The sequence below is a fragment of the Sebastes umbrosus genome, chromosome 6 (assembly GCF_015220745.1).
Source record: "Sebastes umbrosus isolate fSebUmb1 chromosome 6, fSebUmb1.pri, whole genome shotgun sequence".
Classification (NCBI taxonomy): domain Eukaryota; kingdom Metazoa; phylum Chordata; class Actinopteri; order Perciformes; family Sebastidae; genus Sebastes; species Sebastes umbrosus.
This window is the reverse complement of record NC_051274.1, coordinates 533,687-635,000: the sequence shown is the minus strand read 5'-3', so window position 1 is coordinate 635,000 and position 101,314 is coordinate 533,687. Positions and strand designations below refer to the sequence as shown.

General features: G+C 42.8%; 2 protein-coding genes across 7 annotated transcripts in view; one reads left to right on the top strand and one right to left on the bottom strand.

Annotated features, from left to right (window-relative positions):
* The window catches only part of rapgef3 (Rap guanine nucleotide exchange factor (GEF) 3), a 43,469-nt gene extending 5,235 nt beyond the window's left edge, over positions 1 to 38,234 (top strand). For 3 of the 6 annotated variants that reach the window (XM_037773680.1, XM_037773684.1, XM_037773679.1), the window contains 27 exons: positions 435 to 520; positions 13,982 to 14,026; positions 21,704 to 21,810; positions 21,901 to 22,022; positions 22,680 to 22,857; positions 22,981 to 23,065; positions 24,186 to 24,246; positions 25,134 to 25,210; positions 25,337 to 25,483; positions 25,616 to 25,722; positions 27,745 to 27,833; positions 27,950 to 28,028; positions 29,006 to 29,156; positions 29,281 to 29,363; positions 29,472 to 29,502; positions 29,651 to 29,726; positions 29,917 to 30,054; positions 30,224 to 30,321; positions 31,002 to 31,127; positions 31,468 to 31,649; positions 33,222 to 33,312; positions 33,397 to 33,447; positions 33,574 to 33,661; positions 33,759 to 33,823; positions 33,924 to 33,978; positions 34,159 to 34,230; positions 37,511 to 38,234. In XM_037773680.1, the coding sequence (XP_037629608.1) occupies positions 458 to 520; positions 13,982 to 14,026; positions 21,704 to 21,810; positions 21,901 to 22,022; positions 22,680 to 22,857; positions 22,981 to 23,065; positions 24,186 to 24,246; positions 25,134 to 25,210; positions 25,337 to 25,483; positions 25,616 to 25,722; positions 27,745 to 27,833; positions 27,950 to 28,028; positions 29,006 to 29,156; positions 29,281 to 29,363; positions 29,472 to 29,502; positions 29,651 to 29,726; positions 29,917 to 30,054; positions 30,224 to 30,321; positions 31,002 to 31,127; positions 31,468 to 31,649; positions 33,222 to 33,312; positions 33,397 to 33,447; positions 33,574 to 33,661; positions 33,759 to 33,823; positions 33,924 to 33,978; positions 34,159 to 34,230; positions 37,511 to 37,629 (2,586 nt within the window). In that variant the 5' untranslated portion in view covers positions 435 to 457 and the 3' untranslated portion in view covers positions 37,630 to 38,234. Of the gene's footprint in view, positions 1 to 434; positions 521 to 5,674; positions 6,190 to 13,981; positions 14,027 to 21,703; positions 21,811 to 21,900; positions 22,023 to 22,679; positions 22,858 to 22,980; positions 23,066 to 24,185; positions 24,247 to 25,133; positions 25,211 to 25,336; positions 25,484 to 25,615; positions 25,723 to 27,744; positions 27,834 to 27,949; positions 28,029 to 29,005; positions 29,157 to 29,280; positions 29,364 to 29,471; positions 29,503 to 29,650; positions 29,727 to 29,916; positions 30,055 to 30,223; positions 30,322 to 31,001; positions 31,128 to 31,467; positions 31,650 to 33,221; positions 33,313 to 33,396; positions 33,448 to 33,573; positions 33,662 to 33,758; positions 33,824 to 33,923; positions 33,979 to 34,158; positions 34,231 to 34,576; positions 35,292 to 37,510 lie in introns of those variants that run through there. The other 3 variants (XM_037773683.1, XM_037773678.1, XM_037773682.1) reach the window with 3 other exon arrangements.
* A 3,749-nt stretch (positions 38,235 to 41,983) lies between these two features.
* Positions 41,984 to 93,724, bottom strand: itga5 (integrin, alpha 5 (fibronectin receptor, alpha polypeptide)). The gene is given in 36 exon segments (XM_037773686.1): positions 41,984 to 42,725; positions 42,811 to 42,933; positions 43,017 to 43,118; positions 43,695 to 43,808; positions 50,120 to 50,227; positions 50,860 to 50,900; positions 50,903 to 50,963; positions 50,965 to 51,018; positions 51,356 to 51,461; positions 51,569 to 51,649; positions 51,778 to 51,802; positions 51,805 to 51,847; positions 54,061 to 54,153; positions 54,246 to 54,396; positions 57,191 to 57,258; positions 63,246 to 63,383; positions 64,388 to 64,545; positions 64,937 to 64,992; positions 66,331 to 66,389; positions 66,391 to 66,445; positions 67,777 to 67,822; positions 67,923 to 68,039; positions 68,042 to 68,113; positions 69,680 to 69,819; positions 69,821 to 69,885; positions 70,046 to 70,102; positions 71,420 to 71,476; positions 71,705 to 71,748; positions 72,000 to 72,044; positions 72,135 to 72,260; positions 72,352 to 72,397; positions 72,491 to 72,552; positions 73,232 to 73,355; positions 73,887 to 73,987; positions 80,745 to 80,875; positions 93,226 to 93,724. Coding segments are annotated over 36 exon segments (3,162 nt in total). The 5' UTR covers positions 93,435 to 93,724; the 3' UTR covers positions 41,984 to 42,641.
* Between the last annotated feature and the right edge of the window lie 7,590 nt (positions 93,725 to 101,314).

The following is a 101,314-nucleotide window of genomic DNA, read 5'->3' as shown; positions in this document are numbered from 1 at the left end:
ACAGAGGAGGCAGTTCCAATAAAGTGCTCCTTCCTACATATTTCCATCTGGAGGAACCACCAAACCAAAGCACAGGAAGCAGGACAGAATTAGTGTTCTTGTCTGTGTGTGTCTTGTGGAAAAGCCACGGCAAAGTGACTCAAGCGCTGAGGTCTGTACAGGAAGGGCAGCGCTGCGCTGGAACAATAGCAGGGATTTAAACAAGTCTTACATAACTTATCCCGGCTGCAGGACACGGTTAGAACTGGAGGTACACGGGTAATCGCGTTAAATAGAGGGTCCCCTTGTCCTTGTTTGATAATGTGGAGATTTATATCCATTTGCTTTGCTTTGACCGATTATCGACAAACAGGCGTGACAAATGCGTTCCCATGTTTCTTTCTTGATTCTTAAAGAGAATAATTATCACTCTGCTTCTTGTTTATTTCACACAGATACTGTTGAAGTCAGCTCCTCTATGGAGAACGTGGTCGAATCCATCTGTTCCCCACCAAGACGCTATACACCAGTGTTGGGAGAAGTAAGTCATCTGCTTCTATACTACAACTCAAATAAAGTCAATAAAATAACATTGAACCACAGACATCAGAGGCCTGTACTACGAAGTGAGTTCAACATACCCAGGGTATCTTCTCCTTATCTGGCTCAACTAACCCTAACAACCGTGATCACATTAAGAGGTCCAACAAAGGTGGTAATCAACTTGATAAATCAACCCAGGGTTTCTCCATCTGGTTATGAGCACGTTCACAGCAAGGGGCACTACGCTTATGTGACGACAACATCGGTTGGGATGACATGCACTAAAAGGTACGCACGCCCGGCCCGGTTATATAAACAAACACAGAGAAGCTTGGATTACAACACATACGGAGGGAGAACGACTTCATTCTCTGCTCAGGTAGACATTACTCCTCTATATCTTTACATAACAAATAGTTGTTTGCTAATATATATGAATTCTCCGGATATCATATAGAGAACCTTTAAGGATTAAAAAGATTGCTGATGATTCCCTGACACTGGAAGGGAGAAAACATATATCAATCAATCTAAAAGCCTATTCTCTGGAATCTGTAGTAAATACAAAAAGAAATGTAATGCACTTAAAGTGGCAGTAGGCAGTATATTTCATATTTTAATTATTTAACCTTTCAGCATTTTGTAATTCAAGTGTTCTGAGAGAAAACTAGACTTCTGCTCCTCTTTAAAATGTGCATTTTAAATAATGTTGAAGGAGATCCATACTTACTTAAAGTGGCAGTAAACAGAATATTTTTGTCATCATTGGGCAAAAATAACCTTAATTCAGCATATTGTAATTCAAGTGTTCTGTGAGATAACTACATGTAGACTTCTGCTCCTCCTCATGGCTCTGTTTTCAGGCTTTAGAACATATAGCCCGTGACCAATCAAAGGTCATTTCATTGAGAGAGCATTCCTATTGGCTATGCTCCAGTCATGTGACCAGAACTTGGCATTCCTTCAACAGATTTCACGGCATCACAAACTTTCTCATTTTACAGCTAAACCGTGCACAACAAGATGATTATGTGAGGAGAGAAATAGACATTAATGTAACAGAATATTGATTGATTTTTGGTCAGCGCTGCCTAGTTTGACCGTTTGGTCGGAGATCAGAGTGATTGACAGCCAGCTCTCATAGACAGCAGCTGGACAGCAGACCTCAGATCAGCTCTTACTGTTTGTTTTCCTCCGGTCTGTGAAATCTTGCAGATGCCGTAAGGAGCACCAGAGGACACAGAGGAACATGATTTCAGGTTACCTGTTTCGTGCACTACTGTCATGATATAGAGACCATTTTATAAAAATAACTTTTTTTAATCATATTTGCTCCAATCTCGCCTACTTCAACTTTAACGCCATATAACACGTTAACGTAAATTAATTTTATTATTTATTCTTATTTCGTAACGGACTCAGTTTTAAAGCTAGAGTGAAGATACTGGTATCAAATGAAACTAAAAAACCTAATGAATCCATTGGTATCAACCATGTCATACTATCTTGTCGCAAAGGAGGCTAAATAACGCTTTGTCGAAGAAAAAACATTTTCAAAGGGGTCCCTTGACCTCTGACCTCCAGATGTGTGAATGTAAATGGGTTCTATGGGTACCCACGAGTCTCCCCTTTACAGACATGCCCACTTTATGATAATCACATGCAGTTTGGGGCAAGTCATAGTCAAGTCAGCACACTGACACACTGACAGCTGTTGTTGCCTGTTGGGCTGCAGTTTGCCATGTTATGATTTGAGCATATTGTTTTATGCTGAATGCAGTACCTGTGAGGGTTTCTGGATCAATATCTGTCATTGATTTGATAATAAATATATACATACATTTACATAATCATATTTGCCCACTCCCATGTTGACAAGAGTGTTACATTCTTGGCAAATCTGCCTTTAAGGTACATTTTGAACAGATCAAAAATGTGTGATTAATTTGCGATTAATTACGATTAACTATGGACAATCATGCGATTTATCGCGATTAAATATTTGTATCGATTGACAGCCCTAGTGTGAAATATGTAAATTAACAGACTTATTAATTTAACGGAATACTCAAAAGTCAGATATAGTCGGCTAGATGATATATAACTAGCTTTCAGAATAGAATGGATGAATGGATCACACTTCATTATGCCCTTTGGTAAGGATGTGGCGTGTATGACTATTTCAGCCTTCTTTCAGCTGCATCTCCGACTACGGCGGTGTGAAACGGGTTTGGGAGCAAGTAAAAAATAAATATAAAAACATAGTTCAAAGCGGTAAACACCCACAGCATAAATCCAGCTGTCCTTCCTGCATTGTCAGTTTAAACTGGTTTGTTTTTAGTCTGGATTATGACTGTAACTTCGTATTTGTGTAATATTATCTTTGGATCTGCTCACAAGCTCTGATTGGTCAGTAGGCGGTGCTTTAATACAAGTTGATGCTCTGGAGCAGGTTATGTGTTCAGCATAAGATACCATGGCGATCTACCCCGGTAAGAAGTGAACCACCGTCGTAGGACTGAAAACCCTGAAGTTACCTCGCTAACCCTAAATCCTGCAGGCCTAGGGTCTGAGCCAGAGACGAGGAGTGAGATGAGTCTATAGCAATGTAACAAGATGCATTCACAGCTGAACGTTACATCATACAGCATTGAGTTTTATGAATCCATAAACCATATTTAACAGTTTAACACCTGTGCTAAGGACAAACACATGTCATCAAACTGATAACTAGAACTGAACAAAACTACAGATGAGAGACATTGAGTGCTGTTCTCTGACCTAAACTGTTTTCTGCCCTTGAAAAGTGTTTATCTGCGAGTCCATGTGCCGACAGAGCCGGTTGAGCCAGACAGCTGGACAGCCAGATAAGTGTGTGTGCAGAGTTCTACAGCTCGAGAGGGCTGCTCTGAGCTGCTACACTGAACAAACTAGACCATACAGTGCCTGCATGGAACATTACGACTCCTTTAATAACCTTGACCCAGTCTCGTGAATTTACGGCGTCAGGTGAACCGCTGAACAGGTGGTTGCATTGAGATTTACATCACAGGGATGTGCTTCAGGTTAAGCGGACATAGTGCTGTGCAACATAGTGATGAGGTATCTTAAAGGAAAGATGGAGAATTATTTATTTAGCTAAATATGTCATCAGTCATTCTGTGATTTTGTAGGGATTATTATTATATATTTTGTTCACCACCTGATAGTTACTCCAGTGGCGTCTTGTCTGTCAAAGAATTGATTTAAAAATGCTTCTGTAGGTTTATAAAGCACTGAATGGTTTATCTCTGATCTTCTACTATTTTGAACCATCCAGACCTCTCAGGTCGTCTGGGGCCGGTCTGCTTTCTGTTCACAGAGGTAAAACTAAACAGCGTTCCGTTTTTATGCTCCATATATCTGGAACAAACTCCCAGAAAACTGCAGGTCCGCTGCACCTCTAACTTCTTTTAAATCAAGGCTGAAAATGATTCTGTTTGCTGCTGCCGTATATTAAATCAAATAATAATTAATTTCTTACACCGCACAGTGAATTTTACTCTTGTATTTTATACCTGTCTTATTCTATTTTAGCTTGTTTTTATTTTCTATTCTCTTGGATTTTTAATGACTTTTTAAATTGTATTTAAATGTCCTTTTATACTGTGTTTCTTTTGCACTTTGTCTCGATGCTTTTGATGATTTAGGCCAGTGATTCTCAAAGTGGGGTCCGTGGCATTCTGTCAGGGGATCCACAAAAAAATTGCTGGATATTCTAATATGAAAATGCATTAACACAAAATTGTTTTGACGGCACTAACTTCTTCATTAACACAATCGATCTTTCGAATGTTGTAGCTTAGTTTTAAAGCTAAAGTGACGATAAAGAACTATAAAACCTGACGAATCCATCGGTACCAACCATGTCAAGCTAGCGTGTTGCGAAGGAGGTTAAATAACAATCCAAACGTACGCTAAATTTTGGCGAGGAAAATCTGGCATGGCCATTTTCAAAGAGGTCCCTTGACCTCTGACCTCCAGATATGTGAATGTAAATGGGTTCTATGAGTACCCACGAGTCTCCCCTTTACAGACATGCCCACTTTATGATAATCACATGCAGTTTGGAGCAAGTCATAGTCAAGTCAGCACACTGACACACTGACAGCTGTTGTTGCCTGTTGGGCTGCAGTTTGACATGTTATGATTGGAGCATATTGTTTTATTCTAAATGCAGTACCTGTGAGGGTTTCTGGATCAATATCTGTCATTGTTTTGTGTTGTTCATTGATTTCCAATAATAAATATATACATACATTTGCATAAAGCAGCATATTTGTCCACTCCCATGTTGATAAGAGTATTAAATACAGCCCTAATATAAATAAAAGAATAAATGCTGTCAAGTTAAGTCCAAATGCAATTTGAATCAAATGACCCTCTGTTTAAAAGTTTATAAGTGGCATGAACATGATTCAAATTGAAATGTGTTTCTGTTTATCACTATGAAACAGGTCAGAATGATTTAGGTTGAAAGGTTTTAGAATACAAATAGTTCCAATGGCATCAAAAGTACAATAGGTAGTCAGCATTATGCTTAAACAGTGTCACGGTTAAGGGGGGGTCCTTGTTAAATTGTAAGGGATCCCCATAAAATTTGAGAACCCTGTTTTAGGCTGTAAAGTGCTTTGCATTGCCTTGTTGCTGATGTCAATAAACTGGCCTTACAGGTCCACGTTGTATCACCTTAAACACTACACCGGTGCCATGAATGAAATCTCTATACTGTAGTATGAGTCATGGTGAAATCGATTCAGCTACATTTTCTGGCATGTTTTAAACTGAAGGACAGAATGTACAGGGTGCACCTGCCCACGTGCTCACGGAGTGCATCAGCGTCAATCTGAATAAATCAAACGCCATTAATTAGGCGACAAAAATTCCAGAGGAGGAGGCCGTCCGTCTCTCTCATGACTCCGTGCCAAAGCCAAAGAGCGCACACACGCAACTCGGCAGCGCGCCTGTGATGCGGGATGGCTGAGGAAGAATACACACTCCACTCCGTCCTCACTGAGGAAGACTACACACTCCACTCCGTCCTCACTGAGGAAGACTACACACTCCGTCCTCACCGAGGAAGACTACACACTCCACTCCGTCCTCACTGAGGAAGACTACACACTCCACTCCGTCCTCACTGAGGAGGACTACACACTCTACTCCGTCCTCACTGAGGAAGACTACACACTCCACTCCGTCCTCACTGAGGAGGACTACACACTCCACTCCGACCTCACTGAGGAGGACTACACACTCCACTCCGTCCTCACTGAGGAAGACTACACACTCCACTCCGTCCTCACTGAGGAGGACTACACACTCCACTCCGACCTCACTGAGGAGGACTACACGTCGGTCTACCGGGGGTAGATTTTGTGGGACCTAATGCGGAGTCCCGAGCCAGACCTGTCGGTGTACAGTACCGAGCGGGTGTGACGGAGAGGATCTACTTCGCTGTGAATAATGCGTGGAGGTGCTAAGTCCGTGTGCAGATCTTCTGACTGGGAAAGTTGTTTGTCGGGAGTTTGGATCTGAGACGAGATGCATCTGTTTCGGACTCACAATTACCAAGTGTTCCCGGACCGCGCATCGCTGGAGTCTCCGACCATACGAGGCATCAGCTGGGTAGGCTGCTGCTGCTGCTGCTGCTGCTGCTTTCATGCTTACTGGAGAGAAGTAATGCGGAGTAGTTCACGGATCACAGGCGAGCATAGTTTACTGTGGCACAGAAAGATGATCAGGGGATGAGATGAGGGTGGTGATAATAATCCAACATTATTTTCATCATCTTCATCATCTTCATCATGTATATTATAGGAACTTTGCAAATATTAGACATTATCACAAAAAGTACTCCAAAGATGTCCCTTGCTTTCTGTAAATATCTTGCCACTGCTGGCATAACTGGCGTCTAGTGAATATCTGACATAGTAATAGCCCTAAAGCCCTAGTTTTTGTCAAAGTGACAACCACCCTCCAGGAACAACAGGAGGAAATTACATCTAATACATTTTGTGCTAAAACAAAAGTTGCATGGAGAGGTGGAGAAAGAAAGCAGAGGTGAAATGTGTTCATGTGAAAATGGGCTTTAGTTCACCTCAGTTCCTCTCACCTCCACTATGACACAGTCCGGGTCCCCTAAACAGCAACTTGACAGATATTTCAAGAAAGCTTCCAGTGGACTGAAGCAGATCTCTCTAGTCTTTTAGCAGATTGGGTGTGGGGACAAAAGATTTTTTTTTTTATTTTATTAAACTGAGGTTATAAATAGTGTATTGTTTATTGTTCACCTTCCCCACAACATCCCTGCGAGGTTTACAGAGTATAGGAATGCACAAAGGGGAGGTTTTTGTCTCCAGGTCACAGGAAGACAAAAAACAGTTGCAAGGCTGTAAATGTACTCGACTGTTAAGCATCAATAGGTCAAAGACGACTGTAAATCACCACAGACTGCGTTCTGAAATACTGCTACCAGCCAAATATCAACCCTCAAAAGCTTAAACTACAAGACTATACAATATTATATTGTAAATACCAATTATCTTTTGGATCATCTGGCAGGTTCAGTTTGACCCCTGACAACTTGAGCTTAATAATGGCTCAGTGTAACATGCTACACGTATTCTCAAATGTCACAGGAGTGGTTGAACTTGTTGTCACTGCATCAAGTGAGTTTGTGTTTACTCAGGTTATCTTATACATGATAAATTACACAAGAGCACTTCCACAGAGGTGTCCTCGCCAAGCCAATGAGATTTACACAGTGTAAAGTTCAAGTTGGCAGCATACTAATAACACCATAATCATAAAATGGATAAATGCATTGACTTGATATTATGATTAGCCTGTAGTACTGGCACAAAAGCAGTGGGATCTGCCTCAACAACAAGATTATTTTATGATTGCATATTGCATCTTAGGATGTTAAAGTTAACATGATAATAACACGTTAATGCAAATTTGTTTTAACGCTACTAATTTCTTTAATGCAACTTTTGATTTTTAGGTCAAAGCTAGAGTGAAGATACTGGTATCACATGAAACTAGAAAACCATGTCACCAACCATGTCATGCTAGCTTGTCGCAAAGGAGGTTAAATAAAGCTCCAAACTTAAGTTAAAGTTTGGCAAAGAAAAACTGTCATGGCCATTTTCAAAGGGGTCCCTTGACCTCTGACCTCAAGATATGTGAACACACTGACAGCTGTTGTTGCCTGTTGGGCTGCAGTTTGCCATGTTATGATTGGAGCATATTGTTTTATGCTAAATGCAGTACCTGTGAGGGTTTCTGGATCAATATCTTTCATTTTTTTGTGTTGTTAATTGATTTCCAATAATAAATATATACATACATTTGCATAAAGCAGCATATTTGTCCACTCCCATGTTGATAAGAATATTAAATACTTGACAAATCTCCCTTTAAGGTACATTTTAAACAGATAAAAAATGTGCAATTCATTTGTGATTAATCACGATTAACTATGGACAATCATGCGATTAAATACTTTAATTGATTGACAGCCCTAGTAGATATTAATCAAAATTGCAGAGTATAATATTTTTCCCAAAATGGTATCCAGTATCTGTTCATTTAGACATGATATCAAAATGAGCGCAATTGCTAATGCAGGATACTTTTAACACTGAGCTCTAATTGCGGTCATCCATAGGAGATGCCATCATGCCAGGGCATCGTCTCCATGTCCTTATAGCTCTGTCAGTGCTGAGACGTGGAGACAAAGCAGAACAAAATACTTCACATTCATTAAGGTTCCTAATCGTGTCTGCCCGTCTACAGACCTGGAAGGACACTGGTTTTTCCACATTTTTCTGTCTCAGGGGGTGTCATTTTGGTTGGATAACTGATAACAACTATGCTACATATGGTTTTATGGAGTCATATTTAGTCAATAATTAGAATCAAGATCACAATGAATGATCATGTTTTTTTTCAAGCTCTTCACCTATAGTAACAGAGCTAATGAGTTGTTGCTTATGATCACGTGACATAGTTGGCTGCACAGCACACCAGACAAAGCATGCCACAGAGTCTGTGCAGACAGCCGGAGACACCTGACAGATGTATATCAGCGATGTGATCATCAGTACAGTCAGACTGCTGCTGCATGTGTGAATGTCAGCTATGCCATGTGATTACCTACTGCATATTTTTCATTTTACAAGCTGCACATACAATGCAACAACACGGCCCACAGACAGAAACTCACGTAATCCAGGTACCCATCACATTTAGTCATATTTGTCCACATAGGCAGCACTATGATGAGACAAAGTGAAATGCAGTGCCTATAAAATTAGTTTTCCTTCATTTTGTGAGGGTCCAGATATGTCACTAAATACCCACAAGCTGTCAGATCTGGAGAAAAATATTAATCTTAATAATTGGCTTGAAAAACGCCTTCATAGGTCTCTGACTGAAACTCACTAGAAGAGGAAATAACGTTAAAAATTAGGCCGAAGTAACTTTACACACATGGGAATGTTGAATATCCAGTGGCAATAACTTTGCACAGATGCAAAATCCGAAAATAACCATAATTTGCCATATTGTGCTATTTCACATTTCCCACACAGAGTTTAACACAGGTGATAATCCAACTGTGCACATACCTGTTCTGTTCTCCTCGACATGCCGTCATACTGCTCCATCCCCCGTTGGTACCACTCTCAGTGTGGATAGCTAATGTTAGTCCAGTTTGACCGTGTTGTCAGTGTGAATAGCTAATGTTAGTCCAGTTTGACCATGTTGTCAGTGTGGATAGCTAATGTTAGTCCAGTTTGACCCTGTTGTCAGTGTGGATAGCTAATGTTAGTCCAGTTTGACCATGTTGTCAGTGTGGATAGCTAATGTTAGTCCAGTTTGACCGTGTTGTCAGTGTGGATAGCTAATGTTAGTCCAGTTTGACCCTGTTGTCAGTGTGAATAGCTAATGTTAGTCCAGTTTGACCGTGTAGTCAGTGTGGATAGCTAATGTTAGTCCAGTTTGACCGTGTTGTCAGTGTGGATAGCTAATGTTAGTCCAGTTTGACCATGTTGTCAGTGTGGATAGCTAATGTTAGTCCAGTTTGACCGTGTTGTCAGTGTGGATAGCTAATGTTAGTCCAGTTTGACCGTGTAGCCAGTGTGGATAGCTAATGTTAGTCCAGTTTGACCGTGTAGTCAGTGCGGATAGCTAATGTTAGTCCAGTTTGACCGTGTTGTCAGTTTGGATAGCTAATGTTAGTCCAGTTTGACCGTGTTGTCAGTGTGGATAGCTAATGTTAGTCCAGTTTGACCGTGTAGTCAGTATGGATAGCTAATGTTAGTCCAGTTTGACCGTGTAGTCAGTGTGGATAGCTAATGTTAGTCCAGTTTGACCGTGTTGTCAGTTTGGATAGCTAATGTTAGTCCAGTTTGACCGTGTTGTCAGTGTGGATAGCTAATGTTAGTCCAGTTTGACCGTGTTGTCAGTGTGGATAGTTAATGTTAGTCCAGTTTGACCGTATAGTCAGTGTGGATAGCTAATGTTAGTCCAGTTTGACCGTGTTGTCAGTGTGGATAGCTAATGTTAGTCCAGTTTGACCGTGTTGTCAGTGTGGATAGCTAATGTTAGTCCAGTTTGACCGTGTTGTCAGTGTGTATAGCTAATGTTAGTCCAGTTTGACCGTGTTGTCAGTGTGGATAGCTAATGTTAGTCCAGTTTGACCGTGTTGTCAGTGTGGATAGCTAATGTTAGTCCAGTTTGACCGTGTAGTCAGTTTGGATAGCTAATATTAGTCCAGTTTGACCGTGTTGTCAGTGTGGATAGCTAATGTTAGTCCAGTTTGACCGTGTTGTCAGTTTGGATAGCTAATGTTAGTCCAGTTTGACCGTGTTGTTGTCCTGCTACTTTACGTTTAGTATCCAACCAGGAAGATGCTTGAGGTCCCGAAAGCCCGCTCTTGACCAGGTAACATCCCCTCCAAACAATAATACACACGGGAAACAAAAAAACAGTTGGCCATTTTTCGTGGAGAACCACGTTAAATGGGATTATTTGTACCAGCGGTTTGGTTTACAACCATTTCCCGCGGCTGGTGGGCACCGAGATGTTTAATAATCTCAGTTTTTCTCAGACTTTTTAAATTGTGTTGGAGAAGATAATCCACATCATCCATGTTGACCGCAGTTACTAACGCTATCTGCTTTAAAAGAAACTTTCTGCCAACTACCAGCAGATGACAAACAGCCAATTCAATTGCAGAGTTGCAACAGAGGTGCAACAGGTAATCAGCCACACCTGCTATCAAATTTGGGTGGTTTCTAGAAGGTAACCCCCAAGTTGCGAAAACGTCCGAAAGCTATCGCAAGACTCGCTGCCCGACGACCTATCGAGTTCAGCGCCCAACCCTAAGCATCTCGCGAGAGTTTCGCAAATTGGGTATTACCTTCTACCTAGTACTAGACACATTTTGTGCCGTCTGCTTTCATTGCCCACAGCTTTTGGCATGCTCATTGTGGATTCCCCACACTCAAGCACTTGACATTGTGGGCGCGGGATAAAACCAGTCTATTTTAGCCAGTCACTAACCTTAAATCGTATAAAAATTACAAATAGCCCCAAATAATAATAACATTTGTTAACTTATTTTTGCCAAATAAATGAAAAGCATGTTGAAATCAGAACATGACCTCCTCGCTGTAACATAAATGTACCGAACCGAACCAAAAACCGTGACCCCCAAACCGTGATATGAACCGAACCATGAATTTTGTGAACCGTTCCACCCCTAATATATATATATATATATATATATATATATATAAACTCGGAAAAAAAAGTTTGGAAATTTGTGTTTGGGTTGATTATTTCTCTGTTGTTACAATGCTAATTGGCATTGTATTTTACATCGTTGGAAAGTTCCTTGTTACTGATAGAGAGTTCAATCATCCAATCCACCAAACAACTCAAAACAAGAGTCAACACCAACAGGAGAATATACTGTTTACCATTGACGGAGCATTTTGGCAAATTATTCTTGGGCGCTCCCCACATAATCAGCTGTTCTGCTCATCCCACAAATCCATGATCCTTACAAGTTGGACATCATTGTGAACGTAAATAAACAGGCTTTCCAACGATGTAAAATACAATGCCAATTAACATTGGAACAACAGAGAAATAATCCACCAAACACAAGTTTCCAAACTTTTTTTTCTGAGTTTTTATATATATATATATATATATATATTAGGGGTGGAACGGTTCACAAAATTCACGGTTCGGTTCATATCACGGTTTGGGGGTCACGGTTTTCGGTTCGGTTCGGTACATTTATGTTACAGCGAAGAGGTCATGTTCTGATTTCAATATGCTTTTCATTTATTTGGCAAAAATAAGTTAACAAATGTTTGCCTTAACAAAAGTATGCCTACATAAAGAACATAAACATGTCTTCATTGTCAAATCTTAACTGAAAGAATAAGTCTTCTACAGTAATTAGTGCAAACAAAAAATGCAGCTTTGTTTCTTTCATATAAATATGATGTAATTATAGACTAAGGCCATCAACATAAATTGAAGCATAAGCTCAACCAGAACTATTATTAAAAAAAAGAACAGTTTAACCTGCAGTATGTCTCAATTCCCTGATTATCAGCTCTTAATTGAAAGATTAGTTTTTCTCTTATCTTTTATTTAAAAATAATGAATAAATTTAAAACACATTACAGGAATTATGCTGTTGTCCCTCTCCAGTTTACAATCTGTCACTGCTTGTGTCAGTGCTTCAGAGAGATGCTTACTGTGTGGCTCTCATAAAGGGGGCGAGTCTGCAAAACATAACCTTTTATCTCCTACTCTGAAGTGATGTGGTGGGCAACGAGTCACAGTTCAGTAACTCTCAGTAGCCCTGGATGTCCGTACGTCTGCAGTAAGAGCTAAAGCGTCCTCCACGACTGCATAAGGCTGCATATCTTTCACTATAAACCTCCCCGATGCTGTAGCTGTGTTTTTTGCCCTGTCTGAGTCTGCATGTAGAGGCTGCATCTAGAGAGAAGGAGTTGCTTTCCTACCCGACTCTGTCCTCCTTGCGTTATCGACGGACACACCGGAGTGATGTCTCCATAAATGGTTCATCATATTGGAAGTGTTGCCGCTAGCATCAACCACACGTGTTGCACAGTGCTCACACACAGTCGCCATTTTATCCACCACTTTTTTCCGTCATTTTCATGGTAACACTTAATCAGTAATACTCCCATACAGCAGAGCCAAACGATGCTGGTGGATCCTCTAACTGGACTTTATCGTGTCTACTCGCCATTTCCTAAACTGATTGACAGTCGCACTCTGCACTTCATCCGTGCTGAGAAGGGGGCTGGGTCACGCCTCATCAACATGTCATATCTTTGGTGTACAACACATGCGCAGTAAAATCTGGTCTGCACGTGCCGAAATTGAGCCAATAGCAACGCACGACCGCAGCTTCAGTTACACTGCGTATGTGTTAAACCCCATACCTACATACCGCTCATGTCCCAGGCTCCTTCAAAAGGCCTTGATTTCTAGTGTGACAATAACCGGGAGCCTAACTCTACATGAAAAAATACACAATCGACCTCATAACTTATTTCAAATGAACCGAACAATTCATACACGTCCCGAACCGTGACTAGAGAACCAAACGGTTCCGATTTTTTATATATATATTTTTTACATTTTTATTTTATATATATATATAGATATATTATATATATCTATATATCTATATATCTATATAGATATATAGATATATAATTTGCATTTTATTATTAAAACCACACTTTTTCTCCTACCAAGCATCTTGCCCCTCTATGAATATTTGTACATGGCAGCACGTTAGGCTGAACTGAACAGAGAGTAAGGGAGTCTCCAGAAATAATACATGGTTAGATTTTTGTATACAGTATGTTGCAACCGCTGCAGTGCATTTAATATGTAAATGGTTAGGATTTCCAAAAGGCCGTTTCAAATGAAAAGTACAGTCCCTAGTTAAAAGCAACCCTTTTCACTTAACAAAACGCGTGGCAACAGGCTATGTACTTTCCTTTGCTCATGTCTGTGTACTCTTTCCTCCCACTTCATCACACACACTTGACACCCACCCACCCACACCACGTTGGAGACAATGGTAACGCGGCGCAGGTTGAGATAATGTATTTGTGTTGACCTTCATCCAAATGAAAAAGAAAATAATTATTCTTTCTATCTGGATGGTCCAGCTTGGTTATATCTGTTTATTTGGTGCAACCGCAGCAAGATTATCATCAATGTACAGGTCCAGCTAGTTCCTGTGGAATGTCGTTCCAAAGCAAGTTATCTGCTTTATTTCAGAGGCTTTGGCTAAGAAGAAACAGCACAGTGGTGATAACGTCTCTCTTCCTGTTTCTCTTAGACGCCGCTGCCAGAGGCCCTGAATTCAAAGGACACTATGAAGCAGGTGTGTATGCGGTAGATGGTGAGCTTTAGTGTATCACCTCCCCACAGCAGAGAGTAATAAGAAGAGACACATGAAGTGAGATTTTGTTGTGAAGTACTTAAAGCAGCAGTAGGTAGAAGTGGAGCAAATATCATTAAAAAAAGTTATTTTTATAAAACTTAGAAAATCTTTAAAAAAGTATTTTTATCAAAAGGTCACTATATCCTGACAGTAGTGCATGAGACAGGTAATCTGAAAAAAAATCATGTGCCTCTGTGTCCTCTGGTGTCCTCCGGTGTCCGGTGCTCCTAATGGCATCTGCAAGACTTAACAAGCAATCAGAGCCGAGCTAGAGCCTGCCATCTATGAGCAGCTGTCAATCACTCGCAAACTCCAATCAAACGGTTCAACTAGGCAGTGCTGATCAAATATGAATCATTATTCTGTTACTGTAATGTTTATTTCTCACATAAAATGTTTTCAGAATCATCTTGTAGTGTACTGTTTAGCTGTAAAATTAGAAAGTTTGTGACTCAGCTGCTGTGTTGAGATCAGTTGAGGAAATACCAAGCACCGCCCACCAGCCGAAACTTTATCATTTTACAGCTAAACAGTACACCACAAGATGATTCTGAAAACATTTTATGTGAGAAATAGGCATTACAGTAAAAGAATATTGATTCATATTTGATCAGCGCTGCCTAGATTGACCGTTTGATCGGAGTTCGCAAGTGATTGACAGCTGCCTCTGTTGAATGAACAGCCAATAGGAACGCTCTCTCTCTGAATGACCTGTGATTGGCCAAAGTCTCCCGTCACAGGCTAGAATTTCTAAAGCCTGAAAACAGAGCCATGAGGAGGAGCAGAAGTCTACATGTAGTTATCTCACAGAACACTTGAATTACAATACACTGAATTAAGGTTATTTTTGCCCAATGATGCCAAAAACATTCTGTTTACTGACACTTTAAGTAAGTATGGATCTCCTTCAACATTATTTATAATGTACATTTGGTCTTCAGGGTTAATTATTATCTAGCATCTTATAGTCATATGCTTTCTAATTTCTCATTTAATCCATAACCATTTCATAACCAGGTTTGCAAGCAAATATCAGGCTCCTCAACCTCTCTATCTGCCACTCTGCAAATTAGCTGACCACCTCATTTGACACTGGTTGGCGTAGCCCTTGAATGTGAGTCTTTATACTATCACCAGCCTGGACGTGTCTCTCTCTCTCCTCGTGGCAGTTCTGACCTCAGCTATCACCCACAGTTGCAGTGCTTGCATCCTCTCAAACTACTGAACTTGTTCTTTTGCTGTTATAATATCCTGCATTACTACTCAAGCGAGTCTTAAAAAACACATTCCTAGCGGGGCATGCAGTCACAAGGAGTCTAAAGGGCACTCCATGGCCTGCAGTTTAATTGACCCTCCTAAGCCCTGCCCCACCCAGCCCAGGCCCCTCACACTACCTTATCTCAGTTTCTCTAACAGCATGCCAAGGACAGAACATCTAATACACTCACAACAGGGTTTGACATGGAAAGTGAATCCTGTTTGGGTTCCCCCAGAGGAGACATTGAGCTAGAGAGAGAGCATCTTTCAACCCCAAAACAATGAATGCCTGTGCATGTTGTGTTGTGCTGAAGAGAGAAGGTAGAGAGGATAGAGTAATGGTGTCTGCAGGAGGCAGGTGTTGCTAACCTCTCGGAGCTTTGCTCGGTTGCCTAGCAAGTGTTGGCTACAGATTCTAAAAGTCACTAATGAGAATCATACATTCTGATAGCACTGCACAAGACAGATTGGTTTTAATAACCTGTGTTTAGATTGTGCTCCAACTTTTATGTGCAAAAGATGTAGTTTTCCTCTTTAGACCTGAACACGCAGAAGTAAAATTCACCATATGTGACACAAGCCAGAGCCGGCTCCAGCTCTTTTGGTGCTCTAGGCAAAATTTGGATTTGGATACTTATTGTTTACTTTCTGCAATAATCCAAAATCAAACCCCCCAGAACCCTAACCCTAGCCCCGTAAACCGCAACACACATCAGACATCACAAGACAAAAATTAAGATTTTTATTTTGATAAATAACTGTATTTATTATCATTAAGGCTGTCAGCGCTAACACAATGACACGTTAACACAAATTCATTTTAACGCCACGAGTTTCTGGACAATATTTGTCATTGTTTTGTGTTATCAATTGATTTTCAATAATAAGTATATACATACATTTGCATAAAGCAAGCATATTTTCCCACTCCCATGTTGATAAGAGTTTTAAATACTGACAAGATTATTGGATAGATTAATCATGGACAATCATGCGATTAATCACGATTAAATATTTTCGTCAATTGACAGCTCTATTAATTTATTAAGGTATCGCGAACGCTTAGGTTCAGGCAAGATTGCAAAGTAATTATTTGACATATGTATGAAACAAACGTTTGTTTACAAGAGATGAATGCCTACGGACTTGTCAAAATTACAATCCAAACATACTGTACATCAAACTGCATCGAAGTCTATGGGATCTCCAGACTTCTATCCCCCAAAAGGGGGCGCGGCCTTGACTTTTGTATGTTTTGTAGGTGTATGTGCCTGTCTGATGTATATGTGATCACAAGCTTCATAGCAGAAATACATTTTTCATTTGTGTAACAAAAGTTTGAAATGTTCCAGTGTAATTTCTGTTAGCAAAACGTCTCACATGCTTTTCACCTGCCTTTGGCTTAGGTGGATCTGTTCTGCAGGTACAGGACTTAGATTGGATACATAGATTGTGCACAGTTATATAATGTGTTTGTGTTCTTTAGGTCACTTTCCCATACACATCTAGTGTAGGTCAGAGGTGTAAGTTCACATCAGCTACAACTTGAAAGATCTGCTGCAAAATGACCTAATCAAAGGCCTGGAAGAACCCACATCCGTCATGTATTACAGGATGGAAATGTCTTGTATTTTTCTCACGCAGAGAGATGGGAAAAGTTAGGTATCTGCAGTCCACACACACAGCCACATAAAGCTCCCCGTCGACTCACATAGTGTTCATCTGTAGCTGCTTCTCACACAACTCAGCCCACCAAGGTCACAGAGAGAGTAAGACACAGAGAAATGTCTCGCCTACGGAGGAGGGTTACAGTGGAAAACTGGTACACATCATTATTCCACCCCACAAGGTGAATGCGTGAAACCAAACCACGTAGTACTACACTTCAAAAGATTATGACTGACACTTTCAGCCAGGAACAGATTGAAGTTAAAGAAAATAATAGGCAGAATAGATCCTGTGATTGTGATGTGACAGATACAATTACAACCAAAGGACTCCTGTGTTCACTCCTGTGTGACTGTAAGCACATGCCCTGCTGAAGAGTGTTTTAGCAAACATACAGACTGTAGAACAGCTGTTCTGGACAAAAAGATGGGTAAAGATCATATACATTTAACAGTTTAAGTGTAAACCAATATAAAGTTGATTGGCAGTCTTTCTAAATATAGGCTCTTGACTGTAAAATGACCTCAGCAGCACAACGGACCCGAGTCATAAAATGGGTTATAACTTCCTGTCCAAACCTTACAGAAGGCCCATACATCAGTGTTGGTCACTGCACACTACCACACACACACACACACACACAGTGTGTATTATACCTGGGAAAGGTGTTGGCTCTGTAATTCGACTCACTTGGAACAGTTACCTGTGGGTTATAGTTCCTAGATAACATGATTAGGTGGCCTACATTCAGACGATAAATAACATTCAGCGCAGACAGCCAGCGCTGGAGAGAATTACAGAACAAGAAAATGTTTCTGCATGCGAGGGCCTCAGTAAAATATGGCTTATGATATTGTTTTTATAAGGACTGGGGTTAGGTAATGGAAAATTGCCTCATCAAGAAAATAAGTTTTGGAGCTGACAAGCCTGAGAATGTGAGTCCCAAGGGACCCTGGGAATACTGGTGACCTCCAGACAACATAACTCCAGAGTGGGCACAGCAGACGCCTTGAAGCACATTTACTCTGTTGATGTCAGGTCTGGGAACAGGCCGATGGGGGAGTGATAGGTTGAAGTGTGTACTGTACAGTGTTACCCACAGTAGTAAGTTATAGTTGTACATTATAATTAGCAGTCCTGTGTGATTGTGGATCTAACAAGCACATTTCATAGCCCCCAAAGAGCAAAGGTTGTATTGGTGTCATCAGTGCAAAGGGTCAGTATATATCCTGAATGAGATGCAGAAGATGAGGAGGCAGGGAGTTACCATAGACTGTATATAAGAAGTGGACGTTGTCACCGTGAAGTCACCAATTGGTTTGTGGACTGCCGTTTTGAAGCCTCGAGTTCGACATTTTGGCCATCGCCATCTTGGGATTTTGCAACCAGAAGTGATACGAGAGGGTGGAGCATCCCCTGCTTTATGGTCTATCTGACTCTAAATGGGACCATAATTTACTAAATGAACATCATGCTTTATTGAAGAAGACTTGAAACTAGTGATTGAGACCATAAACTCATGTTTACAATGTTTACTGAGGTGATAAATCAAGAGAGAAGTAGACTCATTTTTTCATAGACTTCTATACAACCAGAGGAGTCGCCCCCTGCTGGCTGGTAGAAAGAATTAGGGCTGTCAATCGATTCAAATATTTAATGGCGATTAATCGTAAGATTCTTCATAGTTAATCGTGATTAATCACAAATTAATTGCAGTTTTTTTTATCTGTTCAAAATGTACCTTAAAGGGAGATTTGTCAAGTGTTTAGTCCTCTTATCAACACGGGAGTGGGCAAATATGCTGCTTTATGCAAATGAATGTATATATTTAAATTTATTTGAAATAAATTAAGACAAACACAAAAACACAAAACAATGACAGATATTGATCCAGAAACCCTCACAGGTACTGCATTTAGCATAAAACAATATGCTCCAATCATAACATGGCAAACTGCAGCCCAACAGGCAACAACAGCTGTCAGTGTGTCAGTGTGCTGACTTGACTATGTTTTGCCCCAAACTGCATGTGATTATCATAAAGTGGGCATGTCTGTAAAGGGGAGACTCGTGGGTACCCATAGAACCCATTTACATTCACTGATCTGGAGGTCAGAGGTCAAGGGACCCCTCTGAAAATAGCATGCTAGTTTTTCCTCACCAAAATTTAGCGTAAGTTTGCATTGTTGTTTACCTCCTTGGAGACAAGCTAGTATGACATGGTTGGTACCGATGGATTCTTTAGGTTTTCTAGTTTCATGTGATAGCAATATCATCGTGTTGAGCGTCAAAACTGAGCCCGCTACAACCCCCGAAACATCCATTGCATTATTATTGCGTTAACTTTGACAGCCAAAGTATTTTACTTAGATTAAGTACTTATTTTAAACCCAAGCATGACGTTTTTACCTAAACCTAACTAAGTGATTGTGTTGCCCCCTGCTGGTACCTTCATACAAGCGTGTAATATTCACGCCTCGGCGAGGCAAAACATGACACTGACACGCTATCCTCTGGTGGACAGGGGCTCTATAACATGCTTTGGCATTAGCAGTCCTGCGTGAATGTGGATCTAACGAGCATGTGCCATATCCCCCAAAGAGCAAAGGTTGTGTTGGCGCCATCACTGCAAGGGGTCAGTAGATCTGTCAAAGGTCAGCAGGCGTTTTTATATCCTGAATGAGTTGCAGAAGACTAAAAAAGGCAAAGGGTGCAGGTAGTTACTGACAATTGCTTCCTTACATCGCTACTCCACTTAAAGAGAAAACACTGATATAGGAAATGGTCATTGTCGGGTTCTGTGTGCATCTCCAGACCACCACCTTAGGCAAATAGCAGTGCCTTGAAGAAAATCGAAAGAACAAACAGGCAACCATCTGAGTCACTCGTGGAGTCACAAGACTTGGTGCAGGAGATGTGAGAGAGGGAGTCTAACAGGGAGGAGCAGAATAAAAATGTATGCTTTTGTCAGTCATTAAGACGGTAAATATTGTTGGGTGGTAGTTTGATCCAATTTGTTTCTGAAATAGAAGCAGAGCATATACTGTATAGCGTGAAAGGGCCTGAAATAGGACAGCTGCATTACAGCCAAAAACAAAGCCCATTCTTGTTACATAAGCCTTGCTTCTGCACCAGTGGCTGGTTTTGCACCCGTGTGTCTGCAGTCTTTTTTTTGTTTTAGACCTGAGCCGACTGATTTGTGTGTATGTGTGTCAGGGGGTGGGAGTGAGGGCGGAGAGAGGTTCAAAGGAAATACACTGAGGGTGGTCAGAAAGTGAAAGTGGCTGTGTGACGCCCATAGAGTGAGTTGTAGAGACGGGGGACTCAGCGAGGTGTGGGAGAGTTTAATATAGACATTTTTAACGCATTCTCACCTCCCTGCAACCCATTCACACACCACATCACACTCCCAACGCCCACACCAATCTCCACAATGACGATCTTCTTCTGAGGGGAAATGCAAAGAAACTTGTCTCTTTCACTCACAGATAAACACTTTTTTTTTTTTTTGCTAACTTCAATCTGCTGCCAACACACAAGCCGGCTGTTTCAGTAAACCAGACCGCCGGTGTTACATCGCCTCCTTCTTTATGTGCACAGCCCCCTCTCACTGTTCATAAAAGGGAACACAACTTTTACAGTTCTTGTGTGCATATATTTGGGTATCTGGATTGCCATCAACCTGCAAACTGTGACAACCCACTCAGTTTTTGTGGGCTGCGTAAGAAAACACAAGATTCAACAAGCCAATCAGATTTGGCTCCCCTTCCTATGTCACATGCAGGCTCATTAGAATATATCACCCCCATCTGAGTATCTCCGCCCACAACTTGAAAACTACCTTTGCAAAGGTGAACCATATTTTTCTCGCTAGCCAATCAGAGCAGACTGGGCTTTTTTGGGAGGGGGCTTAAAGAGACAGGCAAAAAAAACAGAGCTTTTCAGACAGAGGGTGAATACAGGTATATTCAGACCCTAGATTGTATATAAGAAGTGGATGTAGTCACGGTGACGTCACCAATTGGTTTGTGGACTACGGCTTTGAAGCCTTGAGTTTAGCATTTTGGCCATCGCCATCTTGTTTTTTTGCACCCAGAAGTGACACAAAGGGTGGAGCTAAGTACGACTAAACGCTGAATAAGACATTTTTACCAAAATGTTACATTTAACTTTCATGAACTGAAAAACACGGACAACACCGTGGTAGCGACCTGTCAATCATAAGGTAGCCACGCCCTAAAGCATCCCCTGCTTTATGGTCTATCTGACTCTAAATGGGATCATCATCTACTAAATGAACATCATGCTGTATTGAAGAAGACTTGAAACTAGAGATTGAGACCATAAACTAACAAAGAAATAATAAATCAAGAGAGAAGTAGGCTCATTTTCTCAGAGACTTCTATACAATCAGACTTCTTTTAGCAGCCAGAGGAGTCGCCCCCTGCTGGCTGTTAGAAAGAATGCAAGTTTAAGGCACTTCCACATCGGCTTCTCTTCTCAGACCTGTAGTTTGCCCACTGATTCAGACAGTATGAGAAAAATAATGTGTTTTTTGAACATTAAAGCGTGTAAACATGTTCTAGTAAAAACCCAAAATACAAGTATGAACCTGAAACTGAGTATGATATGTCCTCTTAATGTTCATGAATGAAAGACATGAATCGCTTTTTTTTCTTTATGTTTATTAAGTTTCTTTCAGATCGTGTTGTAAAGGCAGCAAGATCGGTGTATAGCGTCATGATCGAGAGGAACCCTGGTCTGATCAGAGATAGGAAACATCATCTCAAAACATACAGGTACCCACGCTGGTAGAGGGATTTCTTCTACGCTAACAAACAATCTCTGCAAATCACATGTAGATTCACACTTCACGTTTCTCATCACAGACAATGTTGTTCTGGTAAGGAGCTTGTTGATTGGCTGATGAAACAAAATGAATGTCTGCAATCAAGAAGCCAGGCGGTTGGGATGTGGCAGGTCTTGGTGGATGAAGGAATCCTCGTTCATGGTAAGAACTGATTTTTGCAGAACTGTGTCTCAAAAAGAACGTTATAAATCCATCTTTGCTTGGATGTGCATCACACCAGACAGTTTAACTTATCAACAGTTGACCAGCAGCCACAATGTAAGGAGACATTAACATCATATTTGTCATGTGTTGGGCGAGCTTACGCCTTGACATGGACTGTAGAAGTATGTATTTTTTTAAATATATTCTGATAATAATGTCTCAGGCTGCAGTTGAGGATTTCCAATAAGTGCTTGAGTAGCTTGAAATCTGGTGACTGATGTTTTACAATCAGTCAGTCAAGTGTTCACTAACCGCTTGTGCTCTTTGGACGGGGCACTGTCTTCCTGGAACAGACCACTTCAATCAGGATATAAATGCTTCATTATCAAATGAAGCGGGTCACTCTGAATAAATGAATCTTATTTCCATTTATCTTGTCATTCTGGAGTTTTGTAAAAATACAGCATGACAACTAATTCTCCTTAAGGTCAACTGTCAACATTAATTTATTTTCTTTTTTGTTTCCTATTTTCAAACTAATCTGTGTTTTATTCAACTGTCTCATTTTTATGTGATCACCTTTTCTCTAAAGGTGTACACAACTAGTTAAGTCTCATTAATGTCTTCCCTCCACTGTGTTCTGTCTCAATCAAGTGAAACACGAGTTGAACTTCCATGACAAGGACACCCAGTTCTACCGCTTCCAGGACTCAGAGTTAAGCCTGAACCACATACCAAATGAGAAGGACTCGGAAGATGAGCTGCAGGAGGCTCTATCGCTGCTGTCTCAGCTGGGTCCCGACGCTCTGCTCACTATGATTCTACGCAAATGGTCAGTATAACCACTTGGATATGTGGTATTAAACCTAGTTAGTGAAGTCCATTTCACAGTGATCATACATGATATCCAGCTTGCATCTTTCTGTGGTTGATTCCACCTGTTGTCTGTGTTTAGCCCCAGTCAGAGGAGTGCTGAGGACCTGGAGGTCATCTATGAGGAGCTGCTCCATGTCAAGGCTGCAGCTCATCTCTCCACCTCTGTCAGTCACTATTACTTGACATCAGTGTCCTCATGATTAAAGCCACTATATACTACGTAGTTTTTGTGCGTAAAAAAGTGAGACAGACAAGCAATTACACTGCACTAAAAGGGATGGTTTGGGTGTTTTGAAGTGGGGTTGTATGAGGTAGTTATCCATAGTCAGTGTATTACCTACAGTAGATGACGGTCAACACGCCTCCAGCTTGGAGAAGCAGACAGGAGTTACCGTACGGGAGCAAAGCAATGTACTGCTGTGGACGGGGCCAGCAGCAAAACGTATTTTAGACACCTAAAAGAAAGACTCACCTAAAAAAAAAATCAATATCAGTTTAAGTGTACGCTATATTTCGAATATTTGCACTGCTTTACCTTGCTGTTAGACAGCTATACAGTCTATGTTTCCAACGGGGAACTGAAGCCGTTGTATCCATCTATGCTCTCTTCAAAGGCACCAGACACAAACAAACTAAACCGATATTAACCGAAACCCCCGTGTTCTGCAAAGTAAAATTACAGGCATTTTCAATGGAGTCTGGTGCCTTTGAAGAGAGCATAGATGGATACAATGGCTTCAATTCCCCGTCAGAAACATAGACTGTGTAGCTGTCTGACAGCAAGGTAAACCAGTGAAAACATTCTAAATATAGTGTACACCTGAACTGATTTTTTTAGGTCAGCCTTTTTTTTTAGGTGACTAAAATACGTTTTGCTGCCGGCCCCGTCCACAGCAGTACATCACTCAGCTGGGGGCATGCAGACCGTCATCTACTGTAGGTAATACACTGACTATGGATAAGTACTTCATACAACCCCACTTCAAAACACCTGAACTATCCCTTAAAGTAGCTTTGCTTTGATGGTAATAGTAAACCTTAAATTGAATTTGATACAAGAGCTCCATTTGGATCTGTTTTCAAGGCTAGTATTCTTCTTGCAATAAACAGAATCAACCATAAATCTGTCGACATTGTGAGCCAATTACAGTTAACAATGCCTCCAGTTTCCTCTGATTCTTAAACTACTTTGATCGGAGAACCACTGGATTGTACAACAATCGAACAATGAGAACAGGAGTTATCTGCAGTTCAGTCTAATTTGTTACCCTGTTGTGCTTGTAGGTGCGTAAGGAGCTGGCAGCGGTGCTGGTCTTTGAATCACACTCCAAGGCCGGAACAGTCTGTGAGTGTGACAGCTTTGCTGACGTTTGAGCTCGGGCGGGAGACAGCCTCGCTGCATGCACATGGAGACACGCAGTGTTTCAATGTGTGCTTGAACCGCACAGATGCCCCCTTAAAGCTTCAGTAGGCAGTATATATTTTTGGCATCATTGGCCAAAAATTCCATAATAACCTTTCAGCATATTGTAATTCAAGTGTTCTGAGAGAAAACTAGACTTCTGCTCCTCCTCATGGCTCTGTTTTCAGGCTTTAGAACATCTAGCCCGTGACGAAAGACTTTGACCAATCACAGGTCATTTCACTGAGAGAGCGTTCCTATTGGCTGTGCTCCGGTCATGTGACCAGAACTTGGCATTCCTTCACCAGATTTCACAATGAAGGCAGCATCACAAACTCTCTCATTTTACAGCTAAACCTTGCACTACAAGATGATTCTGAGAACATGTGAGGAGAGAAATAGACATTAAGGTAACAGAATATTGATTCATATTTGATCAGCGCGGCCTAGTTTGACCGTTTGGTCGGAGTTCAGAGTGATTGACAGCCGGCTCTCATAGACAGCAGATGGACAGCAGACCTCAGATCAGCTCTTACTGATTACTTTTTTTAATCATATTTGCTCTGATCTCGCCTACTTCAGCTTTAACATCCTCTTCTGCACAACACGCCTTTCAGATATAATATCTCTACCAAGCAATATCCTCATGTCACGATCGATTCATTACTTCAGTGGAAACAATCAGGTCATCATGCATCTTTTTCTCATCTCTCACTTTGCTCCGTCTCGTCATGAATATGAAAGTCATGCATACATAATAAAGCCCATTGTAAATGACATGTGTCAAGGACCAATGTTGGCGCTGCTGACTGTCTTTTTTTGTGATGTAGTGTTCAGTCAGGGGGACAAAGGCACTTCATGGTACATCATCTGGAAAGGCTCTGTAAATGTGATCACACATGGGAAGGTAAATCCATTTACTGGTTGCTATAATAATCATAATAATAATAAATGTCAGAATTGGCACTCCTGAAATGCCTCGTTGCCTTGAATTGGATGCTAGTATAATGTTGGAAGTGCCGTGTGCATACAGGGCCTGGTAACCACACTACATGAGGGTGAGGACTTTGGGCAGCTAGCTTTGCTGAATGACGCCCCGCGTGCTGCCACCATCATCTTGAGGGAAGACAACTGCCATTTCCTCCGTGTGGATAAACAGGACTTTATACGCATCCTCAAGGTGTGTCTGAGTAACTCATTATTATAGACATGTCAAAAATGTAGTCCTTTTCTCTGTGTGCACCACAAATTCAGATCCACAATTATACTAAACACGTATTTGACATCCATGTCTGTAATTCCTGTCCTTTAGGATGTTGAAGCTAATACAGTGCGACTGGAAGAGCATGGGAAAACTGTGCTGGTGTTGGAGAAGAGCACCGACTGTAACGAGCAGGGAGGGGCAGGAAACAACAGCAAGTGAGAAACTCTGACGCACTCACTGAGACAATAAAACAGTAACTTCACAAGCAGGTTTACAATCATTAAGACACTTTACCTGGGCGTGGGCAGATACTGTACGCCAATAACACAAACGCTGCCATTGTCATCATAACACAGTGACGGACTAGTATATAGATCTTTTTGTCAAACGTGGTTAAGGTCTTATTAATCGGTTGTTATCTGGCAGCCAGAAAAGAAATGGACTTCAACCCTGCAACGTTGAATGGCTTCTTATCAGTCTTGAAGTGTTTTAGCAAACATCAAAATTAATTAACATGATGTTGGCTTCCCATACTTGCACACCTACGCACACTGCAACCATCTTCTCTTGTTCTCTACCAAACAACCAAGATTTATTATCTAAGGAGTCCGACCACGCAGGAGGGGGGCGAATGCCCCCTTGGTGCCCCCATGTTCGAAAAAAAAAACAAAAAAACATTTGGATTCCCCTATGGTAGATGAAACATGATATAGTGCCCCCTCGGGTGCCCTTCCACTGGAGAAAACGTAATGAAGTGCCCTCTAGGGTGTGGTTAAGTGAATAAAACATTTTAAAGTGCTCTCTTGGGTGTCCTGCCAGAGGAGAAAATGTGATTAATTGCCATAGGAGGCTCCTAAATGAAGAAAACATGATGCAGTGCCCCCTAGGTTGCTCTGCCGGTAGAGAAAATGTGATGAAGTGCACTGGGTGCCCTTCCAGTGGAAAAAAACATGATGCAGTGCTCTCTTTGGTGCCCTTCCAGTGGAGAAAACGTGATGCAGTGCCCTCTAGGGTGGCCTTAAAATGGATAAAACATGATGCAGTGTCATAAAGGCTGCCCTAAATGCTAGAAAACCTTCTGTGCGCTGGTGCCCCATCACATGCAGCTGGTGCCCTTTTTATTTTTTTTCACCCCTGCCCCTCAGACAGCCTGAGTCCGCCACTGAACCCAACCAATATTACATTTTTGGACCTGATGCCATGAGGCAAGAAGCCCTCACATTTAGTGGTAAAAGAGTTATGACGTAGATACAGTAGGTGCTGCAAGGCAAAGCATTTATTGGTTCAATAACAAATCAAATGATGTGTTATTCTCCCAACGGTGCTGTTTACTCATGATATGCTACTGCCAACTTGCCCAGGGTTGTAAATACAGGGCTGCAGGACAAACAATGCAATGATGACGTCAAATGTTTTTTTTCTGGTTCTTCTTTTTGGGAAGTTATCAGTCAGCATACATATACACCGATAATGTAGTGTAATAAACTAAGATGTGTTAACAATTAGCTCGCTGTGCCTAAGTACAATGTCACAGAGCCTGTAGTCTTGCTCATTTGTAGTTCCTGGACAGATGTTAAGCAATCACCCTTAAAGGTGCAGTGTGTAGGATTTGGCGGCATTAATGGTGTGGTTGCAGATTGCAACCAACTGAGCAGCCTCCACTCACTCCTCCCTCCTCCCTTTCCAAGACTGCAGTAACGTGAGCCGCAGAGTGTGAAACCGTGGTAACGCTGTTTGCCTCGCTCAGAGGCCATCCATACCATAATAACACTATAGGAGCAACGGAAGTCAGACAGCAGCTGGCGGTACCACAGTTTTGTACTCTGCGGCTCACAATAACGCAGTTTCACAAACTCAGGTAATGTAAAAACGCAAAAGACTCACTCAAGACTCAGTGTTGGGTTTGTCCATTCTGGGCTACTGTAGAAACATGGCGGACTCCATGAAGAGGACCCGCTCCCTACGTAGAGATGAAGGGCTCATTCTAAGCTAACGAAAACACAGCGGTTCTTAGTTCCAGGTGATTATACACTAATGAAAACATAGTTGAACATAGAATATTATTATTATTATTATTATTATTATTATATAAGCATGCAGAGAAATTATAAGAAAGTAGCATACTACATTATCATGCACAACTAAAACACAAACGAAGAAGCAGCATGCAGGCAGTGCAATACAAAGAATATTAATGTCAGGAAAAATGTTCTCTCTTCTGTTGTGCCCTGTTGCAGGTACACAGTTATGTCAGGAACACCTGAGAAAATCCTGGAGCACCTATTGGAGACAGTAAAGTTGGACTCTAATGGAAATGACACAATAGGTGGGAGCCTGCAGGCGCCTTCTAGCCTTTTCTCTCAGTTTTATTGAGTGATCCGAGACAATCAGATGTGGTCAGTTAGTTAACTGTGTGTTGTTGTGACATTTCTCTCCCTGCAGCTCCCTGTGTGAGCGACTTTCTGCTCACCCACAAAGTCTTCATGCCCTCCAGCCAGCTGTGTCCCGCACTACAACACCAATATCCTATCATGGTCAATAGTAATACACAGTAATGAGGATGCTGATGATGATAATGATAATGTGCACTGCCACTGTTGCTGCTGCTGCTGCTGCTTATGATGATGATAATGTCTGCAGTTTAAACAGAGCATTTAGTTGCCACAAGTTAATATTAAATATATTCTGCTTAAAGCTGCAGTAGGCAGTATATTTTTGGCATCATTGAGCAAAAATTCCATAATAACCTTTCAGCATATTGTAATTCAAGTGTTCTGAGAGAAAACTAGACTTCCGCTCCTCCTCATGGCTCTGTTTTCAGACTTTAGAACATTTGGCCTGTGACGGAAGACTTTGGCCAATCACAGGTCATTCAGAGAGAGAGCGTTCCTATTGGCTGTTCATTCAACAGAGGCAGCTGTCAATCACTCACTAACTCCGATGAAACGGTCAAACCAGGCAGCGCTGATCAAATATGAATCAATACTGTTACTGTAATGCCTATTTCTTAAGTAAAATGTTTTCAGAATCATCTTGTAGTGTACTGTTTAGCTGTAAAATGAGAAAGTTTGGTGTGCGGTGCTTGGTATTTCCTCAACTGATCTCAACATGGTGGCCGGGTCACAAACTTTCTCATTTTACAGCTAAACAGTACACTACAAGATGATTCTGAAAACATCTGAGGAGAGAAATAGTCATTACAGTAACAGAATACTGATTCATATTTGATCAGCGCTGCCTAGTTTGACCGTTTGATCGGAGTTTTCCAGTGATTGACAGCTGCTCAGAGACGGCAAGGCTCCAGCTCGGCTCTGATTGGTTGTTTTCCTCCAGTCTGTGAAATCTTGTAGATGCCGTTAGGAGCGCCGGAGGACACAGAGGCACATGATTTTTACTGCCAGGCTTGCCTACTGCTGCTTTAAATACAGTTTCTTGTAATTGCCTCAGATCCTTTGTTTGTAAAGCGTTTTATGTTTTGCCCCTTAACCGCCACTGCACCTATAAGGCGGAGCTCTCTGAGGGTTCAGACCAGGAGAAGGCTTCCTACATCCTCACCACCAAGCAGAGGGTAGTAAAGCTGATTGGCCAGTGGGTGGTGCTGTACGGCCTTCTGCTGAAAGAAGACCCCATCGCTTTGGAGTCTCTGGAGGTGAGATTGCAGGCTTGATTTAATCATTCTGTGTATTGGAATATTTCCATGGCATTTTAAGAATATAGATCTAATCACTAATTATGTTCCTGCTTTTTCAATGTCCATTTTTGGTCTCAAACAGAGGTTGAGGAAGGAGGTGGCAGCTGATTACCGTCTGTCCAGCATGTTGAAAGAACAATTTAGGGAAAGGAGGAGGACAAAAGTGTAAATTGTCTTTATTCTCTTATAACACATGCTATTTCCACGACATTTCTCAAGACATAAATATTGCAGCCTGCTATCTGAAACTGTTTTTCATCTGTTATTTTGCAGATTGGAGAATGGCTATCAGTCACTGAGCAGGGTAAGCGTCTTGTCTTTTTGCACATGACAGCATGGGTGCAGAATATTAACATCAGAGAGACATGTTAATGAGAAAACAGAATGTCATGCTGCTGCTGTCATTTGTCAGTTGTCATTGACTTGCTGAGTCACTCTGATACTCTTGACAGAACCAGCAATTTGATTGGTTTTCAAACTGTGAGGAGCCGGTGGGGAGGCTGCAACCAATCAGAGCACAAGATAAAGGCGAGTAAGACTCTAAATCAAATCAGTTATACATGTACATCTATATTTCACTACAATTTGTTACAACATAGATGAGCTGCCTCACATTAGCTCATGTATCTGTGGGTGTTGTTCATGAGTAACGCATCATTACTTGCGTCATCAGTTATCAAATAAGCATATCTTGACATTTTGTCCCCTCTCGGTGCAGTGCTGTATGAGATCTACAGGCCAGACAACAAACCTCTCACTCTGATGCTCCCAGTCAACACATCTGTACAGGATGTGATGTCAGCAATAGTCAAACCTGGCGGAGATCACATCCTGTTCAAAATGAACTCCTCGGGAGGTGGGATTCAGATTTATTAATGATTTTTCAAATGTGTATAGATATTTTTCATTTGAATTGCCATATCCCATGAAATTGTTAGATTGAAGCATTCAGAGCTGCACATTGATGTCATTTTCTATCGTTCATTATGCTGAAAATAGGTTTTTGATACATTAAATGCACACAGAAAGAGCTCAGTTAAAGCTGGATGCGACTGCGGTCTACACGGCCCTGGGACTCAACGAGAGACTGTTCATCTGCACAAGCAGCCAAGTGGAACAACTGGTGAGGATTAGGTGCCCTCTATACCATTTGCTTTTTTGTATAATAAAAGAGGAAATGAAATCACTTAAAAGGACCAGTGTGTAGCATTTCAGGGGATCTATTAGCAAAAATGGAATATAATATTCATAACTTTGTTTTCATTAGTGTATAATCACCTGAAACTAAGAATTGTTATGTTTTTGTTAGCTTAGAATGAGCCCTTCATCTACATAGCGAGTGCGGGTCCTCTTCATGGAGTCCTCCATGTTGCTCCACAACAGTAACCACAAAGAACGTATATTACCAAGAAGTGAAAATCAGTTGTACAACAACAAGAGTATAACAACCTGATTTCTATTCTCTTGTCATATTCTACTGAAATGGCCTGTTTTGATCAATCAAATATTATCAATATAATAAGAATTTTCAGTCCAAACTGGTCACAGTGGCTGTTCGAGAGCCTTTTGCATTTTGACGTTACCTGAAGACCACTGTAGTTCTCTGACATGCTTGTGAAACTGCGTTAACGTGAGCCGCAGAGTGCAAAACTGTAGTGTTGTATGTTCATTATTTATTATGGTGCATACAGTTGAGTTTGACTCAAAGCAGTTTACCTGTCCAGAAAGCCATCAAAGGCATGCACATGCCACCACAATCTTTTATCTGTTCATTTCCTCTCTTTCTCTGTGTCTTTCTCCCAGATGCCCCTGAAGGAGCAGCAGGGTCCAGAACGAGGAACAACTGACATCCTGGAGCAGATGGGCTCTAAAGATATCGCCAATGAACTCACCAACTATGACTGGGAACTGTTCACTGCCATGCACGAGGTAACTCCAGCAGATATCTGACCACGACACATAAACTATTCAATACAGAACAAAGAGGAAATTGCTTATTTACACTTCAAATGCCACATCATGGTTAAGCTCTAGTAGTCTATCAGGAAAGTAAAGCCAAAGCTGAAACTGACATTCAGGTATTTCCTTATTTCAACAGAGGACTGGGTATCTCTTTCATGAATGTATCTAGGTCACACTCCTTTGCACTTTGCCATCAGATCATCTGGTACTCCAGTACAACATTTCCTGCACACTTCACATATTTCTGAAGCAAATCCCATTCATTAAGTCATCTATAAAAACACCTGTAATGTTTCTGCCTCTGCAGGTGGAGCTCGTCTACTACGTATTTGGCCGTCATAAATTCCCAGGTGCCATCACAGCTAACCTGGAGCGGTTTGTGCGTCGCTTCAATGAGGTGCAGTACTGGGTGGTGACGGAGCTGTGCCTCTGTGAAGACCTGATGAAACGAGCCATTCTGCTCAAGAAGTTCATAAAGATCGCCGCAGTGTAAGTTATAGTTGCATAAAACAGTAGCCATGTTTTGATGGTAATGAGGGTCAGTCGGTCCTACACTTTGGTCCAGACTGAAATATATGTATCATGTTGTATAAACATGCATGGTCCTCAGAGGATTACGCCTGCTAACTTTGGTGATCCCCTGACTTCTCCTCTAGCGTCACCATGAGGTTGACATTTGTGGTTTTTGAGCAAAATGTCCTTAAACTTGGTACATGGGCTTTCATGTTCCCTACAGAATGAATTATAATCACTTTGGAGATGCTCATGTAGCGCCACTATCTGGTCATAAATATAATTTATCCAAATACCTGCAAATGAATGACATTCCCATCAGCCTCAGCTGTGCTTTGTGTTTATTAAAGGTGCTCTATACGATATCCAGAGCATTAATATAGCAGCAAACAACTATTTGCTATATAAAGATATAGAGGAATAATGTCTACCTGAGCAGAGAATGAAGTTGCTCAATGCTGTGTGATGTAATCCAAGCTTCTTTGTGCTCTGTTGACAAAGCCAGGCCAGACGCACATGCACGTTTGTGCTTGTGAACGTGGCCCACTGCTGACGACATCATTGTGGGAACGTAGCGTCCACCTTCCGGTTCCCCCCAGCTTAGCACTGTTAGCTCTGTCAGCAGTGTTCACTGTTAGCGCTATTAGCACCGTTACCTATGAGCTGCCGGCTCAGCTGTCGCCATATTGAGAGCCATGTGGAGGCAAGAGAAATGATCCCAGTCTCGCATTTAGCACCTTTAAAGTGTATTCCCGCTTAATCAGTATGTTAGCATTGTCACTGGTACTATGTTAGCATGCTGACATCCTCATTTAGCTCAAAGCACAGCCTCACAGAGCCGCTAGTGTAGCTGTAGACACATAGGCTGTGGTCAGATAGTCTTTTTGACTTAAGAAGGTTCCTTACTGAGTGAAATGAAGTATTTATCCATGATAAGAGCTGTTTGAATTCTCTAAATGCTAAGGAAAGGTGCTTCAATGCTTCCTTTCTCATCTCCTTTAGCATAGGATACAATGGACCATACTTTACAAAAGTAAAGGAGATAATGACGTCCCACAATTCCTTGCGGCAGCAACATTTAAAGTGACACACCATTCGGACGTCAATAACATCCGCTATTGCTGATTAATTGTACACTATGGATAGATATAGAAAATGTCCTTCTTAGGAGATGTGATTCTGTTCTAGACAGGAATCCCTGACTGAATTGTACAGCATTGAGTTTGTCTCTGTAGCCTACTCATTTTCTATATATTATAAATAAAGATGCTTTAAAAAAAACATCCGCCGTTGCATAGTGTAAGTGCAGTTCTCTGAGCACTGTGGTTGTCTTTTCCTAAATCTTTCTGAATACTCCTTCGCATCTTCCCCTGACCTCATGACGTTTTCCATCGAGGTCATGGGAGAGTGGTTAGGAAAAAACAATAGGAGGTCATTTTTGGACTATTCGACCTCAGCCGTAGTCTTGTTTGCATATGGCTTATCTTTAAAACCTGCAAATAACAGCATTTTGTCACACTAACTGTTTATGTGTCCTCTCTGTCACAGATTAAAGGAGCAGAAGAATCTCAATTCATTCTTTGCTGTGATGTTCGGTTTGAGCAACAGTGCAGTACACAGACTTTACAAGACATGGGAGGTAAGAAACCCCTGAATGCAACAGTAATAATCATAATGTGTCACCATTTACTAAATGACATATGTCTATTATTGTCTATTCCAGAGAATACCCAGCAAGACGAAAAGAATCTACTGTGCTTATGAGAGGTTAATGGTAAGTTACGTTGTATGCTCTCATTTCAGGAGATTTTATAAATGTTCCAAAACTCTCAATGTACTGTTTATTACATTACATTTGTGCAATAGCATAATAAAATGGGTTGTTCTCTGCCCCTGTTAGGATCCTTCACGCAACCACCGGGCCTACAGACTGGCTGTGGACAAGCTCAGTCCTCCCTACATCCCCTTCATGCCTCTGCTGCTCAAAGGTGACACATACCATCCGTGTTGCCTATACAGCATTAGAATGTCATGTAAATGAATTCACTAACCACTGACATGTTTTCTGTTCCTGCCTATGCCCAGACATGACATTCATCAATGAGGGAAATCCAAACTATGTAGACAAACTGGTCAATTTTGAGAAAGTGGTAAGACAGAAACATGTTTTTGTAATGCTGCTCGGCTCAATTATATTCTCCTCACAAATCTTGGCATTTAGCTTGCTTCCTTTTCCTCCCATTCTCACAGCGCATGATTGCCAAGACAGTGAAAATTGTACGAGGATGCAGAAGCCAGCCTTACGGTAAGTGATCCAGCTGAGCTTGTCGCACAACTAGCAGACTCACAGTCCTGGCAAGGGCATAGGTCAAAGGTCAAACAGTTGCACATGCATGTTAAAGTAAATGGATGGACCTTGGGTTTTGGCTTTGCATGATGCATGAAGGATATATCAGGTGGGTAAACTTCTATTTCTTTTTTGCAGTGCCATCGTCTCCACAGAGGGGCCTGGCAGATCGGATGTTTCTGGAAGGGCCTGCTAATCGCATGTCTACATGTAAGCTACAGCTACCATATCATTAACGCTTGTATCCAGTTGTACTTGTAGCCTATTTTTATACCTCTGCGGTTGTCCGTCCATCTGGACATACGTTTTGTAGCATAGGTTTAAGCCCCAGATATGCAAAATAAGAGTTGGGCGCCAGACAGGAGAATAATCAAAATTCTACCCTGTCACTATAAAAAAAGTGTGGCTGTGGCTCAGTGCTGTTCTTGTTAAACTACTGACACACAGTGATCATAGCTGCACTCACAGCACAGAGAGGAGCAGGGGATCACTGGACCACATGCACATAACACAACCCGTTCTCATCTGTGAAATATGGCCGCTTTGTATCCCACAGAGTAAAGGGGGACTTGTGAATCGGTATCAGAAGTCGAGGGGCGTGACAAAGCGGCGATACTTGACCACCTGAACAGGCTGCACACCCTGCGCGCTGTTATTGGCTGGGGGTTACACTACGTGGGACCGAAAGGCTGTTTGCAGACACCCAGACACGTAAAGCTAAATAATAACAAAGGAGAAAATCCAGGCAGAGGGCTGCAGGGTCTCTGCAGAAACAGACACCACCACACACTCCTAGTGTGGCATAGTGATGATTGAGAGGGAATATTTAGTACCAGTCTATACTACCATGTTATACTTTTAAATTAAGAGAGACAAAACTCAAATCCTGAGTCCAAATTAGAATACCAAATGTCTTTTAAATCATTTCATTGAAAGAGGATTCCAGATAAAGGTCAGTCTTTTAGTAAAAAAAGATGTTGGGTGAGGGTGAATGTGTGTTTGTGGGTGTACTGTAGGGGAGGGAGAGTTTAATGTCCGTTCCAATCTGAATGAATCTAGTTCAGTTCCATCCAGTTTGGGGTTTGGGTTTGGAGAATAAGAAGGAGAAGCCTGGAGACTTTCAGTAAAGGAGACTTACCTTGATGGCCCAACAAAGGCAAGGAGACCACAGTTTCTTCCAAACAGGTCCAAGAAGAACAAGATCCCAGTCATCCACCTGCTCCAGGGATACGATATGATACGATATGATATGATACGATACGATACGATAAGATAAGATAAGATACGATACGATACGATACGATACGATACGATACGATACGATATGATACAATACAAATTTATTGTCAGTTTGCACTGAAATTCATTTTTCATTCATAGGAAGCTCAGTTTGAGAAACCATACACATCCAATAGACATACTGTTACCATAAACAAACAGACAAGTAAGACCCATTCGACATAAAACCAAACACATCACATTAACCATACATAACCCGTTTAAAAATGACCATCTGTCCTCTGGATTTGCATCTCCTTAGCAGCACATTCATTATTATTTAGCAGCTAGGTGGACTGATGAACAAAAGCGTTCTTCAGCCTAATGCGATTAAATGGCCTCTTGGAGAGCAGAAGTTGATATTCCCCATTTAAAACATGCGAGGGATCAGAAGAGATGCTGTTGGCAAGTCTTGTTGTGAGCTGCTTCAAAAGAGGCTGTCACAGGTTGGCCAATGATCTTCGCCAATTTGATTTGGCTTTAAAGTTTCGTTTTAAGTTTTACAGATAGACTACTGAGCCAGGCTGTGTATAGAAGTTTTTATTGGACTTTGTTAGTTGTAATCCACAGAAGACATTCCAAAAACGTGTACTATGATTTCCAAATATTTCACTATCCACAAACATGTATTTTTGTATTTGTGTTGTGTAAAGTCACATCCACAAAATACAGGACGATTTGCAAATACGCATAACTTACTCTGTAAATACGTATTTCAAGGTTTACATGTAAAGTGATATTTGTGCATCTATTTCTACACGTGGAATGATATTTGTGCATTTGCAGATCGTTTCTCCTGTGGATTTATTGGCCATGTGACATTTGCAACTTCCCTCCTGTTTGTTTCCAGAATTTTGTCCGATTCATACCGCAGCAGATCTGTAGATAGTAGTTGTAATCCACAGAAGACAATTCACAAATATGTACCATGATCTGCAAATATTTCACTACCCACAAACGTATTTTTTTATTTGTGTTGTGTAAAGTCACATCCACAAAAATACAGGGCGATTTGCAAATACACATAACTTACTCTGTAAATACGTATTTTAATTCCACATAAAAATGTTATAGGTTTAGATGTAAAGTGATATATATGCATTTGTGCATCTATTTCTACATGTGAAATGGTATTTGCGCATTTGTAAGAAATTAGTTGTACCAGTGAATGAGGTTCGGGTTGAACTGTAACTGAATCATTTTGGACAGAAGCACATCAGGCTGGATTGTGTTAAATGCTGAGGAGAAATCCAGGAAAAGAGCTCTGGCAAATATTTTTTGGTTTGTCAAGGATCAGCACACCTCCAGCAGTTGTCCAAGAAAGTTGATGAAAATCTAGCCGGTTCTTGGCTCAGTTGCTGCTCAGGTTACTTTTATATATGTCGCTGTTTTCCTTAAGAGCAAAGATGTCCAGAAACTGAATTAACTTCAAATGATCTCCTCCTTTATCCACTCTCACTCCTCTTTCTCTGTTCTCCTCCATGCTGCTTTAGTTAGTTGATTCCCCCCCCAGCTCACAGGTGTGTCTCTTTATTTATTCACCTTCTTTTCCTGTCATGTTGGAAAAGGGCTATTCTGTACTTTCTCTCTTTTCCCCCTTTCTGCTACAGTACGTCCCGTCCATTCTCGTGAACGCGATATCTAAGGAACGCCTGGAGGGAATTTCTTCCAATTTGGCATAAACGTACTCTTGGACTCAAGGATGAACGGTCGTGTCTAGACGGTCTCTCATGAGACTCGCTGCCTGACAACCTATCCTAACCTTAACTATTCAAGGTCAATGCCTAACCTTAACCATCTCGCGAGAGTTTCGCAACTTGGGAGTTTCCTTCTGGACACGACCAGGATGAACTGATTAGATTTTGGTGGTCAAAGGTCACTGTGACCTCACGTGCGTCTCATATGAACGCGATATCTCAAGAACGCCTGGAGCAAATTTCTTTAAAATCCTCACAAACATCTACTTGGACTTCAGGATCAACTAATTATATTTTGGTGTTCAAAGGTCACTGTGACCTCACAAAACACATTTTTGGCCATAACTCAAGAAATCATGTGCTAATCTTGACAATTTCACACAAAAGTCTAACAGGGTAAAATGATGAAGTGGTGACATAGACAGACATAGATGTAAACTGCAACTTGACTGGTTTGCCAATACAAACACTTAAACAATATGCCGAGACAAAAAAGATCTGTCCTTCTCCTCCAGGCTCAGACTACGCCCTCCCTCTACGGAGTCCCAGCAACATCCGACACTATATCCAGAACCTGAAGGTGATCGACAACCAGCGAAGGCTAACGCAGCTATCAAGAACAACAGAATGCTAGGGCATCAACCTGCAAAGGCCGTAAAACTGTATCGCAAACGTGAACCAGAGAACGGACTGAAGCTGGGTGAACAAAACTTCCACATTGGCCTATAAATAAGACGGATGTCTGGAGGCGTCGAGTGCTGTGGATTCACTCTAATTCAAGGAGATTGGACGTTAATCGATGAGCTCTCTGCATAGCATCAAGAGTGACAATGTGCACGGTAATAAGCTCTAATGATGAACTAGAGAATCCAATTCTGGGACTTATGAGACACTTATCCAGAAAGCCTTACAGCAGTGTGTGTACCACAGTGGAAAGTGATCCCCTCACAAAGGCAGTGTTACAACATGTACAGTTAAGCAAAGTATGCCTGTCTTTGATGTAAAAAATCATTGTGACATTTTATATACTGGATCACTCTGGTGGTTTCAGAAAAGGGCCATAAGAACAAAGATCTTTGCCATAGTTTATCACTGTAGGTCAGTTATTTGTGCACTAGTATTTTCACACAAAACTAATATATTGTATCAAATCTTTTCTTTTTTGCAAGGAGGCCACTCACTGACATGCACAACATTTCATACAAGGCTGTTTTCTAAAATAAATTATTTTCTCAATTATGCGTGTCAATGAAAGCACAAGAGTTTGTAAAAAGGGAAATATTTTATTTAAAGTACAGACCATAATAGGTAAAAATTGACCTCCGAAGACCCCCCCTGACAAAAATGTCCCCCCCAATATGGGGTGAGAAAAAAATCACAAAAAAATCTGTTATCCTTTGAATTCAAAAATACCATCCATAAATATGTACAACTTCTTTTTGGAAGTCCCGGAGAGTGATAATGGGCTAAGACATGTAAAACAAAAGAAAAGAAAGAAAAACCCAGTGCCTTCTCCTGATGTAACCATGGAGGAAGTAATAAAAGGATCCCCTGTCATTATAAATAATGGGTTGACGTGTTCAGCAAAGAACAGGCAATATTAAATGTTTTAAATCAACTACCATATGGGGGTTTCGTGGACCATTTTACAAATTGTAAATCACGAGCCAATAAGAAGGGGCACATAAAAAGATGTGTGATGATGAGGCAAACAAATGCAAAACATATGGTCAGTATAATAGTTGGTGTTTGGACAGGTGCAACAGCAGAGCACATAAATTATCAAATTATGTCAACATACCCAAGTTCAACTCAGATATGTTCTGGTGGTTGTGTTTCTGTGGTATAAACAAATCAGTACGATCAGAAAAGTGGTCCAGCGATGAAGTGGTGAGTACATCGGAGGTGGAAAAAAAACTTTCACACTTTGAAGTAGTGAGAAAGAGAGTGAAAAGTGAAATGCCAGAACCTCACAATTGATTTGGCGTATGTCCTTATCACATACTTTGATACAAGAAGTCCTGTTTTTTTTCAAATAAATCACAAATAAACAAAAAGAAAGCACTGTAATATAAAAAAAAAAGAGTGAATATAAATATTGCACTTCCAAACAACATTGAGTTCCCAGTGCCTAGTTGTTATCCCTTTGTTAGAGGTACAAGACATCCTGGAGGATCCGGACGGTGCCTTAACAGTCATTTTCTTTTTGGATTTACAATGAGGTTGTAAATGTTTGAACTGCTGCCATGCAGCTAAACAAGTCGTCCTGAACACTGACTGTATTTATGCTATATGCAGAATGGCTTAAAGGGATAGTTCAGGTGTTTTGAAGTGGGGTTGCATGAGGTACTTATCCAGTCAGTGTATTACCTACAGTAGATGACGGTCAACACGCCCCCAGTTTGGAGAAGCAGACAGGAGTTACCGGCACAGGAGAAAGCAATGTACTGCTGTAGACGGAGCCGGCAGCAAAACATATTTTAGCCACCGAAAAACTATAATGTATATTATATAACATTTAGAATATTTTCCCCGCTTTACCTTGCCGTCAGACAACCCTTTCCGACGGGGAACTGAAGCCATTGTATCCATCTATGCCAAAGCCACCAGACTCCATTGAAAAAAACTGTAATTTGACCTCGCAGAACGTGGGGTTACTGGTCTCCTGATGCCTCAATGGGTTAGTTTGTGTGTGCTATTGAGTGACTTTGGTGAATCGTCACACAATAACACAAACAAACTAACCCATCAAGGCAATAGTAACACCAAATACTTCAGTGTTCTGCGAGGTCAAATTACTGTTATTTCAATGAAGTCTGGTTGCTTGGCGAGAACATAGACAACGGCTTCAGTTCCCCGTCAGAAACTGGAGAAAATATTCTAAACATAGCGTCCACTTAAACTGATGGTGATGTTTTCAGGTGGGCCTTTCTTTTAGGTGACTAAAACACGTTTTGCTGCTGGCCCCATCCACAGCAGTACATCGCTTTGCTCCCGTACGGTAACTCCTGTCTGTAACTCCAAACTGGGGGCGTGCCAACCGTCATCTACTGTAGGTAATACACTGACTATGGATAAGTACCTCATACAACCCCACTTCAAGACACCCAAACTATCCCTTTAACCTCAACGATCTCAAGCTACAGAGGGGATCGGGATAAACAGGACTAAGCAGTGGGAATAACCAATTCATACATAAAACAAACATTCATAAATATACCATTCACACAAATGCATGTATGCACGACGTCACACATATATACATGCAAGCACACACAACCCCTAACTGTAACCCACGGACATGACGTATTTACATTTAAGGCACATCAAATCTACATAGATTACAAATCTACATACATGACAAATAAAAGAACACAAAGCATTTGAATGTTCAGTCCCTGTAGCCTTTTGGTAGTGGGATGACTTTTCTTTCTAAACAATCAAAAATACAGTATCTCACAGTAACACACTGTGAGCTGAAAATGGATCGTTCACACTCAAAGAGTGATGATCCCACCTGCTCTCATACTAAAACTCTCTGCCAAAGCTACAACATTGTTGATTGTCACGTCTTTGGTTCAAGATCACGCCATGGCCATCGACTCTGTGGTTTCCCCTTAAGCGTCATTTGCTTGCACATGGATTCAAACCGAGCAGGAGTCAAATATTCTTTCAGAGAAACGTCACTTTTTTTGACAGAAGCACCACACTGCTTCAAGCCTAACATGAGGTTTTGCAGGTCCGTGGCGGTTCCAGTCCCATCCCAGTCGACTACGCAACGACGACGACGGTCAACTCTGAACATGAACAAACAGGATTTAAACAAAGTGATCAGTAGGAGTCAAAATCAGAACTCAAAGGAAGGTCAGTCAGTCTTGGGTGGAATTATATCAGTAGATTTCCTTTGAGTGCAAAAACAACTCAACCCAGCGCTGTCCTCCAACCTGAGGCAGAGAGATATCATTTTCAAGAAACATCCATCCATGCATTTTCTACGCCCGCTAAACCTGTTCAGGGTTTGCATTGTGCTGGAGCATATCCCAGCATGCATTAGGGAAGAATCAGGGGAACGCCTCGGGCAGGTCAGGGCATAAATTACGTTAAATGTTGTGACAAAAGCAGAGCTGAATTTCGACATCCAGGCCAGTAATATTGACGTTGCTACAACCTGAGGCCTGTACTACGAAGCCAGTCCAACATCCTCAGGGTATCTTCTCTTTATCTGGCTTCACCAACCCGAACAACCGAGATCACGCTAAGCGGTCCTACGACGCTGGTTATCAACTCTATAAATCAACCCAGGGTTTCTCAGTCTGGCTGTGAGCGCGTTCACATGAATGGGGCGGGGTTTGCAGCATCTGACCAATCACAGACATGGACAAGTCCACAGACTGCAGACAGACAGGAAGAACGTTTAACAAAGAGTAAACTATATTGGACAAATTCGAAGAAGTTAAACACTTAATCCAGACTAACAGTAACACAGTGAAGCTGCCAAATGCAGGAAGGACAGCTGGTGAAAGAAAAAACTCCCGATGTGTGAATGCGTAAATTAACAGACTTATTAATGCAACGGAACACTCAAAAGTCAGCTATAGACGTCTAGATATAAATAGCTTTTAAATGTATAACTGATGACTGAATTACACATAATCATGCCCAGTATAACAATGCGGCGTGTATGACTATTTCAACCTTCTTTCAGCTGCGTGTGAAACAGACTCGAGCAAGAAAAAAATAAATATAAAAACATAATTCAAAGCGGTAAACACCCACAGCATACAGCCAGCTGTCCTTCCTGCATCTGTCAGTTTAAACTGTGTTGTTTATAGTCTGATTATGACTGTAACTTCTTCATATGTGTGTAATATTACCATACAATCACCACACTGAGCTCTGATTGGTCTCTGACAAGGTGCTTTTATACGAGTTGATCTCTTATCTGGAACATAACCTGCTCCGGAGCAGGTTAGCTGTTCAGCATCAGTTACCATGGTGATCTACCCCGGTAAGAAGTGATCCACCTTCGTAGGATGGAAAACCCTGAAGGGTTAAACCCTGAAGTTACCTCGCTAACGCCAAATCCTGCTTTGTAGTACAGGCCTCTGGTTAATGTTTTCATCTGAAACCTGTTTACCGATCAAGATAACCACGTGTTCATACTAGATACCAGAAGAATACTTTCAGGCCTCAGCAGGCAGCGTAATTCACAGCTCCTGGCTGCCATAAGCTACATGTGGCCACATCCTGTGAGATCAATAGCACCAAAATAAGGCAGTTAAAGGGGTATTATAACACTCTCCACCACAAGAATCCACAAAAGGAAAGCCAACAGGCTGATCGTAGCCTGCACACCTTTAGCAGTCACTTTCTTGTTGTTCAGTTAGCCTTGAGGCATTGAAAAGAGAAAAAGTAACAATCCCAACCTGCCATCAAACAAGACATAAATTAAAAAAAACAAAAAAACAAACATTTATTTGGCTTGGAGATCTTTAGAGTTTTGCTTCCTCTAGTGCAGCACAGTAGAGTTCCAGTGGTCTCTCTTTCGCTTAACTCTTCAACTGCTTTCTGATCCGGTCTACATGTTCCATCTCTGTTGCAATCATATGGCCAGGTGCTGTGGATCTCGTTAGCTCCGGTTGTCGTTTAGGCCTCAGAGGCAGCCTGCGGTTTGAGTTGAGCTTTCTCCATGGCAGTGCCGTAAGGTAAAGATCGCTTGAAGAAGCCGAACTACAAGAAAACAGGAATTAGAAATGAGCACATAACAAATTAGTTTATGAGAATTTTTAAATCTTCGTTTCACAGCAGCACCGACCTTGTATAGGACGTAGATGAGCAGAGCCAGAAGCAGTAAACCAGCCAGAATGGCCAAGATGATTATCCACAGAGGAACGGAGTTCTCAATATCTGGCTTATTCCACACCACTGGAGTCACCACCTGAGGACAAAAGCATCAGTTTCATTCAACAAAGAAAATGAAGATGATATTTCTGCACAAAGAATGAAAAAGATGTTAAATACCTTTTTGTGTCCACTGGGAACATGTCTGGGTAAGATGGCATAAGGCATCTTCTCCACACTGTATCTGGCCAGGCACTCCAGCACATACTGCTTGTAAGCTCTCTGAAGGAAGTGACAACAACGCAAGTTGAAAAATCTGATTCAAAATTAATGCAATCCACCAGTTGTACACTAGGTGGCGACAGAGACCGCATGCTTCTGCATTCCTATCCTATGAGAAGCTGTGATACCAGATAATGAATTTTCAATACATTCACACATATGCCTTGGGGGTGGTAAATAGTCTGACATGGCATGCAAACTATAATCTAGATTCTTGTTAGCAACTGTTGTCCCATTTGTTGAGGCAAATATGTGAAACTGCACATACTGGCAGCCTTAAGACCTGATCCAGAATCAGCACAAACCAATATGTGAGACTGACTACTGCAGCTGTGTACCTTTGCCAGCTGCACATTTGTGGTTTTAACTCTAAGTGTTTTCTTTTTTTGATGCTTAAATGAAAAATGGCTTCTAACTTCCTGCCAAAGCCTGGCATCAGAAAATACACAGGCACTGGTGGAAAAAGACCAATCTATAGTGCACAGCCTTTTCCTCTGCCATGCCTTTATCATCTGGTGTGCTCATGTACAGCACATGTCTAGTGAGTTTGTAAGGCAAGGCTCATCTCTGACAAACCTCGATGAAGGTCTCGGCCCAGATGCGGGAGCGCACTTTGAGGATGGCAGTAGTCCCCTTCTCCAGCAGACCCACGGTGCACTGCAGCGCCCAGCACTCCGTATTAGAGCAGGACTACGGAAAGAGAAACAAAGGAGTTTAAGTGGCAGTAGGCAGAATATTTTTGGCATCATATGGCAAAAAATCCATAATAACCTTTCAGCATATTGTAATTCAAGTGTTCTGAGAGAAAACTAGACTTCTGCTCCTCCTCATGGCTCTGTTTTCAGGCTTTAGAACATCTAGCCCGTGACGGGAGACTTTGACCAATCACAGGTCATTTCAGAGAGAGAGCGTTCCTATTGGCTGTTCATTCAACGAGGTAGCTGTCAATCACTCGCAAACTCTGATCAAACGGTCAAACTAGGCAGCGCTGATCAAATATGAATCAATATTCTGTTACTGTAATGCCTATTATTCGGGTAAAATGTGTTTAGGAACATCTTGTAGTGTACTGTTTAGCTGTAAAATGAGAAAGTGTACTCCGGCTGGTGGGCGGTGCTTGGTATTTCCTCAACTGATCTCAACATGGCTGCCGGGTCACAAACTTTCTAATTTTACAGCTAAACAGTACACTACAAGATGATTCTGGAAACATTTTACAGAAGAAATAGGCATTATAGTAACAGAATATTAATTCATATTTAATCAGCGCTGCCTAGTTTGACCGTCTAATCAGAGTTTGCCAGTGATTGGCAGCTGCTCAGAGATGGCAAAGCTCCAGCTCTGCTCTGATTGGTTGTTTTCAGGACACAGAGGAACATGATTTTTTCAGATTACCTGTCTCTTGCATTACTGTCAGGATATAGTGACCTTTTGATAAAAAGTACTTTTTTAAAGATTTCCCCAATTCTACTCACTGCTGCTTTAAGGCGATATTAATTAAATGCAAAATAAGTTTTGTTTAAGTCATTCTTGTGCATAGATAAAAAACTGGATGTAAACGCCTTTGAAAGTCGTACAGGCAAAAGTGAAAACTGGTAGAACAGATTTGGGAAGGTCAAATAAAGCCATGTTAATGCTGCAAGTCGAATAAATATAACAAAGAGCCCAATGTTATGATCACTATTCCACGCCTGCTTCAAATTAAACTGAAGGAATGTCATGAGACTGTAAAAATGCAGCATGCGCCACTCTCATTATTGCCCCACCACTAAAACCGACCCATTTTTCTCAAGACTGTAGAATATATCATTTTAATTAGATCCCCATAATGCAGCTCAGCACGTTTAACATTCTACAACATGCACACTGTGTTTTAGAGGCGGCGCTGCAGCTAGACCACCCCCAGATTGAGAGGTTTCAGCGGGTTTCCTGCGGGAGCGCATTAGTTTACTTATTACACCGAGTAGGCCAAACACAGGAGGAGAAGAGAGCACCCGTCTGGTTCCCTCAGGCTCAGTGTTAGACAGACTTAATGAGGGTATTCAGACAGACAGGGAGCGTATCAGTCCACTTCCTCCTGGTAGACCTCCTCGATGCCCCAGGGCACCGGGGCCACAAAGGTTTGTGGAAATGACTTGAACGTGGACCAGTGCCAAAGATGCCTCAGACCCAAGGCCTACATATCCTGGGATTATGTGGGCAGGATCTGGAGCTTGGGGGCATGGAGGCTGTTCCCACAGCTTCATGAAATAACTGGCCTCACTACACAGCTGCTGCACACTGTTGGTACTGCATTTGGTAATTATACACTTATAAATGTTAGTAATCACTAATAAATAAATAGTGGGTTGCACACTTTGTAATAAACCCTCAAGACGACAGTTACACATATCCAGATCATCGGCAGGCTTTTCCAGAAGCTGCCCATCAGAGGACCTTCCTGATTAATTAAAGGGATAGTTCGGGTGTTTTGAAGTGGGACAGTATGATACTTATCCAAAGTCAGTGTATTACCTACAGTGGATGACGGTTGGTACACCCCCAGCTTGGAAAGGCAGACAGGAGTTACCACACTGAACCAAAGCAATGTACTGCTGTGGACGGGGCCGGCAGCAAAACGTGTTTTAGCCACCTAAAAGAAAGGCTCACCTAAAAAAATCAATATCAATTTAAGTGTTCTCTATATTTAGAATATTTTCACTGCTTTACCTAAAATATTCCAAATATAGCGTACACTTAAACTGATATGGATTGTTTTATCTGGGTCTTTTTTTAGGTGGCTGAAAAAACGCTTTGCTCCCGGCCCCGTCCACAGCAGTACATTGCTTTGGTTCAGTGCGGTAAGTTCTCCAAACTGGGCGTGTGCCGACCGTCATCTACTGTAGGTACACTGACAATGAATAAATACCTCGTGCAACCCCACTTCAAAACGCCCAAACTATCCCTTTAAAAAACTAAGAATGACAAGTGTGCTGCTGTCAGATGAACACCCGGCAGAGAAATCACAACCTGGCAACCCCCAAAGTAGTTTGAATGGCTTATAACTGATCAATAAGCATTAGTTAATATTAGAAAGTGGTACCAAACATCTAGGCTTGCAGAACAGCCAATACATCCACATTTCTACATATGAGAGTTCTGCAACAGAAATTTAAAAAATAATTATGTAAGTAGTAATTATGAAATGCCTTTCGATTATTAGTGCAATTAAAGAAAGTCCTTTGTTCTTTATGCATAGCTCAGCTCTTCAAAGACCAAGCAGGTCATTTTAAATTCTCACACTATGACCTAGGCTGACAGCTTCACCCAAGCATTGCTAAACACTAACACACTTTGATCAAGAGACAGAGATGTCTGTCCTCCTCAGCTTAAAAATAAATAAAAGAAGTGCAGACATGCGGGAAAGAGGAGAATGGGGTCCTTCATACTAAGGTGTCATTGGACATGCTTGATAAACGAGCACGGTTAGGAGCGATAGGCACACAGACAAAGACCTCTTTGGTGGAGGCAGGTATCCACAGACAGGCAGGGAGAGAAGCTACCTGCAGCTGGGTGGATCAATAGGGCCAGTGTATGGGGGCTCGGGGGCCTCACAGCACCCAGAGCTCAAAATTAGAGAGCAGTCTGTGAAGTAACCAGTGCATCACTGACAAAAAGCCTCCCACGTCCCATCGGCCTCTCCACCCCTCCACCACTACTAAAGGCTCTTTAATGTTAATCACCACAGCGGGACAAGCCTGTGCCCTCTGACCCTTCCCTTTTAATGACATCATAATCTAATTACCCAATCCCAGGAGCCTCATGTAGAGAGAGCAAGGGCCAGAGTCACTAAAATACAGCAGATCCAGACACTTAACTTAAGGCAATTTAAGGCAAACTATTTGCTATGTAAAGATATAGAGGAGTAATGTGTACCTGAGCAGAGAATGAAGTCGCTCTCCCTCTGTGTGTGTTGTAATCCGAGCTTCACCGTGCTTTGTTGACGTAGCCAGGCCGGCTTTTAGTACATGTTCATGCTGTGCCCTACTGGCTAGCTCACGGCCGCAACTCTGCACTGCGCTCATACAGTCCCGACTGACGGCAGTCACGGAAGTGTAGCACTCATTTTCACTGTTAGCACTGCAAGCACCGTTAGCTATGAGCCGCCGGCTCAGTCGTCGCCATGTTGAGAACCATGCGGAGGCAATAGAAATGCTCCCAATCTCGCATTACCACCTTAAAATTTTATACCAGCTTAATCAGCATGTTAGCATTGTCACTGGGACTATGTTAGCATGCTGCCGTTAGCATTTAGCTCAAAGCAAAGCCTCACAGAGCTGCTAGCGTGGCTGTAGCCCAGGGGTCTCCAACCTTTTTTCTCCTCTAAGAGCTACTTTGACTAAATGAAAGTGGCCGAGAGCTCCTCATATTTTATAATATTAGTAACATTTATTCACATTGTTCAGCTCCACCCAAACCAGCTGAATAAGCTTCTTTTGTATGAACATTTAGAAAATGTTGATATCCAACATTCACATTTTGTATCAAAACATCTTAAATTCAGCAGCATGTGCATGTGTTTTTTTCTGTATGCATTTCTTTACATTTTCAATGTGTCAAGCTCACACTATTAAATTCACATCAGATTAATGTCATAGAACTACTTGTCCTTATTTTCTGTCTGTCCACATATCACTGCATCACATCACTTCCCTTCACATTCCCTTCATCATTTGTAGTTCACATGCATGGATTACATGCATTCAGTCTTTTTAACAGTTAGTGAGATGACCTGTTGTCATGATGACGACTACAGGCCGGTTAACGTTACACTCACCGGAGCTTAGTTTGCTGTAGCTGAAAGACTTTCTCCTGTACCATGTCAACATAACTGAAGGTGGAATTAAAAATGCTGTGTATAATTAATATTGTCATCTGTCTACTCAAATAAAGTTTGACTGTGAAACAGAAATGTGTTGTGTTGCTTACAGTCACTATTTACTACCTGTACCCTTCTACATGCATGACATCAAATTAATGTTTCATATCAGCTGTTTAAACAGTATAATTACATAAAGCCTTTGTGAAAGAACATGTTATATTTATCTCAGATGATGGGAGTTTCTGCTGGTTCTTGCAGACTAACAGAAGTAGGAGCAGACTCTGCTCATAGTTACGAGGCGGACGGGAGAGAGTCACTCCGTGGGCGGGGTCACCTAGCTGGAGGTTCTAACCGTTGTTCTTACAGGAAATCCTAATATGGCATGAAATTCGTCACCGACGTGACTGGAGTAAGGAAAAGCTGCTCACTATTTTTTTAGACCCATTTTCTGAGAGATGGAGCAGGAAAAAAAGAGAGAGGATGGTCTTTATGACACTATGGTGGCCTGTAGACACACTGGGGACCTTTAAATGTTCATCTGTTAGTCTTGTTCTGAACTTAGATTTCATGACACTCATGTCAGAAAAAGCTGCTCACAACGTTATGTAGACCCAAACAGAGCAGACATTTTCAGAGCTGCTTGGGTGAAGGTTCTTATAGTTTTCTGGCTCTACTAGGTTCCAGAAATGCTGTGACACCTATGTCCACCTTCATGAAGGGGTTGGCAATAAATGTCACAAGTTTCTCAAAGTCACTGGAATCTGTCTGCAAACTCCCTGCCCAAGCGTGGACAGTAGGTCACAGTACTTGTGTACGTTCACAACGTCAACTGCTCCTGCATGGCTTTCCAACATCTTTGGACACTGAAGGGGAAGTGCTGAAACTTTTTGTTTTTCACTTGCTGAATGTAAAATGACAGTTTTGCTTTGAACGCCTTAACAGCGCTGATCATATCACATCTGTTTTTATCTTTACCATTGTAACTGTAGGTTCAAGTGATTCACTTTCTCAGTTACAGCCGTCAGGAATGCAAGATCAAGTAGCTACTCAGCATCAGACAACAGGCTGGTATCTTCCTCCCTTGATTGATGAAAGTGTTTTTGTGCTTCGTTAGGATGTGTGCCACTTTAAATGAAGCCCTCTGCTGCAGCGTTGGCCTTCTTCGTCGGTTTGGTAAACGGAGACTGACGTCTTTTAAGCGTTGTTTTCAGCTCCTTTACCTTCTCTGTTGGTAGACTGCTACCAGCTGGAAAATCCCCGTGAAAAAGTTGCCATGGACTTTGGTGAAGTGGCGCTCGACGTTACATATTCTACGACTGACACGCTCACAGAACCGAAAATAAGACGCACACACTTGTCATTCACATTCGTGAAAAAAAACTCTGTTCCCATTCCTCATGAAAATAATTTAGGATGTGTTTTGCCTTTTCTTGGCCTGGCTAATTCTCCCCGGTCATTGTCCAAATCTGGTGTGTGCTCGCTAGCCTGCTAACATCTCCTAATGTTACGGCGTCACTGATGTAACCAAACTTGGCAGCAGTGTAACGCGTTTAATTGACAGCTGATTGGCAGATAATCAGTTTGTGTAGAGAGTACAAGAGTACTTATCAAATTAGTTAACATATTCTTTGAACCTTTAGCGAGCGACTCAGAAACGGGTCGCGAGCGACGTGTTGAAGACCCCCGCTGTAGGCGCAAATGCTGCGTTCGCTGCCGCGGAAGTGTAGTACCCCCCTCCGGTTCCCTCCCAGGTTAACACTCTCAGCTCTGTCAGCTGTTTTGTGTCTGTTGTGTTGCCCTTGTTTTCACTTTTAGCGGTGTTAACACCATTAGCTATGACCGCCAAGTCAACTGTCGCCATGTTGAGAGCCGTGCAGAGGGCAATAGAAATGCTCCGAATCTCACATTCAGCACCTTTAAACCAGTTTTTTTATTCAATGCAGAGTCCTGACCTGCTCTGTAAATGACACAAAAATCATTTTAACTCCATAACCACATTAACCCTAAACTCTAAACTCAAAGCTCCTCATTTCCTCACTTTCAGGTTACTTTAGACCTTCACCTTTTGGCCTGATATGATCATCCATGCATACAATACATTACATTTATAGAACTTGACTATCCCCTTTAAGCATCTTACCAGGTTAGTCAATGAAGCGAGCTGGTTCCTGTGGACGTCCCTCCTCTCGACGCGGTGCTCGTGGGCCTTCAGTGCCAGGATGGGTGGTTCTGTGGACATGTGTTGGAGCTAAAGCCAGAGAAGAGAGCACACACACACACACACACACACAACCCATTAGGACAATACAGACGCTGATCTCACTATAGGCAGAAGAGCACACCCTTTCTGTCAATATAAGACCCTAATGTGAGCATGACCCTGAGGCTTTTTGTCATTATCAGAAGCATGTGAGCTCTCCCTCCAACACACAGTACTTAGCAATTCACCAGGGAGGGAATAAAAACATTAGATCACACAGCTAAGATAGATGACCACTCACAAGCCTGCTCAACAATGTGTGAAGCTTTGGAAGGTAAACACAAACAACTGCACTGAAATGCTTTGCCCACAAAATGCAAAAATGCTTGGTATCAGGGGGCGCGCCGCTGGATGTCTCGAAGATGAGTGAGTCGCTGGGTGAGGTGGTTCATCAAGCTGCTCTGAGCAATGGAAGAGCCGGACTTCAAAGCGGTGGTGGGGGTAAGTGTGTCCTGGGTGGGGCTGAGAGGCTGGGAGGAGGAGGTGGGTGTGGGCCGACCAGCGGGGACTGCCCAAACTGTTTAATCATACATCTGAGGTGGGAAAGGGAGATTTCACTGTCTGATTTGGCCTCATTGTGACCCCTGAGAGGTGCGCACAGTGCATGCGGCACACTTACTTTTGAGGCCCAGGTGGTTCATGTTTCTGTCAGAGGTGCAGTGATGGGGCCTTCGATGGAGAACTCCAGAGGGTAAAGCAGAGTCTGACCCTGGATGCTGAGGGGGCGAGCGCAGCTCCAGCAGGTGTGTGCTGATCCGGCTGGGCCCATTGTTCACCAGCTGGAATAAAGGAAATGAAAAAGGAAAACTTTAGTATGCAAAGTATTCGAAAACTTCAAAAACAGCGTGATAGTTTATTTGGTATAGCTGGGAGGTTGCAACAGATTTTTTGTTTTCCCACGCTGAAACGTTCATATTTGGCATATTTTCTTAATCTACAAATAGGTCACCTAAAGTAGATCGCTGTTAAATCTCACAAAAAGTGGATCAGCACAGCCTGGGAAAACTGCATGATCTAGAGTACGTTTTTCTTCATTCATATGAACAGTAGGATCTGTTTTCCATCCCAATCTGCTCAGCCCCGATGAGTGTGCACAGCTAACAACACGGCGATTACCTCATAGATGTGTTCAACTGCAGGCCCGACATCCTGCTCCACCCCATAGTTTTTGGTCACCTTCCAGTTGGCCGGCGGGAAGAAGACCTTATCTGGTCGAGACACACTTTAAAAAGAGAAGCGGGGTATGTGAGAAAATGCGTGGGAAGGCACCAGCAGAGTCTTAATGAAATTCCAAAAGTTCAAATGAGGGGATCCTAACGCTCGACTCACCCCTGGAGGATGACATCAGCCTGAACAACCACCTCCAGCTTGTAAGATACGACCTCACTGTGGGAATTGTTCTCATTTTTACTGTGGAAACAGAGAGAGAGGAAAAGATTCTGATTAGCTGACATCATCCGTATCAGTGGTGCTGAGCCACACGTACTCTCTTCTATAAATTGTTAGAGTCTCTGATGGGTGTTGACAGCGAGTTGTACCTGCGAATCTGCAGCTCAAACTGAACGTTTTGTGCGTGTCCTTCAGCCGTGGCACTGTTGAAGCGTAGACCTGCCCCACAGCTGCCGAGAGGAAGATACAACATATCAATCATCATTTAATCACAAAACATGATATATTCCATTAGCCTACTACCTCACAAGTAACAGAGAAGGAAGTGGGTGGGTAACCATTTCTTGTCCTTAACTAAAACTAAAGTCTGTGTGACGTTTCTAGACTCTATTACAGCACTGATAAAGGGGTATCTCTCAGGGTTTTTTTTCAACCTGGAAACCTATTTCCTTCCCCCCATTTTTTGTGTCTAAGTGACTAAAAGGGACAATCATTTTCTGAAATTGATCCAGTATTGAGTGGTGCAGGGATGAGTCCTAAAACCCAGAAATGAGTTTAGCATTTTAGCACCTTCCGATTCCATCGTCTGGAAGTCAATGTTTTTTTTTAATGTTCTTTTAATTAGATGCCTGAAATAAGGTCTGTGGTTAACACAAGTTGAAGAGATTTTAACCTTATAAAATACGTCAGTAAATATCCCACTCATGAATTCTGAAGCCTTTATGTGTCTTAAAAAAGGCGGTTGCTAACAAGTGGCGAAATGTCGACACGTCCACCTTTACAGCCTCGTTGTGTACGTATACGTTCGTTTATAGCCTAACGTTAGCTTTTTACTTCTGCCAATTGCATTCACAATCATAAAAGTGGTGTTCATTTGTGGAGATTATTTTGCTGAACAAAATGTGTAAGAATCATAAACGTTTGTTTGCCACAAAGTTTATTTTCTGCAATAATCCAAAATCCAATGAAAAAATCCCATTGGCTTTTGTCGGCGACGTTAACTTTCTGGTTGGCCAACAAAAATACGTCATCCCTGCAGCACTCTCTTGAGAGACGGCAACCGTTATACGGGCTGGAATGTAATCGCTCGAGGCAACTCCTCACCTTCAATGTACGTCCACTAAAAGGGCTTGTCTTTGCCACTGACAGGCTCAGATTGATGTTATAAATCTGACAACATTATGGAAAGGACCCTACAGAGAAATAAAATGTTTTTGTTACCTTTTGCTTTCTGTTTGTTACTGTGTCATGTGACTTGTTGCTGGAAGACGAGAGTGGAGAGAGGAGTGCCACGGGACATGGGACACCGGTGTTGTCATTTTGTTGTGTTGGACTACAGAAAGTGTAGCTTAATGTTATCTAAAAGATTTTCAATGTCATGGCTCAATACTTAGCTGATTTCCACAATGTGGATACGACGCAAGATTTTAGAACAAGACTTTTCCGAGCAAAAGACTGAAGTTTCCTTGAGCAAGACATTGAACCCCGAGGTGGCTTTACAGCAGCCCACTGCTCCTAAGGATGGGTTAAATGCAGACGTCAAATTTCATGTATCTACCTATACGTATATGACGAATATAATGAAGTTTAAAGTTTAAAAGTAAGAAAAAGGTTTAATTTCTCTGTTGGGTCCTTTCCACAATGTAGTCAGACACTTATAACAATCTGAGCCTGTCAGTGGCAAAAAGAATCACGTTTAGTGGCCGTACACTGACGGTGAGGAGTTGCCCCGAGTGATTCCATTCCAGCCTGTTTAGCTGCTGCTGTCTGCAGTGTTCTCCCTCAATGCTGGACCAATTTCAAACATTGTTGTCCCCACTATTCACAAAAACGGGCGGGAAAACCCCTCTCTACTGTACTCATCTCATCCATCTGATAGATATGGGATTTTCTTGGGTGTGTCGGTCAATAGAATCCTCGTCTATTCAGCAGACAGATGCATCACACGTGGGCAGGTCCAAAATGTGGCCGAGAGTTTCTTCCTTTATCTATAATTTCAGATCCATTTGTTTTCCACACAAGCTGGTTCATAAAGTCCCTCTGCGTCTACCTTTCAAAGAGCTACCTTATCAGATCAATAATGCTGCAATCGGAGACCTTCCAAAAGAACAAGTGAGCATATTCAACAAATCGTTTTGAAAGGTTTTGTCTATCTCTTCCAGTTAACATGTAGTTGACAGTCTTCCTCTACAGACATATTAAAGCATGCCAGCTTGTGGCTCATCATTAAAAGGGGAACTCTACCCAGCAGGCGCTGAGGGGGCACAGTACTTCCTGTCACAACATTTCCTAACACACTGTGACTTTTCCTGTGCTGTTTCACACCCAACCTGCGGGATGTCATGCAACTTGTTTTCCTGCAAAGAGCGGACACTCATCAGGCACAGAGCGAAAAAGGGAAAAATATTGTCAAAAGACAGCAGCGTCCTTACACTGGTTCCAGACTTCATTGGGTTGCCCAAATCACAGCTGAGGTATCGAGTTTGGTTCTCTGTCTCATAGCTGCAGGTCAGCTGGGTCAGGCTCTGAGGAACAAGACGACGGAGGATTTAGTGAAACCACAGTAAAGGACAATCATCAAGAAAAAGACAGACGGCTGTGATCCTTTTCTAGTCACCTCATTGTTGCGTGCGATTCCGCTGTAGTCTGCTTCAGGGGGCAGCACCACATACAGCTCCGCCTCGTATGCCCCTCCCTCGCCCTCATTCCTGGCGTTGAAAGTCAAGGTCAACTGGTTGTCATCGCCCAGGTAGACTTCCTTCCTGTTCCTGAGGACCCAAGCAAAGAAAAGGTTGATCACTAATAGGGTCAAAGGTCAGGTTAAATGGTGTCATGACTGAAATATATATGGGTAGACTAGGGTAAGACACCCCCCTAAAATCATAACAGAAGTTATCTCAAGACGCTTTAGAATTTATTAGAACACTATTATCGCGATATCTATAGAAACATTTAAAAAATAATAATGCTAGATGACTGAATTCATTTTTAAATATGTCTCTTTTTTGGCAAATTAATTACACTCAATATATGAGTGTAAGGAGGTGGAGAGCGAGCATAACCGTATATACAGTATAAAATGAGGGGCTGGATTTTTTACCCAATATTACCATATGTTGTGTATACTCGCGCTCATGTGACCATGGTATAGTTCGTTAATAGCATACGTTAGCTTTTTTATTCTGGCGATTGCATTTACATTTAAAAAAATCATAAAATTGATGCCTAGTGGGGGCGTCTTAACTCAAAAATCCTTCTCTCACATATTACAAAAAAAGTATGTTGTTTTTTGTTCAAACTAAAGGACCACCCTCCATATGATTGTCATACTAACAGTGAAAACAATTTGTGTATGTAAATCCTTGTAAGTCTTACCCTGGTCTACCTCTCTCTCTCTCTATATATATATATATATATGGATAAAGTTGTGTTACGCTGTTGTAAGAAAAGGACATTCTTTGTTTGTGTCTGCTGCTAGCAGAGTGGGCAATAAATTGCTGTTGCTTTAATGAATACATTTTCAGGCTTTGTGTTTGGCATATCCTTTTTTGTTAAGAAAAAAAACCTCACATCGATTTAGATTCATCTCACAAAGCCCCACCATTAAATGGAAACTTTTCTGACGTGGTCATAAAGTCATACATGCTTAATAACACAGAGTAGGACTGTTAAACAACTCCCCCCTCCCTTGCTTCCTCTCGCTCCCTCCACCTCTCCCCACAGCTAAGAACAATGAGAAATTCCATTTGGAGGGCCACACAGACGCTTTTAATTACAGCCCGCTCTCATAAAGCAGAGCAGGAGAGAAAGAGAGGAGAAGATTTCTGAAGCTGGTCCTCGGCCAGCCTGCGAGTCGGCCGGAGTCTGACTCTGACTGGCATTGTGCTTTTTAAACCAAACAAAAGGCTCAAAATAAGAAAATGCCAGAAAACCTTAAAGCTTCCCTGCGAGGTCGGACATGTTATGTGCTTTGGCAGCGGAGTAGAAGAAACAACATTAGCAGGAATGATGGATACTTTTTTTAGATCTGAAATTCCACTAAATCACAGCCGTCCCATCAACCCCTCTTACTACTTCATTTACAACAGAGCAGACAAAAACATCGAGCTATTATCTTAAATTGCTCCAATCACACTTTCTACGGCTCAGTTTCCTGAGGTCGCACTTGGACGGAGCGAAGCACTCACAGCAGGTTGTTCCATGTGTGATGGATCAGCCATACATCGAAAGAAATGGAGGCAGATGGAAGATAAATATAGGAATGTGAAATTGAAATGACAGAGCGGGGAAGGGAGTTATCGGGGAGGCTGTTATTTTTGAGAAAACTGCTAACAGATTTCTTGAATCAAAGTGTGGAATTAAGGCAGGGTGCTCCTCCTGACGGCTTCAGAACATAAGGCGATGTTGGGACTCTGCCACACGGCTCCCATACTTTCCCCTTTCATGTCTCCTTCACTGTTTGCCATAGCACCTGTAGAGCAGAGCTGCTTACTGTTTTCAGAGGACAGCGTACCCCAACTCTACTGCAACACACTATTAACAGTCCCTCTCTGCTATGCTAAACTAAACAAAGCAGTGGAACAACAAAAACAGCTGTATTTACACTCCCCATTTGCACAGTGGAGGTGAAGAGTTCAGTGTTCACAGTTTACCATGCATTACCCATCACAGTCTAATTAGGGCTGTCAAAGTTCACGCGATAATAACGCGTTAACGGAAATTCGTTGTAACTAGGGCTGTTAATCGTCAAGTATTTAATCCTCTTATCAACATGGGAGGGGCATAATGCATTCTTTATGCAAATGCATGTATATATTTATTATTGTAAATCAATTAACAACACAAAACAATGACAGATATTGTCCAGAAACCCTCACAGGTACTGCATTTAGCATAAAACAATATGCTCCAATCAGCATACAGGCTTGTTGGGCTTGAGCTAAAGTGAAGATACTGGCAACATATGAAACTAGAAAGTATAAAGAGGCATTGGTACCAACCATGTCATACTAGCTTGTCGTGAAGGAGGCTAAATAACGCTCCAAACTTGCACTAATTTTTGGCGAGGAAAAACCGGCTTGGCCATTTTCAAAGGGGTCCCTTGACATCTGACCTCCAGATATGTGAATGTAAATGGGTTCTATGGGTACCCACGAGTCTCCCCTTTACAGACATGCCCACTTTATGATAATCACAGCTGTTGTTGCCTGTTGGGCTGCAATATGCCATGTTATGATTTGAGCATATTGTTTTATGCTAAATGCATTACCTGTGAGGGTTTCTGGACAATATCTGTCATAGTTTTGTGTTGCTAATTGATTTGCAATAATAAATATATACATATATTTGCATAAAGCAGCATATTTGCCCGCCCCCATGTTGATAAGAGGATTAAATATTTGACAAATCTCCCTTTAAGGTACATTTAGAACAGATAAAAAATGTGTGATTAATTTGCGATTTATTGCAATCAAATATTTTAATCGATTGACTGCTAATTCTTATATATTTCCGGAAAACCATGGGGTTTGTAGAAATATATAAGGAAATGAAGAGACTCACCCGTGAACTGCCAGCTTCAAGTCAGGAACACAGATGTTGTCCTCGCCACAGTCCAACAGAATCTGAGCCTAAAAGATGCACATTGGAGGGGGTTGGTGGATAAAAAGGTGTTAAGGGGCTGCAGACAATGTTGATGATCATACTAATAGACTAAAACACACTTCTTTTACACGTGAGGAGAATTAGGCACACAAGACAAACCAAATGTCTGTTTATGGGAGACAACAGGATGAGTGTAGCAAGATGTGACATGTGGGATGACTAATACATTCCACCACCCGGCCTCCCGACCACCACCCGACACACACCTGCACCGCAGTCCCCCTTATCTACAACACATCATCAGACAATTACAAACAGTGCTGGGACAATGTCTGGCTCAGTGAGGTCATGACAGGCACAGACTCACCCCCCCGAACTGTCCCAGCTGTCCCGGCCGGCACACACACATGCTTTCTGTTTGAGACAAGGAAATGATGAGCGGGGGAAGAGTCCAGTCTGGAGAGGCCGTGCCAGAGGAGATACTCCTGTGGAGCTCGAGCAGCAAAGCTGCCAGCACCCAGCTCTCACCAGTCCCACATCACAGCGTTACGTGGCACACCGCGCTTTCACCACACGCTACACCACCCAGCGAACCACAGCTTGTATAGTATGATCATACGGAGAGGGAGGAGCCTAGAGAAACTTACTGAGACATAGGATATCTATGTTGACCTGAAAAGCAGAAGTGGGGGGTTCAGAGATTACAGTGGAAAGGAGCAGAAACACCGCTGGATAAGCGGGGGCAACCGCTGAACGTGTGGCAGGGCAGCAGCAGGGAAAGCCCTGCGGATTGCTAAATTGCTGCGCCTTGTGACAGTGTGATGATGCTCATGATGATGAGGATAATAAATAGAAATGGAGGAGGAGATTAGAGAGAGCCAAGCGCCCCCCTTTTCATTACACTATCCAGGGGCTCTAATTATGGACACCATGGTAACCACCATGCTAACTTGGCCACATGTGCACCCTGTATGTCTGAGCAGGGCAGGAAAGTGACGTTTGTAGGCCCATCACTGTAGTTAAACAACAACAACACTGACCTCAGCATGTGACACGATGAGGGCAAGCACCACGCAGTAAAATCAAAACTTGGCAAAATGAGTGAAAACCAATTGATCAAATTCCCACTCATTTGGTAAGATGTTATTATTTTAAGAACAATGGGCCTCATTCACCAATATCTTCCTAAGATTGGTCTTAAATTTGTTCTTGAGAAAAGTCCTAAGAAACGTCAGATTCACGACATGTTCTTAAACCACAGACTTGTTCGCATGACTCCCATTGTTCTTGTAAATTGAAAGTGCCAGTTGATCCTAATTAGCAGCATAGGTAAACGCCCTGGCAATACACATAAAAGGGCATGAGACTGAAGGGCCGTGTGCACACAGACAATGAAAAGACAAGTTGAGAGAATTAAGTCAAGAATGCCCAAACAAAAGAGGGTGGAGCATCAGACTCCAAACGTTCTGAAGTGGAGGTACTGCAGGTAGTGAATGCCAAATGAGCTGTCATGTTTAGTAGCGTCACTAGGCCTATAAATAGCATGATTGATCACTAATTATTGGATGGCAAGATTCCCAATTAACACACCTGATGTGAATTGAAGTGTTAGTATAGTGTTTATTTATTTAAAAGACCATAATGCTTTATAAAATAATGAAAATTATTAATTAAAGGGACTGTATGCAAGTTTTTACGCAAATAAACGCATTTTAATTGTTTTTTATTGCCAATGTGTGAACAGGTTTTAACAAATGAGACCTTCCGCGACTTTCTGGGTTTCCTCTATCAGCCTGTAGACTGCTTTTAATGTGAAGAACCCAGGCCCATTTTTCCGGGAAAATCCAACGGATGTGACGTCATGCGCGCTCAAAAGTGCCTTTACTCTCCTCAGCCCCGCTACAGGGCTAACAGTGTGCAACCATAACTAACGTTCAGTTAGAAATGGAGTCCGCTAACGGCAACAAACTACCAACACCCACCACAGCTCAGACTCCAACACAAACTCAACAGAAGCACAAAAAAAAACAAGTTATGTCTCCTGAAGCCCGTCTTGCAAAACAGGAATGTGAGCGACGTCGGGGAAAAACTAGTGTTGTGGGAGAATAGCAGAGCCAGTGTACGTGGGAAGTGAGTGATGTAGCAAGAGAGAGAGAGCGGCGGTGAAACGAGCGGAGCGGACGAGAGTTAGTTTAGCTTTGAGAAAATCAGTGAATGTTCAGTGGAAGTTGCCGTTTGTGCAGAAATAAATGCTGCAGCTCCTCCAGACCAACAGAGGTTTCCCGTGTCCTGTTTCCTGCTGCTGAGTGGAGTGACGGGGGTTAACTCCAGAGCGAGTTACGTTATCGACTCCGGCCCAGGAGACCAAAGCTACGCTGTGTCCCCTGTCTTCTGACCACGGTCGGGAGGCTGAAGCAGGAAAAGTTAACACTAGGATCAACATCTGCCGGGCCTTCCATTCATGGAGGGACGTTCGTCTGGTCAGCGAACATTACTGCCAAGCAGGTGAAATATAAAGTGATATTGTGGTTTTAGCTGCTAATGTTGCTAACGTTAATCAACATGATGCCTGTCAATCACGTTCAGTCTCGTGTGAGATGCTTCACTGTTCTGACCGATGCTCGCTTGTGTCTTCGTGCGGGCTCGAGCAACAGGACGCTGACTGTTGTTGACTTAACTGCCTCAGGAGTTAACAAGACATTTCTGATTCTTACAGAGAGCCCCTTTAAAAATATTATAAATGATAAAAAAAAATATGATTGAAGAAAACACAATAACGAGGGACGCTAATTTTGAAAAATGTTCTTAAAGGGACTGTTTGTAACTTTTTAAGCGTATAAATCTACCGGGTCGGGATCCAATGCGCGCTCGCATATGCACGCTCGCGTGTGGCCGGAGACACTGCTCCTCTGCCTGCCTGCCTTCACTCACACAGCGCGCGTTCTCTCTCTCTCGCTCCACCTCTAGACGAGCTTGCGCGCACACTCCACACTGCAGGAGAGTTAGTTTAGCTCTGAGAATATCTAGTGAATGTACAGTGGACGCTTGTGCAGAAATAACTGCTGCAGCTCCTCCAGACCAACAGAGGTTTTTCCGTGTCTTGTGAAGTGACGGGGCTCCGCAGCGAGAAATGTTATTGCCTCCGACCGGGTGCCAGTGTCTCCCTGCGGGCGCAGTCGGGAGAAGTTAATGTTTCTCTTCCTGCTTCAGCTCCGGCACCGACCCACTTTTGCTGAAGCAGGAAAAGCCAACTCTAGGATCAGCATTGATTCATGGAGAGACCTCCGTCTGGTCAGCTAACATTACTGCCAAGCAGCTGAAATATAGAGTGATATTGTGGTTTTAGCTGACGTGTGTCGCCTCACTGTTTTGAGCGATGCTGATTCATGTCTATGTAGAGCGAGCACAAGCGCGAGCCGACGCTGACTTTCATTGATTTAACGGCCACAGGTGTCGCTGGTAACAAGCATTTCTGAAAGTTACAAATAGTCCCTTTAACCAATAACCGACCCTCGTTAACCGATTATTAACCGTTAATCGACAAGATTTGTGCCTCGCGCCAGCTGCAGTGTTTGAGAACGACAGACAACTGAGTTCACCCGTCCGGGAGCGTATGCTGCGTTCACTGTCTCCAGTTCACCGTTCGGGAGCGTTGATTTAGCAGACAGACACTTTCCCAGTAAACGGCGTAACGACACTCTGTCTGTCCGGATTAACGATAGCGATTGGCCTACAAACAGTGTGTGTGTTTGTACTCAGTTAGCAGCTGCTAGCGTTGCCGGTGGCTCCGTGTCCGCTGTAGCCACACACATACACTCTGTCAGCGGGTGTAACTTCAGCGAGTTTCCGACCGACTGTGTTGTCGGTGGCGTTCTAGCTGTGAATGTAGGTGTAGCAGACAGTGTGTGTAAAGTTTATTTGTCGGTGAATAAATGCTATGAGGCTACAACTCCTCCGCTCAAGCGAGCTACAGACGGGAGCCAACTTCCTGTATCTGTAACGCCCGCTCCGCCTCTTAAGGTGGACCAGCTTTTCCCCTTCGAGTGACGAGTTTTTCTCAGCTTTTTAATTAATTATTAACATTTCTTTTAACCGTTTGAACCGATAATGTTAATCGGTTAAAATGCTTAATGTCGGTTAACGGTTAAACGGTTAATTATTAACATCCCTAACAATAACCAATTAATTTGCATGAACATGTCAGCACTGTGTGCATAAATTCTGCTCTTACCTAGGAACAAATCCCAAATAAGAAAACATTGGTGAATGTCAGAATCTTCATGTTATATTAATGCACAATTTCAGCCATTTCCAAGTTCTAAAAAAAGGCGACAACAACTTGGATCCTTTCTGGTTTTGCAAAAACGAATGATCGCAATTAATAGATCCATCATAATGTCTTCGCTCCTCATAGAAACATCTGGAATGTGTTAAGAAGACAGAGAGATGGAGACGCTGCCGAGCACATCAGCCGTCTCTCATTTTCACTCCAGCTTGAAGAGAGTAAGAACTTGGCCATGAAATGTTACATCGGGGCTGCCACACATTCTCAGAGCATATGTGGGAATCAATAGGGCATCATGTGTCTGATCAAGGCCATGGCTGCGGTAGAGTAGTCACCCTTCACTGTTTCTACACTGTTACATTAACACAGTCTAAAGCAAGACTAATGAAATATGTTGGCAGTCTGACTCCCACTCCGCTTTTTACACACATATACACAGATCAGGTTTGCCCTCTTTGGGTGTTTGGCTTTTCCAGGTTTGAGGATGATATTTAGCTTCGGCTTGTCTCAAGGTCTCGGCTCAGCAATAGACCACATCTGTCGGAGACCCAACAGCTTTGATATCTAGTCAGGCCATCAATGACAGGGTTCAGTCCCGATCCAAAAAGATAGAAACAAACCACGATAGAGAGAGAAATGGAGATCAAACTACGCTGATTGCCATTCCCCAAATGTTGCTGAACTCACATATGGTGCACGCCGTGCCACAGCTGAATGGATGCCCACGTGTTGTTGTTGAGCCAACTCTTCTCACCGCCAGAAAAAAAACTGGCAACATGCCGCAAGATTTCAACCAGATGGGCAAATAGCCTGGCTGTGACCCACCCTGAAAAATCTAGCAACCTTCTGTGTCTGCAGCTCTGGAATGAGTCACTTATGTACCGTTACGCAGCCAAGCAATTCCTCCCGGGACAGAGAAACACTCTGCTCTACATATGCCTCACATTTCCATTTTGAAAACAGCTTTCCAGAAACTCCGGACCTCTTCCCGGCGGAGTAATTTAGAATCTACATTAAAAAGAACAGACTCCCTCTTTCATCGGGGACAGGAGAAAACCAGTGAGTAGGTGGTCGGTGATACGGCGAATGATTACTCAATGTGGCGGATATTCTTATCATCAGCTCAGAGTGAATGAGCCTAAGCAATCTAAGACCCATATGTGCATTATTAGGCAACGCTGCTCCGCCATATATTGATGCTAGAATATCACCAAGCCGACATCAAAGAACTAGCAGTGATGTAGGCCGACTGTTGTGTCGCCTCACGTCGTCTTTGTCTTGGCGAACAAGTTGCACTCAAACACACCACAAAGACTACAACCAACGGCCAGTTAGCAAGTATGTTCTGCACCTGCATGAGATGAAGTAACTCTCCACGCCAGCAGGTGGCGGTAGTCTGTATTCATCATTCAAAAACGGAAACCGGAAGACTGAGGACGGCAGATATACAAGCTGTTGTTATGATACGTATATGAAACAAAGTGGCGTTTGCCAACCACTTTCACACCACTCTCTCACACCCCCTTAGCTTCATTCCAGATGGTTTCCACATGCTGAAATCGGCCAAAAAACTATAGTGCAGAATAGAGCTGACGAACATACCGAAAAAACTAGGCCGACAGACGCTCACCGATGGCCCCAAACTGTCCGACAGCTTGGTGTGTCGGGGCCTTTTGTTAACTGTGCTGGATGGAACATTGTGGAGTAGTGTAGTGCGTGTGAAAATACCTTCTGCTCAATTATGTTGGTGGTCTGATAGTTGAGGATGGGCCGCAGGCCGTGGGAGTCAGCAGCAGCTTTTGGATCCAGGCTGAAGTTCAAGGCCACATAAATGGAGGAGAGTTTATCCCTGAAGTCTTTCTCATCCTGCAGTCAAAGAAACACACACCAGGGTTTTTGTCAGATGCAATTTGTACAAAAAGTGAGAGACTGTTGTTCAAGAATATCCCAGGATTTAGATTTGCATCATAACCTTAAAAAATAACCACATTGTAGCAACAATCTTCTCTCTGTCCGGTAATCCACATTACCACTACTGTTACAGTCTGTGTGTTGGCAATAATCTTGACGCAAAATGAATCTTCAGAGGCAGTAACTCAATTTACTACAGTAACTACTTGGCACACCGGTCAAAAACTGTTGTCTTGCTCCACCGACTGCTTAACCTTAACTGAGAGCTATTGGCTTTGACTTGGTCAGTAACATAATTAAAGGAGCATTTCAGCATTTTTGCTACTAAGATATTAAACACACCTTATCAATTCTTAAAGCAGAAGTAGGCAGGTTGGAGTAAATATGATTCAAAAAAGTTATTTTTAGAAAACGGTCACTATATCCTGACAGTAGTGCATGAGACAGATAATCTGAAAAAAAATCATGTGCCTCTGTGTCCTCTGGTGTCCTCCTGTGTCCTCTGGTGCTCCTAATGGCATCTACAAGATTTCACATACCGGAGGAGAACAACCAATCAGAGCCGAGCTGGGGCCTTGCCGTCTCTGAGTAGCTGTGAGAAATAGGCATTACAGTAACAGAATCTTGATTCATATTTGATCAGCGCTGCCTAGTTTGACCGTTTGATCAGAGTTTGCAAGTGATTGACAGCTGCCTCGTTGAATGAACAGCCAATAGGAACGCTCTCTCTCTGAAATGACCTGTGATTGGCCAAAGTCTCCCATCACAGGCTAGATGTTCTAAAGCCTGAAAACAGAGCCATGAGGAGGAGCAGAAGTCTAGTACAATATGTTGAAAGGTTATTATGGAATATTTGCCCGATGATGCCAAAAGCTTTCTGCCTACTGCTGCTTTAAGTCACAGACAGGACGAATATATTCACAGTCAGAGGTTTTTAATTAGTGAGAAAAAGAGCATACTCTTAGGTAGATCTTGGTGTTGTTGCACACACGCTCGCCATGGCGCACCCTCACACTCCTCTGGAGCGAGGGCTGCTGGGAATCCAAGAACAGAGCCCTCCTCACGGCGCCTTTCTGCTTGTGCTTGTTACTGTCAAGCTGCACCTCCACCTGGAAATCTGGAACACGTAACACACACAAATGAGCATCCACGACATGACGAATGCTCTTGAGTCACGTAATGACAGGTTTAAAAAAAGAGCTCCATAAATACTCTGGAGCACACACACAATGTAGTCAATGTAACTTGCACTTAATGGCACTTGTATATAAAGGAAGGAGCAATTAGAGATAATAACTAGGGGTTGATAGGGTAGGGGATTGAGCATGGAAGAGGTTGGATCATTAAGAAGATAGTTTGCACACTGCACTCCCTTTTTGTCATAACAAAATCCAGAAAAAGCCAGCTAAAACACTTACAGAGCGTTATGGATTCAAAACATTACCATTGGTGGCTATTTGACAGTTTCCTCGCTTGTAATAAAGCACAGATGTGGAAAATTGGCTTACCTAGGACGTCTGGTAGGTGCTTCCCATCAGCAGATATGCAGAAACTCAGGTTGACACTGTTTTGGACAGAAGGGACAAGGACATGATGAGGGAAGCATATTCATTCATGGCAGAGATTCAGTATAAATATACTGTACGCACACGAGACACCTTGCTTGCCCTCACTTGTTCTCTCTTGTGGCCCACTTTTCTTGTGTCAGCTCCTTACATGGTTCACATTACAAGGTACGACACGTAATGGGAATACAATGCAAAAAATGCCAAATGTTTGGAGACGTACTGGCATCTGACTGCTTTTGCCAGCCAGGCTGATAAATTGTTGCATCTCCGTTTCCACCCACAGCCCCCCCAACTCACACACACACACAAAAGGAATAGCAAAGTTAAGAAGGGTGAAATTGGGCGACTCAGGTTTCAGTGCTGACCAGTCAATGGCTGTCTATATAAGCCTGTAGCTCTCTCCCATGACATCAGCCGCACAACACGCTGCTGCTGTCCAAAAGTCTGCAACCCCAAAACCCCCAATCCTTTTACTAGTAACCCCACAAGAGGAGGCAGAGTAAACTGTGGAAGAAGTGAAAAGGGAAAAGGGGTGAGTCTGTTGAAAAAAAAAAGGGAAGAGAGGTGAAAAATGAGACATAAAGACACAGAGTTTCTTTTGAGGAGTTGTATAACTTCATGTATAAGCTCCTGTGTCTGCGCGATCGTGTGCGCACTAGCATGCACGGGAGTCTAACGTGTCCTGATGTTTCCCAGCTGTGGTTCCACCACCAAACAAGTATCTCATTCAAAAAGCAAAAAAACCTTCCAGCCCCTCCCTACTCCCGTCCCCCTCCACTATCCGTTGTGCTCTCCTTTCACCCCACCCAAAAAAGTCCTCATCACCAGGCAACGTAGTGTAATCAAGACACATGTGTATACAAGAGTTTCCTTATGGATCAGGATCTGGAAAGGGTGGGGGGGGGGGGGGGGGGGGGGGGGGGGGGGGGGGGGGGGGGAGCAGACACATGAGCACGGTGTCAAGCATGTCGAGCAGCGAGCAACCGTCATCTGTTTCCTCTCCCCCTCCCCTGTTCTGGAACTGAATGCTGCACACATTTTGGAGGAGGCCAAAAAACGGCTAACAATGCTGCTATTCAGCATCTCTGCTCCTCAACAGAAACAGTGTGATATGAAGATATTTTGAAAATAGGTCAGATTAGAGCAGCTCTCGGTACAAATTAATACCCGTGACTGCTGATGGAGAGGATATTCCTTATCAAACTTCCTGCCAGGATAGGAGTGTTTATGCATGTGGGGGGAAATGGGGAAGAAAACTAATGCCAACAGAGCAGTACTGAAGCAGAGTAGCAGGAAGCTGAGTGTTGGTACCGGACAAGCTGCTGAACACTCACCAGGAAACAGGAATGCTGGCGTTTCCATTGGTGACCATGCAGTTCTTCTCCTCAGGGTTTGATCATGGTGGGGGAAACGGTCAGAGAGGCACTGGTGTTAACTATTGGGCGGGATCTGTAGGGAACAAAAATGTAGATTGAACACATCAATCATCAAAGATCACATTTTCACTTTTACTGCCTTAAGGACAGTGTGTAGAATTTGGTGTCATCTAGTGGTGTGGGTTGCAGATTGCAACCAACTGAGTACTCCTCCGCTAACTCATCCCTTTCCAGAGACTGCGGTAACGTGAGCCGCCGAGTGCAAAACCATGGTAACGCCGTTCACCTCGCTCAGAGGCCATCCTTACCATAAAAACACTACCTTAGGAGCAACGGAAGTCAGAAGGGTGGCTGGTGGTACCATGGTTTTGGATCTGTGGCTCACGCTACCGCAGTTTCACAAGCGTGTTTGGAGAACTACGGTGGCCTTCAGGTAACGCGAAGGAACTGTGAAAGGCTCTCTTTTGAGCCAGTGTTTGGTTTGTCCGTTCTGGGCTACTGTAGAAACATGGCGAGCACATGGCTCCATGAAGAGGACCCGCCAAGAACATATATTGCCAAGAAGTGAAAGTCAATTGTTCGTTCCATTGCAACATCAGCGCTCAGCAGCAGAGCTACGCTTCCGCCATTTTGGACTGAAAGTCCTAAGACTACTGGTAAAACGTCCACCTACAAAGTGCCGTACAAAAGTAAAACAAAATTATTTCTATTCTATTGTCATATTCTATTGAAATGGCTGTGTTAAACAATAAAATATTATAAATATATTACGCATTTCAGTCCAAAATGGCGGCAGTGGGTTTCGTCTTTTTGTTTTATACTCTTTGGACCCGCTCCCTATATAAAGGGCTCATTCTAAGCTAACAAAAACACTGATTATATACTATGGAAACAACATAGTTATGAATATTATATTCCATTTCTGTTAATAGATCCACAAATTACTACACATTGGCCCTTTAAAGAAATAGCTTGAAAATTATGCTTATTGCTTTCTGAGAGTTAAATGATAGAATCAATGCCATTCTAATATCAAGTCCGCTAAGGAGGGCGGTTAGCTTAGCAAAGAGTCTATAAAACAGAGGGAGACACCTGTCCAAAGGTTAAAGAAAATCCACCAACCAGCAGTTTTTAAAACCTGCTCTTTTACACAGATGTTGTACCAGATTAAACAAACAGATTATGTGTATGTTAAAGTGAGCTTCGGAGGTGCTGCTAGGTGGATTTATTTTTACATTTGAAAAAGAGCCAGGCTAGCGCTTCCTTCTCTTTCCAGTCTTATGCTAAGCTAAGATAACACTCTATTAGTGTAGACTAGTATCGAATTTCTCAGCAAGAAAGTGATAAGCATGTTATCAAACATACTGGATGGTTCCATACAGTATATGATTGAAAACAACATACCTATAGAGAACAGCCTTATTGACACCAAAGGCACCAACAATGAGATCTGAGGAAATAAAGGAGCAGAATTAGAAAACATGACTACAATACTACAAATATAAAAAGCTAATGGTGGCCATTGCATGCTTGCAGCAGCCTCGACTCACCTGGGTATCCGTTCATGTCCAGGTCCTTAGCACCTCTGAGGGCGAATCCAAAGCTGGCAGGAATAGCCCCAGCAGCCCACTGGCCAGTGATCACCTGAGAAGGCTTTTCCATGAGTCTTCTGAGTATCCATTATAGATATAGACCAGTCCATGCCGATCGTCCCCTCCAAACGGACAGCTGATAGCCACATCTGCCAAAGGTAAAAAGTGAGAACAAATTTAAAAAAAGAAAATATTAGGCTGTATCCACAGTAAGCAGAAATGAAGCAGCTACTATTATAGAGGCCGACCATTCCTTTTAGTAACAGAGTCAGGTCTGCAGCCAGCGTCTTTGGTAAGGCTATATATAGGTATAGTGCTTTGAGCTAAATGCTATGTTCGCTAATTAACATTAAAAATACAACTGAGGCTAATCATGTCATTAGTTTTGCTGGTATTTGTCATAAACTGAAGTTTTAGCAGTCCGTGGATCACCAAAGTAATAGGCTTCATCCTTTTAGGACCATACATCAGTCTGGGTACTTCGCAAAATGTCAAGGCCCCGATAGAAAACCTCCTATAGATTTCAATGTAATTTGCCGTGTGTTTGGATTGTGATTTTGGCAAGTTTGTAGGCATTTATTTCTTGTTAAGCAAACGTTTTGTTTTATACACTTTTCAAAAAAATGTACTGCGACCTTGTCTGAACCTGACGTTCATGACATCTTAATATTTTAAGGTTGATCGCCATCCTTCCCCTTCAGTCTGATGTTGCTATACTGTAGGACTGTACTGCAGCAGCCTCCCAAGCTAGCTATCCATCATAGTAACTGTCACCACATCATTTAGTGATTTACCCACACCAACAGTGAATATTCATGTATCTCATGTGCCTCAATCTCAGTGTGAAAGCCTCGTTAACCCACTACACAACAGCTTTCGGCATTTTCCCGTTCCTCTCGGTGTGTGACGGTGCATTTCTTTCCCCCAAAGGGGGGCATGGCCTTGGCGATGACTCGATGCTCATCTGGTCTATGAATGAACAAAATGTCATGGGAATACAGCCAATGGTCTGGACTAAAGTGCTAGACTGACTAACCACCCAATAAACATTTCAAACCCGAGCCATGTCACTTGTGTATCGAGAAAGGTTTGTCTGGGTAAGGCAGTTGGCCTACCAAACCTCCATCGTCAAATTATCACACTAATCAATATTTTAGCTGGTCCAATAGAATGGAATAGAAATACAAGTTATTATAAAAAAAAAAAATCATTTACACATACAGATTTCGTTCTTTGCCTTTGTTACTTTTGCTAATTTGCAGCTTTAAAAAAACTACTACTGCTTAATGGAGCAGTTTGTAGGATTTAGTGACATCTAGTGGTGGTTCAACTGAATAACCCTTCGCTCACATCCTACCTTTCCAAGCATGTCGGAGACTATGGTGGCCTTCAGGTAACTTCAAACGCGAAAGGCCCTCTCTAGAGTCAGTGTTTGGTTTGTCCGTTCTGGGCTACTGTAGAAACATGGCGGAGCCAACATGGCGGACTCCATGAAGAGGACCTGCTCCCTATGTAGATATGAAGGGCTCATTCTAAGCTAACTAAAACACAACGATTCTTAGTTTCAGGTGATTATACACTAATGAAAACATAGTTATGTATATTCCATGTCAACCAATAAATCCACCTAAATCCTCCATACTGGACCTTTAAAAAAATAAATCATGACGCTAACTAATATTACTCAATCCCCCTTCTACAATCCCCATTCTTACCATTGAAACCATCCTGGTTCAGATCTCCCAATGGTGCAATGGTGCTGCCAAATCTCCCAAACACCTGGGTGCCTGTCAGGTGAGGTTGGTGGAGCTCCAGGTTCAGGGGGCCACGCTGCAGGTAAACATAAACCGGCCCTCTCTCTAGAACGGCCATCGGAGCCCCGGACCATGAACATGGGCGCTCCCACCAGCAGTCAGTCATCCTGAGGCAAGAAAGGGAAAATCCCAAACTCATTTAAAACGCAGACACGTTGCCGGCCTGTAATGGGTTGTTGGTGGCATCCAATTTAAGACTCTGCCAGCTAATTATCTAGCAGGAAAGAGACAGAGGAGAGAGGGAGGGTGAGAAAAACAGACAGGGACTCACCCATCACTGTTGATGTCAGTCGTTGCCACTGCATACCCAAAATATGATCCCATCTGTAAAAAAAAGTGTTTCCATGACTGAAAATCTCATCATAAAAAGACACTAACATCATCACGATTTGGTTTATTCTTAAGGTTGGCACATACTAACACATTATTCAAATCTTGAAAGATTTTGAAAGATCTTGAAAAAGTAAGAGACCCCACACTATGTTAAATTTAACAGTTTTGTTCCTATAGTGTGTGGTGAGCAACGATTTGGCCAAAACAGCACACCACATATAGATTCCATTCATGAACAGCAAGAGTCACAACTAAAAAAAACGGAATCTTGCGAAATCTCTCGCGATCAAAAGTGAACAAACATGGTGGTCAACGGGCAGGAAGAATTAACGTTGTGAGTTAATGCACTACTTTGTACTGAAAATTCACGAAGAAAAAAGAAAAATAATGCATGAAGTCATGGAGACATGTTAAATAAATCATTGCCACAAATCAATGAGTTGGTCCTCCATTTCTGAGGTCCAGCTTACTGCTACTTTATGCTTTACGTTTTGAATTATGGCGGTTGTTGTCCTTCCGCTTCAGTCAGCTTGGTTCTCTATTGGCTATCGATCTTTCCCACATGACTGCATCATCAGCTGTCCCCGGGGTTCCCCACACACAACAGGAGATCCGATCGTTAATATTGAACATGTTTAATATTTAGGATTTGAAATTGGTGCGTCCGGTATGGACTTCCGACTCGATCGGAGATGTAAAAAACATTCTTAATACCTCACACCATGGGAATATCTGGAAAGATGATCTTTAGAACCATCAAACAAATCGAGGCTTTGCTAACGATTGTCGCGAGGGGGGGGTTCGGGTTGATTTTCGTGTAGTGTGTATCCGGCATCAGATAGCACAAAAACTTCAGACTTGCTTTCTGCATTACTAGAAAAAAAGGGAGATTTGAAGGAAACATGGAGGCCTGATGGATTTTACAGGTTTCTGTTCCAGGTCAGTTTCATTTTCTTTATTTTCTGTCATGAACCTTGGGTCAAAACAAGAGTGTAAGCAAATTCACTTGTGATTTTATTTATTTAGCTGTCTCAATCATCACTGTTTAAACAAGCTCAGTGCCTCTCTATTCCCAGAACCATTTGCACAAATTGCCACTGCACTTTCCCCTAAATAACCGAGCTTTACAACAAACCACCAAAGAGACCAAAATCTAGTTAAGAGAACGTTGTAAAGGAAATTATTTTTGCTTACACTGACTCAACAAGTTAAGAGCTCTCACGAGGAGCCAAGCAATGAAAACACAGAGGAAGTGGAGCATGAAGGAGCTTTTCTGTCGAGGCCAGAGACAGGAGCTCTCTGACTCACCTGCTCGCCAGTGTAGTTGATCATCGTCTTCAGATCTGTACCGTTCAGAATAGACACCTGCAAAACAGCAGCCACATATGGTGAACGTCTTTTTATACAGTCTATAATAAGCACAGTCTCTGGTACGGAATTCACTGTGAAAATAATTCCCACTGTGACAACACCACTGAGGCTGTTTTCTTTCTTTCATTTTCCTGTATCGGCCCCAAATTTAAAGCCCAGGCTTCTTATCCTAAAAGCACCAAAGTGAGAGCCAAAATGAGTGTAATGATTAAGCTTTCTTACCGAACCATAAAGCATGAGTCCTTTCGGAACGCCAGCCACAAAATCTGAAGTGCACAGAGAGATGAAGCAAAGATTTAGGAGGGAAAACACACAAGTCAAAGCCCAGCAGGAGGGTACAAGAATTCCTGTATTGATGACATTTACAGCTCAATAATCATGTAAAATATTGTAGCTGACTCTGTTCACTCCAGCTGTAATATTTGCATTGCTATGTGACTGCCGTTACGTGTTTTGCTTCCTGCATGCATCACCTAACATATGCCATGTGCGTGCATAACCTCTTTTATTGACTTACCTTCCACCTGATCACCACTGAATTCCCCAACAGCGATAGAGTAGCCTGCAGACAACATGACAGACGTCAGCCTCAGCTTGAATAGCGACCAAATGAAGAGATGTGTGAATGTGTGGTTATATTAGCTGCTCTTACCTTGGTAGCTGTCATCATGTTCAGCCATGACCTGTCTGGTCTGGATCTGGCCCTCCACAGACTGCATAAAATAGCCCGGGTAGTACGCTTTGATGATGTCCTCTTTAGCTGCAGAGATCACCTGACCTAAAGTAAGACCAAAGAGTCATGAAAATAAACTTGGAAGAACATTTTGAGACTTGGTTTGTCAGATTTCCATGTGGAAATCCCTACATACCTTGCCAGAAGTAGCTGCCTGGCCCTCCCAATACCACTTTGCCATCCTGAAAGATAAAACCTGCGAATTACTACAATGAAAAAGGAAAAGATTATCCCAGAAACCTCAAGTGGTTCCCTAACAGGAACTTAGTTATTACCGTTGTGAAGTCGGCACTGAATCCTCCCTGACAGTAGCCTTGTCCCACCGCATCACTGATCTCTGTAACATACAGGAGTGGAGTGGTGCATCATGAATAATTTGATGTAATAACTGTTTAATAATCCAAAATTTCTGATTTCAAGTCATTACTGCATCAACAAAAACATTTCCCCTGATCTAACTCCCACATAGAAGACAGCTGTCTAAGCTGTGTAAGCTATGTGAAAAAAACCCGATCCATGTTAAAAGGATAGTTCAGGTGTTTTGAAGTGGGGTTGTATGAGGTAGTTATCGTTAGTCGGTATATTACCTACAGTAGATGACGGTCGGTACCCCCCCAGTTTGGAGAAGCAGACGGGAGTTTCCATTCGGGAGCAAAGTAATGTACTGCTGTGGACGGGGCCGGCAGCAAAAAATATTTTAGACAGCTGTCTAGCTGTCTGACGGCAAGGTAAAGCAGTGAAAATATTTTAAATATAGCGTACACTCAACCTTTTTTTTAGGTGACCCTTTCTTTTAGGTGGCTAAAATATGTTTTGTGCCGGCCCCGTCCACAGCAGTACATTGCTTTGCTTCCATGCTGGAACTCCTGTATGTTTCTCCAAACTGGGTGCGTGCCGACCGTCATCTACTGTAGGTAATACACCGACTATGGATAAGTACCTCACACAACCCCACTACAAAACATCCAAACTATCCCTTTAACATCACTGACGGTCTGAAGAGAGGTCACAGTTACCTGTGCGGCAGGGAGCGTACTCCACAAATTTGGTGAAATTATGGACTGAGAGGTAGCAGGTTCCTGTTGCGTCAGAATGGGGGACATCCTTTTCAGTCCGCCAGGAGTACAGAGGGGCGCAAGCCTGGGGTAGATAGGAGGTGGAGAGAGATGGGGATTGGCGGGGGGGGGGGGGGGGGAGGGAAATGTGGTGATGAATGAGGTGAGCTTTTAGGTGGGAGATGTTTTTCCAGTTGCAACATCACACTGGTGAACTCAGGGGGAGACCCAGGCTGAGGTCAGCGGTACATCTGGAGCAGGGTAACCGCCGTAACTCAACCCAGGTCACAACCCGTACTATCAGACCAAACAAGAGGCGGCTCCACTTTGATGTCACAGGGGGGGCACAAAAAGTTTCTTTACACTGTGTGTTGAGACTAGAGCTGAAAACTGGACCAGAGTGACAACAACTTAATGTACAGTAATGTGTGAGACAAATTTCTGACAAAGAACATGCACATCCCCCCTGACGTCAGAGTGAGACATCACTCGAAGTTTCTCACAGCACTGAAAGACCCAATCATAACAGCAGAGCACCAGTGGTGTGGTGCAGAGCTGAAACTCTAGTCCTTCTCTTACCCAACCCCCAAAATCATTCCCGAGAGGGTCACCTTACCAGTATAGTGTCACCGTGAGAACGTACAGTGGCGCCGAACCATTGGTGGGATTTGAAATCAACCTGATGTTCCGTGTCGTTGAGCAAGACGGTGCGATCCCCTTGGAACAACACAAGAAAATGACACTGAGTAATAGCACTATGGCAAAACATGCATTCATTCATTTGAGTAACTTAATTCTGCCTTCCCCTCCCAGGCTCTTGGAAACATCTGGACAATTGGCAGAAAGCAGGCGTTAAGACTCCAGTTGTTAGACTATTATTCATTCAAAAACAAATCAGGGTGAGAATTTGAAAAGTATGGCGACTCGGCCGCAGTTCAGGAGATAGTAGTTCTTGGCCGGGTTTGGACCGGACTAGCTTAACCTCCATGACCCTTTGCTGTGTTTGACCACCTGGCCACTAACGCTGATCTCCAACTTCAACACTTTGACAGCAGCAGGTGACATGACAGATGGTCTGGGGAGTCAGGTTTAAAACTCAACTTTATTGGAAGATAGACGTTGCATCTGTGCTGCGACGGAGAGTGAAATGCAAACAAATTGATTCGGTAAGGAAGTCACATCACTTCCATAGAGCTCACACACTGAGGGCTTCACAGTATGAACTGACATAGGAAATGTTCAAATGTGAGGTCAGGAGCAACCGAACCACTCTTACTTAACCCTTTGCAGTCCTCAGTAGGGCTTGGATGATACACCTATCTCCCGATTTGATACTATCATAATACTCAGGTGCCGATTCGATATGTATTGCGATTTTTAAGTATTAGTATAAAATCTCTAAATTTTTACAGTAAAAATGTTTGATTTTCCGCATGTATGTAGTCAGAGATGTCCTGAAGTCAAATATATCAGTCATTGTCAGGAATTATTTATTACATTTTTTCCAGCAATTTCCCTCACAGATTAGTGGTATTTTCTTTTTAATTTATAAGGGACATGTAATGTTTTATACTTCTGATGAATATAATCCATCAATCTTATTTCCATAGATGTATTTTGTAGATACAGTTCCCTTTGTTAACACCTTATTTTGAAAACCGGACGTAGTGACACGTGTCTACTTCCTCTAACTTCTCCAAGGTGGTCTCTAGCCCTCCCGTCAGCTCCGTTCTCTTTATCCATCCATGGTCAGCTCCATCGGGGCCGTTTGAATGCAGAGAACATAAATGTCAGTATCAACATTGTTTCCGTGACAGAGTTAGCATGCAGCTTAAGCCGTGATGTCTAGCTCTGCTTTTCCTGCAATGTGTGAAACCCAAAGTGTTTCCATCCTTTACTGGATGTGTAGTGTTTACCACGCTGGATTTAACATGGAAGGTGCAGGTCGTATGCACGCGGACCCTTCGCCGTTTTCTACCTTTTCGTTTCGGCCCGCTGAGGTTTGTTTTGGTTGACAGATACAGAACGGATATGATGTCACGTTACTCAGATTACAACAATAAAAGCGGTAACTTCTCTCTACCTCCGCATAGACTCAAATGAAGCAAACATATCGATTCTGGCATTAAAAAATTTCAAAATTGTAAAAAAAAAAAGAAATTGCGATACATAGGTTTGTTTTTCCCACCCCTAGTCCTCAGACTCCCCATCATTCCCCCCTGTAGACTTTGTCAAACCACAGGCATATTGCAAAAGAGCAGAACAGGGTCTGAGGCTAGATGCTGCAAGAGATCATGACCTATGTGGACGTGAAGAAAGCAGGCTGTGCGTCAGGCCTCTTTCTCCATGCCTGTCCGCCCCTGGTCTTTCTTCCCAGCCAACTCGGCAGCCTGGAGCTGCTCCGTGTCTTTGTGGAAACAGCGAAGGGGCCGGGGTCCAAGCATAACATACACACTCTGGCCCAGCTTCCTCATAGCAACCTCCCAGTCATCTCTGTTTAGGCACACACTTCTCTCCCCCTTGCTCTGTTTTCATTTTCAATATTATCTCCATCTTCCTATTCATTTTTCTTATACTATCTCGCCCTAGTCACCGCGTTTATACAGCCCCTTTCTCTCTGTTGCTTTCAGGGAGCGCTGCTCCTCTTCACCCCAGACAGTAAGCAGAGAGATTGTAGTTTTTTAACTGTATTTCTGTTTAATCTCCAACATCGGGGTTTCCTGCTAGCGTTATTCATCATGGGCCTACAGCAGCGAGCCCTACCCCCAGTGATTTAGTCATACAGTTAATAACATGACCAGCCCTTCAAACGGCTCCTTATAAGCTTGTTACTTTAACTAATCTGCCTTAGCTGCATGGTGCTTTTTCTTAAAGCGTACACTTTCTTAATATTTTCATAACTCAGCGGTCTCTGTTTGGATAAAGCCACCAGGGAAAGGTAGGAGCTGCACAGTGACTGTTTGAGTCATGTTACCAAGGCAACCAGAAGTAGCAGCGGAAAGTAACTCATTCTGGATAACTGTGATTAGTTATCTGGTCTTGTAAAAGAGAGGGGAGCACATCAACGTAACCGCCTTAAGAAGTTCTCACATGGCAGCATTAGTTATAGCATTGGGTCTGTGTCACTATAATGGGGGATGAAAAGTTCTGTTTGTTGTCTGCGAGGCGACTGAAGGCAGCCAGCTGGAGTCACGTGGAATGCTTTCAATGAAAATAGAGGAGATCCAGAGCGGAGATACCCAGAGACGGGCCCCAACAACATGTCATCTGACCAAAGTCCCCCTGGGAGGACGGTTAGAGCGCTGCGCCGATGGGACACGGTGCCCGGCCCGGTCTCTCCCGAGACCGGCAGAGGAGTGTGGGGGTCTGGAGAGCGTCCACTCTCGTCTTTGAACTGTGTGTGAGACGACAGCCATTAGTGGCATTAGAGCCTCTCATTGTGAGTGTGTATTTTTTGTGTGTGTCGGCAGGGTTGAAGACAAATGGCCAAATTCACTCATCACATCAGCCGGCCCTGTGGGAGTACCAACAGCAGGAGACCAGAGGGGACAGAGCGGAGGAACAGGGCTCTGGTTTCTCCCTCTTTCCCCCGTCCCCTCTGGCCTTCTCACCCTCCCTCCCTTCCTACCATCCTTTATGTGCCCTTCTCACACCCTCCCTACTGCCCTCGCTCCCCCTCTCCTCCTCCTCCCAGATCCATAGACAGGCTCTTATCTCAGTGGAAGAGGAAGTGTATGGGAGGGGGCCTCTGGCCACTTTGACCTAATTAGTTAGGCTAATTAAGAGGGTCTGTGGCCTGTGTGTCAGAGCTCAAACACACCAAGAGACAGTGAGACCTATGACACCACTTTAGCCGGGTTTCCACCAAGAAGTTCCTGGTAATTTTAGTCCCGGGCTGGGACTACTTTTAAAGGTTCCTTCAGACCATTGTTGTCTGCATTTCAATAGCGGCCTAATGACCTGAGAAAATGAAGCAAATTAGTCCAATGAAAAGCAACATGACATTGGACAAGGGCTGCTGGTTGTAAACACACTCTGCAATTTCATCTAAAAAGCACGTAGAAAAAAATTGTCTCACTGCAATGAAATTTACTGCTGCATAGTATTTACTGATGTACGTTGGATAGAATGAATGAAAATTAAACTAAGATCGTCAGTCTCCACAGTAAATCATCTGCTGAATGTTTGATGGTTGCTTATTTGTGCACCGCAGTGAAATAATCAGAAAATAACTTTTGTTCTCTTTCACAGCAATGCTGCGCTTCCCTCATCCTAAAATGGTCGTAGATCGATAGAGTACGTCCTTGTTTTATGAATGAAGTGGTACACAAGTTGAAGCAGCAGTGATGTGTGTTTCACCAATCAGCGACGGTGATCCCTGCAAACCCCACCCCGAAAGTTCCTGTGCTTTCAGAAGCTGGTTTTCCACCAAAAGTTCCTGGGACTTTTAGTCCATGGAACTACTTTTCAAGGAACTAATAGGTTCTTTCAGCCCACCGTTGACCTGCAAATTAGTCCGCTGACGCATGAAAAAGCAACATGACATGGCACGAGGGCTGCTGGTGGTTACAGCAGTAAACTTCACCCTTAAAGTACCGTTACTTTGAGAAAGTACATCCCCCCGACCAGGGCCTTTTTGGGGGGTAAAAAGGTCCCATAAAATGTCCCCGGGATTTCTTGGTGCCAGGAGAAAGTTCCTGTGGTCGAAACGGGGCTTCTAAATACTCCCCCACGACCAGGGTCTTTTTCGGGGGTAAAATGTCCTCGGAACTTTATTTAAATCCTGATTTAGTTCCTCAAAAGGTTCCTAGTTCCAGGGAAAGGGCTGCTGCTGTTGAAAAGGGGCTTTAGTGGTGGAATACCACATACTCACTAGTGGAAGATAGCAATCCTTTACTCAAGAGATTCATAGCGGAGAACGTTTTTTTAAAATTCTGTCTGTCTTTTTTTATTGCTCCAGCATTTACTCTCAGAATTGGCAACGAAAATAGTCACAGCTACAGTAAATGAATTGCAGCAGTAAATGTCATCCATGCAACAGCTGTTTGGCACAGCCACATTTGCATGCAGATGTCCATGTATTGAGTGTTCCTCCGCTGTGCGGTGGTTCTGCTGCAATCCAGATGTCAGAACCGGCTCTGGTACTCTTCTCGGCTTTTTCAAAAGGCCCCTAGAAAATATGAAGGACACTCTGACAGCCCAGGGGACTAACCTTCACCGTGAGGCCTCACCGCTCGCTCATGACATCACTCCCTGTTGCCTCCAGCCAGCGCCCGTGGATGCGCAACACATTTCATGTTGCAAGAAAAACAGTGCAAAAATAGTGGAGCGAAGGGTACCGAGCAGCGGTGTGTCCAATAAAAGCATGTTGTTAAAGCAGGCTTGTGAAACACTCAGTGGAATATTTCTCCCTATTGTGCATTATGGACGGTAAATTTAAGTTGGCCCACAATGCTAAGCTTTGATTTCTCAGGAAAGAGGCCAGAAGCTCCGCGGTAACTGTCCCTCTATATGCGTGATTCATACTGTGAGTGTGTGTGTTTTCAGGGCTAGCAGTCTTTTTACTTTGATTATCCCTTTCTTCACCTCACCATGGCCCTATTGTGCAAAACAGGCTGATGACAACATACTGAAACATGAATCCATTCATTAGACAACCTCCTAGACTTCCTTGTGTTCTCCCAAACCACTTTATCTAATTCTGATTCAACCGGAGCCTTTTTGTCAGGACCGGCGGTGTCCGCTTCACCTGTCATACCAACAGGACATCTCTTTGTGTGACCTATTTGTTTATTGGTTGCTTATCTCCTTATAGCTCCAACACAAACACAGCCTGGAGGAAAGGAAAGAGTATCCTTCAAAAAACCTCTTCAACTCCCCATTATCCTTTTCATTCCCAAAGAGAAGACACAAACAGGAAAAAAGGATCATCCTGCATCCAGGAACCCAAAAAGCTCAGTGGAGTGGAACTCTGACGCCTGATCCTGACCAGTTGCTGACACCAGGAGCAGAGAGGAAATGCTCCGATGGCTTCAAAAGTGGACAGAGAAGCAGCAAACCTCGGCCATTTTAAAGGAACACCGTGAAACATTTCAGGGGTATAATATTCACAACTCTGTTTTCATTAGTGTATAATCACCAATTCATCAAGAATTGTTGCGTTTTTGTTAGCTTAGAATGAGCCTTTCATAATCTACATAGGAGGCAGGAGTTCATGGAGTCCGCCATGTAGCTCCGTCATGTTTCTACAGTAGCCCAGAAGGAACAAACCAAACACTGGCTCTAGTGACAGCCTTTCATGTTTTTACATTACATGAAGGCCACCGTAGTTTTCTGACACCCTTGTGAAACTGCGGTAATGTGAGACGCAGAGTGCAAAACCGTGGTACCACCAGCTCCCGTCGGACTTCTGTTGCTCCTAAGGTAGTGTTATTATGGTATGGATGGCCTTGGAGCATGTCAAACAACGCGTTTTGCACTTGCCGGTTCACGTTACTGCAGTCTTGGAAAGGGAAGAGTGAGCGAAGGGGTACTCAGTTGGTTGCAATCTGCAACCACACCACTCAATGCCACCAAATCCTACACACTGCACCTTTAAAGGCCCTGACACACCAAGTCGACGGTCAGCCGTCGGACAGTTTGGGTCCGTCGGTGAGCGTACGTATATCGGTCTAGTTTTTTCAGGTGTGTCCCACATTGTCGGCTCTAGTCTGCCCATGTTGGAGGTTTTTAGGCCGATTCAGCATGTTGAATCGGTGGTGGAGCCCGTCGGTGAGAAAAATCACTCTGATTGGCGGTTCAGCTTAAAACGAATCAGTGCACAAGAAGAGAAACGGGAGTGAGGAAAGTAAGCCAACGACTAAAGTCAATAGGAAAAACACAGAAGGCTCTTCTCCTTTTTCATCTTCATCTCATCTGATCGTTCCAATACACGGATATTTTCACAACGACATGAACATCTGGAGTGAAGCTAAGTGGTGAGTGAGAGTGGTATGGAAATGGTCAGTAAACGCCGCTTTGTTTCTTGTACGTATCATAACAACAGCTTGTATATCCACAGTCCTCGGTCTTTCGGTTTCTCTTTTTGAATGATGAAAACAGACTACTGCCGCCTGCTGGTGAGGAGAGTTATTTCATCTCACGCAGGCGCAGAACGTACGTGGTAGTAGGCTGTAGTCTTTGCGGTGTGTTCGAGTGCATCTTTTTGGCCAAGACAAAGGTGACGTGAGGCGATGCAAGTGGTAGCCTTCGTTGCTGCTAGTTCATTGATGTCGGGTTGGTGTGTCTGGGCCTTAAAAGAGTTTAAACATTGCACGCAGCTTCTCAAACTCTCCAACAACCAGGTAGTCACATGCAAAGCTAGAACAGCATTTGTTGAAGATTGGTCGTCCAATCAAAAAATTAGGAGAATAAAAAAAGCTGAGTTGACAGTACAGGTGTCAGACCTTCCCAACAGCTCTATCATAATGCTTACCTTCAGTATCAAACTCGATGGTGTGACAATCTGATTGGCTGAGGCTCCATGGACAGTAGAAGACGGATCCTCCCTCTGTAACGTTAACCTGCCTTGTGTTAGCTTTGGGAGCTCCTATCACCACACTCACACTGCAAACAGGAGACAAAAAGAGATACAACATGCTGTAAATCTAGTTTACCCAACCATGTGATACATATAAACCTACATTTCTTTACCAAACCATTGCTATGGTTTGCAGCTCTTTTAGCCTGGCCTTAATTAAAAGTTGCATTCCAGACCTCCCACCCGACAGCTTTAAATACGACGCAGTACGCACATTTTACCGCTTAGCGAGCCGAATTCTGACTCACAAGCAAAACATTTGAACAGGTTGCAGTGCTGTTTTACATAATCCCCATACAACCAGGGGGGAAACTGTTGCTATGACATGTGCACATGTGATGCTCACAGACCCTTTCGCTGCACTTGTGCAGGCAGGAGAAGCACTCACACGGTCACACATGCATCCCTGTGGGGCAGATTCAATAGGAAAACAAGAAAGCAGACAGGCTAAGTGGAGGCACGTTCTTGTTTCTTCAGCTGTGGCATTATACTTCCACGTCCTTGGAGCTGCACTGTGCAACTACAGGACCACTTCAACTGACATAGAACGAATCAGCGAGGCGACAGGTGAGCCTTCAGAGATGAAAGAAAAGAAGAAAAGTGAGATACGTTAATGGAGAAAACAAAGATTTGAGCATGGTACAGTTGGAAAAGAATATCCCCCAGTAGATAATTGGTCTTAAGTGGATGGCTTAGCCATTACCTCATTCTGGATCCACTTGACCCGACAAGAATCACACACACAGTCACTGGCAGTGATGTGGGTAAAGGAGGCAAGAGACAATCGAGACCAGACGATGTCTACGGGGCTCCAAAACAGGAAGAGTCCACCCTTTCCTGCCCCAGATCTTCCAATAGTGCAAGAATGTTTACATTTTGGTTAAATTTAGCATCCTGCCCCCAAGGGTAACTACTCAGCGGGGTCCAGAGAGGAAGACGGGGGGAGCCAGCATGAGTCTAAAAGCAGTTAAATCGTGCAATATTCCAAGGCCTTGTAATCCACGATAATTAATCCCACTGAACCTATCTATTATCTCGGATGACAAAACGCAGAAAGTTATGGGATGGCTTACGGAAAAAAAATCTAACAGAAGTGGGCCGGAGTGCGTTGGTGGTCACTAGCTATGAAAACATTTCATCATCTATGGTTTGAGAACACACAACTGTGTGGAGAACAAAAGGAAGGTCAGCAGAGCAGAAGTTTAATATCACACCGATACTGTGGTCTTGATAACAATGCCAATTCCAAATGTGGAGCAGAAACTCCTGGTTTGTGTTGGAAGAGAGAAAAAGAAACAAACCGGTCCAACTTGGAGAGCGAGAAACATTTTTTGACCGCGTGTGCAGAGGCAGGAATATCCCAGTGAGCCGCAGAGCTCACCTGTACAGTAATCTAAATCCCAGAGAGGCTTCCTGGTTAGATGATTTGAGATAGCTGAAGATCTCCCTCTCGCTTCCTCAAAACTCTCACACACAGATATGCAAGCAGTCAGTAAATGTTTAACACGAGCAGACCAATCTGTTATGTGCCTGTCTACACGTCAGCACTCTTGTATGGAGGACGGAAGCTGCCGAAAAAATAAATAAATTACTCGATATATAACTAAATATGTCATTAAATGTAACAAAAATAATATTGAAATAAATGTAGCCGTTAATTAATATATAGAACGTGACATAAATTGATATTTCTATTTTAATATGCTTCTTTATTTATTTATCTTTGTATTAGTTCCTTTATTTATTTATTTACTCTTCTGTTTAATTTTCCATTTTATTTATTCATGTATTTATTTTTTATTATTATTTTTACATTTATTTTTAATATTACTTTTGCTACATTTATTTATTTATTTATCGAGTCATTTATTTATTCATTAATTTATTTTTTTATTTTGACAGGTTCTGTCCTCCATACTCTTGTCAAAAAACAAACTGTAAGAAGGATTACCTACGCTGAACGACATGGCTGCAAAAAAGTTTCAGAGCCGAACGAATAACAGAAATTCTTCTACGCCAAAAACCTTTTCGAAATAATCTGAAATGCAAGCACATGTATGCGATAAGCGACCCTGCTGGAGGAACATGTACACACTATAACAAGGCCAAGGAAACTGGAAGCCGCTGCATCTTTTTTGTTGAATCCGATCTGAACGGAGACCAGCCGTAGTTGGCTGTGGCAGCTTTTCAAAGGGGGAAAAAAATACAGGAAATAACATAACAAGCAGATCATGCTTTAATCAGCACATTGGCGGTTGAAGCGAGTTTTCACTACCTTACACAGATGTGCAGACACACACACACAGATTGATAGCGATCTGAAAGTACTGTGAATGAGGAGGGAATTAGCATCTAATGGGTCTTTATCTGGCGAGGATCAGTCTAGCTCTAAGCTGGCATTTCTCCGCCCTACTACACCTTATCTGCTAGCTGTGAGCTCAAAAGGTAGAGCTTTAGCATCATTAGCATTTAATGATATGTAACTGCAGTCGGCTGCATTACAAATTCCTTTGTGAAAGTAGGTGGAGTGTATGACCGGCTCTTGGGATGGGTATGCAAATATATGTAATTGGTGGGGGGGGCGATCCTTAACTCATCCTCATTGGGTCCAAACCACTGTGGCTAGAGAGAGTCTAGAGAAAAGGCTATTTACACTGGCCGTGTTCAGACTTGGTATTAAGATGCATCCTATAGTGATTCGAACACAAGTGGACAGCTTTAAGAACGTCTGCTCACACCTGGCATTAGAATGCGTCTCCACATACATCTGGAGTGACCACTTGTGAATCGAACTCACTTCCCCGCTCTATATGCAAATAAACACGTAGTAAACACACGGCTAATACACTGTAGCAGACTTTGTGACATAATATTATAGGAATGTCAAGTAATATCCTACATATTCGTGAATTCTGGTACATTTTTATCAACATCAAATTAGGGGTTATTGTACGGGGACCTCCAAGCTGCCGCATCACCGCCTTGCCAGGCAATAGCAGGGGTACAGAGCTTCAGAGAGCCGAGGATGAGAGTGAGTGATGAGTGGGGAGTTACAGCAGCAAAGCCTTGACAATCTTAAGTGATGTTCACAGAAATGTTTTGGCTACTGGAGAATTCTTCACTTGCTCATTTGTCATGTTTTCTATGGACGAATAGCAAACCCATTTCACAAGAAACCGACTTGAGTAATGTCCTATGTGGGGGAGTAGTGGGATGCAAAGCATTCACCATGTCTAGCACAGTCAACCCCACCAGCTGCCATACAGCAGCCACTAATGACCTCCACCCCAGCTGACCAATTAAGCATTAATTAAACTACTTAAGTGATCTGGCCGCCAGCGAGGATGCATAAACAACAGCTTCACTGTAACTGAGGACTGGGTTTGTCTCATTTGAAGCTCAGAAAAGACCTTCCAACCGCACCACAATTGCCAGACTGTAACCACTATTTTATGTGGCGGTTGGAGAGGCATTAGGGGGTGATGCAATAGTGCTGGAACTTGCCTGGATGTGACACTATCGGGGGTGCGTGGCCATGGCTAATACGGTTTATGATGAGGTTACATAGGGAGGCTGTCAAAGGGGCAAATTCCTCTGGTACCACACCGCCCCTTTAGTCCAAACATTATTCCCCCCCCACCATTCCACATTTAATTGTCTTCTACCCAGCTGCAAAAAGCTGATGTCACTTGAAAACGCTATATAACTGCTTTGAGCTAGAAAGGGGCGGGGGGAGAAATGACAATATGTTAAGAGCTGCCAGTGCCGGCTGCAGTCACCACCTGCAGTCATAAACACGGCTCAATGCACGCTGTGGCACAGACGCAGAGAGAGAGAGTGGGGGGAAAAATGAGTTGTGGACTTCAAACTTCAGCGACAACCGAAAGGTAAAACATGTACAGCAGCCCCTGTCTCCGACAAATGACGTTCCCATACAACGAAACTGCATTGTGAATTAACAGAGGCAGTTCTAGAGAGAGGCCAGAGGGGGCCAGTGCCACAGAAATATTAAGCATGGGAACCCCCTCTGAACCCCCTTACAGTGGCAGATATTTTGGTACATTTTCCCCCTACATTTATCCCCATAGCAGTGATCAAATGTATGTTAGCATTGAATGAGTATTATGGTGTTTATTGTTATATTGTTAATCTTTTAGAGAACCAAACCTATGGGGGCTGGTAAATTGGACTACATTAAGTGCTTTTTTAGTCTTAGCGACCACTCAAAGCACTTTACAACATAAGTCAGCAATCACCCTTCACACCACATTCACACACTGGTGGGTGGCAGAGGCTGCCATGACAAGGTGCCACCTGTTCCTCTGGAGCCGATAAACACTAACACTTGGGGTTTCAGTACCTTGCCCACAGACACTTGGATATGTCTACTGCAGGGGCCAGGGATCGTACCACAACTTCTGATTAGTGGACGACTGCTGTACCTCCCGAGGTATGTAATAGTTGTGCTTAAAGGTGCAGTGTGTAGGATTTGGCGGTATCAACTGAGGCCTCATCTCCCGTGTGCCAAGGGTGTTGGAGAGCTAACGGTGGCTGACAGCGAAAAATGTGAATGGCGCTCTCTAGAGCCAGTTGTAGGTCATTTGGAGGCAGACTTTGTTTTAGAGGTGTGTGTACGTGGAAGTGTGAGTGGTGAAGCACTAGAGAAAGGCGGCGACGGGGAGTGAGTAACGTTCTCAGACTGCGGCCCAAGTCGTTCTGGGCTACTGTAGAAAACATGCCGGTGCACATGGCGGACTCCGTGAGAGTATGTAGATATAAAACGCTCATTCTATGCTAACGAAAACACAATTCTTATTTTCCAGGTGATTATACACAAAAGAAAACACAGTTATTAATATCATAGTTCCATTTCTGCCAATAAATCCCCCTAATTGTTACAGCACTTGGGTCCTTGTGTACCCCTAGAATCACATGTGGCCCCAGCCTGTCCCCCCCCCCCCCCCCCCCCCCCCCCCCCCCCCCCCCCCGATTTTAAGAGGTTTAGAATGGCCACTGTGAATTATGTTTCGAGGGAAAAAGTATTTTATCGTTTGTTTTTTGACGTATCACAAATACGTTTATATAGATAGTCCGTGAAAGTGGTGGGACGGGTCAAACAAACACAGGACTTTCACCAAGGAGAGCCCTTGTTCATGTCCAGAGTGAAAATAAAAGTCAACGTTCACTTATTTTAATTTACATCCATGGCTTTCTATCATAGCAAACAGAGTCATTTTTAAGCCAAACCAATGATGTTCTTTACGACACCTAACCAAGTAGTTTAGTAGTAGTTTGTTGCATTTTTTATTTTGTTTTTCTTCAATTAAACAACGTTAACCACATGTTTAAAACATACAAAACTACCACACTATTTAACCATTTACTGCAAGGAAAAAAAAGATTGGAGTACATGTTTAGCAGTAGGTCAAATGCAGAATGCCAAAAAATAACCATAATAATGTCCTTACTGCATTCAGATTTATTTTTGCAGTATGCAAGCCAGCATGCTTTTCTGGCTAATTCTGACCCACAATCCTCTGCGCAGTAGATATATGAGCTCAATGTTATGACAATTATATGTCCTAATTGTATGGGGCAGCTGCAGTAACATAGTTAAAAAGTAAAAAGAAAAAAGTATGTGATTTGGAACGCAGCTTCTGTTTCCCTCAGAACGTGATTGAGAATGCAGTTTAGTTGTGTGGGAACGTAATGTTGTAGGAGACCAGGTTGACCCAGGGAGTTTACACAGAGCTATCACACCACATGCTTAAACACTGGAAGTGGTTCCATATCAGTAGAGAAACTCAGCTGCAGCGACTCTGATCTGAGCCAGCAGCAGCTCTTGACCTTTACCGCTCCCCCCTTCCCACAGCTGAGAAATGGAGCATAAATACAACTAAACATCTCTGAAGAATCACCTGACCAACATAATGGAAATGATACCTGGATCAACGGGAGTTAGTCGACATGTTGAACAAATTAAATGATATAATCGGATGTCATCCTGCAGTAATATTGACTTTTCAAAGCACGCGTGGCACTTAGAGTGAGATTCAGCTGAATGACATGAAATGAGAAGCACAAGTGATGACTTATTCTAGACCACATGGAGCCATACGAATAGTCTCACGTCCTCTCAGAACCAAGGCCAGACAGAAGCTGTTTGAGTCCTTACGGCTGCCATATGGACGATCGTCTACTCACACACACCACATACACACGTGTTCTCAGTGCTGCTGTCCTAGAGCCTGAGGATGGATGAGAGTAGCAGTGCACTGCTGGGGATGGCGTGTGGCTGCTGACTATACAGACTGTCTACTGGTGCTGAGCCGAAACCAACATTTGTTTGTTAACGGTCAGATGGGTTTACTGTAAGAAGCCAGGATAAAGGATCTGTATGTTGGCTTTACGGGCCTAGATCAAGTTGTGTCTTTTATGACAGGCATCCGCATCCCAGGATGAACTTGAAAAGGAGCCACTGAGATCTGATCCGCCGACCCGGTGTTGATCAGATAAACAGTCCAGTTCTGTCGAGGATCTGATCCCACCATCACCACAAAAAACATTTCCTTGGTATCCTCAAAAGGATAATAGTGTTGGGCAACAGGTGGCCTGCAGATCACAAGAGCTGCTGGTCAGGGTAGCCAAAAAATGTTGTTTAGTGTCACACAGGAAAAATGTAAATTTTATAGTTTTAACTTGATGATTTACGCTACTCTGCAGCTGGGTAGGAGTCGCTACTAGCCTGGTAACTGAATCAGCAAGACCACGACAAGCTGATTTAGCGATTTCAACCTTTCAGTAGGCTGCGATCATCCTGTGGCTGTATTATACCATCCTTATGGGTGCTTTTACAGTTAAGCAGCAGTGGGCCGAATATTTTTGGCATCATTGAGCAAAATTTTCATAATAACCTTTCAGCATATTGTAATTCAAGTGTTCTGAGAGAAAACTAGACTTCTGCTCCTCCTCATGGCTCTGTTTTCAGACTTTAGAACATCTAGCCCGTGATGGGAGACTTTGGCCAATCACAGGTCATTTCAGAGAGAGAGTGTTCCTATTGCTGTTCATTCAACGGAGGCAGCTGTCAATCACTCTTAAACTCCGATCACAACGGGTCAAACTAGGCAGTGCTGATCAAATATGAATTCTGTTACTCTAAGGCATATTATTTTCTCGCCTCAAATGTTTTCAGAAACATCTTGTAGTGTACTGTTTAGCTGTAAAATGAGAAAGTCTACTCTGGCTGGTATTTCCTCAACTGATCTCAACATGGCTGCTGGGTCACAAACTTTCTCATTTTACAGCTAAACAGTACACTACAAGATGTTTCTGAAAACATTTGAGGCAAGAAATAGGCTTTACAGTAACAGAATATTGATTCATATTTGATCAGCGCTGCCTAGTTTGACCGTTTGATCAGAGTTTTGGGAGTGATTGACAGCTGCTCAGAGACAGCAGGCTCCAGCTCGAATCTGATTGGTTGTTTTCCTCCAGTCTGTGAAATCTTGCATATGCCAATAGGAGCACCGGAGGACACCGTAGGACACCGGAGGACACAGAGGAACATGATTTTTTTTTCAGATTACCTGTCTCATGCACTACTGTCAGGATATAGTGACTGTTTTATGAAAATAACTTTTTTAATCATATTTGCTCCAACTTGCCGACTGCTTGCATTAATGTGTGAAACCAGCAGCTGCTCTGTCTGAACCACCAACCATGCAAAAAGCCTTTAACAAGTGGCAAGTGAGAAATCTGAAACATCCTGCTGCTTAAAAAAAAAAAAATTACGTTGTGGTCGAGCCAATGCATTCTCTCATACCAAACTGTTTTCCCCACCCACAAATACAACCCCTCCCTCCACTTTTCACAGTCCCAACTGCCCTAAAATCCTCCTGCAGGGAGTTGAACTGCTGCTGGTTCACACCTCTCCACAATGCCCACGTCAGGGGGTCCAGTCCTCTCACCTTAGGATAGAGAGGCTGTTGTATTAAACATGGTGATAGTGGGGGGAGAAGCAGCTGTTGAAATACTTTGTCTGTGCACCCCCACAACCCCAAGCCGCACCCACACATGCATACATACATCCAGAGACAGCAATGGCCAGAGGTTACGTCTCATTTCCATCTCAAATATGAGATGCTAATTTGAATTTGAGTAGAATTTGACGGACGATGGCGTCATTTGCTTAGGATAGCCTTTTATCAAGTTACCAGATGATGTGAGTCATTTAGTGACCTGCTGGGTTTAAAAACAAACCAGGCCTGCTGGCAGGCAGAGATTAAATCTAGCAAAGTATGAGTCAGGACGACCCTGACCGATGGCTAACTCCATTCCAAAGTAGACATGACGTCCTCGGGGCATTCCCAACTCGACACAGCAGCAGGACGTGACGGCCGGGTCCACACATGGGCCCTTTAAACACAACGTCACCTTTTCCAGTGAAACACACACAGGCTCATTATTTAAAAGGCCCCTTTTAACCTACAGACCAGTAAAAGCTAGACAGGCACTTTATGTTTGAGACAAGACGGCAGTGTAGTGTGTCCCGACTGACCTTTACAGACACTAATGCTCCCAACCTACTGGCCTGATTATCAGAGGTGCATACAAAGTTTGACAACAGAAATAAGGTCAATAAATTAAGAAAGAAATGAGTCACGGTGAAAACTCCTTAAATGGAAAACAGTAAACAATTTCTGCCGTCAGACAAAGGGCCCTATTGTCTACACACAATGACGAGAACCTGGATGAAGAAAAGCTTGGCAGCGCAAATATACAAGCTGTGCTCCTGCAACTCAAACACTCGTTGATTTAGAAACAAGTCAGTGGAAAAGGACACCAGTGAAAACAATAACAGAAATGAGACTGATCATATATGGAGAGGGATGAGGAGAAAGCATTGCAGCTTTAGTGGCCAAAAGAGACCTCAGTCCAATGTCAATATTAGTTCAACTCAAACCCTGTTTGAGAGGGTGAACTTCAGGGGAGTGACCTACATGGATGGGCCGACCCCGGCATGAGCTCGTCATGGCCAAACCATCCGTGAGCTTAATGCACATCACCGACACGTCAGTGAAACGCATGCAGGGGACTGGAAACACATTACTATCTCCATCAGAGGGTCATCCATCATTGGGCATAGCTTTTTAATGGCACTGTAATCTCACTCGGAGCAGTTAAAGCTGAAGTAGGCAAGATGGAGCAAATATGATTAAAAAAGTTATTTTTATAAAACCCAAGTGATCTTTCAATTAGCCCAATTTTTTTTTTCCTGAAATAACTGATTTGACAGATTATATTTTGGGGGAGTTTTTTAGGAAAAGTCACTATATCCTGACAGTAGTGCACGAGACAGAAAAAAAAATCATGTGCCTCTGTGTCCTCCAATACTCCTAACGGCATCTGCAAGATTTCATAGACCGGAGAAAATCAACCAATCAGAGCCGAGCTGGAGCCTTGCCGTCTCAACCACTCGCAATCAAATCAATATTCTGTTACTGTTATGACTATCTCTTGCGTAAAATGTTTTCAGAATCATCTTGTAGTGTACTGTTTAGCTGTAAAATGAGAATGTTTGTTACCCGGCAGCCATGTTGAGATTAGTTGAGGAAATACCAAGCACCGCCAGCCGGACCAAACTTTCTTATTTTACAGCTAAACAGTACACTACAAGATGTTTCTGAGGCGAGAAATAGGCATTACAGTAACAGAATATTAAGTCATATTTGATCACCGTTCCCTAGTTTGACCGTTTGATCGGAGTTCACGTGTGATTGACAGCTGTGTTGAACTAACAGCCAAAATGATGCCAAAAACATTCTGCCTACTGCCGCTTTAAAAACAGTGGTTTGAAATGTATGTTTCCTCAAACATTCAACAGGCACAAGAAGTTGTCTCATCCTTTCATACAATCCAGGCCGGGTCTGTTATTATTTACAGCCCTGACCTTTTGACCCCTTCTGTCTTTGGTATGATCCACTCCCTTACCCCCGCCTGGCACTGGAGAGGAGTCAGTTACTGTTGTTTGATTGTTTGAGGAGTTCTTCCCCTGATGGAGAGGGAGGTGTGCGTGGGACTGATACATACATACATACATACATACTGTACATACCATGTGAGGTGTCCATCTTCACTCAACATGAAACAACACACATACACCACAGGGGACCATAATATCCTCTTGCCCTTCCTGTGTGTATCTGACCAGAGCCGTCAGTTCACAGACGCTACCCTCAGGCGTTCTACCATGGTGGGCCGTCTGCCAGTGTCCAAACTTAATTTTATTACGCCAGGCCGAAGGGCATGACAGACCCGCCTGTGTATGTAAACTTGCTGTCAAGTCAAGACTGGGAGAAAGTAGGCCTTTGTGTTCCCTCGCAGGCCTCTCAGGGGCATTTATGGATGGGGAGAAGTATTCTTCCTCCCTGCATCTGCCATCCGTCTCATTTCGCTGATATGTCGCTGTAGTCGGAGACAGGCTTGCAGTAACTCCCTGTGCAACCCTCAACTGACCTCACCCCGCTCCCCCACGTCTCTAAAGTATGGTGATGATGATGATGTGATGGCAAAAACAAGAGATAACAGAAACTCCTTTCAGGACTATGATGATATGCGCCCACTTCTAAGAAACTGTGAATGAAAAGTGGCAGATACATGCAGATAAAGCGATGAGTCATGATCTTAAATCTGCTCCCTCGTACTTCACTTTGTTTGACATTTGACATTCTGAATACATATCATCCGCAGGGAAATTACAGGGCGCTGCATTGTAGGAGGCTACACTTAAACATTATTCCTGTTCTGTTAAAGAACCATTGTCTCATCTCCTCCTCCATGAGCATTTTATCCCAACTGTAGAAAAGTTCAGATTCAGTCTCCAGTAAGATGACGTCGACTCCATCTCACACTTAATGAGTCGAGGAGAGAAGATGGAGGAGTGAGGCTAGACAGTGGGGGGATGGAAGAATTAAAAAGCAATGCTGCAGAATGACATCAGCATAGGAGGAAGTGAGGAGGGGGGATGCTGCTGGAGAGAGAAGAGGGGTTCATGCATTCAAGCTTCACGTCCTAAATCATACCGCTCTCCTGAAGCTTCCCATGCAGGCAGAGAGATGAAGACCAATGGCAGTAGGCTTTTAAAGAGACAGCCAGGGGAAGAGAGGAGGAGGGGGGGGGTCTTCCCATGTCTGTGCCGTCCAGGGAAGTGGGGAGGAGAAACAGGGAAACTAGAGCTGCTGCTGGCGGCCCACTCGGCACAAAGCCCTTTCCTCAAATCCCAGCATGCTGGCTGGTTGAACAGTGGGGCCAAGACGCCGCTGGACTGGTGCTGCTCAGCAGACACAGACTCAGCCAGGAAGTCAGATTGTATCTGAGTGAAACCTTGACTGTTGCTGCAAAACCTTTTCTTAATGATTATTAGGATTACAGGGTTGGACTCACCAAAGTCTGCTGAATGTGCAGCAACACAAATGCAGATCTGTCATTGTTTTTGTGCAGATAGTGTATAAACATTACATGCTCCTAGGACAGTCAGAATGTCCCACACTATTATTTTCTCCACATACTAGCATGGTATTAGAGCTGACCACAGGCATGTATGCATGAGTCCCTCAAAATGACCGATGCCAAACAGCTCTTAAAGGAAGAATGCGAGACAATCACAGCATGCTGGGTGTCACAGGGATCACATCCCCACTGAGCCAGGAAGCATCACAATCAGCATTTCAGACCAATAAAATTAGATTGCAGTTAACAGGCTTTTTTCTCCCCTGGCGTTTAAAGGTATTGGCCTGTTAAAAGGTCAGAATTAAATGTCATCTTGTATGGCAATAAGATTATGATTTGATGGTTATTCCAAAAAAGGCTTTGGTTAGTTCTTTTTTATTTATATAATGAAATAGCCACTCTTTTATATTAGTATTATCTGGGCTTTGATGTAGGAGTCATTTTAGAGCACAAATTCAATTTCCTGAATATATTGAATTACAGTGAGTTTGGCGCACACTGAAGGCGTGCGCGCTGTGCGTAAAGCATGTATCCAAAGATCACAGTACGCACACAAAACCCCCATTTAATGCCACAACAACATTCCACAGATCAATTGCATATTTCATTTTGGAAACTTCTATAACTTCAACAGAGGAGTTGTACATGTTCTGAAGTTTGGCAAAAACAAATAGTCCCCCATGGAAAGTTGTGCACGCTGCGCGCATATTCGTGTCCAACTGAAGCGCCCAGATACAATTCTTAACAAATGTTTCAGACTGTACTGGAGCTTGTTGCTGAATAAGCCTCTTTTTTACTTTTTTATTAGGAAAAAAGAAATGGAAGATTGCATTACCTCTGTGTTAAAGAAGAAAAGAAAACTCACCTTGCAGAATCAGCCAAATAAAAGTCAACAGCGTATCCGAAGTAGCTCCCGTTAGGTCCGCTGTAAACAGCTGGCTTCTCCACGTCCAGGTTGAACGCCTCGCTGACAGGCGGAGAAAAAGTGAGTAGCAGTCCGCTGATACAAAGGAGCGAGCGGCCGAGGAGGGCTACTATCCCCGGCGTCTTCACGCCAAATCGTTCCAAGCCCATTACTGAGAATAAATTAATCCGTTAAAGTTGGGTTTAAATGGCAAAACTGTCCCCGTTTTTGGCGCTTTCGAGTCGGCAGATCGGGCCTGAAAACAGTGGTGGGATTGGGCTAAAAGTGCATCCCTCTAACTGTAACCGGCCAGTGTGTCATTAATGCTCCGTCAGCTCCTCTCTGCGTCCTCCTCGCTCCTCTGCTCTCTCTCTGCTGCTCTCTCTCCGGGCCCACGCCTTCTCTGCTCACCTACTCCCGATACACGGAGGAGCGAGGAGTTCCCACAGCCGTGACAAAGTTTGGAAGAGGAGGAGCCTGTGATTCCCTAAAAAAAAGAGGACGCTTCTCATCCCACTAACACTGAATCTCTCAGTACATTTTCTTTTCTTTTTTTAACACTTTCTTTATTTTAAGAAACATACATAACTATATCAGTATAAAAAAAACATACACAAGACAAAGAAAAAAAATAAGAATACATAAAAAAATATAAAACAGAAATAAAGTAAATAAACAAATAAATGCATAATAATAAACAAATATTAAAATAAATAAGTAAAAGAAAGTTTCTCCTCCACCTAGTAATCACCAATGTCCAATTTCATCCCACCATACAGTCAGTTGGTGTACATATTTACCAATGTGGTGGAAATGTGGTCACTTTTGAAATTTTGAGTTTAGAGACTTTCTTATCGGTGACACTTAAAGATTATTAACCAAAAGAACAATGGATCAAAAATCCTCCATTGGAGTTTATCTCACAGTTATCTTGAGCTTTTGTGACTGATAGAGGAGGCAGTTTGATAGGTGTGTGGAACTCCACATGGCCAACCATTATGCCTTATGATTGGCTATCTGGATACTTCTGCTGTAAAACTGTTGTTGTTTTGTTTGCCATTGTGAGCAATAATAATGTGGTTGTCCTGTATTCTTTGTTTTGATATTTTGCACCAGCTTTTTTAAAGGTACAGTGTGTAGGATCTGGCGGCATCTAGCGGTGAGGTTGCAGATCGCAACCAACTGAAACTTCTACTGTGTGCCAAGCGTGTAGGAGAACTAAATCGATGAAATAAACTCGTTTGGTAAGTGCCCCTCGGCATTGGAAATCGACGCACAGAGGCACCCTTTAGCAACATTATGCGACAAACCAGGCTTTCAATTAACTCCAATGTAAACCCACCCGTGGCGTTATTCAACAGTCGGAGCAAGTGAAGTAGTACTAATAGCGTTAGAGTCTGAGAGGGCGGCAAGAGGTGTGGTGGAGGGGTCAAACAAACACAAGACTTTCAGCCAGGAGAATGGTGTTCGTGTCCCGTGTGAAACTAAAGTTGCAAGTCACGTGACTCGTCGGAATCATCAGTCACGTGAGTCATTATTCACGTGAGTCATTAGTATCGTCAGTCCTGCGAGTCACGCGAGTCACGTGAGTCGCTAGTCAGGGAAGTTAACATCAACCACTACCGTTTCCTGACCCTAGCTAAGTGGTTGTGTTGCCTAAACTTCCTGTGAAATAATTTTGAAAGGACATTATGCATGGAGGGATAGCCCATGTGTCGGTCTCCGATGGCAGGAGGCACTAACCAAGCGGCGACTTGGGTGTGAGAATGTGTTGCAACATCCATATCTAGAGCCAGTGTTTGTTTTGTCCATTGTGGTCTTCTGTAGAAACATGGAGGCCAGCTCTGTGAAGAGGACCCGCTCTGTATGTAGATAGGAACGGCTCAATCTAAGGTAACAAAAACATTCTAATTTTTAGGTGATTATACACTAAATACACTAAGAAAACATACTTATTAGGGCCCGAGCACCGACAACGTCGGGCCAGCGAAGGCCCTATTGAAACTGTAGTGTTTATTTATTATTATTAAAATGAATGGCCTTTTTGAGGCCTTTGCAATGCCCCTAAAGTGGTTAAACTTGGAACACTTATCAGACGCGATGAAAAATTTGATATTTTAAGGGTCTCGACCTTGAGTGTTGCAAAATGGCTCGCTAGCGCTCCCTAGAAAGTTGAAAAAATTGAGCCCCTCGCTCCGGTTTCACCTACATGTATGAAATTTGGCAGACAGATGTAACATGTGGAGATGCACAAAAAAGCATTAATTTTTTTGCGTTTTATAGGTCGTGTACTTTAACAAACTCCTCCTACAGATTTAATCAGATCGACTTGAAATTGGGTCAGGACCATCTTAACACCTTGAGGATTCATAGTTATCAAAATGGTGAGTTTTCACTGAACGACCTGACCGTGGTGTGGCGTTGTGGGAGGTGTCATATCACTCAGCAGAGAGTGCCTGTTAAGTTGGTATTGTTATCCCCGCCCCCTACATATTGGCCACGCCCCCTTTCATAACTTGTGAACAGTTTGTCGTAGAGTCTTATGGGAGCTGTCATATCACTCAGCAGAGAGTGCCTGTTAGTTGGTATTGTTATCCCTGCCCCCTACACATTGGCCACGCCCCCTTTCATAACTTGTGAACGGTTTGTCGTAGAGTCTTGTGGCTGGCGTCATTGTGCTCATCAGAGTTCCGGTTTCATCGTGCCCAGCCACGTCAGTCCGCGTCCCGCCAGTACCCCCGACGCGTGGGGAGGTGCGAGGGCCCGTTTATCGCTGCTCGCAGCTTTAATTAATATTGTATTCCATTTCTGCCAATAGATCCCCCCAAATGCAACTCAACTGCTCCTTTAATGATTCCACAAACATGACAAAAACCAAGAATATACACTGCCACTGCTTCACTGGCCAAATAAACCTCTCAAGTATACAATTCTCAAAGACTTATTTGCACAACACCACACTAATTACATCCTTGTCACACACCCTTGCAGCTCAATGTGTGATCCACATGTATTTCTATCTAATTACAGCGTTGATCGGATTTGGGCATACGGTGTCCTCTGGTGCTCTTTGGCGGGGGTGTGGGAAGATTTCCTATTCCTGCCTACCAGACCAAGGGCAAGTGGTTATAGGCTGCGAGAAGCAACTACTCACTAAAGTGAGACCTTTAATAAACCTATCCAGGCCGGCTGGAATTAGTGACTGTTGGTTTAGCTGATTCACTTGAAGCCTTGGGGATTGAACGCAGGGGCCAAATTTGGCTGTGTGGCAGTAGAGCAACATGAACTCTCTGTCAAGTGCTGCTCGTATTTATAACTGGTCTGAAGCTCTGACTGTAGACTGATGGGAGTAATCCACAGTGTCTGTGGGGGGGCAGTTCACAGCTGTTGGGGGCACTTGATGGTTCAAAGCCCTAATCCTGGAGGGGTCTCTCACTCTGTTTTTAGGTCCTCAGGATGAGTTGTAGATGAAGCAGAATTCGAGGCATGGTTGACAGATTATATGTAGCCATCAACATTATTTGAAGCTCAAACTTTCCCTGAAGTCCTGGTTTGGTTTCCAGGAACCCCATCAACTCTGAAAGGAGAAGATGTTTGTGCAACCTGCTGCAAACACACTGATGATTTAAAATGTCAACTCATGCCAATTGGATTTGTGTTTCTGGATATTCCGAAAGTCTGACGCAATTAGAGGTTGTCATAAACCGGGTTTAAGCTTTTAGACCCTGGCACTACTTTTCAAGGAACTAAAAGGTTCCTTCAGCCCACTGTTGTCTGCATTTCCACCGTGGTCTAAAGACCTGCAATATTAATTTAAAAAAGCAGATTAGACTGTTGATGTATGAAAAAACCAACATAACATGGGACGAGGGCTGCTAGTGGTCACAGCAGTAAACATATTCTGCAGCCTTCAATTCAGTGTGCCCGCCTGTTTCATCTATAAAAACACGTTGGAAAAAAATAAACTAGGGCTGTCAATTGATTAAAATATTGAATTACGATTAATCACATGATTGTTCATAGTTAATCGCCATTAATCGGAAATTAATCACATATTTTTTATGTTCAAAATGTACCTTAAAGGGAGATTTGTCAAGTATTTAATAATCAAATATGCGCTTTTATGCAAATGTATGTATATATTTATTATTTCAATAAAAAACAACACAAAACAATGATAAATATTGTCCAGAAACCCTCACAGGTACTGCATTTAGCATAAAACAATATGCTCCAATATAACATGGCAAACTGCAGCCCAACAGGCAACAACAGCTGTCAGTGTGTCAGTGTGCTGATCTTGACTATGACTTGCCCCAAACTGCATGTGATTATCATAAAGTGGGCATGTCTGTAAAGGGGAGACTCGTGGGTACCCATAGAACCCATTTACATTCACATATCTGGAGGTCAGAGGTCAAGGGACCTCTTTGAAAATGGACATGACAGTTTTTCTTCACCAAAATTTAGCGCAAGTTTGGAGCGTTATTTAGCCTCCTTCACGTTGGTATGACATGGTTGGTACCGATGGATTCGTTAAGTCTTTTAGTTTCATATGATTCAGTATCTTCACTCTAGCTTTACAACTGAGCCGCTACAACCTTTAAAAAACCGATTGTGTTAATGCGTTAAAGAAATTAGTGGTGTTCAAACAAATTTGCGTTAACGCATTATCATCACATTTACTTTGACAGCTCTAATATAAACCACAGAAAAAAACAATTGTTAGGTTTTGTCTCACTGTGACAACAATATTTACTGCTGCATATATTTACTGATGCATATACTTACTGATGCATGATAGATATAATGAATGAAATGCAGAGGAGGAAAATGAAACTAAGAGCGTCTGTCTCCACAGTAAAGCGTCTGTTGAGCGATGGTAATTTATTTGTGCTTTTGAACGTAAATGATGTGAAACAATCAGAACATAACTTTTCTTTCTCTCATTCACAGCATCACCGCTGTCTCCCTCTTCTTACTTTACCGCCCCCCTCGCAATCTCTCTCACTCTTTTTTTATGAACGAAGCGGTACGAGTTGAAGCAGCAGCGCTGTGTGTGTGTTTCACCGATCAGCAACGGTCATCCCTGCAAACTCCATCCCGAAAGTTATGGTACTTTCAGAAAGTATTACTACTGGGGGACCAGGGCCTTTTTGGGGGGTAAAAAGGCCCCATAAAATGTCCCCGGAACTTAATTTAGACCCTGGTCTCTGCGGTCCAAACGCAATGAGTTCCTCAAAAGGTTCTTAGTTCCAGGGTAAAGTTCCTGCGGTGGAAACAGGGCTATAGGGATTTACACACAGCCCCAAGACCTCATTTATGAGGAGGGGGGTGAGCAAACACTTTGGAAATAGATAATACTGGTATCAGCTCTCAGTCATTGTCTTCTTTTGTGTCGTATGTTATCTGTCCACCCACAATTATCTATTTGACATCATAAAGGATCAGGATTTGCCAGCAGATAGGAGAAATAATCCTTTGAAGTGTTTTGCCCACTGTGTCTCTTCCCTCCCGTCTGTATGTGTCATCCAGTAGCAACCTAACCTACAAGCCAGTGTACACAAGTGTGTTCCGTTAAGCATATTTTGTGTGTGAGGAAGCCAGAGAGCCTGTTCTGCTTTCAGTGACTCGTAATTGGGTCTGGCTAACTGAACAGTATTTTCCATCTCCCTCCGACTGTGATTTCCGTTGAAAAGGGGGTGTGGTTTTATTCCAATGCCTCTGCTTTGACATCATCATTTGGCTGCTATGGCAACAGATCTGAAGTGCTGCAAAACACTTTTCACAGGACTCTGACACAGCTGGCCAACTATTTTAAATATAGACCTGACACATGGCACTTCTGCAAGGCCATGCACATGCATGTACGTGGCACATGCACACATTGACTCTCTTCTTTCCTGGTAACTGAGCATATGCTTTCCGATATAGTTGGACAAATTATTAATAGCTCTACCAGAAGGCCACTTAGTGCCATTATCTTCACAGTTATATCAAGATATGAAGGTGTGAGCTCAGTGTTCTCATGCAACCGCTTCTCATTTGCTTTTATTTACACTTTACAATTCTTTATGGAATGAATGGAAACATCACTGTCACCTGTCAGCCATCTCCAATATTATTGAAAGGAATAGAGGAACTATTTCTATTTCTTAATTAGTGTGCTTTAAAGGTGCTCTATACGATATCCAGAGCATTAATATAGCAGCAAACAACTATTTGCTATGTAAAGATATAGAGGAGTAATGTCTACCTGAGCAGAGAAGGAAGTCACTCTCCCTCTGTTTGTCCGAGCTTCTCCGTGCTTTGTTGACATAGCCAGGCTGGCCGTGCATGCTTTTAGTGCATGTTTGTGCATGTGAGTTTGCCCCACTGGCTAGTTCATGGCTGCTGTTCTGCACCGCTCCTATATGGAGCCGCAGAAGCGTAGCACCCACCCTCCAATTCCCCCCCAGGTTAACACTATTAGCTCTGTCAGGCCGGCTCAGCTGTTGCCATGTTGAGAGCCGTGTGGAGGCAATAGAAATGCTCCCAATATCACATTTTGCACTTTCAAAGATGCTAGTATAGGCGGATTTTGTTACCTCTCTACGGAGCGAGGCTGAAGCTGTTTTACCCTGCTTTCAGTCTTTATGCTAAGCTAAGCTAACCACCTCCGGGCTTAATATTCAACAGACTGATATGAGACTATTGATCTTCTCATCTGCAAGAGAGCAAACATTTCCCAAAATATTGAACTGTCACAGCTGATTGCTATAAGGGAATTTAAGTCCACTTTAAAGGAAAAAGAAGAAGTTCAACATTTTGGGCAAAATGCTTAATAAACCGTAAAAACAACAGAATAGTTCATTAGTGAGTGGATTTTGGACAGCGCAAGGCGAGCTGTTTCCCCCCGTACAGTCTTTCTGCTAAGCTAAGCTAACCCGCTCCTCGCATATGCAGAATACAGAATGCAAATATTACACAGCGAAAAAGCAATGTTATTTGATTTTTTTAAACTTTCAACCTTGACAAAGGCAGCACAGACCAGATCCACTCCTCCTGTTCTTACCTTTCACAATAAAAGCCCCAGACATATAATATTCGCAGGCCAGTATTTTGCATTTTCGTTTTGCTCATTTGTCCTGCCTCCGGTGTGTAAAGGCCCTAACACAGTGTAAATGATAAATGATGATAAACTTGCATTTATATACCGCTTTTCTAGTGTTCTGACCACTCAAAGCACTTTACACTACATGTCAGCATTCACCCAAACATTCATATACTGATGGCAGAGGCTGCCATGCAACCTGCCTTTCAGGATCTAATCTAAATACTCATTCACACACTGATGGCTCAGCCTTCAGGAGCAATTTGGGGTTCAGTATCTTATCTTATCTTAGTAAAAGCAGCATGTTAGCAGAGCACCTTAAGTCCTGCGTCTGAATCTTCACAGGATGAGTTTGGGCACAGTACTGGGTGTAGGTCACACACGTTTTGACAGCGCTCAGAGCCCAACACACAATCACTGTATGGTTATGTGCATAAAACTGAAGATTGAAGCCTAAAAATACGCTTTTGTTCGTAACTATGCAAATACTACAAGTGAATAGCAGGTCATTATGCAGCTTGTGTAGGCATCTATATTGATACAAGACATACAGACAAGCCTTAAAAAAGCAAATAAGCGTATTTCCCAAAGTGTCAAACTATTCCAATTCTACACAATTCTACAATTTCATTTAGCAGACGCTTTTGTCCAAAGCGACGCACATCTGTGAATTTGTACAACACAAGCAAGGATCTAGATAGTAGGGAACAACGTGAGTAAGTGCCAACAACAGCTTCAAGTCTGATCGGACTCAGGTGCCGCCAGGCAGTGCACAGGGTCACCATCATCATTAACATTATCAACAACGCCATCAATGTCATCATCATCATCATGAATATCCTAATCAACATCAGCAACATCCTCAGTATCCTCATCATCAATATCATCGTTATCAACATCATGAATAGCATCAATGTCATTAGGTGCGGAGGTGTTCATGAAAGAGCTGGGTCTTTA